The sequence below is a fragment of the Ammodytes marinus genome (assembly GCF_949987685.1).
Source record: "Ammodytes marinus genome assembly, chromosome: 12".
NCBI lineage: Eukaryota > Metazoa > Chordata > Actinopteri > Uranoscopiformes > Ammodytidae > Ammodytes > Ammodytes marinus.
Genome location: NC_137216.1, coordinates 7108441 through 7252619, shown reverse-complemented (window position 1 = coordinate 7252619; position 144179 = coordinate 7108441). Strand labels below are relative to the sequence as shown.

The 144179-nt window shown below is 41.4% G+C and overlaps 1 protein-coding gene across 1 annotated transcript; it reads right to left on the bottom strand.

The window, feature by feature from the left end:
• Positions 1–53574: 53574 nt before the first annotated feature.
• Positions 53575–137974, bottom strand: col18a1a (collagen type XVIII alpha 1 chain a). The gene is made up of 42 exons (XM_080037584.1): positions 137843–137974; positions 137668–137741; positions 88921–89462; positions 86206–86289; positions 84592–84663; positions 78972–79050; positions 75890–76020; positions 75213–75239; positions 74580–74777; positions 73926–73952; positions 73718–73780; positions 73457–73534; positions 73270–73320; positions 72827–72949; positions 72611–72673; positions 71958–72002; positions 70438–70560; positions 69788–69859; positions 69506–69532; positions 68505–68603; positions 67329–67364; positions 67064–67153; positions 66852–66884; positions 66020–66055; positions 64498–64557; positions 64332–64409; positions 64148–64183; positions 63975–64028; positions 63795–63866; positions 63249–63317; positions 62933–62963; positions 62492–62545; positions 62326–62360; positions 62102–62233; positions 61208–61358; positions 60906–60970; positions 60545–60673; positions 60123–60155; positions 59687–60019; positions 59061–59258; positions 55205–55320; positions 53575–55052 (listed from the first exon to the last, which is right to left on the bottom strand). Exons 1-42 carry the CDS (start codon positions 137851–137853, stop codon positions 54839–54841), a joined length of 4044 nt encoding a protein of 1347 aa, XP_079893710.1. The 5' UTR covers positions 137854–137974; the 3' UTR covers positions 53575–54838.
• Positions 137975–144179: the final 6205 nt, after the last annotated feature.

The window sequence follows — 144179 nt, the reverse complement described above, 5'->3', positions numbered from 1 at the left end:
GCCAGATAATCGCCGTTGTAGTGTCGGTAGGGGGTCGGGACACGAATTTGTTTGGTGTGTGCCGTGACGTCGGCCGACGTAGTTGATGTCGTCGGGCTTGTTTTGAGCCGCCGACTGTCTTTCATTTGGAGCAATTTGATTGGTGGAGGGCTAGCGAATCAGTGAAGCCCGGAAGTGAGGCGGGTAGCACAAACAGCTAACAACAGCTAGCCATCGTTTTAATGTGTTTGTTCGTTTCGTTTTGAGAGTACTCACATGCATCAACCCTTGTTGACTGCTCGACACCATGCTCGACACTCTCTGCTAAAAATTGTGCTCTTATGGTCCATAAATATAAATACGTATTTGTTTATGTTGTCTATGTTTATGCTCTAGAGAGCTGTCCCATCATTTCCGGCTTTCGTATTTTTTCGGGCCACAATACAGATTAGCGCCGCCTGCTGTTGTGGAGACATTACGTCCCGCGCAAGCGCAGAGCGTACGGAAAATAAGCAGTCGTCTCGGTGTGTTTTTTGGCCGCGACGGGAAGACTGGAGCTTCCTGAAACGGCGACTCCATTTTTTGGGTAGTCGGAACGAGTCGGACTGGTGTGTCCTGGCCTACACGTAGTCACTGTGTTAAACCACTCAAACGTGCTAGAGTGGAGTTACATACTGAAAATGTATGTCTATGTTGTGTATGTTATGCGTTGAATGTTGTTGCAGGCATTACCATAGAATAAGAATATTAGAATATAGAATATCATATACCTTGTACACCAAGGTGGAAATTTGATATTAGACACAGATGACTGTGAAAGGTGCTGATCTGAAATATTTTTAATTTCATTTTTGTTGCTTTCGGAAATTATGCAAACACACCACACAACACTGCAAGTTAGAAGGACATTTAAAAAACAGAGATGCGCTCTCTCTCTCTCGCACACGCACGCACGTGTTGCGACCTAGAATTGTAATATATCTAAATTGCACTGAGCTAAAAATGTACATGGGAATAAGATTTAACAAGTTAAATCTGTTATTTTATAGCTTTATTTTCTTGTTAAAAAGCGGAAGTAGTAGTATGACCTTGTACGTCATCAGGATGCGTTCCTGATTGTGGTGTGTTGAAAAGTTGACCGTGAATAAGACATGCTGTGAAAAAGTCCGGCTGCTTCGTGAAAACCTTTCTAAAAAATATATATGCAGTCCGGGGAGAATAAAGTTGCCAAAACGAAAGAAGACGGAGTCGTTCTTTAAGGGTGCAACATAATTTTGGTGTTTCCGCCCGGTCTTATAGTTTGTGGAAACGAAGCAAATGGATTGTAAAGGAAACAGACGGACCAACGCAATACCGCGACACACGGACAGCAACAATAGCTGCTAAGCTAGCATGCTAACAACCTGAAACAACGTGAACCAAACGAACCAAAGCAGTAGTGAAGGTAAAAGTTTTCTATCATGGCTGAGGCAGAACCAATGTCGCTCGCTTGGGAGAGTGTATTGGCGGAGATAGAAGAAAAGTTATTGACGTTATCTGCACCGAGGCTAAATGACGTCTGTGAAGTACTAAGTGTGATCGTGAAGGAGAGTGACAAAGACTTACCACGTAAGTTGAGGAGACTTATCCTTGAATATTTGGAAAGTGAAGATGTAACGTCCCAAGAAGATGAGGGAATGGCCATATTACTGACGATAAATGACACTATCGATGAGATAAAGGGGAAACGTGACGGCTGTGATGAGCCCCAGGCTAAACAGATAAAGCAACGGCGCGACCTGGTGGACATAGATGGTACTGCACCCAATAGTCCAGATGACGGTAGAGAATGCAATCCTGCTCCAAATGTCACAAAATCAGCCACTGTCTCTGTCAAAAAACCCAGAATTGTCCACCCATTCTTCAGACGAGATTTAAAAATCGTTGGGCAAATAGGAGAACCCAATCAAAAGGACAAATTGGGATATGCCAGCCTGGAAAGACAAATCCGAAGTGCATTACAAAAAGGATATGATGAGGGGGAAGTTGTGGAGGCCGTCATTCTAGCCATTGTCCCGGGAACTAAGCTGAAGAGTTACCTGGAAAGCAGGGTTGATTTGACATTACAGGCTCTCAGACAAATATTACGGACGCATTATATCGAAAAGGATGCAACAGAGCTGTATCACACCCTCACTCTTGCGGCCCAGGAGCCAAAGGAAACGCCAATTCAGTTTTTGATGAGGGCAATGGACCTGCGACAACAAATCCTCTTTGCCTCAGAAAGAGTTGAGTCTGGACTGAAGTATAGCTCTGAATTGATTCAAAACCAGTTCCTACAAACGGTAATCACTGGTATCCATGATGACACTATTCGAGCTGACTTAAAGCCATATTTACAAGACTCAAAAGTAAAAGATGAAACTCTTTTGGAAAAAATGACAGCTGCATACACGTTGGAAATGGAAAGAAAGAACAAGTTGTCAGCTGCAGCAAAAGCAAGAACGATAAGAGTTGCAATGGTGAGCAAAGCGAATGATAACACTGAAGAAGAAAGCGACACACAAGAACCAGACAAGTTAAAAAAAAGTGAAAGACAGAAACGTGACACATTGATGGAAAAGGTTGACCAAGGTAACAAAGCGATATGTGAAGCTATCCAAAGCCTTACCACTCACATTGCAAGCCTAAATCAGAGGCCCCCGCCCCAAACAATGAGAGCAAGTGAACAACCGAATCGGAAATATCAGTTGCAGCCCAGAACCACAAACACAAGACAATGTCAGCAGTGTCAGGTGTCCAATCCAGAGGGAAGGTGTAATCACTGTTACAAATGTGGCAGCGCAGAACACTGGTCAGCGGGTTGTCGTGCTAAAAAGATCTCAGCCACCACCAATAAGATTGAAATCTCTCCACATCCTGGAGGAGATAAGGATAAAGTGGACCAGTTCACCCTGACAGCACCTCTCTCTGGTAAGCAACAACAAGCCGCTAAGCTGGTAGGGAAGAGATGTCTTGTCCGAGCGTTCCTTGGTGGTGTCGATACAACAGTACTGTGGGACACTGGCTCTCAGGTGTCAATAGTGGGAGACAGCTGGAAAAGAAAATATCTTCCAGATGTTGAAGTGAGACCAGTTGAAGAACTGATGGATGAAAAAGAACTTGATCTTTCAGCAGCAAATGGAACAGCTATCCCCTATGAGGGATGGATGGGAATCGAGTTTACTCTGTCCAAAAACGCTGTGTCTGGAATGAGTGACAAACCAGTACTAGTCCCAATTCTGGTTGCTAGCGGTGACCTTGAACGCCCCATCATTGGATTCAATGTAATCGAAGAGCTGGCAATGGCAAATGACACTTCTGGAGATTGTATTCACCGTGATCACATGGTACAGAGACTATGTTCAGCACTAGCGGTGAGACGCAAAACTGCAAGAGCTGTATTATCTGTTTTAAAAAAACAAAAGGCAGAAAGCAGTCCTCACATAGCCAGACTGGGCAGACTACCAGTTATCATACCGAAAAACAAAACCATGGAAATAAAATGTGGTCATTTGAATAAAAGTGTTCTGAGCGGGTCACATGTGCTGTTGGAGCCAGATCAAGAGGCAACATGGCCCGCAGGACTAACCATCAGAGAACAGTTAATTCAACTGCCCCAAGAGGATGAAGGGAAAATTGTAGTGACTGTTAGAAACGCAACGGACAACGACATTACACTGGCTGGACGCACCACACTGGGCTGGCTACACAGTGTTGATGCAATTTATCCGCTGGAAACTGAGTCTATGGAGTGTCAGGAGCCCCAGTTATCGGACAGCGATGTTGCACCTCCATTGAAGCAGCCATGCCAGACGCCGCAGGGTGAGCCCTGGGATCCAGATGTGGACGTGAGTCACCTATCAGAGGAACAAAGACAGCAGGTAAAGCAAATGCTGAGGGAGGAGTGTGACATATTTGCAAAGGATGATTGGGACACAGGGTGCATAAAAGATTTACAGATGGACATTCTGCTAACAGATAATCGCCCAGTACAAAAAACCTACAATGCAATCCCTCGTCACCTCTACCAAGAAGTCAAAGCACACATACAGGACTTACTACACCGAGGCTGGATCCAGAAGTCCTGCTCTTCATATTCCTCACCTGTGGTTTGCGTCCGGAAAAAGGATGGGAGTCTTCGCTTGTGCATAGACTACAGGCTTTTGAATGGAAAGACAATACCTGACCGGCATCCAATCCCGAGAATACAGGAGATCCTGGAAAACCTGGGAGGCAACTCCTGGTTCACAGTGCTGGACCAGGGGAAGGCCTATCACCAGGGCTTCATGAGTGAGAAAAGCAGACCCTGTACGGCATTCATAACACCATGGGGACTTTACGAATGGTCCAGGATCCCATTTGGCCTCACCAATGCGCCAGCGGCTTTTCAGCGCTACATGGAGGGATGCCTAGGGGACCTAAGAGATGAGATTTGTGTCCCATACCTGGACGATGTGCTTGTTTTCAGCCGCAGCTTCGAGCAACACCTCCAACACGTGAGGCAGGTATTGCAGCGACAAAGGCAGAGTGGAATAAAGTTGAGGGCAAAGAAATGTGACTTTTTCAAACGAGAGGTGTGTTATGTGGGTCGAGTGATCTCTGAAGAGGGCTACAAAATGAATCCTAGAGAGGTGGAAGCAGTACAAGCTCTGAGACATGAGACGCCAACTACTGTACGAGAGGTGAGAAAGCTGATGGGTTTCCTCAGTTACTACCGGTCGTACATACCAGACTTCTCTAGGACAGCCAAGCCTCTCTATGAGCTTCTAGCCAAGCCAAAGACTGGACAAAAGAACACTCAAAAGAAAAAGGGGTCTAGTCGCCAAGCTGCTCAATTACCACCATCTCACCCAATTCTGTGGACAGAAACCCATCAAGAGATACTGAGTAAGTTGATACATCAGCTGACAAACCCACCTGTTATGGCCTACCCAGACTTGGAAAAACCCTTTATCTTGCATACAGATGCTTCAGAAGAGGGCCTGGGTGCTGTTGTATACCAGCGACAAGATGGAGCACTCAGAGTGATCGCATATGGATCCAGGACACTGACAGCCGCCGAAAAGAACTACAAGTTACACTCTGGCAAATTGGAATTCCTGGCGCTGAAATGGGCAGTAACAGAGCGCTTTCGTGACTATTTGTTTCATGCACCTCATTTTACTGTGTACAGTGACAATAATCCACTGACGTATGTCACCAAGTCAGCAAAACTCAATGCCACAGGACACCGCTGGGTGGCAGAGCTAGCGGATTACCGGTTCACCCTCAAGTACAGGCCTGGATCATCAAATGGAGATGCAGATTTCCTCTCCCGGCGACCAAAGCCCATGGAAGAAATTATGCAGGAATGCACAGAGGAGTTTCAAGAGGAAGCTATGGAGGCCATCGGAAAAGCTCTGAAGGGGGAGAGAACAGGAGAAATGAATTGGATCTCTTCTGTCACCTGTAATATAGATGCATTACCAGAAGAGACCATTGTTCCAGAGTCCATTCAGCCTGTTGCAGTAGAAGACATCAGAGCTGCCCAAAACACAGACCCAACCATCAGCAGAATCCTTGCACTGAAAAAAACACATGCATTCCTAAAACATAAACACAAGCTAGCAGAGAATGAAAATGTCAGACAACTCATCAGAGAGTGGCCCCGTTTGAAGATCGACGACGAGGGGATCCTCAGGAGGGAGACGGCATCCAGAACACAGCTGGTGGTTCCTGAGTCCTTAAAGCCCCTCATCTACAAACACCTCCACGAGGAAATGGGACACTTAGGTGGAGATCGGATGGTTGCTCTCGCTAGGGAACGCTTTTTCTGGCCTAAGATGAGACAGGAAGCAGGGCACTATATTTCTCATGTGTGCCAATGTGTAAAAAGGAAAAAACCAAACAGGATAACTAGGACGCCACTCCAAAACATTGAGACCTCTGCACCTTTTGAAATGATTTCAATCGACTATGTACACTTGGAGAAGAGCAGTGGAGGTGAAGAATATATACTCGTTGTTGTGGACCATTTCACGAAATATGCACAGGCATATGCAACCAAGGACAAGTCTGGGAAGACAGCAGCCAGAAAACTCTATGATGATTATATCATGCGCTTCGGCTTCCCATCTCGGGTCCACCACGACCAAGGGAAAGAGTTTGAGAATAACCTCTTTCACAAACTCCAAGGTTACTGTGGCATTCGTCATTCCCGCACAAGCCCATACCATCCACAGGGCAACCCTGCAGAACGCTTTAACAGGACTCTGCTGGGAATGTTGCGCACATTAGAGGAGACCCAGAAATCCAAGTGGAAAGAGCATTTGAATAAAGTAGTCCACGCCTACAACTCGACAGTGCATGAAGCGACAGGGTTCTCTCCGTTTTTCCTCCTATTTGGGCGTGAGCCATGTCTGCCAATCGATATATTGTTCCCAAGGAGGACAGAAGAGGGAAACAGGTCACACGCTGACTACGCAGATAAATGGAGAGAAGCTATGCATGAAGCATATGTTATTGCAATGCAAAACATGAAAAAGTGTGCAAAAAGAGGACAGAGAAACTACAATCAGCGTGCATGGAGCTCCACTCTCAAGACAGGTGATCATGTTCTGGTGAGAAACTTAACGCCGAGAGGGGGGCCAGGAAAGCTGCGTAGCTACTGGGAGGATACGGTCCATGTGGTCAGTGGGAGGAAAGGCCCTGACAGCCCTGTATATTCAGTTGAGCCACTACAAGGAACAGGGAGAAAACGAGTGTTGCATCGTAACCTGCTCCTGCCGTGTCCCTACCTGGTTGAAGAGCGAAAGGTCAGTGACCCCAACCCAAGAGAGAAGGAGAACAAAGAAAAACACAGGGTAAAGAAAAATCAGAAAGTCAAATATGATCGTAACCTGACAGATACAGACAGCTCTGATGAAGAGGAATATCATGTTTGGACTGAAGCAAGACAAGAAGAATTTCCCTTTAATGCAGAGGCACAGGAATTCTGCCCTCAAAGAGAGACACAGCAAGAGAGAGCCGAGGAGCTGCTCATACCTGAGGTGAACCTTGAAGAGGAGCAAGTACAGGATGAAAACCCGATGGAAGAACAGGCAGAAGCATCTTCTACTGGATCTGAGGACGAACAGGTGGATGTGGAAACAGGGACTGAAAGACCGATGAGAGCCAGACAGCCCAGGCGTATCTACACGTACGACCAGCTAGGTCAACCGACCTTTCAACTGCTGAAAACCTGCACTGTTGGCGCCACAACATCTCCCAGAACCATCCATGCCATCTCTTCTAGATCATCCATGTATCCTTGTCATGAGTAGATAAAAATGAGGCAGAGACACTAAGTTTATTTGGCAAGTTATAATTGTGGCCTACTATAACCAATGTTACAGTTCATGGTGAAGTAATGTGACTACCTGTATTACAAGTAATAGAGAAACAGGCAATCTGTACATTTTCTTTGAGTTAGAATAAGTACAGTGAAGGGTAACTATCTGAGTAAATGGGTTTATATCGAGTTAAAGCAACATGTGGCTCACACGATAATGAGAAAAGGAATTGTGTGTACACTTGTTTGGATAGACTAGCTGAATGCGTGGCATTGAAATATGTTAAAACATAATATTGTGTGTGTATATGGTAATTTCCTTGTCCCTAAGTGAAGATTGGGCACCCACCAATACTTCTATGGACTATTCACACTTCAATACTGTTGGACTTTGGACACTGAGTCGAGTATTTTTGCCATGGCTGTTGAAGAGATGAGAACTGAGACACTAAAGAGAGATAGTACTACCTAACCCTGTTATATGTAATAATGTGTGTTACAATTTACCCGTCACCAAGAGTTTGATTGTTGATACATGTTTAGTATCATTGTTTGAAAAGGAAATGTAAGGCAACATTTTTTTCAGTGGGGGAGGGTGTTGCGACCTAGAATTGTAATATATCTAAATTGCACTGAGCTAAAAATGTACATGGGAATAAGATTTAACAAGTTAAATCTGTTATTTTATAGCTTTATTTTCTTGTTAAAAAGCGGAAGTAGTAGTATGACCTTGTACGTCATCAGGATGCGTTCCTGATTGTGGTGTGTTGAAAAGTTGACCGTGAATAAGACATGCTGTGAAAAAGTCCGGCTGCTTCGTGAAAACCTTTCTAAAAAATATATATGCAGTCCGGGGAGAATAAAGTTGCCAAAACGAAAGAAGACGGAGTCGTTCTTTAAGGGTGCAACACACGCACACACACACACACACACACACGCACCCCGAGCAAAACAAGCCCAAATGCACCGGTGAGCATGGTGCGCACAGGGCAATACGTTCTCAAGGACACAAACAACGCAGTGCGAGCAAAGAGGGGAAAAAGTCAGAGGAAATGCTTATGCCTGACAAACACACTCTAGAGGGGCTGTGCAGCACTTAAGTGGTCACTTCCACACACAAAGGCCAATCACAAGAGCTTAGCTGGCCCCCATCGAGCTTTTTTAGCAAATGCATGCCGCGCAGAAATAGCTCGTCTAGTTAACCCTCGCTCCTAACAGAAATGTAGCTCAAATCACTCAACTCTCTGTGGTGGCAAAAACGCTTTTTTGCTTTGAAGATCTCTTAGAGGGAGACCGCTCATTGTGTGCGAGATGCCTAGGCCTTGTCATTTGTGAGGAGGGATTAGTCATGTCATGTCTATTGGAGAGTGTGCATCAGCTTTCTGTACTGCTGCATCTCAGGGATTTCTGCCAAAGAAGGTGTTTTTTTTTCCGTCAGGGGTTGCCGAACACTTGGCACTGTTAGAGAACTGTATATACACATTACATCTCCGGCATTAGGGATACTGTTCAAAGTATTACAGAATTGCAAAAAACGTTGCATCATGCTTTTGTGGAGAGTTAAAAGTTTAAAAGGATAGACATTGTTTTAGAACGCTGTTTTATTAAAAGGCATCGGCAGCCTTGCACAGTGCATGTGGGTGTGATGACATCTTACTGAAGTGGGAGTGAATGCGGATACATCACATACATTTTGCTAACCGAGTCGAGCATACTGTCCAGTCCCTGCATTACAGTTCAAAAGTGAAAACTATGTTATCTCTATGTGTAGGGGAGAACGGGGTAAGTAGGCACACTTTTTACTCTAGTGAGAATTGCTCATCACCAAAACATTTTTCAATACTGTAGTCATTCCTACATTAAATTTAAGCTTAAGGTGTTGGCTTGAAATGTGTACCCCTCACTTTTTCTATTGTAGTAGTTTTGAATAGCCTCTATCACCAGAGTTGCTGAGTAGATAGTCTTAAGGCCAGGACACACCAGTCCGACTACCCGAAAATGGTGACTGCCGATTCAGGGAGCTCCAGTCTTCCCGTCGCGGCCGAAAAAGTGCAAAGAACACACCAAACCGACTGTTGCCTTTCCGTACGCTCTGCGCTTGCGCGGGACGTAATGTCTCCATAACAGCAGGCGGCGCTAATCTGTATTGTGGCCCGAAAAAATACGGAAGCCGGAAATGATGGGACGGCTCTCTAGACCATAAATATAGATAGAAATACGTATTTATATTTATGGACCATAAAGAGCACCATTTTTAGCAAATAGTGTCGAGCAGTCAACAAGGGTTGATGCATGTGAGTACTCGCTGAACAAAAAAAACAAACACATTAAAACGATGGCTAACTGTTGTTAGCTGTTTGTGCTACCCGCCTCACTTCCGGGCTTCACTGATTCGCTAGCCCTCCACAAATCAAATTGCTCAAACTGAAAGACTGTCCGGCTCAGATTCGTGTCTCCGTCCCCTCGGAACTCTACGACGGCGATTATCGGGCCGGTGTGTCCTGGCCTTTAAAGGTTAGGGGTCACTGGTGAGAGACGAAAACGCCTATATAAGGACTTGTGTTCGATTTGTGATGAAAGAAGTTGTCTATTTTGGGATATTAATAACATGTGATGCACCCCACACACAGATATAAACGCTGTCCTGTAACTTTAAGGGAGTGCCATTCGGCATCTCAGCCTGCTGCTTCGATGCTACTACGAAATCCTCTGTAAATGTTCTGTCTGGAATCTCCTGAAATAAACCTTTCTGAAACACACTGATGAAAGTCCAGTCAGCCACCTCTGTCTATTGTCAGCCATGGGGAACAATTCGGCTACCACAATATCTTATTGTAATAAAGAAGAAATTAATCATCAAAGACACCCTTACACGTTGTGACAACCAACCCCATCAAGGGGTCGGTTGTCACACACTATGGGGTTGTTTGTCACAATATTATCTTAATGGAAAAAATCTTAAAAAGAGGGCGAGAAAGCAGAACTAAATTTGAAAGTTTAATTGCATTGTCAAGTTGACAAATAGGCCTGCATAACTGACTGTAGCCTTGGCAGCTGGTCTAGTTTGCGATGCACTGGGTTGTTTTGATTTTGTTTCCCTTTTTTCTTTTGCATGCTAGCTGCCTTTTCCTGCTCTATTCTTTCCTTCTCTGGGGTGTCAGTGAGGATACAGCTTAACATTTATTTCGTTATTGGGTTCCTTTTCTGGCTGCAGCCTTTGAATAACATGTGACAACCAACCCCCCAAAAAATGTGACGACCAACCCCAACTTGAATTTCTTGCTAGCATCAAGGCCAACAACCCCCTGACAACTAAATCAGTTTTATTTGTATAGCCCAAAATCACAAATAACATTCGTCTCAGTGGGCTTTACATTTCATACAATATGATACAATATGACACCCTGCCCTTACACGCTTAGCTCGGCAAACTAAATAGCTTGCTAACCACAATCTAAACTATAGTTTACCCTTCACACTTTTTATGGGTAACACGTGTTTTATTATAAACTCATTGTGTAAAAGCCTAGAAGAAAAATACGGAGGAGCTAAATATTTTCAATTTGACATGAAAAACACAAACAGTCCTCTCACCTCAAATTCAGCGGTCTAACTCCAAGGAAGACTATGTAGGTGACCTCTGATCCCAATTCTGGATATTTACATACCAACATTTCACCGACAGCACCTTCTGGTTCCAAGATATAACGATTGTTATCACCAACCCGTGTGCCATATAACCCCGTTCTCCCCTACAGTACACATGCATTGGAGAATGCCGTAGGGTTTTTTAAGCCAAAAACATGCCGTGGTTTAATTTGTCGACAGCATGAAGTATCTGTATATGACATGCGTTCATTTCCGTGACTGCCGAACAGGTGTGTTCCTGGTGGGACGTCCTACATGCTGTTAATCTGTTACTATTTGACCTTTTTCACAAGAGGGATATGGATATAAAGGGATTAAAGTAGCTAGCAGTCAGGTGCTCCAGTCTTGCACATAGACTGAACAACTTAAGTTAGAAATCATTTAATGGCGCTTTTCCACTACATGGTATGGGTTCTACTATATACTCTCCTTATGTCGATTTACATTATCAAAAAGTCCCTGGTACCTGGTACACACTTTGTTTTACTCCATCAAGGTTAACAATGAGAAAGTCTGCTATGACACTGTACTTATGTTTCTCTGAAATCTGCAAAAATAGCCCTGATGGTTGGTGGCTAACAAATTAGCTATGACGACCATCTATACAGAGGCAGTGCTATCATGGGTACTCTCTTGTAATATAAAACCACCTCCGGAGAAGAAACAGGTCCCACAAGTGAGTAGAGTAGAGCTCCTACCATGCAGTGGGAAAATGCCATACGATTATACTAAAATGTGCTTCTTTCAGAGGCAGATAAGTAAAAACTGAAGACTGCCCACTTTAATCCTTACACTGAGACAACCCATCCAGTGCCGTGAACATGACTATATGCATCCAGTCATACAGTAATATAAGGATGTACTGGAGGCTTGCTTTCCATTACACACTGGACATTTGTCAGGTGTATTGGAATCTTGCTCTGGATATATCAAAGTCCTTTCCAAGCATAGAAATACAACCAAGTCAATAGGACAGATGCATGCATGTATTTCTCCTGCTGGCTCCCATCCCAATGAAGAAACACATTCAGTAGCTGCTGGAGCACGTTATTAATCCTTGATAGAGGAGACACACAGTTAGACCTGTATGTTAAAATGTATTGGTTTAAACATTTAGTACTTCACATAGACACACACTGTTTTCTGACATGTCCTCATGTGCCATATAATTACATTTACTAGATGCTGTATTGACGCGCTTGCCTATGAGTGAAACTTTGCTGTCAGACAGTATTAGCAAATGTATATGTTTTTGGTTGTTTTGGCTCCAGCACATTGGATTAAAAATGAAATGGTGACTATGAGCTTTGAGTGATAACGCTCACCTTGAAGTTTGATTGACACGTGGCCCTTGTAATACATAATTACATTTTACCCACTTATCCTCTGCAGGGTTGGGGCTCTCATTGAAAGAGGCCGGGTGAACAACCTGAACAAATCAAATATTATTAAGTAATATATAGACTTTAACCTTAAAATCATTGTCATACATCTGCACTCTCTTGTTGCGGCTTCACACATTGGAGCTAAGATACAACAACATCGTTAGTGTGGTAATTTGGGCAAACAGCAATTACTTAATAAAAATGTACTCTATTGGAAACGAATACATTGGTATCTTTACTAGTATTATTCATGCATTTTGTGGAGTGGTTATCCATCAATTTCATACTTCAAGTGTAGAAACTTAATCATTACACTTTGAATTGAAAGAAGAATCCAATATGAAGGTGCCTTGACGCAATCATGGAATATTGCATGAATCATACAGCCACCCTGACATCCATTACGCTTCCTTTCTGTTCATGACTAGTCCGTCTTGAAAGATGGTTAATAATCTCACTTGGATAACATAAAGCTTGGTTACATACTGTCAATGTTTACTGGAGAAAACACTACATATGTATCACACAGAAAAAACATTTAATTGAAACATTTTGAAATGGATATCAATATAGCGTGATCACAAAGTAACTTGATACCAAGACTGCTTGCTTGTAGGTTGCTGCTCCACTGCACAATGCATCTACAGTATAATAGATGGATGGATGTGTTTGCATGATCCTATTTTAAAATATGAGCTAATTTTCCTTTCGTCAAATATCCTGGCCTTCTGTAATCCCCCTCTTTGTGTGTGCATGTATCATGTGGCCTAGCTTGTGTGTGCACCTGTACAAGGCCATGTCTTTGTCCAGACCATTGCACGCTTGCCTGGGTTGCAAGGGAAGGGGGCGAAAAAAGCAATCGGCGAGGCTTCAACCGGAGATGGAATTGCCGGTTGTATATCTTGACGCTGGACATATTTATGCCCAGAGAGGCTCTCCCATTTCTGCCTGCTCATCACAGCTATACTCTCGGCTGGTGGTTGTGTGTGTGTGTGTGTATGTGTATGTGCAGGGTCTGTTTGTGCTGTGTGCGTGTGTTGATAAGACCAAACCTAGTGCATGTGCATCATTTATATTGTGTACACATATTTCTATATGCGTGTTTATTCATGTGTATTTTCGCATTTGACTAGTCCATGCATTGCTGTCACAAGCCACTAAAAATAGTGCACACCAGTGTATCAGTAATACTAAATTCAATGTTGCTTTATTAGCTTAATCATAAGTATAGTATTGCCAATGCATGTTGCAAAAATATTTGCATTTGCAGTACACTATGCTGCATACACTACAATAGAAGGAGGACTCTCTGTGGCATGAATACAATAGACCCTGCCCAGCAACCAAAACCTGGCAAGAAAGAGGAGAATACTTGAGAAAAGTCCTCTAAGCAAGCTGACCACAATCTGGCCATTGAGACTGGGGGACGGAGACATTTTTTTTGGCAACCCAGAGAGTGTCAAGTGCTGCCAAAAGAATGAGGTAGAGGGTAGAGAGTGAGCCACTTCTTGCTACACTGCAGACTGTATAAAGGCAGAAAGGCAAAGTTATTTTACCAAAATGAATGTGAGTTGAATTAGTTTCACACGCTCTCGGACCACAATTAATTGAAATTCAAATCAACTGTGCGAACGCAAATACTATTGAGGGTGCAATCCATTGTAAACCACAAGACAAGTCCAACTTATGCACATTATATTACGTCACAACCTTGGTGTAAGGACTTATACATGTAATACTTTACACTCGGTCTCATCCTATACCTTTTGGGATTGTAAATGACATGCACAGTCACTTTATTACACTACCAACTGGTCCCAAATATATTTACACCGTATAGCAAAAGAAAGTCCAGAACATGTAGCAAATCCTAGCAAAGGAGTGAAACATCTAAATACCCTTACACGAAGAAGAGTAAATGCAGAGATGAATGGGTGAACTGAAGCCTGTCAAACATGTTATTCCAACAAATTCCTCCTTTGAGACAGACAGTGTGTGTGACTGAGTAGTGAGAAACAGAGCTATGAATAGAAATCACACCTTTCTCACAAGCGAGGTCAATATTTTTTTAGTTTGTATCAAGACATGCTGACACCTCTCTGGTCTTTATTGAATCAGTTGATAGACAATTACCCACATGGTTCTGTGGTACATACTGTATAGGTGTGCATAGGCCTACTGTATTCTGTGAAAAAAATGGCTGATTGTTTAGTCTTAGAATACGATATTCTACTTTTGTAAATGAACCTTCTGGCTTGGACTATCATACACACCCACACCCACACCCACACACACACACACACACACACACACACACACACACACACACACACACACACACACACACACACACACACACACACACACACACACACACACACACACACACACACACACACACACACACACACACACCTTAACATTGGCTGGATCTACTAAACAATGGTTAAGTGAGTGCTGTATCCCCTGCCAACTCTTGTGGGTGACCCACAGCTCAGTGGTGTTTGCAGGGTGTGCACTCATCAGCTGTGACAAGAGACTTGTTCCATAAATGAAAGCTTCACCACCAATTTATTTCCCGAGATGGCTAGTCAATCACGGCTCTGATAAATCAATGTTGTGGGTGATTCCGAGATTTACAGTCTCCGGTCTGTTTCTAACTGTCATGCATGTGTGTGTCCTTCTAGCACCATGCTCCCTGTGTGTGTTTTAAATGATTCCGGAATTGAAACGTCATAGAAGGCTAAGACCCAAAATATTGTCCGTTATTAAAGCTCACGTATGTGCTCATGTTTAGGTTCAACATTGTAATTTGGGTATCTACTAGAAACTGTTTTCATGGTATATATATATATATATATATGATTTTATTCAGGACACATGAAGATCCATAGTACAATGTATAAAAAATAGAGTCAATACATAAATAACAACAAAAAGCACACCAATGCATGCAGATTAAAAAGAAATAAAATAAAAATAAAATAAGAGATCAGCATACAACACTTGCAGTATACAAAGATGCCCTCCAATGTCTCCAGAGTGAGGATGAGAACCTGACAGAGCTGAGCCCAGGCTTCGCCAATGCCTGAATAATACTGTTTTGTGATGCTGTCACTCTACATATAAAACGATACATCAAATTCCTAATTAAAGCATGACAGGTAGGCACACCAACATTTACAAACATTTGACTGGCACTAGACCATCTCGGTATTCTGAGAAGTATCCGCATTCCGTCATTATACGCCACAGTTAGTTTTTTCATGTTGCTTTTTCTGTAAGCACGCCACAAATGGGCAGTATATAGCGGGGTACAGAATGCTCTAAATAGCGCAACCTTTACAGCAGTAGAACACATGTTAAATTTACGTGCAAGCATATTAGCTTGACCATACATCTTACGACACTGTCTTTTAATGTCTTTATCATCTGACAAATCATTAACAAAATGGTGGCCTAAATACTTCACATCATCACATACTTTAAGAGCAGTACCAGATAAAAAGAAATCAGGAAATACCAATTTCCTGTCTTCTTTGCCTCTGACAATCATAATATTGCTTTTATTTGCATTATATCGAATATCAAAATCCACACCGTATTGGGAACAAACCTTCAAAAGTTGTTGTAAGCCAGCACTATATGGGCAAAATATAACCAAATCATCTGCATACATAAGGTGATTAATGAGGCTATTGCCAATCACACATCCTGTATTGCATGCATTCAACTGCTGTGACAATTCGTCCATATACACATTAAAAAGAAAAGGAGATAGGATTCCACCTTGGCGTACACCGTTACCAACATAGAAAGGTTCTGACACAGAATCCCCCCATTTCACCTGCATAGACTGATGATTGTACCAGTAGACTAAGATTCTAATAATGACTTTAGGCACTCCTCTATGATGCAACTTAAGGAACAGTTTCTGATGATTCACACGATCAAATGCCTTGGAAGCATCTATAAAACACGTAAAGACAGTGGAATTCAAGCTATTATATCGGTCTAAAATTTCCTTTAAGGCAAATATACACATATCAGTACCATGTTTACGTTTAAAACCGAATTGGTTATCTGTGGTAAGAATGTACTTTTCCAACCTGCTAAGGAGGATTTTCTCCAAGATTTTGGAAACAATGCTGGCTAAAGCTATGGGCCTATAATTGTCTATGCTGTTTATTTTGCCAGCTTTGTCCTTAAGAACAGGGACTAATAGTACTGGTAAAATGGCTTCAGGCAGAGACCCATGGCCTAAGAATCCTGTCATACATATAGCAAGCAGAGTAATAAGTTTCCTGCTAGCATATTTTAGATGTTCAGCAGTTATTTTATCAGCACCACAAGCTTTGTTGTCATCTAAACCCAATACTGCAGATTGTATCTCTTCTGAATTAATAACCACATTTTCATTATTATAAACATATCCAACCTCAAAATGATTCCTCCCATTACAGTTAAATAACTCATTATAATGTTGTCGCCACATCTGACAGATAGCATCTGATCCACTGACTCCCTCAATATCTGTAGGTAAGGGCAATTTACTATTGTTCATGGCTCTAATCTCTTTCCAGAAATCATTATAGTTTTTATATTGTAACTTACATGCCAGAGACTCAGACCTCAGCGAGTTCTCATTCCTTTTGATGTATCGAAGTGCGTATTTAAAATGTGCATTTGCACGTTTCTTCTGTTCAAATAAAGGTCCCTGTCTGTCTCTACCAGACACTATCCAGGCTTTAAAAGCCCTCCTAGCTTCGGCATGAAGCCCTGCCACATGCTCATTCCATCCAGGCTTGATATTCTGAAGCCCACACTGGAATTTATAAAAAGGCCTACAGGCAGCATGAAGTGATTTCACAATTAAATCATATAAAACACATAAGTCATTAATATGTTGCGAATTTTTACAGTTAATATCACAACATTGTATGGCATCTTTAGGCAATGAAATGTTTCCCAGCAACCTATCAGTATTAATTAAATAATTCTGGACATCTTCTTCAGTTAGCTTAGACCAATCCAGTCTCCCTGTGTTGATGCTACTAGCCACAGTAGACAAAGCGGGTAGCTTCTCAACATTCACAGACAAAGAAAATGGTATATGATCAGCATTTGCAAACTCATAATGAATCTCCATGGCATCCACTGAGTCATGAGCATCAGTTGTACCAACACAGTGATCTAACCATGAGGTAGAATGCCATGCTTCACTGATGTGAGTGTAACTATCAGCAGGCAGGAAAACCTTGCTTGAGAGTACTAAACCAGCATCAGAGCAAAAATTAATTAGATGTCTAGCAAAGAGAGAATTCATATCAGAGATGTCAGCATTCATGTCTCCTACAATGAAAATACAGGTTGAGGCATTATCTTGAATAAAAGAGCCAAGAAATGCTAATCGATTAAGATATTCTGCTTCATTGACATAACACTCATAAGGAGTGTATATGTTTATGAGGATAAACTTTGTATCATGACAATTAAACTCTATACCAATAGCCCAATCCACTCCCAATCTTACCACTGAAATAAGTGGATCATATTTCTTATTCCAGAGGATAGCTACACCGCCGGGTATCCTACCTCGGACAATTTTAGTAGTTAGATCAGTAGTAGATTCTCCTACCCCATAAAATTCATTATGTAATGCATTTAGACCTTCCAAATCCTGTTTGGCTAAGAAAGTCTCTTGAACACACAAAACATCACAGAACCCAAGAAGTTCATCTACAATAAAACGACGTGACCTATCCCCTGGACTGTGTCCAAGACGGAGGCCACGCGCATTATACGACCCAACTCGAAACTTCATGATAGGGATTTATTTTCTACACAGACTGCTCATGATTCACTTGCCCATTGTCGTTGGATGTAGTGGGCTCCAGGCTTCGGCCACCAGGAGACAGAACAGCTGCATTGGCTTTGCGCTGGGCTCCAGTGGCACGCTCAGCTGCGTGATCTCCACCAGCTGATGCGACACGGGGCTGACGGGCTTCATAGTAACGGCGAACGTAAATTCCTGCTGGCCACAGCTGCGGATCGTACATCTCATCTACTTCATTGCATTCAGCCATGATATGAAAAGAGCTGAATCTGTCCCGTGCTGATTCAATTCTCCGACATGACACCGATCTGCCCAGTTTATGTGTCAGATAGTCACGTAAGGTGTCAGCTTCCATATCAGGAGCAAATCGTGTGGCGAACACACTCACCAACTTGGTTGTGACAACTCGAATATTACTCCCGTCGCCAGTTCCAACTATTCCCATCTGCTTCCTCTCACGTCTCTTGGGTTCACGCAGGTTAGGTTCACGCAAATGACGGGGTTTTGGCTGAGAATGCCCCGAGGCATTGGCGTTATTCGGCCCCGGCTTAGCACGCCGACTGTCTCTCACAACCTCGCTCCATTTAGGCGACTGGGTCAGAGTTAGTGGAGGGATATTCATTGCCGTAGCTCCCGGTGCAAACTCCGATGTCAGAGCGCGCACACCCAGCTGCTCTTCCTCCTGAACATCACCGGTGATATCGGGAGCAGGTGATCCATTAGGCCTCTCTAGCACAGCCACCCGCCGGTCCATAGCCGCTGTTAGCACCCGCAGGTCATCGCTAATACTTGCTTGAGTTACAAGAATCATTTTCATGCTGGATACTTCCTTGTTAAGCTGTTCAATCCTGCCAAGTAGGGCAGAAACATCAATGCTGCTAAACGTGACAGGAGGAAGCTCATCTAGATAATAAGAAACAAATCTGGGAATATCTTCCCCACATTCGTTCAGAATCTTTAGGCAGGCCTTAACGTTATTAACATCCTTCTGGGGACCTTTGTGCATAACACATCGTTGTGTCGTGTTCGGACAGACTTCAAAGAGCACCTTTTTAGACTCCTCAATCCACTCCGACGAGAAGTTAGTAGAAGTCAGCATAACGATTTCGTCTTGGCTAAGTGTCCTCATTTTAGTGACGAGGAAGTTTAAAAATTCATCCTCCACAATCAGTTTGCCATCGATAGTTTTAAAAATCTCGGGCTTAGAACGTGAACAAACTTTACTGCTGGCAGCTCCACACGACGCTGCGTGTGCTGGCGGCGCCATCTCTCCAATGATGAGAGATGGAGTAATGTCCAAAACGCCTTTTTTTAACACTGCCATGGCTGAATCTCCTCATTTCAGCCTCTGTCTGAAATGCTCCGTTTAAGAGTCTGTCTCTTTAAGCCCCGCCTTCCAAAAAGCCAAGTCTGCTCTGATTGGCCCTGAAACTAACTGCTGTTTTTAATATCTGGGGATGTGGAGGAAGTTCTAAGTTAGGTTGGCAATGAAGGGGCTGGGCCTCTAACTGGGGTTTTGAACAGAAGTTTTCAGGAAGGTTGGGGTGAAGAGAGGGTTGTTTTTTTATCATATTGTGGAGTCACACCGGAGACCCATATTAATGTTGAAAAACCATGAAATAGTGCATTTTGCATAATATGTGACCTTTATAACACATTTTTTTTGTACACCAATATAATTCCAATTATTGTTAAGCGTATTTCTCATTGTTAGATGAGTAGCGTCAATGTAATGCTTGCAATGGAGGATATTAGCCTTATTAATCTCCAGAAGAAAAGCTGCAAACTCCCTCATTGCTCCACTAATATCCAGCCCCAAGTATTCATAACTCAGTTTCATATATTTCTGATTAAAGAGAAGCGGAATTCTATAATACGTCTTAATAATCTGTCTAACATGTCCCAATTCTATAGAAATACACAGTCAGCCAAATGAGTTCCATGCATCATGAGATATGCCTCATGTGCATATAGATTTTGCACAGCTGTTTTTCCCCTTACTGGTAATTTTTTTTTATTTCTGCCACAGCCTACTGCTTTTAATAAATCTGATAAATTACCACTCGCAAAATGTTGACCAGTCATTTTTTCTGACGGGGGGGTGTATTACCCAATTTTCCCCTCTTTTTATAAAGACATACTGCAAATGGAGCTGGATTGTTCCCTACGGTGGTGAGATACAGATGTAATGATGTTGAACTAACTCAGCTTTTTTCTCTTTCTCAAGTGGTTTGGCTCACTCTCTTACTTTCACACATGTAAAAGGATGCACACAAAAGATGCCATTATTATTTTTAGAGCAGTTATAGTTACAGGTTCATAGGCCTACTCATATGTCTAACAATTATGACTGCTATGGGTCGCGGTCACTCAAAACTCAAGTTGATTACAGTATCATCAGATCCAGTAAAAACCTTGTCACTCCAAAGCTTTTAGAAGATACAGGAAACCTGCCTCTGTCTTCTGGCTTGTGCAGTTAATTTGATCCATCAACTGTCTCCTGGTTTGGCCCAGATCCCAGGCCGCAGGGACAAGATAGGTGGAGTGGAATGTTAAGGACCAAAACAAGAGAATGGAAGGTTTCAAATGTGATTACAATATCGCTCTAACCTTTTTCAATAAGCACACATCATAAAGAAAGACTTTGATGAAGGGCCTTTAAATAATGTTGTTTATTTAAAATATCACCAATCTATTTAGATTGTATTTACATTTGTCTTGAAGACGGCTTGTCACTGCTCTGCGTAATAGAAACATTATTTATGAACTACAGCAAATATACTGTATTGGGCAGGTGCATGCAGCATTTCCCTGTTACTTAAAGCTGCACTGTAGAGTTTTGTTTTGTTAACAAACCAAAGTTATATTGACATGAGATGTCTCTCACCAAAACGTAATGTGTACATCTCAAATGCATTTCCATCCTCATAATGATTTGATAGTTTATTCCTGAAATATTCAAAACCCTGCATTGTTACCTATAGCAGGGACCCACTGGTACAAAATAAAATAGCTTCATACTGCTACTAGGGGTGAAAAATATGATTCCTATATCCAGGGTTTTCTTTGGGTTTTCAGAGGGCTTAGGTTCTGGCTAGTGTGCACGGTGGGGCATTTTAAAATGTCAACTAATAAGCTGGTTTAAAGGTGGAGTCCTCCAATCTAAGAAATGCGTGTTGTCAAAATCCCTTCTTGTCAAAATCAGTGAATGTCTCCTCGTGATCCACTACCTGTACATACTGAGCACAGGGGGAAAATTCTAGTGTTAATAGACAGCCTAGGCTCTGTAAATGGTAATGTTGTTTACATACCAGTTTAAAGAGCCCAGGCTTGGTTTAACACACACAGTGCACACACAGTACAGACAGGTGGTGGGCCATAAGGAGATGTTTACTGATTTAGAAAAAAAGTTATTTTGACAACAAGCATTCTCCAGAATAGCTGACTCCACCTTTAGGCCACCTCTATGTTTCCTTTTAGTTGTTGGGCCAGTGCAAATAACTGTCTCACATTTCTGATTTGACATCAAATCCCTTTTTACGTTCATTTGGATAATGGTATTCTTCAAAAACACTAAACAAGGCTCTGCGCCTTAGCCTTTATATGTTTTGGGAAACCCTATATACCTTTAATGCACAGACATATGGATACATCTGCATGAGCTAACAGTGGTGGAATATGTCTAGCCAAAGAGCAATCTTATAACATGTTGCAATTAATATAAATCTCAACATTGTCTTGCAGCCCCCCTGTGGCGTTCTTCTGACATTTCAGAACGCAATTGCTCAGTGGCTGATCAAATAGATCATAATACCGTTTGATCTAGCCACATTAATGAGGTCAGGGCTAAGAAGACCTTTTGACAGCACTGGTGCTCTGATGGAAATGAATGGAGCTACGCATTATAGGTGAGTAATCCCCACAACCTTTTTGCTGTTTGTTGCATTGCTCAGAGGAAGCATACCGCTTAGCTTACAATCATATGTAATAGTATAGGTTTGATGAGCGTGTGTGTGTGTGTGTGTGTGTGTCTAGGGGGAAGCCTGATATCCTACGTTGTTGCAGCATTTGACATCCTCACACCTTCAGCATATGAGCCTCATCGTAACATGGAGACACAGAAACTCTTTGATGTTCCAGAGTCTTTAAACTTAATCCCAAAGAAAGGGGGGGAGGGGGGGATAAAGAACCTCCTACGGTTGAATGTGTTTTTTGTAGTATTCAACTCTTCAACTGATATTTCAAATGGTTCCCTGACAATTGTTTTCACCACGGTGAATTGAAGCACAAGTTGAATAATACCAAGCTAACCCAAAATTGCATTGCACGTCCAGTGTTCCAGCAGACTATCAATTCAGTGATTCTTGAGAAGTGGGACAAAACAGGGTGCAATGTTGAAAAAATACAAACCCTATGTTTAGGCAAATTAAATTACATGTATGTATCCAACATATACTAAGCTACTGAGCTAAGCTTTGACACAACCTCCCAGCTTTTGTCCTTTTTATCAAAATGGGCTTTTTACCTTGCCATTCCTTATCAAAATGGGCTTTTTACCTTGCCATTCCTTATTTTGTGTCAACACCGTCAGACACCAAAAACACAAATTAATTTTCCCTCAATATATGCTAGACCCATGAGATGAGATGTATAGTGATCACCAAGACTGACAGAGGCCACAAACTATATTTTCAAAATGTATATGAATATACATTTTTTGGGAATTTGACAGTGTTGATATATTTAATGTTTCTTAAACAGAACAAATTGAGTTTTTCTAGTAGCCATTTGGTTTTTCTGTTGATGATAGGTGCTACTACTTAAGGAAAATGAAATGATCGAAACATTTCAAATAACTTCTTCAGAAATTGTAAGTCGGTGTTGACGTATCATGGTTGTGACGCAGGACTTTCAAGATTTGGAATGTAAAATATTCTAAAACTACAACACTTATCAGAGCCTGTCTGACTCTAAAGCACTCTGCAGAGGTAGAATGTGACAAGAGGTCCTTCATAGTGACAGTTGCCCCTTATTTTGGCTGATTGTATTACATTTTAATGGATTGTCTGACGGTGGTGACAAAAAGTGTCCCACCACTTTAAAACTATATTTAAAAAAAATATATATATTGTTTTTATTGATATGACAGATTATTTAGTGTTGATTTCGATGAAAAACACACTTTTTAATAATTAAAGTTTTTTAATAGGTTTTATTGCATATGAGGACACACTGTTTTGGACGCCGTGAGAAGATAATAAGTGTCATATATTTGACATAATATTGATCAAATTAAATTTAAGGGGATAATTGTGCTCCAGACATTCTATTCTTAATCCCTAATAACATCTACAATTTAATTTTTTCTTATTTTTAAAGATAACAGTTACATAGACGGCCTTTTGTCCCGGTTCTCAAGAATCACTGAATTGTATTCACCATAATGTAACGAAACGTGGGATAGATATGACGATGAATTATGTTGAATATTAAGCCCTTTTTGTTTTGTATTTAAGTTATAAGTTTAGCTCTCCACAAATTGACTGTTAAAAACATGGACATTTTACTTTGAAAAGGGGTGCTGCCTGTCTCTGTTTCCGGTTTTGAGACTTCCTTGTTGGGTTATTGTGATGTCATATGTGGCCCTCCCCCTGACAAAAAGCCAATCAGCCGATAGATCAAGGTTCCATCAAATCTTGGTGCGTGGAGATCACACCATGCTGGTTAAATAATCTGCTTTTGATTCGCCTGCGGGGAAACAGATTGTGGCTCGGCTCGAGACGGACTCTGCAAAATGTCAAGAAATCTAGAGGATGCTCTTACATTAATTGTGCTCACCACAATGTCAATAACACAGAGGACATACAGTCATATGAAAAAGTTTGGGAACCCCTCTCAGCCGGCATTATAATTGACTCTGCTTTCACACAAAAAAGATAAAAGTGGTATGTCTTTCATTTACCAGGAACAGCTAAGTACTGGGATGTTTTGCAAACAAAGATTTTTTGAAAAGCAGTATTTAGTTTTATGAAATTAAATAAAATGTGAAAAACTGGCTGTGCAAAAATATGGGAACCCTTGTGGTTTTGCTGATTTTAATGCATGTAACAGCATGTAAAACTGAGGACTTTAAACACAAAATTGGTTGGATTATGTTGTTAAGCCTTGAACCTCATATAAAGGTCTGTTTAATCATGAGAAAATGTATTTTAGGTGCCTAAATGCAAGTTGCACTTTTCTTTGACTCTCTGCGGAAGTGAGACAGAATGGGATCATCAAAACAGCTCCCAAAAGATCTTAAAAACAAAGATTATTCATTGTCATGGTTTAGGGGAAGGCTACAAGAAGCTTTCCCAAAGGTTTCAATTGTCGATTTCTACTGTAAGGAATGTTGTCAGGGAATGGAAGGACACAGGCACAGTTGCAGTTAAACCCAGGTCTAGCAGACCAAGAAAAGTACAAGAGCGGCATATGCGGCGGATTGTGAGAATGGTTGCACACAACCCACAGATCACCTCCAAAGACCTGCAAGAACATCTGGCTGCAGATGGTGTATCTGTACATGGTTCTACAATTCAGCGCAATTTGCACCAAAACATCTGTATGGCCGGGTGCTGAGAAGGAAGCCCTTTCTGCGCCCACGCCACAGATACAGTTGCTTGGAGTATGCTAAAGCTCATTTAGACAAGCCAGATTCATATTGGAAGAAAATGCTTTGGACTGATGAGACAAAAAATAAGTTATTTGGTCATTATAAAAAGTGCTTTATGTGGCGAAAGGAGAAAACTGCATTCCAAGTAAAACACCTGCTACCTACTTTCAAATTTGGCGGAGGTTCAATCATGCTGTGGCCACTTCAGGGACTGGGGCCCTGGTTAAAGTGGATAGTCGGATGAATTCAACCCAGTTTCAACAGATTATTCAGGATAATGTTCAAGCATCAGTCACAAAGTTGAAGTTGCACAGGGGTTGGATATTCCAACAAGACAATGACCCTTAACACAGTTCAAATTCCTGCAGAGGGAAAAGTACAATGTTCTGATATGGCCGTCGCAGTCCAATGACTTGAATATCATCAACAATCTATGGGATGATTTGAAGCAGGCTTTCCGTGCTCGGCAGCCATCACATTTAACTGAACTGAACAGAATGTGCATTGTTAGGAAAGTTCCATGTCTACAGATTAAAAAAAGTAGTATGTAGGCTACACATCAAGTCAACCTTCCAACAGGACAGTGCTTGCGTCGCAGCTATTGACGCCATTGTTCATGCTGACCTGAAACAAGCCGTGTGTCTCAAACAGGTCTGTGAAATGCCACGTCTCGTACGTCATCAGGTGACAATACATGACAGGGAGGAGGTAAGAGGATAAGGTAAATGAAGGCGCAAACAACAAAGGCTGGAGAGAGAGATAAATAGAGAGAGAGATAGAGAGAGAGAGAGAGAGAGAGAGAGAGACACTGTGGCACAGTCTGGTAGCATAGTCAGAGCCCATGCACTGACACAGTTTCAGTATTCCATTAAATGAATAATAGAGGAAGAAGGGGCGCGTTAAGAGCATTTCCTCTTTCCTAATGTGGAAAGAGACTAAAGATAGGGAGAGAGCGGAACGAACAACAAGGCCCGACTGTGAGGTGACGTCCTGTTAGCTGTCGCACATTCTCAGCGTTATCGTGGTCCATCCAAATCGTCCAAATGTTACACTCCTAACAGTTCACGATCAAATGGGTCCCCCCTGGGTGTCTCAGTGATTTTTTTTTTTTTAGTGATTAATGAATGAGCTTGTGCATATTGAGAGGTGAAAAAAGGCCATTTTAAGCTCTCCTTCCTTCCAGACCTGCCCCACTTTTATAACACCTTGCTCTCTACGTCCAACCCCCTCTAACCTAAGACACTGCTAAGCACACGCCAGTGGCAGCAAAACCTGGGAAGTGTTTTCGTTTTTTTTTTCAAGAGCTCCTGAAGCGCTCGCCTCCTTTTCTACATCTGCTTAAGCACGCTCGGCTGACTTCTCGCTGACTTAGCAGCACGTTCCGTGGAGGCTGCTTTAGGAGCCGCACAAAAAATAGTAATAAAATAAATAAATTTGAAATAAAGATGGTTTTCAAAGAAAGTGTGTCAAGCACAGCTATGTGATATATATTCTACACTCACAAAAGGTAAGGGTGAAATCGAAAAAGAAGAGACAGATAGGGAGACTGAACATAAGGGAGAAATATAGGAGTTGCTGTTGTAGTGAATCACCTAGTGTAATAACTTAAGAACAGGCAATAAGAAATCTATCTCGTGATTTAGGAACCTGTCGTGATTGTCCTCCTGCATGTGCTTATAAAAATGTTCTGCCATGTAAAGATTTAGTCTGTTATTGCATTTCCTTAAAGGTCACCTATTAGGCAAAATGCGCTTTTTTTTCAACATTATATGGGTCACCGATATACTCCCAAAGCATGAGAAAAAACAACCCTCTCTCTTTATCTGCACCTCCATCTCCCCTTATGATGTCATAAGGACAGAAGCCATAACGCACCAAATCCCGGTTAAAATGGTTTTATCTGTTATCAAACCACTAAATCAATCCCAAGACCAACGAACAGCAATTGAAGTGTTTGTGTTTCATGCACTCTGTCATTGTACATGTCCTCAATATGAACTGAAACACTAGGTAAGCGTCTGCTGCGTCTGTTCCATGCCTCAGCCTCCAGCTGGGGCCAATCTGTCGGTCAGGTGTGGCTCAGTGGTAGTGGGCGAGCAAGCTGAGAGTGCACACAAGCCCTGATGCAGAGAAAAAAGCCATCCGTAATACACAACAACAGATAAATAATATACTCTGTGAAATATCCTCGTGGCATTTTATTGTTATCTGGAATGACATTTAAATGGAAACATTCTGAAGGTATACAGCAATCAGCATAACCTTTCTGTCCGCAGTAAAAGAGCAGTGGTGCAGAAACCAACAATGCGCGTGCAATGCAACGGAACAGGCACGGTGAAAGGCATACTTTAGATACAAGATCCCTATATATCATTGAGTGTTCACAAGCCATGCCAAGAATCATGTTCATTTGCTGATGACAAAAGAGCACTGTTGTGTATCCAGGCACGTGCACAGATAGGACTCAAGGGGTTGTTGAGCACCTGTCCTTGACCCAAAAGTGCCCTTAATAAAAAATAAATAAATAAACTAAATGTACTATATACTGTATCTATTAGTTATTTTATCAAATATGATAGTAGTATGTACGCAAAATGTGCCTTATCGATTTAGAAAGTATTCAACATGCCCGCCCTAACTTTGCACGTACCCCTCCAGCCTCACCCCAGTTTTGTTATAGTAAATAATATCACTCAGGCAGTCTCTGTTTAAATGATGAAACCAGCCCAAAACAACACTGACTAAATGTATGAATAATTAAATGAAGATGAAGTAGGTCAGTAGGACCTTGTTGTAATGTCCTCATCATAAACCTCTGTAGTTTGTATGCTACTTACTAGCAGTCAAGCAAGTCTAATTACAATTTTTTTTTTTGCTTGAGCCCCTGCCCCCCAAAATGCCTGTGTGCACGTGCGGAGCTTTCACTTCAGACAACCACTAACGCATTAAACTTCACTGGATAGACTTCCCCTGTGGTCCACACTGTACCCAGCCTAGCTACTTGCTAACCAGCTCCATGCAAGAAGTTGTGAGCGAGGACCCCCTACACTGTCTGGATTATGTCTAAATAAAGCCTCGGCACAGTGTTTGAATCACTGTGTCACTGATCCCCTCTGCTTCCCAGACAACAGGTTTTTCCTTCTGCAAGCTGTCACTGGCGTTTCCACTCCTTTAAATGAAGAATAAAAAGGGGAAAGAGGGAAAGAAATGAAGCGCGTGTGAGAGAGGGAGGGAGGGGAGTTGACGTTCATCACTCGAGTGCCGTGGCTTAGCCTAAGAGGCTTGAATAATCAGTGTGTTAAGCTGTCAGGGTGTGCGCTCGCACCTACCGCGCGCTTACCAACTCCTGGGTGCTTTTTTAATCAAGTAAAAACGCTGAGAGGCGAGTGGCGAGTGCCAAGAGCACCCGGGCTAAGAGCTGAGCTTTAGAATATCGGTTACACTTTCTCCTGACATCACCAGACGTGCATTTCCACTGTAAGCTCTAGACACGGCTGTTTTCTCTTTTAAAAGGAGGACACAGTGAATTGCTTCTGCACGCCGTTTACTTCATGTGAATCATCACATTCAGTGTAACCGCCTCAAAGGACCACGCTCCTCTGCACATTCAAATAGATTCAGCATAGGCAGTGAATGAAGGTGTAATCTACATTGTTCTGGTAAAAATCAGTCCTACTGTGTATTTGCCACGACCCACTGCCCTACATGTGAGTCCCTATACTGTTGCTGAACTGTCACAGTGTCTGATTTGGATTAAGGACATTGATAACCAAAAATCCAAGATGTCAGCTGTTATTTTCCGCTTTGGCCCGGTGGAAATAAAGGCAGCAGTGTTTCTCCATTCACAGAATGAACCATATAATAATATGTCCCAAGCCAATACATTCCATTCCATAAACCTGCTGCAAAAAGTGCTGTTGAAAAGCGATTCTGGAAAATGCTGGTTGTCAATAACTTTTTTTTTGTCAATATCAGTGAATGTGTCTCAACATAATCACTACCTGTCTGTACTGTGTGCGCTCTGAGAAAACATCTGGTGTTACTACACAGCTTAGGCTCTGTAAACAGGCATGTTGCTAGGGTGGGCGTCCTTTGTTAACATGCCAGTTTACAGGGCCTAGGCTGTGTATTTACACCAGATTGTCTTTCAGCTTACACATATAATGGACAGGTAGAGGATTCTGAGGAGATATTCATTGATTCTGACGAAAAGGCCCTGGGTAATCAGCCCCACTCTTCCCTGCACTATGATGCTCCTGTTAACACATTTTCAAAAGAAAAAAAACAGCATGATAACCTAGACTAACCTACTGTTTGGGCCTAAAGGACAGTATAATTTAAGACTTCATTAAGAGCCCCATTGTTGACTCAAGGTCAAAATACTCCCATTCATCATTTAGGTCACATTATGAAAGCCAAGCCAGGCAAACAACAGTAAATTAAGAGGATGAATAGAGAATAAGTCAATGGCATTTACTACACACATTGTTATACATGCATAGTTAACACCAGCAAGGTGAATATAAAGGGTCAACTATGTAGACATATAAAGTATCAGTCGGGGTACCATTATCTTAATTTGCTTGCAAGATGGTAGCGTCAGATTAGCAAAAACACTGTAACAGACATGATTGTGTCCCTGCAGGGGTGGGCAGAGATATTCTAAGTGCGCAGGTGGGAGCGAGATTGAAAAAAAAACAGTCCCACAGAGACCTTTAAATAATGAATTACATTACATGTTGCAGACACAGCTAGGGGTGTGTATCATACTTCGTCATCACAAACTGGAGTACAGTAAACCGGCACTAGATGGATTACAGTTTCAGCCACTTTGTCACGTAAAAAGGTTTAAAGATGGAATCAGCCATTTTGGATAATGCTTGTTGACAGAGCATGTTTACTAAAAGCAGCAAATATCTCCTCACGATTCCATACCTGTCCATACTGTGTATGTGCTGAAAAACATTCCAATGTTAAAGGTCACATATCGTCACCCTCTTAAAATAATGGCCTAAGTCACTTTTTTGCCAAAATGATTTTCTTGCCTAAATCAGCTCCTTGTGATGCTGGCCACCTCTGGTAAAACTCTCAGCATCCTCAGTTGAACAGATCATGTGATCCTACCCCTTTAGTGTAATGGCCTATGTCAAGAGTGTGAATTAGGCCATTTTATTTAGCCTAAGTCACTAGACGGAGTGACTTAGGCAATTTTATAAGCGTTTCAAAATGGCGGTGGTTTGTAAAAAAATATATTTTATATGAAATGATAACCAAATATGGTAAACATTTACAATAAGGTTAAGGGTTAGGGGGTTAATCAGCATTAACAGTAAGTTTATGTTTAATTACCATGATCATTCACGTAATGCTTAGTTCATGCTTAATATCTTAGTTAATCAGTTAATTTAAAGGTGTGGTAAATGATTATTCAGAATGTTTGTTGACAAATCGCTTTTTGTCAACACCAGTGAATATCTCCCCCCCCCCAATCTGCTACCGGTCCATACTGTGTGAGCACTGACAAAAATCTTGTTAATACACAGCCAAGGCTAGGGAATTTTAACAAAGACGACCCGCTTAACCCACCTTTAATGCTAAGTTCATGCTTATAAAACATTAACTTAGCATTGATTAATGCTTACTAAGCATTAAATAACCATTAATTAATGCTTATTAAGCATTAAATAACCATTAATGAATGCACCCTTATTGTGTGCATTGATAAGAAAAGATAAGATAAGATAAGATACAACTTCATTAATCCCCGTAGGATAAATTTGTTTGTTGCAAAAACAGCCCAGCAGCAGTGGAAGGACACAGACAGATAAAATGTCCTTGGTAGCCTGCCACACACGTCTATCGACCTGAGCCTCCTGAGGAAGAAGAGTCTGCTCTGACTCTTCCGGTAGAGGGCCTCTGTGTTGTCTGACCAGTCCAGTTTATTGTTGATGTGTACTCCAAGGAATTTATACGAATCCACCGTCTCTATTTCAACCCCCTGGATGGTAATAGGGGTTGGGGGCTTCCTCTTCCGGCGGAAGTCCACCACCGATGTTGAGTTGAAGGTGGTTCTCCTCTGCCCATCTGACAAAGTCCTCCACCACACCTCTGTACTCATCCTCCCTGTCCTCACTGATGCAGCCCTCGATGGAGGAGTCGTCTGAGAATTTCTGGAGATGGCAAGTTCCAGAGTTGAAGCTGAAGTCAGAGGTGTAGATGGTAAAGAGGAAGGGTGAAAGTACTGTTCCTTGGAGTGCGCCAGTGTTGCTCATCACAACATCTGACAGGCCGCTCTGCAGCCGCACGTACTGTGGCCTGCTGGAAAGGTAGTCACCAATCCAAGCAACCATGTCGGGGTGTACCTGCATTGCTGAGAGCTTCTTCTCAAGCAGGGGAGGCTGGATGGTATTGAACGCACTGGAGAAGTCGAAGAACATGACTCTCACTGAGCTCCCCGGCTTCTCCAGGTGTGAGTAAGCCCTGTGCAGCAGGTAAATGATGGCGCCGGCCACGCTGAGTTGGGCCTGGTACGCAAACTGCAGTGGGTCCATGGAGTCACCCACCTGGGGCTTAAGGTGAGTCTCTCGAAGGTCTTCATTATGTGTGAGATCAGCACCACTTGCCTGTAATCGTTGGGAGAGCTGGGGCGAGCAATCTTAGGCACCGGAACAATGCAGGAGGTCTTCCACAACTGGGGCACCTTCTTCAGCCTCAGGGAGAGGTTGAAGAGGTGTTGGAACACTCCAGCAAGCTGTCTGGCACAAGCTTTAAGCACCTTGGGATTGATGTCCGGACCCATTGCCTTATTCCTCTGGAGCTTTGATAGCTCCCGCCTCACCTGGCTTGATGTGATGACAATACTGGTAACAAGGGGGGGAGGAGGGGAAAAGGGAGGGGGAGACGGAGGGGAAGTAGTGGAGGGAGGGGAGGTGGAGGAGGGGGGCACTGACTGACCTGCTGAGCTCACTGGGGCAGGGTTTGAGTCAAACCTGTTGAAAAATAGGTTCAGCTCATTAGCACGTTCATGTCAGACCGCCACAGCTGGACCTGGCAGTTTGTGTCCCGTGATCTTCTTCATCCCATCCCAACCTCCTTGGCACTGTTCCTTTCAAGCTTGCCCTCCAGCCTCTCCTTATAGCATGTTTTGGCCGCCTTTAGTTCCCTTCTCAGTTCCTTCTGAACTGGTTTTACCCCCTCTCTGTCTCCTGCCATGAAAGCCTGTTGTTAGGAAAACAGCTGACCTTCTTGATGGGTACAACGCTGTCCTCACAGAACCCGATGTAGTCTGTAATGCAATGGGAGAGTCCCTCAATGTCCTCTGCGTGGTCCTCCAGGAACAGATCCCAGTCTGTTCTCTGGCAGCAGTCCTGCAGGGCCTCCTCAGCCTCTCTAGACCACACCTTCACAGTCCTGGTGGTAGCCGGCTGCTTGCTTACTACAGGCTTGTACACAGGTGTAAGGTGTATCAGGTTGTGGTCAGACTGGCCAAGGGGTGGGAGGGGAGAGGAGCTGTATGCCTCCCTCCCATTGGCATAAAGCAAGTCCAGGATTTTATTTCCTCTGGTTTTACATTTCACATACTGTGTGAAGCTGGTCAGAGTTTTGGAGAGGGATACATGATTGAAGTCTCTGTTGATTATCATGAGAGCTGTGGGGTGCCGAGTCTGTAGTCTTGCGTCGGTAGAGTGGATTAATGGTGCCATTCACAGCCAAACTTCCCTCTGTCTCATGAGTCTATGTGTGCTCCACTAGCATATTCAAATGTTTGTGGCATACCCTTCCTCATGGTATGTTACAGTAGTTGGGGAAAAAAAGAAATGCACTGTTTTGCCTTACTTATCCCAGAATTAATTTGGCCCAAGTCAGGTTCAAAATTGCTTAAATCGCAAAGGCATGTTCATAAATTGGCCTAAGTCATTTTATCCTCTCATGTTACACAATTGACTGACATCATTATTTGTATATCAATAGTCATCTATTGTCATAACCTTTTTGATTGAAATGATTCATAAATATCATATACTCTATATATGATTCAGTTTTTTTCTGTTTTCTGAACAACTTGAAAACATGACTTAGGCCATTATTTTAAGAGGGTGACGATATTATGCTAAATGCACTTTTTAAATGTGTTCTAACATATCCATGGGTCCACGGTGTGCCTAGAGACTGCCAAAATATCCAAAAAAATAACAATCTCTCCTTTTCTCACTTTCCCCTTTTTTAACACCACAAAGGGTGGGAAGTTATTCCTGTAGAAATCAAACTTTGAAGCTACTGTTTTCACTGGTTTTAATCATGTCAGGTCATGTCAAACTGTTATGTCAAAGTATGGCTTCGCTCCGGGTAAACACTGTGTTCGTAGTCACGCAGTGTCTCTCTAGTATCACGAGAGCACAGCAGAGACGGTGGGAGGGCCCGGCAGAGAGGTGGGAGGGGCCAGCCAGATCGCAGGCTGCAGACACCAATATAGGTCATCCGGAGACCAGAGGAACATCAGGGTATAGAGGCTTGCTACAATAAATGATCTGAACGGGTTTTTCAGCAAACATTTAAAAAAATAAGAATTATGGACTACTTAGACCATATAAAATTGACAGCAAAGTGCATAATATGTGAGCTTTAATACACAACCTAGGCTCTGTAAACTGGTATGTTGCTAGTTACCAGGGGTCCCTTTTGTTTATTAGTATTACATACCCTTTGTCTACAAACCAGTTTACAGAGCATAGACTGTGTATTTTTTTAACACTGATTTTGTTTTGATAGAACATAAACAGTACGGACAGGCAGTGGGTCATGACGAGATATTAACTGGTTCTGACAAAAGGTGATCTTGACAACAAACATTCTCTAGCATCGCTGACTGCACCTTTAAAGGTCAGATGAAATCAGTTACTTAGAAAACAACATCATCGTTGGTCTGGGTTTGGGAGATTTGAGACATGAAATTTGAAAAATAATGTTGAAAGATAAAACCGAACTGTCAGTAGAAAAACTCCCGGCATCAGTTGAAAATTCAAAGCGTATTATAGGCGGTCAGGGCTAATGTTCTGGAGCCCTACCTGGACTAATATGTCAGCCTTCCCTTTCCGCTGTGCTTCTCAAATGTCAAACTATACTGCCTGATTCTGGTGACAAGGTCTTCCATTGAATCCTTCCTCTTGTGAGAACAATCTATAAATTACACTTGGTTTCATTGAGCAGACCACTTAAAGCTATATAGTGCGTATAACTTTTCCATATAGATTAATTGCGGTTACTTTCAAGCCGTCGCCAAACGAGTAGACACAAAGTTGATTAAGCCCATCAGCTCCACAAAACTCTCTTTGTATTTATCAGTATGGCAGCGTTAACAAACTGGTGTCGTCCCCCCCCCCCCGACACCGGCACAGGAGCTCAGAAAACGTTTCAGTTTCAGATTATACTGCTTAGAAAAGACCTGGACGTAGAGCAGAATGTTCAAAATCCATGAAGTCACCGAAGACTTATGTCATGTAGATGCATCTACAGTGTTGTTGTAATTATTCAGAATTCCTCAAGGGGACGACAGAGGTTACGCACTATAGCTCATCACACTTTTTCTGGTTATTTTAGCAGAGAGATTAATACTCTGCAGGGTAGAATAATAACTTAGGCAGTGATGTGAATCCCTCGTTGAACTTTTGACCTCTGATTCAACTCTGTCATCTTGTACCAGAAAAACTCTCACAATTTGGCAACGGACCAAATTACGCTAAATGCTTTTTCGACACATGTCAGATTGGATGCCAGCCAGAGTCATAAATGAGGCCCATTCAAGCCCTAATCTAATAGAACAAATGATAACACAAGGCTAATTCTGCCACCCCCATACTCCACCATGGGTATAAGTGCGTTAGGACTTTGATCACTACAGCTCCCCCTTTAACATCGAGCCAACGATAATATTTTCCTGTCACTTCACCACGCAGCTGCTTCTCCGAAAACCCCCTGTATTAGCCAATATAAGAATAGCACTGATGTCACAGTGGGGGGAGGAGGGGGGGGCAGAGGCGCTGTCTATTTATGACCGTTCCTCTACCACCCAGAGGGATGCTGGGAAATCAGCAGGGAAGGCTCAAGCTCTCCTGCTCCACCTTTCCTCTTCTTAAAAGCCCATACAGCCACTTCCATTTCTCCTCCACCCTCCTCCCTCCATCTCCTCATCCTCTCTCATTGATCTCACAACCCTTTCGCTATAGCTTAAATTACATCAGCCAGAGACAAAAAAAAAAGAGAAAAAAAGGCCCTCAGGTTTCACAGATCATAATTCCTCTACAATGGCGGCGGCAACTTATAGGAGGTTGCCGTTTTCAATTTCAGCTTCTGGCGATATGCCCCCAAGCAAGCACCTAGTATCCACGCTGAATTATGATAGAAGAGAGGTAGTTTTTTAAGTTGACAGCCCCCCCCCACCCCCGCTCAGTGTGACAGAGAGATGCTTACCAATGAAGTGAGTGTGAGGGAAGGGGAGCGAGAGATAAAGAAACACATAGGGCATTGTGGACTGTTTGTATAGTTTGCCATGTGAGTGTCTGGTTAACTGTGGGTTGACCTTTTGTTTGATTTACGTGCCTAACTGCACATTCATACTAGCCTGGTGCTACCAGACCATCGTACTTCATTTCATTTGTACAGAAGGTCTGGCAGTGCTGTAATTGGCAAACGTTCACTCATGGAGGCGGGTGTCTGTTAAAGTTTAAAACTATTGGATCTGCCCAGTGCCACTCTGGATTAGCCAACCAATCGCATAACGTTTGGTCGTCACGTGTGTCATGAGCCGGCTTCTGGCAACTGAAACTGGAGCGCGACTTCGACGTCATCGTTCTCAGCCACTCGCTCTGTTCGCTGATTGGACCGGCTGTCGAATCTCCGGCAAAACTGGGAAATGGGCTGTACACCCAGACTGACTACTGAAGGGAAAATAAAATTTGGCCGGAAGTAGGCGGGCGGGCGGAGCCAGGCTACATTCATACACTGCACAGAGCAAAAGTCAAAATCTCCAAAAGCCACTTAATTTAATCAGAAACTTTCAAAACAACAGTCTTTTTTTCAACACCTATAAACAAGAAGTTGCCTAATTAAAAACACATGAAATCAAAGGATCTAAAATATCTTATAGGTATCTCATAATTTTTTTTTGGGGGGGGAAAGTACGTTTTTTTTTAACCGTTTCTGGTGGATAATTGTATTTTACTTTCTTCATTTATTTAAAGAGCAGTACTGTGTGATTTTAAAAAAATACTAAGAACTGTTAAGAGACACAATTGTGATAATATGGGATGACGGTGACACGAATAATTTCTATGGTGCACCAGTCTGCATTACCAAGGCTGATGGAACAAGCAAGGCAGCAGGAATCAAGATGCTGCATTAATGAGCATGATCAGCGCCCACCATGGAGCTACTTTATTCAAATCTAGCTCGTTTTTTATAACCGCTGCCTCAACAGTCTACCACAGTATTGCATTTGATTCTACATGTTTATATCCTGTTCATTTCTTATTGAATTTTTTTGTATTATATTTTGTTTATACATTATATTTAATTCACATGCTTTAACTTTGCACTTGCATGATTTTCTTTAGATTTTGTTAAGCATTGTTGTAGCAAGAATGTAATTGCCAACCACTGCATTAGTTCTTCATTTGCATATGACATCAAATTATTTTGAACTTTGAGCTACAGCAGAAAAGAAGAAGCAGCAGTGCAACACAGTCAGTGTGGATTTTAAAGATTTTAAACTTTAGTTTGCCTGAACAGAAAAAAAATGCCAATAATCCTGTGACTGACTGTTTTTGCATTGGTGATCAAGATACATTATGTCCAATGTTTTTAATATTAATGTATTTGCTTCAACACTGGACAGTCATAATATTAAGCTGCTGAGTGTGCTGCTGATGACAAGATTGTTGAGGGTGGGTGGGAGGCGTTTGCCTTTGACCCTTAACAGCCCGGGTTCCATTGAGGTCTCAATCCAGCCCTGACCCGCCGTCAGTGGGGAACCGGCTTGAATTTATTTTCGGTAACACAAGCTTAAGAACCCTCCCATGCTGTGCTTTGATGTATGTATACATCATACTGCCACGGATAAGGACCATAGCATGTCTGAATCAAACTTACATTCCATTAGCCTCATAACATAATTGCCTAAATCATATTTACTCTACTTTTACTCTACATCTACTCTATTCTACATCTACTTTTCCCTCTACAGTATAACCCGTAAAATATGTCTTAGGCAATTATGCTATAGGCTAACGAGAAGTAGATGTAGAGTAGAGTAGATGTAGAATAGAGTAGATGTAGATTAAACGTAGAGTAGTAATAGAGTAAATATGATTTAGGCAATTTATGCTAAACAATGTGTTGAAGGGCTAGAAAAGAGAGAAAATATGGACTTATTGTGAATGGCAAGATTCTCTGGATCCATCTATCCATAAGCTGAGGGCATGCGGTACTGCATTCCTGGATTTCTTTACTTGATGCTGCAGAAATGTTCAGAAGCGAAACATCCTTTGATGTGTTAAACGATGTGAATTTAAGCACCTGCTCAAATACAAGCTGAGAGAACTGAGGAGAGGGGGAGAATAAATCCGGACGTAAAGCACCTCAAAGCGGATGGAAGCTGGTAATATTTTGGTAGTTATTTGACAAATAACTCTTAAGTCTTACTTCACAAAATATAAAAAAAACATTGAAAGAAATATGGTAAATATTCCAGGACCTCTTCAAAAGTTACAAAAACAGGAAATACAATGTTTAAATAATTCTCTTAGTCACTTGTGTGCTGTTATGATTCACGTGGAAAAGGTTATAGAGATATTTCTTCTTGGTTTACCAAACTACAAATTAGTGGTTACGTTTCTTTTTTCTGAAGCATGTTCATATTTTCGAAGGGATTTGGGCTAAATGTGTTTAAAGATTGTTTTTGCCACATGGTGGTGGAATGTAAAAGTAAACTGGCATGAATCGATAAGTTGGGTTTGAAATCAGATGTTAACCGTGTTATGCATGTTCTCTCACAAGACACGTCAGCCTCTGTCTTTTACATCTCACATGTCTAAATCAACATGTCCTCCATTATCAGTGCGTAGCTTTTTACAAATTGGTCTAATGACAATCTATTCCATGTGTTCTTGGCTTGTACAGAACATCCCGCAAATAGAAGCGATGATTCATTTGTACAAATTGTGCAGCAGCATGTAAAATATATTTTGTCCAGTAAGTTGCCTGGTAGCGATTTATTTTGGAAACAAGACACAGGTGTAAAGCCAGTGTTCCATTATATAAACTCATTATATAAAGTCAGCGTCCAACAGACCCAAACATAGCAATTCCTCTACACCTTACAAGACGGCAGCCATTCTGTGTCAGTGGCCTTTTTCACACTGAGACAGTATCCGCCCCGGCACACTCTGTGCCCTGAGCCAGGCCAGCAGGAGATCCGGAAACTGCTCCAAGAGGGCCAAGCCACAAAGGGACAGCTGCTTGTAGAGCGTTGGAAACTGTGCTGACTGAATACACTGTGTTGTGGATGCATGCCCTCCATCTTTTTTTTTTATAGTGTGGCTCTTCTTTCCCAATTGGAAAATATGTGGCGAAAACAGGAACTCATTAGAAATAAAGTGTGAGGCAGCAATATATGTAGCGATTTTGCAGAGACACTTGTTTTCAAAATCAGTGAATATCTCCTCACAATCAGCTACCCATCCATATGCTGTGTGTGCGCTTAAAGACATTCCAGTGTTAATGCACGGTCTGCAAACGGGCGTGTAAAGAAAGTGGGCCAATTGTAGCTATCAACATGCCCCTTTACAGTTCCTTGGCTATGTATCAAAACACTGGATTTCATTTTTCAATATGCACACACAGTACGGACAGGGAGCAGATCATGTTAAGATATATACTGATTTTGACCAAAAGTGATTTTGAAAACAAGCAGACTACACCTTTAATATAGAAGAACTCCGAATTCACTTGAATAATTATGAGCCACGATCAACCAAGTGAGTCGCCCGCCATCCTCAGTCTTAATGTCTTGTCTCAGTGACATTCTTTCAAAATGAATAAATAATTAAATTGCCTTCTCAAATTTCACACGCTGCCACTTCTAGACTTCATTTGTGTGTTTTGGTCAAATCAATTCCAAAACCCTCACCAACACCTAGCGCCCTCAACGGACATCTGTGGCACTATGTGACGTGATGTGAAGGTGTAAAACTGCTCTGACACGGTGAGCCACCCACACACACCCACACACACACACACACACACACACACACACACACACACACACACACACACACACACACACACACACACACACACACACACACACACACACACACACACACTCCCTGTCTGCATTAACTACACACACAGCTCAGCCTATAAGCGCAAAGCATTAGCTCATGATGGCATGCAAGGCAAGGCAGTGCACAAGCAGGAGTGAGCAAACACTTAAGAGAGAGGCTCATGAATATCTCATAGTACAAGGGTCTTTACCAGTGCATTCGTATGAGAACTTACAAGGAAAAAGTCGATGTGCAGTAAGTGGCTGCATGCGTGAGAGCTGCTATGTTGGCAAAGCAAGGCCCGCAATCTCCTTTTAGGTATATAGCCAATCATTGGCTAAACCTGGACCATGTCAATTAGGGTGGTTTATATAAATAAGTCCATTTGAGAAGATGGCTATGGTTTGTGACAAAAAGTTGTCTCAACACTGTTAATACACAGCCTAGGCTCCGTAAATGATTATGCTGTTAGCTACGGTGGGCCCATTACATACCAGTTTACAGAGCCCAGGGTGTGTATTAACATCCAGATTTTTTTCAGCACAAAGTATTGACAGGTAGGAGATTGTGAAAAGATATTCACTGATTTTGACAGAAACGGATTTTGACAACAAGTTAAGTTTATTTACTTGTTCATTCAAACAAGGTACATCGAAATTCGTCCTTTCGTATATCCCCTCTCAAGTTATCACACATCGGAGGGGGTCAGAGCGCAGGGTCAGCCATTACGGCGCCCCTGGAGTAGTTTGGGGTTAAGTGTCTTGCTCAAGGACACAATGGTAGAGATGGTGGGTAGCGTAGATGTAATACCACCCACCTCTAGTGTTACAAATAACACCTTCCTGTCCAGTGCCGGGGATCCAACCTCATGGTTATTGGTCAGCCACCTTTCCTCTAAGCCATCCAACACCCCTCAACAACAACAGCAACAGACATTGTCTAAAATCACTGATTCCACCTTTAATAAATATATTTATAAGTGTTGGCCAGAAAATAACCCTTTCCCTAATTTCCCTATGCAACAGAATGTCATCAGGTTATTCATGAAAACCTAATTTAATTCACCAAATGCATCTGAGTCAGTCTGCCAAGTTTGCTTTTATTGGAGACACTTGCAGCTTTCACCTTCAATTGTGTCTTTGTCTAATGAGCAGTATAACTTTGCACCAAGCCTGAACCATACTAAGGTTTACAGGTCTCTGATGAATGTGGATTTTGTGATGATCCATAACAATGATAGAGTCTGTGCATACATTGGGAGGGAGGATGAGCAGTTGTGACTTTGCTTTAGCTGGTCTAGAGCCAGCTGAGTACGGGACAGACAGGTTTCTTCAGGAAGTGAAGGCACTAAATGTACAAGTCTTAATTGGCAAAGAACCTGAATGAAGGAATATGAGAATGCTGACAAGCAACGTCAAACATTTTCTCTTTTGAGACAAATTTATGGTAACTTTTTTTTTAGACTTTCGAAATTAGCTTAATGTTCAGAATAACATTTAAAATACAGCATTTATTTTGTTCAATCAGACCATCACAATACAAGACTTTCAGTGAAAGCTGGTCTCCCTCAAGGCAAGCCCACCGGGGAAAGACCTGCACTCCCAAGAGGCTTTGTAACAGATGCTCTTTTTGTCTTAATTAGAAACATGACTATCACCCAAAAAAAACAGTATGAGGGAGAACGTTAAAAGATGAAGTCACCGGCAAATATGATTGGATAATAAAAATAGTATACATTAAAATGAAGATAGATAAGATAGTATGATATTAATAAAAATTAGGTTGTTAAGAAACCCTGTGATATCCATCCATTTTTGCTACTCATACTATTTATAAACATCAAAATCCTCACAAAAAACAAACTCCCAATCTCAGGGAAGAGTTTCCTGAGTTGTTGACATGATTGTAAGGTCCACTTTTCAGATATGATAGAGTGGCATTAAAAACTCTGGGGCTGCCGGTATTGATGTCCAAAGCACTTTAGCAGTATCTCTGTCTCCCTCACAAATAACAGCACACACACACACACACACACACACACACACACACACACACACACACACACACACACACACACACACACACACACACACACACACACACACACACACACACACACACACACACACACACACACACACACACACACACACACACACACACACACACACACACACACTCCACTTCCCCTTCCTGGTAAAGTACAGGATGTGCGGATGAAGAACTAAGCAATTTTTCCCCCCCATCTCTCCTCTACTGGTGCCAGGAATGCTTTATAGGCCATGTTAATACTGGAAAGATTGCTTGATCCAATCAAGCAACAAGCCACTGCCTCGTAAAGTCGTTATACACTTTGTGCAATGTCATGCGTTCTTGAGCCAATGGACAGTCCCGGCACTAAGGGAAGTAGCCCCGGCGAAAAAAAAACAAGCACATGTGCCCTGGTAGACGTCAGTCAGCGCCTATAAATAGCCATCGCCAACCAACACAATCACTTTTCACAAATCAATTAGGGATGCATTTTTAACCGTAACCAAAAACAAAAAGTTCAGCACGTTGTCCTTGTCGACTTTGTGCTGCGGGCACATCTAAAAATAAAAGACTTTGATTCACTTTCCCAATGAATTTGCACAGTGCTGCTTTGGAAGCCCCGGAGGGTGGAAGATTACAAAAGAGACACGAGGAGCGAAAGATGAAGAGATTGGAAGGGTTAGAGATGGAGAAGAAGAAGAAGAAGGAGAAGAAGAAATATACAGTGACCTCACTGATAGCATCTGTGGCACCTTTATTCAGAGAGAGACGGAAAGTGCTGCAGGGAAGAGAAACAACAAACTTAAAGGTGCACTATGGAGCCTGCAGTTACTTTACCAAACACATTTACTCTGTGCAGTTCTTAATATTGAATCGTTATAAATCGAAAAAAATGGTCTTATGTCGGCACCTGAAGATGAAATGCAATACTATGATATGCTTGTAAACAAAGCTGTGGGCGCCGCTGCTGTTCACAACAACAGCGAAACAGTAACTTTTTCAGGTATAGCTTTCTAACTTCAATCAGTGTTCCAGGGATCCAATTTTCCTGTGAGTAATGTTTGTTTATTCAGTAACGAGAATATACCTTGGAAAATGTTCACTTCTCTGACACGCCCCAAACTTACACAGTGCACCTTTAAAATATGCTCACCATGCCAGAGAGAGAACAGAGTGTGTAAAGAAAAACACAAGGAAGAGCAGAAGAGAATAGGAAAGAAGAAGATACTTTTTTTTTAGCTGAAATAAACAGAGCCTTACCTGTTTAGAGGCTGCGTGGACGGTGGGACGGAGAAGTGAGGAGAGTCAAAGGGTCCCGGGGTTGGCTAGTTGTGGTAGGGGGGTGGGGGTTCCTCGGTGTGCCTGGAAGCAGGGACGGAGGTCCAGGGAAGAGGGGAGGAAGGATGGAGTGACAGGGAGCAGGGAGACGGGGGAGAAGAAACGCTGCCTGCCTGCCTCTCCCTCCCTTATTCTCTCTCTCTCTCTCTTTATCTCTTTTCCTCCCTCCAACATACACACATACACGCACGCTCGGAGGCAGACACCAAAACCCAGAGTCACTCAGATAATAGGCAGAGAAAAAAAGGGAGTCTTTACATTTACACGCTCTGCCACAGGGGGGGGAGGGAGGGAGGGGCAAGTTCTCCTCCCACTCTCCTCCAGGCGGCCAATGGGAGGCTGTCCAGGGTTTTAGCCAATCAGAGCCGAGGCAGCCTGGTTGCCTTGCCCCAGCCAATAAGTAAGTGCCATAGCTCATATCCAGTTGGAATAATTAGAATATGGATGGAGTCATGAAAAGCTTCCCCCCTTTTTTTTTCCTGAAGGACAGGACCGAGCGAGCGTTTGCACCAGTGCAGCCAGTTGAGTGTGATTTAAGGGGCCGCAGCAGACATTAGGGGCCACTCACACTAGGGCCGCGGCCCCGTGCCAAAGCTCATTAGCATACTAAAGTCTAGAACGTTTGGCTAGTGTGACCACGCCATCCGTATTCCAGCACGGAACAGCCCCTTGGCCACGGCACACCTGGGAGAGGTGTGCCGTGGCCAAAGTACAGATGCTAATGAGATGACACGCGCACAAGCAAGCGCACAGGCGGCGTTCCTGACGTGAATTTATTAAGGATGCATTGTCCGTTAACGTCCGCTGCCTTACTAGTCGGCACCAGAATTGCCCAACACTTGGACTTGTAGCTATAATGTGTGAGAATTAACGTGTGTGTAAGCCTAGGTGTGGGCTAATAAAAGAGGGAGAGAGCTAATTAGGTCGGCTCAGAAAGCACAGCAAAAAGGTTTTCGTGTTTACTCACGTTCGTCAGATGATTTTTTTTCCTTTTCCTCCCGTCAGCTGTCATAACTGCATTTACGCATGGCGGTGGAGACGCACCCAAAACAACACACCGCAGCCCGGTGATAAGGAAACAGTAGCCTACACTAAGGTTTAACAAGAAACTTTATAAAGACACTTAAAAAAACGATCTCTGCCCATACAAAAAGTTCTGACTTGGATTTGATGGAGCGATCGATGTGTACAAAACCATCCGGATACATATGGTCTGATGACGGGCCGTTATATTAATAATAAACAGCGTGCTGCACAAATATGAGACTGTTCACCGCGACCTATTACGTCAAGACTACATTTAAAAAAAAACAATAGCTTAAGGATTCTCGTTGCTCTAATGTGGAAGTGGAATATTTGATGCAAATTTGGCCGGATGAAAATATTCACAAACAGTCGTATAGCCTACAAGTAGACTAAGCTCCAAATCCTAAACGTGCACGGTGACGTAGGCAAGGTGCAAGTGTGCCCAGGCCACGAGCAGTGTGAGCACGGGCCTGCGGGGGGAGTGGGGAGGGGGGGGAATCGTGCTGAATCGTGCTGAGCACGGAACAGGCAAACGGCACTAGTGTGAGTGCGCCCTTAGAGTGATTAGATTCTGGGCCACTTAACCCGGCGCAATATCACCACATGAAAAGAGGATTCAGTCAGCCGGAGTTTTGGAATTAATCATGTGGGGTCAAACATGCACACAACCATGGGCTCAGGGTTGGTTACAGCATTGGAGGGGACACTTTAAGCTTCTTGGGGTCAACAACTTATTCACCAACTTGTGCATTTTCTGCATCAATTTATGGTGGAAGGGAAAACGTTATCTATCGATAGATAATGTTAACTAGTTACCGAAACTGTAACCTAAAGCTATAGTGAGTAACTTTTTCATCTAAATGAATGTCGGTTACATTCAAGAAGGTATATACTCCAAGTGCGATCACCAAAGGCTAACCTCATGAAGATGTGCTGACAGTGTTGTTGTAATAACACGGAATTCCTCATGGGGGCGCACTATAGCTTTAAAGCACACCGTATAAACTAGATAACGTGAGTATTCATCCGTAGACACTTGAGACAGTGGCCCTCATTTATCAACCGTGCGTAGACCAGAAAAGTGGGTGTACGCACATTTCCACGCAAACCTCGGCATCACGGTCAAATCCCACGCCAGCTCTCAGCTCGTGTACGCAAGTTTGTAAACAGCATGGACTCGCAGTGCAGGCTGTGCCGGGTAGCCGATGACTTTGTTGGACAATTATTAGAAGATAATACTTGTTGCAGTGTTTGCGCAGACCGAAATAAAGATATTAATCACTTTAAAATGTGCAGCTTATGGTGTGCAACTGAGTAGGAGAGCTGATACAATAGTGCGCAAACCGGCCACTTAGGAGCGCTGCATGGGACTGCGTAAGGGCAGTTATTTTCGCATGCTGTCATACAGTAAAACGCAAAATGTGTTATTTTTTGTTTTTAAAACCCTTTTGAGTAGTGCTATCTAAAAGGGCCAATACATTCTAATCATTCAAATCTCTGCAGACGTGTATTTCTTTATGGGGACCATTATCGGCAGTGGCGAAGTGGGTAGGGAGATCGCCTCTGGAGTGCAGGGTGCAGGGTCGGAGTAAAACGCAAAATGTGTTATTTTTTGTTTTTAAAACCCTTTTGAGTAGTGCTATCTAAAAGGGCCAATACATTCTAATCATTCAAATCTCTGCAGACGTGTATTTCTTTATGGGGACCATTATCGGCAGTGGCGAAGTGGGTAGGGAGATCGCCTCTGGAGTGCAGGGTCGGAGGTTCGATCCCCCGTCTCCCCGCCACATGTCGAAGTGTCCCTGAGCAAGACACTGAACCCCAAATTGCTCCCGATGGTTCAGAGAGCGCCTTGCATGGCAGCTACTGCTATCGGTGTATGAGTGTGTGTGTGAATGGGTGAATGTGGTAAGATATGTAAAGCGCTTTGGGGCTGAGAAAATCGGCTAGAAGGCGCTATATAAGTCAAGTCCATTTACCATTTACCATTTACCATTATCGGACAGTTGGTGCGTCTTTTTCTCCTCTACCACTTAGCCTATATTATGCCCACACCTCCAGTTGGTGTTACATTTCAGAGCAGCAACACACTTTTTTTAGTGGCGATTTTTGAGTCAGACCACTTTTTCTTCATCTATGTAAAGAAATGGCGACATATAGGCCTAATAGTATATGCTGTTTTATAGCATTTGAACGATAGCCTACTGATGTAAACCTCAAATGCAAAATCCTCAGCTGGAGATTGTTTGTTGTCAACACCAACGCTGTTGACCGCAGCAGTTATTTCCTTCCTGACTGCTGCCTTCTGACGTTCTTTGATGGCGCTTGTAATGCTCCGAAATTAAACTATTTATTGTTCTACTTCACTGTTATTCTATCAATTTCTACTTCAGAGAAGTTCCTCTTCTGTGCTGTAATGCGCATGTCCATGTCGTAAAACCTCTGGGCGAGGCCTCCAAACTGAGAAAATATAGGGGCGTGATACGATTGTTTTCAGCCGCCGCATTTATCAATAATGGCCTGGCATACGCTGAGATTGGCGAGATACGACTGTTTGATAAATCCCACACGATACCTGGCGTAGGGAGGTATTTGCGCCAGAATCTGCACCAGTTTCCACGCAAGTTTGATAAATGAGGAACTCTGTAGGTAAGAAAGTGAAGTGTATATTAAGCTAAACAACCTAGCTACTTAAACTACTAAACTGTCTGCATTGCCTTGCGCGAGGCTAGTGAAAAGCCACTGCAACTCCAGCCGGCAAGTGTAAGGTGTTGTGGCCCACTTCAGTGCACATGCACATAAAGGCTGGTACGTATGATGACACATGCCAGTTTTCACGCACACCCACATAATGTATTCCCTCCCCCCACGTACAGTACATTCTCCTCCTGCCTGCTACCGAGCACACTTCACTTCCACAAGTCTTATTTTATTTCCCCCCTCCCCGGCTCAATCGATGGCTCTGGCATCGCGCTCCCAGCTTGATAAATGATCAATAGTGAACTGTCAGGTTGAGGAATGAAAGGCACATCACTGTTCCCCACTCCTCGCTCAGGCACAGGGAAGTGAATAAAATGCCCGCTGTGATGTTATATCAAAAACAGCAAAGGAGCCTTGCACATCTCCGTTTGTCTTTTATGTTTGCAGACGCAGTTCGCCGACTTGCTGAAAGCTAAGATTTCTCTTGAGGGATGGGAGGGATTTCTCGAGGGCCGCCAGCTGTTGGGGGGGGGGGGGGGGCAGAGTTTTTATAAATTGCTGCTGTAAAACTAAGGCTTTTCTTCATGATGTCCACAAAGTTTAACAATCACTTTGCTTTACTGTAAAGAAAGAGAGAGTCCCAGAGGAAAGATTATCCGTCGAGTTCACAGAGGGCTGGAGCCTTTATCCCAGCATGCATTGGAGAAGAGGCAGGAGTGCACTGCGGACAGGTGGGCAGTCTATCACAGTGTAAGACACAGACACAAAGACAAACACAATCACAGTCACAGTCAGGTCCTTTCCTTTGGGCACTGGAGTGGGATGTGTTTGAGGAATCCCATGCAGACACGAGGCATGAACACAAACTAACTGCAACAGTCAGCCGGTGAAACTATAACCTTTAACCAGGACAGACAGTAACCAAATTCCTATTCAAATGTTCGGACATTGTTACCTTCAGACTACGGGAACATGAACGCAGCATAAAAGTGGCTCCCCCTTCTTCGATCCCCAAAATTGACCAGTGAGAAGATGTTGCAGTCTAAACAAAAGGGTAGAATCGCTTCGGGGTGAGAGCTAAAACAACAAACAAAACGTTCTTTTTGCAAACTTACTTAGCTAAAAATAAGTACCAAAGAAAATACAGGATTGTCTTACCTGACTCCCTAACTAAACACCGGAGAAAAAATGGTTTCAAAACGAAATGGCTTCTCACCCCTACTGTTAAAGGTTCAGTAAGCGGAATGGTCAGTTTAGCTAACTTCCTGTCACTGACTGCAGTTAGCAGTCCCCTCGCTCGTCCCCACGTCACCACATTAATGCAACGGTCTTCAAATAGTGAGTTATCTAGCATCGTCTCAGATAAGTAAGTGTGATAAAACATGATAAAATCCATCAAAACAGACATTGGGAAGGATTTTTACCTGATCCGCCATTGTAGGCGCATAAACATTCACCCTCTGCGCGTGCACCGGCAGTGAGACGGGTGCCGGTTTGTAGAGTTCTCTCTTGTGATTGGATATCAGTTTCGGGATCCCCGAAAACTTTATTTGCCGATTACATGCAGAGCGGGTGACTGAGAGATCGGCTTTATGAAACGTGCACATTATGTAAGTGATCACTGTATGAATAAAGAGCGATTTAACACTTATATTAACATAAATAAATTACTTACTTCACCTTTAACTGGACTGCTCTTATATAAATATTGTAAATAACGACATTTACAACAGGTACAAGTATAATACTACCAACACTAATTCACAACACTGGTGATAATAATTCAGAAACTCCAATCAGTAACACAGAAGCACAGCATGGACTGGAAGGAGGAAGAGCCTCGAGACCAACAGCAGGCCTCCTTTTTATAGCTGGCCTGATTAGCTCCTGCTCCAATCACTATCAACCAAATGAAACTGATCACAAGAAGTAACAGCACCTCCCTCTGGTAGGGAGGACAAACAGCCTAAACAGCACATTCAAAAAATTACACGACTTTTTTTCTACTTCTTAAAATAATTTTTTTCTTGTTGTCACATGTGTTTACACTAAGAAAATGTGTATTTTTTTCATTCTAAATAACTCACACCTATTTCCTGCAGTACTTGTCTTGCACAGCTCTATTCCGACGTCCAATGTTTTGAATTTCATCATTTAAACTAAGAGAACAATCTGTTTTTTCTCCATCAAGGTAAAGCTGTTGCATGTGTCGGACCTGCAGACTATCACATTAATCCCTCTTTGAATGATCTTTTGCAGCGGGGCTCTGAAAATCAATGAGGCTGTCAATGCCCGAGTGCATTATAACGTGGTCGGATACGCAGGGCATAGGTGTGTCATCAAGCTGTCAGTTTAGCGGAGAGTAAAATCCTGAATGTTTGACTTTCCCTGAAATCCATATCGCCAGATGGGATGTGTGAGGAAAAGATACTCCTTGTATTCAGTTTTAAAAATGGACCCCAAAATTAGAAAAAAAAAATATTTTGTGGATTTTTCTATTGTCTGACATAATTCTTCTAATAGTTCTTGGATCCACAAATTTGTGTACCGACCACACACTAATTGTACATTATGTCATTAGAGCACCTTTCTGGACAAATCCAATCAGTATGTGCGCTATAGTAGAGGAATGTACAGTAGCAACAAGACAGAAAGGTCACAGATTCCAAAGGCAACACTGTAACGTACAGTATCATAGATTTACTGAACGGGGCCTATACTATATGAGCCCTGTTTGCGTGTGAGTGGGAGAGGAAGGGACATAAAAAATTCATTAGGAGATGGAAGGAGATGTCACATCGAATATGTAGCCGCCTGCACTGACGACCACGGGCAGTCAGCTGTGTAAGGTCGCTGAGGTAGCTGTGAATGGAGCTGTAGACCAGACCACAAGGGAATTCTACATGAAACCTTCACAAAGGGCTTATAAAGACGGAGATGCGAGCTATTGCGAATATCAGCTGATGTTTTTTGATTGTCATTTTGAAATTTTGAATAAAATATCTGTCAAATACCAGATCGAGGATTACTTCATTGATGTAAAATGGCAAACTAAATGTCCAAGGAGCTGTTTTGGCCCATATTTCTTTCAAAAGCTGAAGAATAAAACATTTCTATAGTGTGTAAGTTATGCCGCCCCCATGAGGATTTCTGAGCATTATTACATAATAACACCGTCGGTGCATGTACATGAGGTAAGCCTTCGATGATCGCGCATGCTGTATGTCCAGGTTCTCAACAACTGAAACATTTTGTTGGCGCTTCTTAAGCTCCGGCCCCAGTGTCGGGGGGCGACACCAGTTTGTAAACGCTGCTATACTGAGAAATACAGAGATAGTTTTGAGGAACTGATAAGCTTAATCAACTTTGTGTCAAATGATATGCCGATGGCTTGAATGAAACCGACATTCATTATTATGAAAAAGTTATGCACTATAGCTTTAAATTGTATTAATGACAGGAAAGGCATTAGCAATAAAAACAATCTGTATTGGCCTAGGATCTTTTCACCTCTGTAGAAAACATCAAGTCCCTGAAAGACTGGCTGTACATTGACTTTGAATTATAGCTCCTCACTTCTCCAATATAAAGGTGAGCGCAGGTATGATGAAGTGGTCAAAGTCTATATCTTCCCAATGCCAGGAATATCTACTCTACATACTGTAACATCCTCCTCATCAAATATTTAAAGACGGGAGGTGGGGAAAAAATGTCTTAAATGCCAGAAGATTCTCATGGGGGATTAGAAGAGTGGGACAGTGTTACTCATTATCTACCTAAATGTCAGGCAAATGTGAACGCCTTGCAGTATGCCTTGGTGTACATCAGACACTACACAAACGTTGCTTTAGGCCTCCGTGTTACCCTTTAATTTGACGGGGAAACATGTCAGAATAGTTAAAGGCAGGATGCATAAAATGGTGACACTTAGATGCATTTACTAATGGTAAAAGGCACAAAGTCAGTTTTTTTATACACATACTCATCTGTCTAAACATATGCCTAGTTATATTTTAGTTTAATTTACGTTAACTACTCTTCTCTCAGTTAACAGTGGGGTCAGAGAATTATTATCAAAATAACTATTCGTCAAAATCAGCAAATATCTCCAATATCCGCTACCTGTTCTGTATACTGTGTGTGTGCTGACAAATAAAATCCAGTGTTAATATACACTATCCTAGGCTCTGTTAACTGGTAAACAAAGGGGGCCCAACATAGTTAGCAACATGCCCATTTACAGAACCTAGGCTGTGTTTTAACACTGGGTTTTTTTTCACACACTGCACTGACAGGTAGTGGATGGTTTTACACTGATTTCGACAAAAAAAAAAATATTTTGACAAGAAGCATTCTCCAGAATGGTTGACTCCATCTTTAAAACACATCAGAAGGTCACCAAACAAAGCCGGTCTGTAACCGAACCGTGCAGTTAGAGCAGTGTGCAAAGATATTGTTAGATTTGGGTTAATGCGACAGATAAACACAGAGCAAAGATCTGAGGACTGTGGCTTTTCTCTTCTCCGCCGTCCGCCCCGAATGTAATTACGTCCCCTGGATATCTGCTTGTCACCTTGTTGTATCATTAGCGTAGCTGGAGCCCTCCGTTGTACTTAGTTATTACTTAGCGCCCACTAAATATAGCTTTCCCCAGGCAGCCACTGGCATAGCACTTAGCAAGCAAAGCCAGCTGCGGGTTATTCCTTTTCCAACCACCCCCCACCCACTCTAGCCTCACTCTGTCAAGACGACTTAAAATGGATAATACGCCACTCAGGAAGTTGTGTTTATTTATGTTTTCCTGGAGAGTTACTAAACTAAGGATATTGGGGAATGGGACAGGAGTTATGATGCTAGTAGTTTATTTTTTTCTTTTCAACCACGGACACTTAGCCCCCCCCCCCCCCCCCCCCTAGTCAATTAACATAAGCCTGATAGCTCTGCGAGTAAGAGGCAGATTTGATGAAATTGAGTGGGAAGTGACTGTATTTACTGATTATTTTTAGGAATAGGATTGATAGCTTTTCATTACAGGGTGGGCGCATGGATAAACTCTGGGGCCTCTCTCCCGTCCGCCACGCCTGATTCTAAGATGACATGCCACTGGAGATGATGCCTTCAGGCTCCAAGTGTTTAAGACCAAACTTTGACGTGAGTTTATTGAAATGTTTAAAAAGTTTAAACAACTGACCCCACTAGAGTTTTTTTTCTTCTTATGCTTACTGTCCTTATTATGGAAGTACATGCCTGTTTAATTATCTGGAACATAATACAGTAAAAGAAAATGACCGTAAACGCAAGCTAACATATTAGCTACATTTGTTAAGGGGCTTTATGCATCTTGTATGGGTAAATAAAGTGTACAACAGTATGTGTGATTGTACTGGATACTTAATAACACATATAAATATAAGGAATAGTGGAAGATTATAAAAGAAAATGCTAATAAAATTGTAACACTAGCTCTACTAACAGGGTGACTTTTGTGATCTCCTGACTTTTCGTCCAGCAATACCAGCATGTTAAGGTTTTGACTTATCCAGTGAGATATGTCAATATCTGGATATGCAAAAAGAAATTGATAATCCAACTACATCTGGTCAGCATTTTTATATTAACTGTTTGGAGAAAGAGAGAGCACATGTGCTGATTTCCAAATACATCAAAGTATTCCTTTAAAGAAGCACCTAGTATGAAAAAGTCTCAGTGCCTGGACCTTTGGGCATGGAAGACTAGTTTGGTTAAAAATGCGAAGACTGAATCTCAGCCTGTCAACAACAAGAAAAGGTCACCCCGCAATTTAGCGAGGCGCCTCTGTTTCTCAGCTATACAAATAGTGTAATTAGCCTACATTACATTACATACAAGTTTGCTGTTCTGAAGAGGTGAGTGAGCACGCCTATAGGGTGTTTGAAAAGGACATTATTATAAAATGTGAGTGTACTTTTGTAGAATTGTCTCTGAAGATGTTATCTATACCCATAATATATATAGAGATTTGTCTGCCTCATAATGGCTGACCTTGATCCTGACCTTGAAATGACCAGTGTTTAATTATACTGCATTATGTTAGATTGCTCTAGTGAAAGCTGTGATTTATCGTATTATTCAATCATCTTTGTGTCACGTCACTAGCCGTTTCACATGGGAACAGATTGCCTGCATTGTCTGCAGTTTCATGAAGTTTCCGGGCTACGTATAGAGAAAAAGGAATAAGATGCCTATGTGACAATCTGAAAATATCTTAAAGGTGGGCATATCATTATAAAGTGACTATCGAATTAAGCCAACTTGGACTAATTCAAATTAATCTTCTTAATCAAATATTATCTTGAAACACCTCGCTAAGTTTAAAGAAGAGATTTAAGAGGATTTCATAAGCCATCGCCAATGACTGCTGACCTAATTCAGTTCTCTTTTTTAAGTCCACTTTACTTATAGACAGCTACAGCTAATATATTCCTAAAAATGTAAATCTTGACATGTTCATGCCGCTGAAGACTGATTTACCATCACCATAATAATTGAACATTGGCGATGCTGGAACCCGTCTTCCAGCAATCATTTTTTACTTGCATCCTAATCAAGACACATTGATAGATTGTACATGTGCTGCAATTACTTTCTTCTGAACATACCAATGAAATTGCCAGATACCACTATAATGATGGTACTATTAAGGTCATCCAATTGACCTTAACAAGGTGCCATATGAACAGCCCGTATAGATATTAATCAATGCTCTAGTTAAGGTTAAATTGAACTGAAATAATTTACAGGTGTAGATTAACTGGGACGGTTCATAGGTGATGGATGACCAAGGTGTTTTGGGCACATTGGAGGCAATGATTTGTGTTGAAGTCAATGTAACCAGCAACATTTCACAGATAGAGGGCAATACAACTGGTCAAAGCTACTGAGTGAAACATACAAAGTCACCAAATAGGTTAAAGGTGGAGTCAACAATTCTGCAGAATCACTTTTTTGTCAAAACCAGTGAATATATCCCCACAATCCTCTACCTATACCTACTGTGTGTGTGCGCTGAAAAAAAAAGAGTGTTAATACACAACATATAGGCACTGTAAACGGGCATATTGCCAGCTACGGTGCCCCCTTTGTTTACATACCAGATCACAGAGCCTAGGCTGTGTATTAACATTGGATCGTTTTCCAGCAACACAAAGTAAGAGATATTCACTGATTTCTACAAAAAGCAATCTTAACAAGCGTTGTCCAAAATCGCTGACTCCACCTAAGAAAAAAATCATTCACGCTACATCACATTTTGTTGTTGTAGTTGAAAAAAGACTTTAATTCAGTGCCTGGGAGGAGAACAAGTACAGCACAATTTGTTATATAAAAATGGACATCCACAGGTTCAGTCAAGACACCACTAGCACCAGGTTAGTCTCAATGCAAATGTCAATGCAAGGCTACTACGAACACTGTCTCCTTTTAACATTAACACTTTCTTTTTTATTTCTGTCCCTAACACCCCTGTGACAGCAATCACTCCAAGAAAGATTAGCACCAAAACTAATCCTTTTCCAGCTTACTTACTGATAGGTTTTCATCAAGTGGTAAAAGTGTGTGTGTGTGGGGGGGGGGGGGGGGGAGGTCTTTTTAAATTCAAAAGGCTCAATTTCAGCTGGAAAGAATGTTGCCCTCTGGATATGGGACTATTCACTACAGGAGCATGTGTTTCCAACAAGGTCATTTAAATGGAGTGTTAAATCAAATAATCTGAATGTGCTTTGAGTAATGGCTGCTGTAACATGTGTATGTACTGTATGTGGAATAATGCATACAAAAGATGTGGTTCACTATATGAGCTTATTTTGTAAAAGCAAACCTGGTTGTGTACTAAGGCACAGTTTTTGGACCAGAAGCAATTTTAAAAGGAATGAACTGTTCTTTGCTGTGCGGAAAATGAGGGTATTCAGAGTTTTTTTTTTTTTACCAAATCATTTTTTTTTGTCCTTACATAACTTCATTTAAAAATAAATATCTATTATCTTCTTTAAAAATTTAAAATAGTCTTTAAAAGTTTGCCGTACCCCGTCATAACCCACAATTCTAAAATTGAAAATTGGAATACATGTGGAAATGATCATACCTAAATTAAAAACCAAAAAATTACAATAACAGGATGTATATAGCATTTTTTTTATAAACAGTTCAAAAAGGTAAAACATTGATAATGTCAACAAAAAAAAAGAAAAAAAAAGATCACAAACGACAAACATGTAATACACAGAATTCTTTAAAAAACAAAGATGGATACATTTTGAGACTGCTTTTTTTAAAGCGTCTCCGCTCTGGTTCCGCTCCTTGAGGAAAAAAAAAATATGTGCCAATGCCCCCGAGAAAAAAGGACCAACAACACCAACCCTCCTCTGTTCGACCCATCTCTTTGGCGTTTGTGTGGAGGGGAGGAGCAGACAATGCAAAAAGCGTCTCTCTGCCCAGGCAAAGAGCCACAGGGGCCAGTTCATTGGATGCCACATGTCATCTGGAAATTAAAACTGTGTGTAACTAGGGGCCTGGAACCAATAGAAAAAAAAATGGAGGATGGACATGGATGGACGGGATTTATTTTTTGGAGTGTGAGGAGAAAGCGTTTTCGATGCAGAGGATGATGTAGGATCCGGAGCAGCTGCTGGAGGTTTGCTGCAGGAGGTAGCCGCTCTGTAGCGATGAGGCCAGGCCCGACACGGCCCGGTCTCCTGCCCGCCATGTTTCACAGTAGTGGTCTGTCTGCCGGTGGCCTTTGTCGCTTGATCCGTGCCAGACCATCTTCTCTGGCCTGGAGGGAAAGCAATATAAAGGTCAGAATAAATATATATATATACAGCATGTTCCCATAGACAGAATAGAAAATGTACTATAAATAGGCTAAGGTAACAATTAATAGTGATTATTGTGGTAACAACATTTGGACAGTGAACAAAGACTCACCATGCGCTGTCCCTGCCGACGTCTCTCCCGTCAAAGGAGTAGATTGGAATGTTCTCCACTATTTTGTTGGCCTTTTCACCGAACATGGACTCCCAACTGCTGAACAACTGTTGGTCCTGCAAAAACGAGAATATGACGCCTTTAATTTAATTCATCCAATGCAACAGTAACAAAAAAAATCTGAGGTAAACCGCAACCATGAAGACAGAATCCAAATAAGTTAAGGTCAGTTGCTTTATTTTTTCAATAAACAAGGTTACATTGAAATGTGTCTTTAAATATAAAAAAAATAAAAATAAATATAAATATATAGGGGAGAACGGGGTAATGTGAGACACTTTTTACATTTGCTTCCGTCTAAGGAAGCTAAAATTATTTATCAGTCAAATGTCCACATTTCCCATTAATTCAGGATGTTTCCTAGAAAAGGGCATTAGCAGAATGTATTCATGACAAAGGGCAGTGAAAATATGATGAAAAAGTTGTCTTGTGTCTCTGAGACAGACCAGAGAAATCAAGGGGGTAAACTGATCCACTTACTTTTCCACTCTGAAACTACCATAACAACAAATGTTGTAACAGTTACAATCCTGACAGCTAGCTTGAAAACCAAATATTTCAAAACTAATGTCGGACGAGTAACAGAATCATGGGGTTTGGTCAATTAAGAAAAAAAAATCGAAACACTTGAAAGTAACTCTAATCAAATACACCATATAATTCATATTCAATAATTAACATTCAAATGACAGATAGAACCAGTTAGATTAAAACACAGTCTGGGGGTCAGAACACAGGACCCTTAGAGCCAGCTAGTGTCTGGGGGTCAGAGCAAAGAACAATCAGAACCAGCTAGAACAGCCTGGGACTCTGAACACAGGACTAGACCGAGCTGTCATTTTCCATCTTTTGAGTCTTTGATTAATATTTTTCTGCATTTGTTTTATTGGGATCATTCATTGAATAAAGACATATTACTTAGAGTCTATTGGTGTTAAAGGTCACTCTTCTGTCCCCCACATACATACGTGCCAAACCATGCACTTGCTGACACCCCTTCAACCATCAACCCCCACCTCCAGCCCATATTGTCTTTTGTCTTATTCAAACTAGTCTCCTTGCTACCTCAAATACAATGGATTCATTAAAAGAGAGAACAGACACTGTCTCACTTTACCCCGCTGCCACAATTTGAGAAAAAACTACCTCTCAGCAAATCAGGCTAATCTTCAGTTATCATCATCACATGGTTTCATATGTTGGTAGTTCATCAGCATGTATGATATAAGTTTTTCTACCTGAATCAATTTGCTTTGGCACAAAAATCGATTAAGTTGACAGCAAGAAAATGTACTTTTACATGCAAAAAAAACATGCTTACAACATCACCATGAGGTCCTCTCTTTCATTGCCAAGGGGAAATGAGAGGGGCTTGAAAACATATATCTCACATGACCAAAAATGTGTTCCATTGCCTAGATACAGGGAGTGTCTCACGTTAACCGATGGCTCACATTCCCCCGTTCTCCCCAGTATATACAGTATATATAGAGCTCCGGAAAAAATCTCAAATTTTACTATGTATAAGTATATGTTTGTTGAAGAAAACCAAAATGTTCATATTACTCAAACTACTGACAACATTTCTACCAAATCCCCCCCACCCCCCAACAAATTGTCATTTAGAGCATTTCCATTAAGTAACGAAGAGATAAAAATTGAAGAAAAATCCAGACTGGTCTCTTACATTTTTTCCAGAGCTGTATACAGTGCTGCTTGAAAGTTTGTGAATCCCTTGAGAATTTTGGAATTTTATTGTGTTTAATCATTATTAATACATTTTTTGTCAATACCAGTATTTTTATATGAAATAACAGATGTTTTTTTTTATCAATTCCACATTTTTCTTTTCCAGACATCAATTATTTGCCAACTGTTGTACGTGCAAAAGTGTTTGAACCCTGGGCTGCATTGCTTAAATCGAGCAGGTAAAAACAATCAGGTGGGCCAAACTGATTGATGAAATAGACCAATGTAATGAGAGATCTTTGGGGAAGAAATTGGGTGGCACAAGGTAAAACAGAGATAAAACCAAGTCAGTTTAGGCTCACCAAAGTGAACCCATACAGGTCAGACGTGTTAAAAGGGGAAAACAATCTCAGAGGATTTCAGGAATAGAGTTTTGATGTTGCACATTTGTCTGGAGACAGCTATAAATTCATATAAAAAATTTGAGCTATCGGTCCACCGTGAGGCAAATCATCTACTAATGGAGAGCTTTAAGAGGGACTTAACATCTGCCGAGAAGTGGACTTCCTTCAAAAATATCCTCAAGCGCCACAAGAAAAGTGATTTTTAAGGTAAAGGCCAACCCAAACATTACATCTGGAGATTTGCAGACCATTTGCCACCACCATTCTTCACTTGGGAGAAGGTTCTCTTGGTGGTAGGCAGAGTTGCGTTTTTGCCCAAACATGGTGGTTTTGGTTATGACCAAACAGTTCAATTTTGGACTAATCTTTCCACAGTAGAAGACTTCAGGTATCTCCAGGTGCTCTATGGCAAAGTTGTGACGAGCAGTTTTGTTCTTTTTTGAGAGCAGAGGCTTCTTAATCAACCCTCCCATGTAAGCCATGTTGACTGAGTTTTCTCCTTATTGTGGAACCATGCAAATATGTCCCAGATGCTGCAAGAGAGGTCTGCTAATCACTGGATGTAATGTTCTTTAACCAGAAAAATCACTTTTCTTGTGGCGCTAGAGGATATTTTTGAAGGAAGTCCACTTCTAGGCAGATGTTAAGTCACTCTTAAAGCTCTCCATTTGTAGATGATCAGCCTCACGGTGGATCGATGGAGCTCAAACTTTTTTATATGAATTTATAGCTGTCCCCAGACAATTGTGCAGCATCACAACTCTATTCCTAAGAACCTCTGAGATTGTTTTCCCTTTTAGCATGTCTGATCTGTATGGGTTCACTTTGGTGTGCCTAAACTGACCTGGTTTGATCTCTGTTTTATCTAGTGCCGCCCAAGCCCCAACCTCAGCGATTTTTACCAGCATCCAATAAGGAAGTGATCACAACTGTAGTAACCCGGAAGTGCCACTGGGGGTGGTACCAAGACTGAGCAATTTTTCTTTGACTCACTTGTTAGGCAGGCCGTCACAGTCTTATTAGACCTATTTACAGGTAGACAAAACCATTTTAGTCTGTATGTTTATGTCATATCTCCATGACAACACTGAGGGGGGTGAATTTTTTTGGACCACGCTAGTTTTTATTCTTTTGGAGGTTAAAATGTAATGGCGCGATCTCATGAGTGACAGCTCTCCGCCCGTTGTCCCTCAGTTTGCCTCGGAGGTATACGTCAGCTATCTCCCTCCCCCCGACGTGAGGCGGAGTAAAAATCTCACAAAATGGCGATGCGCACAAACCAGGATTATTGGATGCCGTGTGAATAACTGAGGTCAGCCCGGATGCTACATCCATATTATTTACTATCTATGGTGCCGCCCAATTTCTTCCCTAAAGATCTCTCACAACATTGGTCCATTTCATCACACTTTGGCCCACCTGATTGTTTTTACCTGCTCAATTTAAGCAATGCAGCTCAGGGTTCACAAAATTTTGCACATACAAAAGTTGTCAAATAATTTGTTTTCTCTGTTTTAACAATTGATTTCCGGAAGAGAAAAATGTTGAATAGATTAACAAACATCTGTTATTTCATATAAAAAAAAACTGGTATTGATAAAAATGAATTAATAATGGTTAAAATAAATAAAATTCCAAAAGGCTCAAGGGGTTCACACACTTTCAAGCAGCACTGTATATATACTGTACATTCTATGTCTCACCTTGAGGTTCAGTATGGGGAAGCTGTCCCTGTCCGACCGGCGCACGATGGTGTAGAGGTCTTGTAGTTTGGAGGAGAGGAATGCTCTGAATGTTCCCTTCAGGCCAACAGCGCGCGCCTGCTGGAAGCACAGGAAGTCGGCCCCGCGGATCCCCCGCATGTTACCGGACTGAGGGGCGTTCAGCGCGATGAGGTGGAGCTGGTGAGGAAGACACAGGATTATGTTAAAGGCCCTGCTCTTCTTACACATTGGTGTAAATGGTCAATCATAATAACAGAGTGAGTTTAAACACACTCGCAAGGATCAGTTTTCAAATAATTCCTGCTATCAGGTTAGATAATATTGCACCCTTATTTTTAAAGGTTTGCCCCCGTGTTCTTGTCATTCAGTATAATCCACATTATACCCCCCTCACACACACACACACACACACACACACACACACACACACACACACACACACACACACACACACACACACACCAAGTGCATTAGAACACTAAGAAAACCCCCTTAATCATTCCTGAATAACACCAAGTTATTCTGAACAAACACAACACTCATCATAGTTAACTCATTAACATGTATCATCTCTTCCTGAGCTCTCTTGGTTGATCTCTACTCACTCCCGGTGCGGATGTGTCCACTCGGCCTGCGGGCTGCGGCACAGGCAGGCTGGGTCTGCGTGGGGTGACGGGGTGGTATCTGTTCTCATTCTGTTGGGTGGCTAGTCTCCCGTCCGTCTGCCCCGTCTGCCTGGGGTCTGGGAACCTGGGCTCATACTGGGGGGGGTATCTGGGGTCTACGGGCGGGGCCGGTGGGGGCTCAATGGGTCGTACAGCAGAGCCGCCCTGGGAGTAATGGCCCGCTCCGTTGTTGTTGTGGTGGTGGTGGGACTGGTCAGGGGACTGTGGGTACACGTTCACCGGAGGAGGCTGGACCTCGGCCACCTCATTCTCCTTGGAAATGGTCATGTAAAGAGATGGATGTGTTATGAAAGAGTTGGTGAATGTCAGAAAGGTCAAATTAGATTGGTCTATTTTTCATTCCGGTGGAATTTACCAGATCTCTGAAGAAGGGACTGTAGTCTCCAAGCTGAGGGGACGGAAAGCAGTTTTAGTGAATACTGAGCTATCAACTCTTTTAGTTATTTTCCAGTAAAACAATAAATTGTCAAACAGTAACAGTACATTTAGTGCATTAGGTATCATAATAATTTAAGTTATTTTAAATAACTACAATTATAAACACGTAAAACAAATATATATTACATTTTAATTGAAAACAAATTAACATAATAAAAAAAGAAAAACGTATTGCAACGGTTTACTGTTATTTAATGTATGTTTGCATATTTACCACAGACAAACTGAAAAAGTTCATTGAGGCTCAATGGTATGGTCTAATGTCTGGATGTTCATTTTGAGCACTGTGATGACATTGGGAGAATTGCAATGTCTTGGGTGAATAGAAGATGACTATACCATGACTTGCCGCAGTCCATCTCGTACTCTCAGGTAGAGGTCTGCCTTGTCTATGATGTAGATGAGGCTGCCCTCCTCCTGCCGCCTGGCAGTGGCTAGCATTGTGTCATATGACCTCAAAACTGTGACCTGTGGAAAACAAATACACAATGTGATAAAGCTTTTGTTAAGGATTAATTAAGTCTTTAATAAATTGGCTGACAAAAATGCACCAAATAAATTAAAGTTCTATCTATCTATCTATATAGGAGTATGCATTTTAGACTTAACAGAACATGATCGATTTGCAATTACTGTTCATGGCAGAGACTGAGACAATAAAAAACAATTGAAGGATAATGTAAATGCAGAAGGCACTGACCCCAGAGGAGAGAGCAGGACTTCCAGGCTGACCAGGAGGACCAGGAGGTCCAGGAATACTGACGGCTGTGGAGGAAAACAGAAGTGTGTTAATGATTTGGCTGATGAAGGGCTCCAGTGGAGTTCTCTTCAGTATTCAACAGGTAAAGCAGCTTGAGGTCACCTCCACGGTAGTTGTATGAGGGAAAATATGAATATTCACTTGATAACAAGCTGAATTTCATTTATTATGGCTCTACAATGTCCTCAGGAGTGAAGAGTTTAGATTTAGTAAGAATATTCCAACATAAGAAAGCATCTCACGGTTATTGGGCCGATATGCTCCTGGGTTAGAGGGAGGTCCTGGAGCTCCAGGGGGCCCTGGAGGACCTTGACGGCCATCGTATCCGATCCCTGGTGTCCCCGGTGGGCCTTGGGGTCCAGGGGGGCCCATAACAGTATCTCCCTTTGGACCCTAATGTTACAGAGAAAAATTCTAATTATGGAAGATCGTCTTTTAAAGATCACTTTTCATGCTAAATGCACTTTTCCACGTTTTCTCAACATTAATATGGGTCCCCCGGTGTGAGACTAGACTTAGAGACTCCCAAAGAGACTAGAGAAGTATTAGAAATTACAACCATCCCTCTTTTTCTAGACCTCCACCTTCCTGAAACTTGTGTTCAAAAACTCTAGTCAGATTTATCTTACCTTATGATGTCATAAGAAGAGAAACCACACCCCCTTCCCCCCATTACAAACCTAATTTAGCAATCCCTCCAACACTAACTCCCCCCCTGAATCTAACTGGCAGTTATATTCAAACCAGCAGTTAGATTGAGGGCCAGTCAGAGCAGACTGTCTTAAATTACAGGCTTTAAACTGGAGTGTTTCAGGCAAAGGCTGATAGGGGAGATTTAGCAATGGCACTGCAAGAATTATAAAGCTTTTATTGGACACTACAACATGAAAACAGTTTCTAGTAGGAATCCAAATGACAATTTTTAACCTGAAAATAAGCATGACATGTGACCTTTAAAAATGGCTTTCATAGATCATGTCCAAATCACTTTCGTTTATGTGTCATAACAAGCCATGTTTATGCTGTACCAGTGAAACAAATAAATCTTCTGAAATCCATTGATACCTTTAAATAATATAACAAAATATCTATTTAACAATGTACTGTATATACGACATTTCACTCTCAGAACTCACCGGGAGACCTGGCTTTCCGTGAGGCCCAGGTTGACCCTGTGCTCCTCCGAATCGTGAGTCATAATATCCACCGGCAGACTCTCCCTTTTCTCCCTTCACACCCGAGTCCCCACGCTCTCCCTTCAGTTCATTCTGTTGGAAACACAGTTCGATGTTATGAAGACTCTCCTCGCTGAAGAACATAGAGCATACTAATGAAACTGACTCGGGATAAGCTAGTTTACCTTGAATGCGTAATAATCAAAATTAGCGGATGTTCCTGCAAGAAACATGGGCGTTTTAGTTATTAGGTACGAATAGTTCACTTCAAAACAGTCCTGTAGTGCATTAAATACAGTATGTATGTAATAATGGTACACTGTGTTATATTTTATGCAAACTAGGATTAACCTGGGAGTCCTGGAAGTCCTTGATTGCCAGTCTCTCCTTTTTCTCCTTTAGTTGCTGCAAGAAAAATGGAATTTTGAACATAGGTGAGTTGAACACAGTATGCCGCAGGTGTATCTGACGAAGGCACTGACAACTGTTAGCGCCCTGTGTCGCTGATAGAGATGTGTTCCGTGTTTTATCAGTTCACTTTTTCAAATATAGTAAAACTTGACAGCTTAATCTTGTGACAATAGAGTGTATATTATCCCCTTCAGGCTGAGGCAGCTGGATCAAAACTTCAAATTCAGATTGAACAGTTTATCTCTGCAGACGCTTTTAAAGCCCCTTCTAAATCTCTCTTCCTTGACGTTTACTTAACTTCCCCGTTCTGATCCCTCTCTGTAGCTCAGAGTATTATGCATTATCTGCCAAAACAACACCTGTGTGAGACAGAGGTCATACCTGGGTAATTCCTTGAAGTTTCATCGTAGCGCTATGCACAGAAAGAGAAAAAAAAGATCAATGATAGCAATTCCCAGCGGCTGCGAAAAAAGGTTTATGCTTAAACCTGCAATCAGATACTGACTTACTAGTTTTAGTAGCCAACCAGGCTTAAACACCAGAACAAATTCAACGGATAATGACTGCTTTATTTCCTTATCGACTCAAATATGATGTGCTTTGATATAAAGGTAGTGTTACAATCTACAGATAACACTATAAAGTTCATATCCAAAATGCAATTCAAGATACACGATGTGAACTCTTCCAAACTCACATTTAAGCGATCCAAGGCCGGTCCAGGAGGCCCAGGGGGTCCTGGTGGTCCTGGTGGGCCAGAGACTCCCTGATAAAAACAAAGGTATTATTATTATTATGGTCAAAATTGTTCCCGATACTGACATATATGTATACAGACAGGACTATGATATTTTTAACAACAACTGTAACACAATGAATGCTAGCATTGATGGTAGATGCTGTTCACATTGGGGAATTCTACTTTCAAACACCAACAAGTTATTCCTAACCTGGGTACATAAAGTTCATTTTCAATGAGAGCCATTAAGTGAAATGAGCTAACAAGCTAACTAAAAAGCTAGCTAGCCAGTCAGTTTTTGTTTCTCATTGCAAGACTGTCTTTCTTCTCAATGATGATGTGCTATGGGGGTTCCTGACACTTGTTGCATGCTTCCCCCTCACCCAAGAACAGGTCACATCTGATAAGTGTCTCTTTGTGACAATGTAAACTGTTCAGTGCACCGAGGCATTGCTTGGGGCATGGAAAGTAAACAAGATGAACACTCTTGTATACTATACTTACTGGGTAGCCATAGCCAGTGCCAACTGCTACCTCTCCTTTTTCCCCCTTATATCCATTCACACCAGGGCGACCCTGAGGGGAGAAAGTCACAAATAGGGTACTTAGTGTAAACATAGAAAAGTATTATATGTATATGTAATACAATATAACATCATAAAATACCAAGGACAGGGTACTTACAGGTCTTCCAGGCATTCCAAGTTCACCCTTTATTCCAGAAGGCCCATACGGACCCTAAACAATACATCAGGAAATAAACAACGATGTGAGCTGACTGGAGAATGAAGGGGAATGTATATTTTAGTTTGGTACATTGCTGTTGATATCTGAGATAGAAATGCCTAAACACTTACAGAGGGTCCGACGGGTCCCACAGGTCCACTGTCTCCCTATAAGCATGGCAAAGGAAGCCAATTAGTCTCAACAAGAAAAGTTCAACCATAACACAAGCAATACAACAGAGCACATATCAGATACACATATGCAACAAAGTCAATTAAACATGAAAAGTATTAACATATACTATGTGACACTCACCTTCAGACCTCTTAGTCCGTCCAGACTCAGAAGGCTTCCATCAGGTCCGAGTACTAAACCAGGCTCACCTTTCTCACCCTGAAGGAACAAGACAACAAAAGAGTCAATCACATCGAATTATAACGCTAAATGAATAGTCGAACAAACGAATAACCAATTTGTTTACCTTCAATCCGTATCCTGGAAGGCCTGAGTCTCCTGTTTCACCCTTTGGTCCAATAGGCCCCTGCGGGATGAAGACAATACATTACATGTTAATTAACTAACATAAAGGTCAGGAGTGACAGTCATATGAAAGCCAGAGAGAGTCTTTGTTCCCCCTCCTAGATCAAGCCCTCACGATTAGCTATCCCATCAGTCTCTGTCTGAGCAGTGCTGCAGCTTCTGAATTGCTGAGCGGATCACTTGTTTAGTGCAGGATGAGATGATGTGGGCTTCTTTGAGTGAATGCATTGCCAATAAGATAGAGCTGTACAGTACTTCTGAGTGAAAGAGTTTAATTATTGCTTGGTTTTGCGGATGCCAGGCTTTACTGTTAAATGATCTGGAGGCTTCATTGGAATTTGAGAGAAATGGAGAAGGAATTGACCTGAGTATTCAAAGGATTTTCTTTTTTGCCTGTACAGCAGTTTGCTTTCAGGTCATTGCTCAGAGATGTGATACGCATGTGAAGCAAAGACAATGAAGAGCCTGATAGATGTATATGATTGAAGATTAAGATTGGATGAATAAATAAATGAGAACAAAAACAGAAATGATATGGATCCTGCTAACAAGAATAACCTGTAATATCTTAAAAAAATGTATGCAATAGAGCTCCATTGTTGTCCAAAATCCATTTACCTCTGAGAGAAAAAAAACACTGTTTAAGTAAATTACAATGTGTTTTCTCAAGACATTTATTATTCATCACTCAACGTACATCACAGGAATAGAGAAAAAATGTTCTTAGGAGTAATTTATCAAGAGTTTCACCCAAACAAAAATTGTTAAATCTGCTTCATCAGGACTGTGTGGATGTGGTTCAATCATTTGACTAATTCGACTGGCAACATAAGCAAAACCCAGATAACTGTCATCATGCTTTCATTCAAATATTAATCCTGATTGGTGCACTGAAATATGCAACATCACACAAGGCAGTATCTGAGCAGTGAGCAGCACCGGCCACTTTAAAACTCTTTCAACAGATTTAGACAGACAAAATACTACAATAAGTGTGCTATGTGAAGAGAAATGCTCAAACTTAACTTACTTTGGTTTATTTTTTTGAGAATGAAACTTTACTGGTAATGGTATGGTAGTGGTAAATGGACTTTTATAGCGCTATATCTCCGTTTATCACAGACCCAAAGCGCTTTACATTGTTTTTGTACACATTCACCCAGTCACACACACATTCATACACCGATAGCAGCAGCTACCATGCAGGGTAGGCTTAGCACTAGGGTGCTAAGCTAATCATCGGGAGCAATTCGGGGTTCAGTGTCTTGCCCAGGGACACCTCGACACGGAGACGGGGGATCGAACCTCCGACCCTGCACACCAGAGGCGAACTCCCTACCCAACAACTACTTTATTACTACTTGTTTAACATTTGCATATTCAGTAGGAGTGAATGTTCTAGAGGCCTAGTGCTCCAACAAGCGTAGTTAAGTTGTAAAATACAATACATTGAGAAGACTTACAGGGAATCCAGCTTGACCAGGTATACCAGGACCTCCCTGTACAGGAAAACATGATACATTTTAACAAAAAACTTCATTAGATTGGAGTTTGGTGTTCCACTAACTAGCTACTGTATCACTATCATGCAAACACTTGTTTTCACTGAGTTTACGAATGAGAAAAATGTGCAGACAAATACACACACATAAATTATGCTGGCCCTGATTGGTGTAAGCTCATGCCTAAATGTAGGTTGTGTTAGAAGTGCAGCTTTCACTCATAAACGGTACACAGCTGCCTCTAATAATACATTACAATGGGAACAGATGTGTGCTGGTTATATATGATAAACGTCTGACAGTAATGTCAATAATCCTATGTTATATTAGATATATATGATTGAAGAAACAACACTGTCAGCAATGAGGCCTTTTTTAAACAGTAGTTTCCGTAATCGCCCTCACACAGGTAAGGACAAGTAAATTGTACGTTTCAACGTGTCGTAAAACATCTGGCCGTGTCTCAGTTGAAAGCCCGCTGTTACAAATTACACAATCAACGTTATATGTATATGTGTATAACGTTAAAAGCTCAATGAAATGTACAGGGCCTTGAAAAGTTTATAGTTATCCAAATGCATTTAGATCTCTTTGAAGGCAAACCCCTCAGGTGGATTTTTTTTTTAATATGGCAAGAGGAAGGGGTGTTATTCCCTGTATAGTCCCACACACACATGTATACAAAAACACACACACTATCACCTACAACCTTAAAGACTACATGGTATTCATAACAGGGTTGTTTGGTATGTTCTGCTATCATCAGCTTTAATGTACAAACATGAATACTAACCTGAGGGCCAACACTGCCATCGCTACCGTCCGGCTGTAGTGACACAAAGAGGGTAGAGGGGAGATGTAAGACATTGTAGATTAACACTGCTCTGAGAGTTTGATTTTAGTCTAGAAGACATTGCCTGATATGATTTCAAACAGAAGTGCTGGTATATTGTTTATTTGCATGTACAGTATGTTACTGTGTATGTGTTCTCTTTAGTTACTTACATGGCCAGATATCTGGTAGATGATTCTTCCTGGTTCGCCCGGTGGGCCAGGCAGACCTTGCTGTCCATTTCCATCTCGACCTGCTTCACCCTAAAACGTAACAAACACACAAGGGTCAAAAGATAAGTAGCGGTCCCACCTAGTTAGACATTAAAAAAGGGAAATGTGTATAATATTCAATATACCTGCCTGAACTAAACAAACAAAAATCATTGGTATTATAGGCCTAATATAAATATAAAATATAGATTTTAAGAATATTCACCCTCTCTCCTTTGTCACCGCTGTCACCTTTTGGTCCCTGTAAGATGAAAGAAGAATGAGAAAGAATGACATGAATATATAGACACATTAACAGTACATATTCAACATGTTTCAACCTTGTATTATACTATCTATGGTTTCAACATAAGATGATACATTTAAATGACCAAAAACTAAACTGTAGTTCATTTGTAGTGCTCAGTTGACAACAAGTGTTTTTAAATAACAAAAATGGCTCCCCTGAGTTGTAACAAAAAGGTGTGGGAAAAGCATATTGAATATGATGTATCAAATGTATCAATTCAAAACTGGTAACACTTTTCAACAGACATCCACACATATATTGCTCAAAAACATATCGGGTATATTGACAAAATAAACATAAGACACAATCCATTCAGTAGCCACATGAGGGCATCTTACAATAAAACATGTTTTCATGCTTTCATTGGTTATAACTTGTTATAGATCCCAACATGAAAATATACTTTGAAGGAGTATTTGCCCAAATCCGAACTGACTGATGTATATTCACCCTGACTATCAAACACCTCATGACACATTGTTTCTAAACTGTTTGAACTTCCTCTGCCCATCTGGAAACAGCAGCAGGGCGTGGAGAAGTTGATGAATCAGATGTTTCCACTCTGTCCTAAAACTGTCCATTTCCTTCCCTCTATTAATATAACTTTTTTTTTGTTTCACTAAATTGGTTGACTCAGGGGGTTTGTGAGGCGTTGGCATTTTCCCCTCTGCGGTTAGTGGCCCGTGCCAACATGTGTATGACTCCAGGGCTGCAAATGAACAAAATAATAACTTCCCCAGAACGACAAACCCCAATACAAAAGACCTGATGAATTATGGTATCCATTGGGGCTCAATGGTCCGTGCACAAAAAAACATTTGAGAATGCAAAATACTTTTTATTGTTATGCTGTTGTTGTGTTTTGCTACATATGCCATTAAAAAAAGAAAGGGAGTTTTAGAAATGATAAAAAATTAACTGAAACCTATCCTTCAAAGTCATTATTCATACAGCTAACTGCTAACAGCTAATCTGTATTGTAACATGGTAAACCAAACGCTTTGTTATAAGTGTGAAACATCCAACACTTCACTTTATTGGCTTTTCAACAATTATGTGACCTCTGTTGTCCAGCTGGAGCCATAACTTTACCTGCGGTCCAGGGAATCCATCCAGGCCAGGCTGACCGTCTCTGCCTACAGGGCCCTCACCGCCCTTCTGACCTGGGATCCCAGCGAAGCCAGGTTTACCCTAAAGAGGCACATTCAGGTTACACCCAGTCAAACACAAAACAGAGGATAACACACATAAAAAACACAAAGTCACTATACCACTTTAATGGCCGTAGTGTGAACATTTGGACTCTACTTGTGATCCTACTGAAACTCAACATCAAACTCTGCCGCTCTACACAACTTCTAGCTGAATTTAAGGTTTAAATTCTTTATAGGCTACTTTTTATGGGGTGGTTAAAAGTATATCACTTATATGCTTTATTGGCACTAAGCATTTTATAGATGAATTCCACAAGATCCTTGGCGTATCTGTGTGATTTGCTTGTGTCACGTGTGTTCTGTGTATACGACAACCTGCACATAACCAATTTCCCCAAGTGGGATTAATACAGTTGTTTTAATTTAATTGAATCTAATTGATAGCTACTATCAGCTCATTGCTTTGCTCTTGTCAGTCCATGTATGTGACCACACTTACAGCTGAAACAGCAGTGAAAAATGGACATTACCTCCCCTTTAGGAATCACGAGTGTAGCAAGGATAACTCCACAGCCAATTTGTAAACCTTGACATTTAATAAACTCTTTAAGAGACTTGAGGAAGCACTGGCCTGTCCCCCCAGAGTCCATGTAACTGTAGCTCGGGCTGTGTGTGTGTGTGTGTGTGTGTGTGTGTGTGTGTGTGTGTGTGTGTGTGTGTGTGTGTGTGTGTGTGTGTGTGTGTGTGTGTGTGTGTGTGTGTGTGTGTGTGTGTGTGTGTGTGCGTGTGTGTGTGTGTGTGTGTGTGTGTGTGTTTCCACCAATACATAGTATATATTATATAGTATATTCACAACCATTTTTGATCCAGTCACTTGATGAGGATCAGCTCATTATATATATGACTGGAAAAATACATTCATATTCCTCATGTACTTACTGAAAGTCCAGGAAAGCCAGGAGGACCCTGAAAGCAAACAGATTTCCCTTGGTTATTTTGTATATATAGATTTATTATGACATTAAAAATATGAACACACTTGTAAATATGCCTGACAAGCTGTTTTGTTTATATAACAATGATAATTAGTAACATTACAATACTTTGCATAGTGTAAGGCAGCTGTTCAAGATAGCATATTTTAAACTTTAAATTGTTAAAAAATGTATCAGTTTCCACAGGACCTAAAATAGTTCTGCAACACACACAGTAAGTACTGACCTGTCTTCCCTCTTGTCCTCTGACACCAGGCAGTCCATTGGAGAAACCTGCGCCAGACGCCTCCATGTCATCCTTCAAACACAGACAAAATTATTTGTAACAAACAGCAAAAAAAAAAATTATCTATGTTTGTAATATTTTTCTGTCCTGTTCCATTTATTTTGTGACAAAATGCTTCGAGGTCACCTGAGGGAATTTACAAATGTGTCTAGATTGATACAGTAACTCAGCTTCACTGCTCTGTATCTGTGTAGATGAAGCTACATGTATCCACTTCATACTGAGGTGATAGTGGGACGAAGATGGTACTCGCCAAACAATAACGGAATCTTACTACACGTCCAATACAACATTTTTATGATTTTTAGTTTGCTAATTTATTTTTAATCCTGACTTTCTGGCAGCTGTTTTACTAAATCGGGTTAATAGTTTAGAGTCCGATAGAAACACCAACGTGTCTGTACCACGGTATTTTGTCATATCAATGATCCTTTCATAACTCCATAAACTTAATCGTGAGATGTCCTCTGGTGTACTTTACCAGACGACCACATTTAGAGATAGAATTTAGCATTTTCGTTATCCTTGATGTGAGATTGTATCAACTGCACACAAAGGGGAATCTTTACAGAAACCTTTAGGGAACTTACAAATCCAACACGGTAACTCGGCCCAGGGGGACCGGGGGGCCCCACTGGTCCCCTGGGTCCGGGCAGACCGGCCAGGCCAGACTCTCCTGAGGGTCCTGTTAGACCGGGGTCTCCACGATCGCCCTGCAGAATGACAGGAGGAAAGTCAGCGTTCAGATAACATACTGTAAATACAAACTAATACTTAAAAGCCTACTTCACCGGTGGGAATTTGAAGGTGTATTGAATTCTGAGATCCTATGTAGTATAAATGTGCAAAAAAAATTAAATTGGTTCATCCTAGCCTGAGAAAAGGCAGAAAGAGTGTTTTATGGTCTCACTGTCTAACCCTACATTTCTCTTACTGTGATGTCATTTTTGCACATTTATACTACATAGGATCTCAGAATTCAATACACCTTCATATTCCCACCGGTGAAGTAGGCCTTTAACTGCAACTTAAAAAGGCAAGTAATAAAGGGGTATCCTAGTTTGGATTATTTTAAAATGTCTTCATCAGGCATGTCATGCATCCTCCACAAAACTACAAACACCATTTCCATGCAGCACTAAAGTTACAATTGCTAGGAAATGTGGTTTAAAAGTTCAATGGATAAAGTAACTGCACAAATACTCATGCTCTGTTAAAGCAAACCATAGCCAGCACTCTGATTAAACTGTAAGTTAAGTCTGTAGCTAGCACTATTTGACACAAATTTGCATATTGTTAATGGAAGACAAATCTCGTTTTGATGGCTGATGTGCTCCAGCCCAGTTACCTGCGATTGGCAAGGCTTAGGACAGTGGGAGGAGGAGAAATAGTGAGGCAGCAGATTGGTGAGAAAAGACAAGTAGGAGCTAGGCTGGAGAAAAGAAAGGGAATGATAAAAGCTTTAAAGAATAGTTGGAAGAGAGTTGATATGTCATTTCTAGTTACACCTCTGTGGTACAGCCTACCAAAAGCACGCCACAATTTCCACGTAAATTCATGAAAATTCCTTCTGAGGATCATGTCTAATACATTCTTCCCAAAAACTGGTTACAACTAGGGCTGCAACTAACGATTATTTTGATAATCGATTAATCTGACGATTATTTTCTCGATTAATCGATTATTAATCGATTAGTGTTTTGGTCCGTAAAATGTCAGAAAATGGTGAAAAATGTTTATCAATTTTCCAAAGCCCATCTTGACGTCCTCAAATGTATTGTTATGTCCAAAACACAAAGATATTTCAGTTTACTGTCATAATAGGATTAAAGAAACCAGAAAATATTCACATTTGAGAAGCTGAAATCAGAGAATTTGGACATTTTTTGTTAAAAAATTACTCGAAACGATTAATCGATTATCAAAATAGTTGGCGATTATTTTAATAATCGATTAATAATCGATTTGTCGATTAATCGTTGCAGCTCTAGTTACAACAGCAGCCTGGGCCATTTACACTTGGCTTTTATTTTGTGGTGTAGATCTCACTGTAAAGCTGCAGCTACTGTCAGGTAAAATAAAAGAAACAATAAAAGTCATAACTCCGTACCTTCTGTCCAACTGTTCCTGGAAGACCCAGCTCGCCTAAATCGCCCTAGTGTGGGAAAAATAACAGAAAAAAATATGTAAGCACTTGTTTTGTTGAAGCTAAGGTTCTGAAATACTCATTGGAACAAGTATTAGCCCTTTGTAGCCTTCTACAGTATATGTTGATGAGCTGTTTTCCCCCTTTTCAACAAGCTGCCATGTTGGTTATGTACAATAGCCAAATGTCAGTGTCCCTTAACAACATTCAGTAGGCCTATACTGTAGACTGATAGTGTTGAGTTTGTTTTCCCCAATTGGATGTTAGTTTTAGCTCACAATTCATTCACGTTCATGTTCAACACCCACTGAGTCGTTGGCAGCTCCAACTCATTTAGTGTTGTTATGTACTGTCTTTATACTATCATTATTAGTGCCCGCCCACACAGTTATTGCACCAGTCAAATTGCAAGGACCAATACTGTAAATAAACATACGGATATATGCTGAGAGTACATTCAGCATTTATCGCTTCGATTTTGAACGGATACATCTCAATTTTACACAACGACCAATATTAAGAAGCTTCGTAACCTAAGTTACAGAGTATTTTTTTGTTTTTATTTTGTTAGTCTTTATAGAAGAAACAATGATTTTTGCAAGGTCATTCATCATTACCTTTTCTCCCTGAGGACCAGCAACTCCTGGAGCGCCATCAGTACCTGGCAGACCAGGCAAGCCCTACAGTCCCAAAGGTTAGGATCAGGTTAACAGGAGTGGATCAGAGGTGGCAATCATTTCAGTTATTATTCAGACTGTTTAGGGTTAAGATAAATATCTCAGAATGATTTGGCTAGTTTGTGTTAAGAGGAAAAAAAACACATTGACACCTACAGGTTGACCTGCTGCGCCGTCTTTTCCCGGTGGTCCGAATGCCCCTGAACCTGACGCTGAGACTGCTGTAGAGAGACCAGGAGGACCGGGGGGGCCGGGGGGGCCTGGGAGCCCACGCTGGCCCTACAACAACAGCAAACAATTGCTTAGATTTTATTTTAAAGATCATTTTTGGGCATTTTTTACTTTATTAGACATATTTTGGAGAGACAGAGTGAGTTGAAATGGGGCAAAGAGGGGAATGACATGCAGTGAACGACCCAGGCTGTATTCGAATCCCGTTCTACTGAGCCTCTAGGGGGAGCTACACCATGAGCGCCCACCCCAAACTTATTTTGATGACTATTTACAGATGCTTGATACAGTATCACAAAAACCAAGCTGATGTCATGTTCTACATAGGTACTGTTGAGATTGGCATTCAAGATTTTTAATCTTCTCACCCGAATTGATTCCAAATCAGGGAACCCTGAGCCTTCCATGTCCACGAAAGTCTGAAATCCATGAAGGTAAATCAGTTGCATTCAATTCAACACATGCTTGACCGAGTGGTGTTTGTTTGTATACACAACACGTTATGCCTAAACACTACAGAGCCGGCCTGTGAGCCTGAGGCCCAGACTGACTCACATTCCTGAGTCCTGGTCCCGGAGGTCCTGGAAGCCCTGGAGCTCCTCTGGGGCCGGGCTGACCGTCTCCACGCTCTCCCTGTTGGAATGAGACTCGTTAGGACAAGGTGGGTTTGATACTACACATAGATCAAGACTTTAGAGTGTTTCTACAACACATACAGTATATCAAGCTAGACTTCTCTTTTACACATTGTATTGTACTTGTATTGTACTGTATTGTAAATGGTAACAGTGTTAACAATGTAACTGAGTGTCTAACCTTGTTTCCTTTAGTTCCAGAATCACCCGGGGTTCCTGGGAAGCCTGGTGGTCCTTCAGGGCCCTGAGATGAAGACACATGATAAGATCATTAGAGGCCGTCTGTGGTGATAATACAAGGACAAGTTAGGAGTAAAGGGCTAGGTCTCTACTCCAACCATCCATCATCACCATGAGAAGAGTTAAAGCCATTCAAGTGTTCAACTTACAGTCTTTCCATCCTCGCCAGGATCACCCTGTGAGAAAATAAAAAATAAATGAATAAAAGTCCACACCCAGTGTGATAATGGGATATTGTGATTGATTCAGTTGTGTGCTGAAAGAAATTCCAGAATTAAAGGAGAAGTAAGTGATATGGTCCTTTTAGCTAACTTCCTGGCAGTGACGTCCCTATGTCACCACCACATGAACACACAGCCGTCTTCGTCAGATAGTGCCGCGACGGAGAGCAGCGAGTCATTGTACACGGGTACAGAGACCTGCCTCTTTATAGTTCTCTGTCTCCTAATTGGATAAAAACGAGCGGGATACTCAAAATTGTATCTGGCAATTACTGCAATGCTGAATGACTTGGAGACCTGTGTTATGAACTGTGCATTCTGTTTAAGTGATTGCTGTCTGAATATAGAGAGATTTAACACATATACATGTGTTGACCAGATTTCTTTTACAGTACACACACTCTCTGATTTTGACAACAAGCGTTCTCCAGAACCACTGACTCCAAAGGATAACATGTCAACAGCAAACGCAACAGACAAGATGTTCTTAATGGAGCAACAACATCAAGCATAAGCTGTGTCCATACAACAGTTCAACAACTATGCACAAGGTGAATTTACATTGAACTGTGGTCTACTCACCGGCTCTCCATTAGTCCCTGGTGTCCCCTGTGGCCCCGGGCCCCCCTTTGGGCCGGCCGGTCCCCTGGCTCCGGGGACTGAAGCCACCAGACCGTCTCCTGACACTGAGGTGGTGGGTCCTGGAGGGCCAGGGGGGCCAGCGGGGCCAGCAGGCCCAGGGTCACCCTTCCCTCCCTGGTAGCCGAAGCCCGCACTGCCCTGGAGATCAACAAGAATCACTGTGAGGTGAGGCAGGGTTTGGTGTTTGGTGCCCCCCAACGGAGCCTTCAAGGCAGCACTGGTTAAGGTTAGGGGATAGGGCCTTCCAGGCAGTGCTGCCTTGAAGGCTCCATTGCGGCCATAACACACCATCAAGCAGTTGAGGTAGTGGTCACACAAGATAGGGGGGTCAATGTTTAAGCTCCTCCATGTATGTTAATCCCAGGTGGAAGGTATGTTCATTTCCCATTGTAAAAGCTGTCAGACACTAGTATCACTGAGATGGACAAGACACCGGTAACATCAATGTATAAGACGGGGGGAAGTTGATGAGGAAGAACAATGGTGCGTCTTTATTGTTGAGTCACTTGTGTGTTAGTCTGTAAAGTGAAAAAAGCCCAAAGTAACCCAATTATAGGATAATGTCAAACTCACCTTTGATCCCTTCTCCCCTGGTTCTCCCTGGAAATTCAGAAAACAGACAGTGACATCAGTCTCTTGATTTGGTTTAAACACAAGGCACAAAAGGTGTACTGACACATCCACTTTGTGGTGCTGTGCATTATGCCTTTTTGTGTTAAATGCAACTTTCTGCTGGATTGTTGTGTGTTTGTTCTTTTTAAACAGAAGAGTATCAATATTAGGCAACACTAATCTTTATTTTAGAGGATTTTCATGCTTTTACGATCATGGAGATGACATTTTGGCCTTCATGAGAGAACAATTTTTTATATACACACACACACACACACACACACACACACACACACACACACACACACACACACACACACACACACACACACACACACAAGTGCCATAATGGCTTGACTTTACATTGCAAATGCTTGCACAGCATTATAACTTGCAGCTCCCTCTAGTGTTCTGTAGGGATATTACACCACGGCTCATTCTACTGCTGATCACTTCTGCTCTTTTAGCAACAAGCTCACTGGCCCATTGCAACCTTCAGAGGGACAAACTTATTCTTTTTTAAATAATAGATTCTTGCATTAGTGCATCCCGACTGCCAAACTGCATGACACACACTACTTGTCTAATACATGTATAATTCCATTCACTGTACGATATATAGAAATAAAGGTCCATACCTTCTCTGCGCGCGATCCCCCCCTAGAGCTGGTTCCAGAAGCGGTCTCTCCCTTGGGCCCGTATGGACCTCTCTCTCCCTTCTCTCCTCTGTCCCCTCGCTCACCCTTGTCTCCTCTACCTCCGACCGACCCTGAAAACACACCACACAGTCAGAGAGTCATTAATACCCCCAGTGAAAAGACCTTTCACAAATGATTAATGACAGTGTCCCACACCCCCAAACAATAAACAGAACATTTAACTGCACCCAAAAAAAAAAAAAGGAAAGAGGAAATGGCATTTTTGTTCGATGGAGCGAGATTCCCGGTGTGCATAGGCTGTAACGTAAAAGGTCAGGTGAAGGTTTGAGGTGGTCACTGACTGACTAAACCGTCCCACAGCTGAATGCACTACTGCCCCCCCCCTCCCCCCCCGCACACAGTGATATACCGGTGGTGCTGAGTTAAAGGTGGAGTCAGTCATTCTGGGAGAGCTTATTGTCAAAACCACTTCTTGTCAAAATCAGTGAATATCTCCTCACGATACGATACCTGTCCATATTGTGTGTCCGAGGGGGAAACAAATCCAGTGTTTAAAAAGACAGGCTATGCTCTGTAAACAGGCATGTGTGCTAGTGTGTACAAAGTGGGCCCCTTTGTTTACGGACCCTTTGTTTACCGACCAGTTTACAGACTCTTACGCTGTGTATTAACGTCAGATTGTATTTCAGCGCACACACAGTACGGACAGGAAGAGCAATCGTGAGGAGATATTCACTGATTTTGACAAAAAAATAGTTTTTGACAACAAGCGTTCTCCAGAATCACTGACTCCTCCTTTAATCTTAGACTCCTCCCACTGAATGTCTGACTTTGAGTGGAGCTTATGTGACATGCAATCATCGTCTTCACGTATGCAGAAGTCGGCTGACTTAACTGCTGACACAGACAGCCTTGATGTCCTCTTCAAGATGGCTAATTTAAAAAAAAAATCAGTTTATGTAATAACAGATCCTATGCCCCTGAACGGATACATGAGGATGGAATATTCACTGTAATGAACTAATGTCACATATCACAGCATTAGTGCATTAAGCTCATATGCAAAACTAGTCCTGTTTGTCCAATTTAGTTATTTTTAAGAATCTAAGAAAAATATTTCCTATAAATTTTTCCATTTTCTCTCAATCCCTCCATATTCCTCTCTTAAAAGATCCGTTTTATTTTATTTCCTCTGTGTAGGCAATATGTTGTCAGGGGATTAGAGGCTGAATAGTCCAATGTGACAACCTACCCTAACATTTTAATTAAATAATAATCATTGCAGGTTATCATTGCTGGTGCCTTTTACTAACATAAGTATCCCAGGATGACTACAAAGGTCCATCCAATACATCTATCTGCAGCTCCGGAAAAAATTAAGAGACCAGTCTGGATTTTTCTTAAAGGTGAAGTAAGCGATTTATTTATGTTAATATAAGTGTTAAATCACTCTTTATTCATACAGTGATCACTTACATAATGTGTGTGTTTCATAAAGCCGATCTCTCAGTCAGCTGCTCTGCATGTAATCGGCAAATAAACTTTTGGGGGATCCCGAAATTAATATCCAATCACAAGAGAGAGCGCTACAAACCGACACCCGTGTCACTCATGGTCTCACTGCCAGTGCACGCCAGAGGACAGATGGGTGAATGTTTATGCGGCTATAATGGCGCAGCCGGTAAAAATCCTTCCCAATGTCTGTTTTGATGATTTTTATCATGTTTTATCACAATTACTTATCTGAGATGATGCTAGATAACGCGCTGTTTGAAGACCGCAGTGCATTAATGTGGTGACGTAGGGACGAGCGAGGGGACTGCTAACTGCAGTAACTGACAGGAAGTTAGCTAAAAGAACCATTCCGCTTACAGCACCTTTAAATCTGCATCACTACATAACTTATTGAAAATGCTCTTAATAACAAAAAATGTATTGGAATTTGGTAGAAATGTTGTCAGTAGTTCATATTATAAAACCAAATTGTTCATTCTACTCAAACATATGCCTATGAATAGTAAAACGAGAGACACTGAACATTTGGAGTGGTCTCTTAATTTTTCCCAGAGCTGCGTACAATTCAATTGTCAGGTGCACACTGTGTCATTCATTCTACAGCCACCAGATGGCGCCAGAGTTCCTTTAAGGGTATTTAGAGAACCCAGATTATCAAATTCACCACTTGAATACTTTGTGAAATTTTAGAACATGGCAGTGTATAGCAGCGGATACAAACTTGTTTCACACTTGCTGTGGGTTAATCACAAATGGTTAAAGAATCATGAACAAAGTAACATTGTCAGTGAGCTACAAATTATTACATTCAATGTAATCCACACAAGTAGCTACACTGACACTTCAGATCACATCAACACTTTGAGATTACAGTGGTGCATTTTCAAAGAATATGAACTCTGCAACACTGTGTGTCGTCATAATAATTCTCTCTACATACCTGACAGGTGAGCTAAGTCACGTGTCAGTATGTGGAAGTAGCCTACTACATCTTCTTTTCCATCTCTGGCATTCAAATGATATGTTTATAGGACTGATATTTGCAAAACAGGAAGGCAGGAACATATCCAGATGCCTCTGTAAAAATATCCCGGAGTTCACTCGCAAAAGAATAAAGAAAAAACTGACAAAAGTAAGTGTGTCTGTATTATATCTGTACTGGAAAGAAAAACAAAATATATTCTATCTCAAGACGGCCTTGATGTCTCTTTGCAAGCAGCAAGGCCAAACATTAAGGAATAGTTCAACATTTTCACGTCTTAGCCTACATTAACGGATCATTGTATTGACTACCAGTATTTGAGCTAAGCTTACATGTATGAGGGTGTTGTAGTAGAGATGACCTATGCCAATGTCTTAATCAAACATGCACACACAGCTATAGTAACGGTTTATGGTGCCTTTTCATGAGCCGGAGAGTGAGGCAAATTGCTAATAATTTAAAACATTTGAACTATTCCTTTCAGTCAGTGACTGTGAGTGATTTTAAAATGAAGAAACTTTACGTATGTATCGGGAACTGTGGACAGTGTTCAGATAAGCTCACCTGTTTCTCTAACAACTGACACCTCGTCTGTACTGGTGAGTGGTGGCTGCACAATGGGCCGTGAAGATGGAGGAGTAGCCTGAGAGAGAGAGAGAGAGAGAGAGAGAAAGAGAGAGAAAGAAATAGAGAGATACACAGTATTTGTTTAAAAAGCCTTGAAAACAGCATGTCCCAGTGTGGGAAAAAGAAGGGATTGTTACCATGAATCCCAAACAATCGCAGTGTTTGGGCAACGTGTAACCATCGGTGGCCACTAATGTTTAGCCGAAGCTCTCTCTTTGTAGATAACTGAATAGTTTCTCAGCTCTGCAACATGCCTTTTAAAAACACTAAAGAGTCAATGTGCGCATGGCAACCGAGGAATACGCCAAAACTACTGTATTTCTTTCATTTTTTTTGGCAAGGTTGTTTTGTGTTCAGTAATTGCGGTGTATGTGTTAATCTCTGTCAGACATCTAACGCCTGGGCTCATGTTATGAAACTCTTCTTTATACGACCTTCATCAGAGCTTGTCAGGGAACAGAGCGGCCGCTTGATTACACCTATCTAGCCCGCAGTTACAAAATGTCATCGCAGTAATAGCAACAGTGTACAATAATTGACTCTGTTTGCAATACAAATGGCATTGACTTTCATGGGCATCATTCTTTGGGTGTGTGTGTGCGTGTGTGTGCATGTGCGTGTGTGTGTGTGTGTGTGTGTGTGTGTGTGTGTGTGTGTGTGTGTGTGTGTGTGTGTGTGTGTGTGTGTGTGTGTGTGTGTGTGTGTGTGTGTGTGTGTGCGCGTGTGTGTGTGTGTGGTTGTCTCATTGCTGCCACTCCACAACACCTTTTAATACAGGCGAGACTGAATTGGTAAAACCCCACCATCACAGAGAAAGGTAGAACTAAGGGAAGGATGTGTTATGTGTCCCAATTATAGTTTTTCTCTTTAAGCTTTGTACTGTCATTTTATGACTGCAGCAGTACATCAAATGAATAGTTTTGAGACAAAAGCTTAATGTATTTAGGAATAGTAGGGCCAGGACCCACACAGAATGGATTGTGCGTGACAATAGCTCCATGCATGGCAGATAAATAGCAACGTCGACGAGGCTTATTTGAAGGAAGAGGGCTACTTTTCGCTGATTTATGAATATTCCCTAATATATGGCAGTGCAGTTCGAGTGCAGCTTGCTTACATTTGACCCTTTGCGCGTGTTTTGTGAATTGGACACCATATTGTTCTATGATTTGCACAGGTTTAGCGGCCCAAGAAGCAGTGCAATTCTTTAGTGGATTTGGCCCATAGTTATTGTTTTATGTGAACCCTAAAGGCTGCTTGTGGTCAGCCTCCAGTCTACCAATACGTTTCTGTCCCTACCAACACAGCTGGACTGAAGAAAGCAACAGGAGGATTTGAAGGTGGGGGGAGGTGTGCTCACTTCTGTTCCCAAAATGCCTCTGGGTAAAAAAAAACAAGCGAGAGTGTGGGGGGGTGGGGGGTGGGCAGACAATAATGCAAATACCCCTCTCCCTCCCTCCCTCTGTCTGTAGCTCATTCTTCACCGCTGACACACCTCAAATTGTCACCTATGGAATTCCAGACAGGAGAGGGATAAAGAATGTCAGAGGGGGGGGGGGGGTTGATGATTAACCAGTTGCCTTAACCCCACTGTGTACCACTGCGCTGACTATGCTAAGAATTTTAGCCGTAGCGCTATGGACTGCACTAACTTAATACTATGTTTTTAATGAGATAGAGAATACCCCGCTTGTTCACTCCTATCACCTATCCGTCATAGCCATAGGATGACGGGTGGGAGGCTCCGGCCTTTTAGAACATAGTGTTGATGGATTTGAACCACACGACCCCACTGAATGTAAGAGCAGGTATGCGGCTGCCTCGGCAACGGACATATTCCATCTCTGCAGCGGCTGTAGGAGGGTTGTTTTTTCAGTGTATGTCTTATGAAGTATCGCAGAGGGAATTTGCACATTTTTGTGGTTTGCCCGGAATATGAAAGAAAAACAGTCTGGCTGTTTATAAAAATGCAACAACCACCAGTGTATTGACTCCCACGTGCCCTTGCAAAAAGTGGAAAAAATATGTATTATTTAAACAGAACCAATCCAATGTGTTTCCATTGTGCACAAACATTGCTGTGTTGCTAAATGCATCCAAATGGAGAACTAGCCTGTTAGCCAATCAGTTAGCCACTCGCCATTTGGAAATGAAGTTCAAAGTAAAAGGCAAAGCTCCTTTAGCACGCCGCTTGACTTTTGGAAATCTGATGGGCCATCACGTATCACAGCAATTTAATCTTGTGCAGTGAAGATTTATGCGAAAGATATGATCGCAGTATGACGGCCAAAGAACTGTTACGCACCAACGACAGATGTGTTAGCCCAATGTCAAACCCATTTATCATTAACATGTAGGACTATTTAGATAGAACATTTGAGTCCATATTGTTAAGACAAACCCCTCATTTAGGCGGTCACCCCCTAAGACGTCTTGTTCAAAACATTGTTGGTGGCATAAAACCAGGTTATTTATAAGTCTCAAGTGTATAGCTCTGACTATAGTAGCTATACTGTAACTCTTAACACTAGTTCATTTAGACATTTTTTCATATTAACAATTTTCAAAAGCTTTCATTTGATTGAGACACTATATTGTGTGTTTCCGTCAATTAATCTTTTTTTTTCATTAAAGGTGGAGTCAGTGATTCTGGAGAATGCTTATTGTCAAAAATCACTTTTTGTCAAAATCATCTCCTCATGATCTGCTACCTGTCCGTACTGTGTGCGCGCTGAAAGACAATCCAGCGTTAATACACAGCTTAAGCTCTGTAAATAACAATGTGTCTAGCTACGGTGGGCCCCCTTTGACTACATGCCCTTCATTTACATCATGGTTCCAAGAGCCTAGACTGTGTATTAACACTGGATTCTTTTCCCAGCGCACACACAGTACTGACAGGTAAAGGACCGTGAGGAGATATTCACTGATTTTGACAAAAAAAACTATTTTGACAACAAAAGTTCTCCAGAAAAGCTGACTCCTCCTTTAATTGAGAAAATACAATTGTAGGAGATATTGATTGGTCTTTCTCAACCCAATCGACATTACAATTGATAATCACATTTCAAGTGTCTGTTATCTACCTAAATGTGCACCACCAAGTAAGAATCCTACTCCTGAAACACTTCCTCTTTGGGTCTTCACGCTGAAGATTGGAGCTGTGACACTGATAAGGGAAGGATGCCTGACTCGCTCTGCCCCATCTATCACTATAGAATTCCAGGATGACAAAATGGAAAGCTCTCACTCGCATACAACTCTCCCTCGCTCACTCGTCCCTGCCCGGACTTGCCCTTTAATTTGCACTGGTTGGACCTTTGTACCGTAACGTACCGTACATTCTACTTTCCATGAATCAGATGTATGGAGAGATGTCGGAAGGTAGCCATTACGTGCCAGCTGTTGTCTGCTTTTACATTGCATATTACATGACGCTAATAAATGCCCTAGCGAACAGATGGAAAAGCCCCTTGTAAAAAGTTGCAAAGTATCAAGGTAGCGCGGTAGAGTAATGATGAGGAGACTTCCGATTTGGGGTGCCCTCCCTGTCTGCTTTTTCCAACTTTCTTTCCACTTGTCAGTCATCTCTTGTGTACAGTTGATTGAGTAACCAGCCGGCCTTGAGGCGGGGGCGGCGGTGTGTGTGTGTGTGTGTGTGTGTGTGTGTGGGGAGGGGGCCCTGACTTGGATCAGATTGAGTCCAAATTGACATCTGTTATTTTCTAGTTCTCCTCCTACTATAATTGTAAGTTGGAGAGCATGCACGCACCAAGGAGGTGGGTGGCAGAAGTAGTAAGTAGCGCTACATTTCAGTCTGCGCGCCTATCTCTGAGGCTTGGAAGATGTGAGTGGGTGTCTGTGGAATCTGATTGTGCGTGAGTGTGTGAGAGACGGAAAGCAGAGAGACTGAGGGAAGAGAGAGAGTGACAAAAGGAGAGATGAAGAGGAAGACACTGGAAGGAACAAGTACATGTGCAACTGTTAAGAGAACTTCTAGCATGGGTGGCCGCAGAAAGCCATTTATGAAAAATAGCATGGGTGACTACGGTATACTCGGTATGATGCGCGTTGAGAATAAAGACAAATTGCCGCGAGTCGAAAGACGAAATACAATGATGAAAATAAACTTGACAGTTCAATACTACTGTGGTAAAAGTTGGAAATATGATCAATAACTCATAGGCCAAATGTTATTAAAACACAGAGGATGCACTTTTGCTATCGTCATAAGGCAGACAATGGGCTACAATCTAACTTTCACCTAAACGAGACGTCCTCTAAGCTTAAACTTATAATGTATTGCTCTCAGTGTGCACCGGGCTGTGAGGTGAGAGTGCAGTGACAGTCATCAAAGGGAAACACTGAAGCGAAAAATAATTGATTGCACCCACTGTTATATACAGTGCAGTGCAGTTATTAGGCGAGCTTAGAGGACGACTGGTTTCGGAAAAAATTACGTTGTAGCAACGATGCATGGTTTGTGTTTCAATAACGCTTTTCTGATGAGTTGCTCATCCCAGAAGTTCAAATCTGTCAACATCTGTCCAGCTTTACCACAGTCTTTACCTGTCCAGTTTATTCTCAACATTGTTCTTCGTCTTTACTCTCGACATTCCGTCCGTTATTTGGCAAGTGCATAATGAAAGAAAAACCTTCTACTTCTCCATTTCTTTTCTTTCCGGTATAGCCCTGGTGCTCTTTGCGTTGGTACTAGATTATACTATCTGTCTTTGCATTCAGCCAAGCGATGACAGCAGGTAAACCCCTTCGCAGTTCAAGCATGTGTCGTTCCAAGCTGAACAACTATGCTTAAACCAACATGCAAAAAGCTCAAGATTTTTTTTTGCTTTCTCGCTGGCCATATACTTTGTATGTTGGACAGCCTTGAAGCAAATAAAATAGCAGCGATACATTTTCGGAAGGATTTTTATGACCGACTCCTACATATTTTAGAAAAGCCCCTTGCTCCAGCTTCCCCAAGGTCATAGGTGGAATAGCGGGGAAAACTCTGCATGTACAAACGTCTTTGTCTCCAAATGCATAAGACAGAAGCGGGCTCCATTTCCAGACATCAACTCAGCACTTTTTAATCTCTCTTCGGGGATGAGTGTTCGCTCGCTTATACTCGAGTAACGTGAGCCATCGCTGCTATAACAAACACTGGGATGACTCAGTGAGCAGGAGAGCTGTCCAACTGTTAAGAAACTATACTAATCTCTGGCAGCAAAGGGTTTATGTATCCGTCTTGATCACCTGTTTGAGACCACTTCAGGAAAACAACAGTATTCTTCATTCATACTTCCTTTTATGCCCTAGTATGCACTCTTCGTTTACAATTTGACATCAGACGTATTGAGTTCCAAAGCCATTTCCAGCGAGAAAAAAGGTATAGGCCAATTCATAATGTTTCAATATAAAGTGTTGAGAACAAGGGCAGCACACAATAACTCTAATGAAGTGTGTTAAACCAATGATGAGGAGATACACACAACAGCAAGTGAATACTGTGAAGGCGTCCTAATAAAGTAAGAGATAGATGAGAGTGGTTCTATACCGTGGGCCTGTTTCTGTCCACGGCTGGTCTTGAAGGTCTGCTTTCCTCATCGCCACTTCCATCCCCTGAAGCCTGAGGAGACCAATAACACAGCTTAGATTGGATTTATTGTCAACAAGATGTTCTTTTTTGGTTTTATCGAGGTGTGTGTGTGTGTGTGTGTGTGTGTGTGTGTGTGTGTGCATGCGTGTGTGTGTGTGTGTGTGTGTGTGCTGTCGTTGCACCATGTGTGTCAGTTCATGAACTTTGCTTGATTTCTTGGCAAACAAAAATCTATCACATCATTAAAATGTATCACTTATATAACATAGGCATATGAATACTCAACGAACCAAATGCTGGTCAAACTGTTGTATCACAGCCTCTCTGTATAGTTTCCTCGATACGGGTAAACAGCAGCTGTGTGTGAGGTTCATGGTTTGACATAAAACACAGCCTGTAATCAGAAACCTGTCATTTTCCACTTGGAATGCCATCTTCCCGTCTAATCCAAGCTACATCTAAAGGAATCGACGACAACACGTGTTAGAATCTTGAACCATGCTCTGTCAGTGAGGGCCAGGTTGAGGTGGTCTTCGACAGAGGAACAGCTGCAGAGGCAATGTTTTAATAAATAACAGTTAGGTCAGTTAGGTGGCCTCATGAGGCACCTGTGTTTATGTGTGGGTGGTCACAGGCAGTGGGGAAATGGCCGCTGTCACATTCTTATCTGTTGTATCTGTTCTGTCTTATTTAATATTGATTACAAGTGGTGTAACATGTTGGAATAAATGTTCATTACGAGTCTTGCTTTGGTTTAATTCAAATTGCAACCATTTACAATTTACTAGGACTAGCTAGCTTAAAATTAAAGCTAGGCTAGATAGATAGATATTTCTGCATGCTGAAATGAACTGTCGTTGGCCAATTTGATCAACTGTAGCTAGTTAGCTGATAAACTGAATGTAAGCTCCATGAGGTGGTTGTAAATGTGGTTTCCAACTGCCTTGTTTATGTTCTCCGCTGACTCCTTTTAAAATAATAATCTTATGCACATGAGGGCTGAAATACCGAGGCTAAAACTGCATGTGCCAGGCAACAAAATGCACTACTACCGACCAGTACACCCAAAAGAACATTTTCATTAGTTATGTTATTTAGTTTAAACCTAGTTGTTGTTGGTGCAATGGGAATGATAATGGAAAAAGTAAGTTCAGACTGTCATTTCATTGTAACAGAACCCTGTTTCACTGCTTAGCTTGCCGTCGTGTTTGTATTGCTTGTGCATTACGCACAGAGTACAGTGTGTAATAATTGGTGTAATAAAAAGGTCTTTAGTGTATGGACAAATTGATGTGTTTGGCAAACTAGCTTGGCCTTGTTTGTTGGAGTGTAAACAGCACTTTAGAAAGTATTACTTGTGTGATGAATATCGTGGTTGCTGCTTGATAGTGTAATGTTTGTTGATTGTGTCTTGTGTTTACTAAGCTACTGACATGTGCCCCCTTTAAATTGCTCCGTCCTCGGGGACAAATGAAGTGATTTGAATTGAATTGAAATGAATTGTACCTTCTACAGTAAGTCATGGCCTACTACAGTATTTCAAAAAGTGAAGTTGAAGAAGTCCTCACTCACCATATCCGAGTCATCTCCGTCCTCCTCACAGTGTCTCTCAGCAGCCCGGGGATCCCCCACCACCCTCAGGTCACCGATCACTCCCTGATACAAGACAAAAAGGGTGAGCACACATATAATAAGCACTTGTTCTTCTCACACACATACAGGACAATATGCCTTACTTTCAACATACACATATGAACTTGTCTCTGAACCCGCGGCTAGTGTTTTGGTGATGTATTCTTCAGGGTATTTCCCCCTGTCTGTCCACACAATCAGTGGGGTCTATTGATGTCTGTAAAGTGCCACTATCTGTGTCCCCACGCACAGGATCTGATACATGTTCCCACACAGGATACTCACACCCGATAGCAACAATGCTATCTCGACGAATATCAAAAGGCCATTAGCACTGTAGAATGAGTTATTTGAAGTCTACTCTTCGGGACACATTTATGTCCTAAGGAAGAAAAAAGTCAAATGGGTTTTTTAAGAGAGCTTTGAAGATAAATAACCAAGGCTATTTGACATTTCACCCCTGTCTCTAAAAAGGCTTTTAACAGCTTTTCTTTGTTACTTGTACAATATAAGGTTTGATGTATTATGGTCTTTTTTTTCCCCCAAACAAATGGCTTCAGATCTGTACAATAAATCACAGTGCCTATGCAAGGACTGCACTGTCACTGCGAGAGTTTTCGCCAGTGAGTTATCCAAAAGTTTAAAGGGACATCCATTTAACAGATCCCATTGAGAATGGACTGCCCACTTTATTAAAAACATAATGAAAATATTTTGATGACTGGGAGCTCGCCAGGTCTCGGTTTGATTAGAGAAATTAAATTCACAAGACCTCTCTTAGCATAGCAGGGCCATTCTAGGGTCAGCTTATTACATGGCCAATAAGTCTCCTGATAGAAGGAACATGGCTAAGTAAAAAATGCTAAAATTAAACTGTGTAGCAAAAGTCACAAAATGGTTTAAAGAAGTAGGCTACCATTAACACCAGATGGGGAGGGGGGCACTCATTTGTAATTTATCGTACATGCATCGTTTTATTCTCTTATTATGTAAATAAATGAATCAATATACCTTTAATCATTTCAATATCAAACTAAACTTTTTGGCAGCAGATGAAGGGAATAGACATATTTCCTGGGATTGCCTGTAAATTGAGTCCTTCAGCCTTTTTGGCTTCATGCCCTTAGTTTAGTCTTATTACCAGAACAGGGATGTAGTTTATGTCCAAATGAGTACTAGTAGCATGACTCTGTACTAGGCAACTCTGACCGGTGCAAACAACAGCAAATAAAGAAGTACCACAGACATATTGAAGTGTAACTCAAAAGTAAAAGGACAAGCAAGGCATATTGGCATATTGCATTTTCTACTGAAATCATCATAAAAAAGGTGACTGAAAAGCTTGCATCTAAGACGTTAAAAACCTCTCAGGTGTCAAATTCTTTAGCTAAATAAAGACAAGTTGCATCAAGTAAAGATATCTCCTTGTATTCTCAGGTGTCACTTCAAATGATATCAACTATGAATATATCTTTTATAACTGGGATTGTAACTGTCAAACAAATAGATTTCTAAGTTCATTTGAACGACATTCAGTCAGTAACTCCAAACTGATTGTTTGAATGCTCACATACTGTACTGTACACATTCTGCATATGCTTTCCCTTTTAAAAATACTTGCTTGCATGCACAGAAGCAGGTTGTACAAATATTTGTCATAGTACGGCTGTTTTGTCCAAGCAGGTAGCCATGGGGTGAACCCTTTAACAGCTGAGGTCAACAGTTGGCATTTACAGCAGTCAAATGACCGCCGTTAATTACATCCAAACTGTGAGGTCTTCCAATTAGTAAGAGAATACGCTCAAACAGATGGCGAGGTAACAACATTAATGTTCTGGTGTAGAGTTAGCCAATTTAAGCAATCAAATCATATGAGTCATTCAGCCAGGATGGTTCATGTGACTGACTATGGAAAATCAAAACACTTTCCTGTACTTTCCTGAAATTTCACACAGCATTTAGTCCTGTCTAAAAAAAATAGTTTGGGAGTGTGAGCTATGCATTCGTCACACACTAAAACAAGAAAGTATTATTCAGGTGGTTATGTTACTAAACCTTGTCTGTTTGCATCTGTTTTTCTCCTATAAAACCAGTGTTTACTGAATCTCAATATTATAATTTTTTTCAGTACCAAAAATGTCAACTTCTAAAGCACTTTCTTCATCTAAACTACCCATAATCATTCTTAGCAGCACTATTCTGAAGGTTATTAAAGAAGGATTTGCTAAGATATTGCTAATTGTCTGATTTATGACACAGTACATGTTGGTCTTAAAAACAGCCCGAAAATGTATATTTTAAGACCTTTACATGGTATTTTTGATTTATTAAATGGAAAAAAGCTGTATTCAAAATATGTGCAGTAAAACATATGGAACCTAATAAGTTGTCAAAATGAAATAAATATTTTGCATACCTATTCAAACATTTCTGAAAAATAATCGTTTTAATGTAAGTAATCAACTGGCAAAGTTTCACTATTATATCTGTACGTTTATGTTTTTACCCTATTGACCCGCAGTGTCTCACCTTGAAACAACATTCAACATTCCTCATAACATCATCATAACAAGCCTTCGTTGGGTTTCATTTCCTGAATCCAAGGCTGTGTTAATATTGTTTGGTTCATAACAGACGAAAAGCTTGTGTACACACCAGGAACTTCTCTGGATCGGCCCCTCCGGCCTGGCCCACAAAGACCCCGGCCCCGGCCTCCAGCTCCATGTCGTCGGGCGACCTCTCGATGCGCGTCACCTGGGGGTCCGTGTCACAGTTCAGGTAGAACTTCACCTTCTCGTCCATCACGGCGATGGCGAAACGAGTCCAGGTATTCTTCATGGAGGGAACCTGGAACCTGGCCGCCTCGTAGGACTGCTCCGAGTCGGGCTCCGTGTAGTACAGGATGACGCTCTGTTTGCCGAACTGCACCGCCGACAGCTTGACGCCCACGTACATGATCTTCTGAGAGGCATCGGTGATGGAGAAGACGATGCCGCCGCGCTCTGAGGTGGGTTTGAGGTTGAAGATGAGGGAGAAGTCCCTGTAGAAGGGGTTGGGCAGGTGGGCGCGGGCCAGCTGGCCGGTGTTGGAGTCGGGGCCGAACACGTAGCCGGAGGCGTTGTCGAAACCGTTTTCCCAGACGATGTCATCGGGAGGAGGGTCCCCGATCAGCTGCAGTAGGGAGACGCCACTGTCTTCTAGAAAGGGGGGCGGGAGAAAAAAAGCATGTGAGGATATGGTATGGGTGAAATATTAGGGATGCACCGATTGCCGATACCGATGTGTAGGATTTAGATTTTGCCGATGTGGATTGCCAGGTACATGGGTGAATTTTCTCGTAAAAAATATTGAACCCTTTTGATAACACTAACTTGCGTCTTGGTATGCAGGAGTCCCCGCCAACTTCACCCGTATGACCAATTAACACAACCGTAAGGTAGTGCAAAATTAATGAAAAAAAAAACAGATTCACCATCAGCTTCTGCCATTGGCGGATGTCAGGTGGTAGGGCTATGTCCCGCCGATACATCGGTGCATCCCTAATACAATATACTGTAAGGCATGTGAGAAGGGAGGGCTGCATGGCAAGTTAAAATTGTTAGACCAAGCTCTATAAGGGCTTGTTGGGGGGTTGACTTAGAGTGAATGTGCCTGATGGATGCAGGTTGTTACTTGCATAGGTCTCTGACAGAAAAAGCACAGCGTGATAGTCAGTGACTTTCTTCTTTTTCTTTCAGAAGTGAGAGCAAATGTAAGAGCGTTAACACATGTCCTGAAAAGTAAACGCAAAGTTATAAAAAATGCAATACGAAACATGGAAAGCGATCGCGGCTCAAAAAAAGACAAAGTACAGACCGTATGAGACTGAGGAGAAAAAAAGATGATGACTTTAGCAGACACTGTAAGGTCTACAGCATATTCAAAAAACCAGACCAGCTAAAATGACACATCTTGAAATGAACGGAGATCCAAAGGTCTAGTTCAGAAGATACAGTACATGAGGATGTGACTTGAAAGTTGATTGATTTAGCTATTAAAGTGTTTCAGTACAAAAAAAAACTTGCTCTAAAATGAGTCCATATGTGTCCGCTACACACGCACAGCTATAGTCAGTAAGTGTGCTGTCTGCAAAACTCTACAGCAGGATTGCCAGAGAAGATTCCATAAATATTCATATTGTATATTGTGCATTTGTAATAACTCAACGTCATTGTAAAAGAGGGTCACCCCTCAATTGATCTTTCGAGGTTAAATAAAGAAAAATTCAAATAGTAATATACCAAAACATTATGCATTTAAAAACAGCACTTTCTCTCATTTGACCCACAGATCAACCTGCTGTGAGGTCACTGGGGTAAAGATGGTTTTCTATGTGTCACATACCAGAAGAGACCCACAAGAAAAAAGCATAAAACTCTTTCCAACCCGTGTGACATCTGCTAAATGTCACTGCTCCGGGGCATGCAGGGACCAACAGCTGGGCCTCCTGCATAACTTCGCTCACTCTTGCATCACCCTGGGTGACTCTGGAGAGGTCAGTGCATAATAATTGGAGGCTTTTAGGAAATACACAAGGGTCATTCACATACTTGATGGAGAGTTTGCTTTTTATGTCCATTTTGCTTTACTAGCATCAAACATGAGACGAAAAACCTTTGCTGCTTTGATCCAAAATAACGTTTCCTCCCGTCAAAGTAAAAATCACTGTTTTGGGAGAACACTTGACGTATAGTTTTCTTTGAAGACATTCTTTGGTTTACCACCTGGTGACTAATGTGCGAGCTGCATTGCCTGGTTCAAAGCCCCCCCACCGGACAGAGTGCCGGAGAGCAGCGGGGTCTTGCAGTTGGCTTTGTGGAGAGGCTTAAACACATGAGGTGTTTGGCTGAACCCGGGGACCACCGCTCTCCGGCCGTACAACCATAAACACCAGTGTGACTGTGTCTGCATGCTGTCTGGGAACTAAGGACGCTTTCATCTGAATCTCAGCTAACAGAGAAGTCAGTCAAGCCGGAGAAAGACAGCAATAAAAATAAAATACTTTCCAGTGTTGATTATGCATTTCCGCCCAGTGCCATGCATGTACAAAATGTACCAGGAATACCAACCAAATCTGAAATCGCACAAATGTAAAAAAAAAAAAATGGTTTTGTTAGATGCCCTATTAGTCGACTGTGAAAATGACATCCTATAGCCAATGTGGCATGTATTAGCATACAAATGTGTTTAATAGGTGGATATCTCTATATAGAATATTTACATATAAAATACACAGCAAATGTTGCTACAATATTATTTAGCTTGATAAAACCTTGTTAATGCTTTCTAAATGTTACAGTCCTGAGACCAACAAGAGCTTGGCATATTAAAGAGACATTTGATAACTCAATCACACAATGTCAACCTTGAAACGACCGACGCAGACAGACACAGAGTCCCATGTTCACAACACCTTAAGTAAACTGCATGTCCTCGACTACTGCACGATTGGCAGATAACAAAGAAATGTCATTTGCACCCGGGCCAGGCCAGATGTTTACTCAGAATGAGAAAGCTCAAGGGTGTCTACAGCGGGCTTGTGCTCACACGTCTGAAGCTGCCTCTCCCATTGATGAGCACAATCTCTGCCAAAGTGTGGGGCTGGAAATAGCAAAGCTTTGTAGTAATCTAGCGGTGTGATCCATCATGTGGGAAAGCAGCACGTCATTTTAATTTGCAATCGTGCTGCTACAGGTGCTTAATCTAACAAGGGAGCTATCTTTAAATCAAAAAACACTCCATGACTGAGCAATTATCATGAGCCGTAGTAAATGATGAGTGATTTTGCTCCAAATGACATCATGTGCAAAATGTCTGTACTGAAAGGAAGAACTAAATGTCTCTGCCATTTACCTTCTTCAGTCTTTTGCAAGATACATGCAATGTGTTGTTGAGTGTACTAAGTGACTGGTCATAATGAATACATTGATTGGTCTGCAGATACAACTTCAAAGTATGTTAACATTTGAAATATGAGGCAAATATCTCGCAAAGAGATATATCTCGCCTCGACTTTAAACATTTCATTTCCTTGTGCTTTAACCAAATGGATAGTAGACTTCACTTTGTATTATGAGCTTTCCAAAACCCTCATTAGTGAAACAACTCACCTATATAAGTCATCACTGAAAACAACCAGATGTCCACTCTTTAGGACTGACAGATTATAAACAGCTATCGGGACCAGATGATCAAACATTTGGTGATCAAACACCAAAATGCAAAAAATTAACACTATTTACTATGAATCTAATGAAGTATCCCAAGCCAATGGTGTCTTATGCCAGCTGAGTAAAAGGGAAAGCTTGGAACTGTAAATATAGACAACTTCATTACCAGATCTTAAGTAGATGAAAAAGGTTGACCCTTCTTTCAGCTCGCAAAGGAATGCTTTTGCTGAAGTCCGGTCAATGTGCCAGCATTGTCAGCAAAGGGCCGGCCAGTCTTTCCTCCTCGAGAGATCAAAAATTGTTGGGTGTACAAAAGGTTCACCATTAGCATTTTAAGTGCAATTTCAATTCAGGTTTTTCCAAAAAGCTTTTTGTTAACCAATGACAGCTTCAAGGCCAATCGGGGCATAGAGAAGGACTGTTGATGAATGGAGTGGTGCTGGGATTTATGGTGCCAGTTTGTTTTGTCAAGAAGGCCGCTTAAACTGAGCAGGAACGCTGGTTCTTTTTCATTCCCTAACATTCCTGGATGGGGTACCAGACCCTGTTGATAAAGCTGTACAGTGTAAGACTATATATAAAGCTCAGGATCCCTTATAATTCCATGGGAAACTATTCGACCATCTGGGGAGTCCCAAGAACCTTGTGGTTTTACTGACTACATCACCGTTTAAAACATCCCCTGAGGCCTGCTGAAAAGGGCAATGATTTCCATACATTCACTCAGTAAGAAAGCTGGTCAGTGGTGGGAGCTGAGCCTATGTTTGGATTGTCAGGGTTCACCTATGCTATGGTACATGAAAAGTACTATGCCATGATTGATGGTTGATCTTAAGGTTCTTGGTGTGATCAATTGTATATAACAATATTAAATACTGTGTGAGATTTGTTTTGATATAACAAATGCATTTTAGCTTTAAATGTCCACTTTGCTGCTGATACACACACACACAGGTGCCATTAACACACAAGAAAGCTGTATGAGTCTTATCTTAACCCAGGAGATATGGTAATGTGATGACTTAATGGAACTTACATACTATCAAAACTAAGACAACAGAACAGTATTAGTCACATATACCACATGTTACATTGCATGGTGTATGATCTAGTGTGTCTATAACTTAAACTAAAAATGAACACAGGATGTTTTCAATATCAAAGTGTAAGGTATGTCAACACCATGCGTTGTGCCAAAAAAATGTTCTTTGAAGCGCTGGGAAATTTTCTGCTGTATCTTTTACCTGATGGATGATGTAGAACGCTTGGAAAGAGATATTTAACCAAAAACCACATCATAAGCCAGGAAGCACATTTCATGTTGGCTCGCCCCCCGGAAGACTGAGCTGTACTTCTCAAACCACAAAAAGGGAAGATGGGCCCAACCTGTGCCCTTTACTCTTTGGGGAAGAAGTAATACGATACGGTTTAAGTGCTCTACTGTTAACGACTTTGAGGCAACATGTAGGGTGTAAACAAACCCCTTGCCTTTGGAACCATGGAAGAAAAATAGCGGATATGACATTCACAGAGGCACAGTGGAAAACTAAGATGCTGAAAAAAAACTGCAGCTATCCTCAAGAAAATGTTGAACTTTTTTTAAGGTGTCAAAATTGGGCTGATATCCAGCGAGAGACTTCCATGTGTCTCAGCGCTGTGCTATGCAACACTGCCTCATCAGTTCTCGTTTTGTACAAATGCATCAGAAACCAGTGGGGGGGGGCAATGAGTTGCTGGCAGCAAAGTCAGACTCCACTGTGCCCATAATTGGAACCCCCCCCCCCTTGAGAGCCAACTCAAAATGATTCCCTGGCAAGAAGCACACTGGAGAAATGGAGCCAGACTTTGGGCCCTACTGTCAAGAGATACAATATCCATCTTGGCTCAATGGAAGCATGGTGCTACAAATCAGTGTCACGGCCACCAAAAGGGTGGACACCACACAAAACCCAGACTACATGTACACAGACATTCAGATGCCGCCCAAAGAGCAGTGTGTTTCCTAGAAAGGAACACATCCTTTTCATGTTTTCAGACCACCACAGGGGTGTCAAGGGGCATGCTTTTATTTCATTCCATTTGAACAGCCTAAACTGACAGTAATGGAGTAATAGAGTTTCTCATGGATATAATTTTACCGTCAAGAACTAACCCAAATAAATTGCAGTTGACCCCTAGACCCTGATATGAATGACTGCTCATCTTTCAGGCAGGAGACTGGTAACCATGGAAAAACATCATTAAAAGGGCTATTGTGCCCTAACAATCCTGTTTTACCACAGGGGTAGGCCCCCCTGTAGTAAAAGGCTGACGTCTGACAGATTTCTTAAACAGATTTCATGCATACAATGATATCTCTTCAATCTTCCCACAGTATCAATCTTCTCCAACATACACTATCCATAGGCTAGATACAACTGTTATAAATAAACAGTCCCATAGTGGTTTTTGCACCATGCCGTTGGCCCTGAACTTCAATTTCATCTCAGAAAAAAAATGTAAGTATATCAGGAGACATTCCTTCCTTGACAGGTCATAGTAAAATGATAGGAAAGCGGTAGTATTAAGGTCCAAAACAAAAGGAGAACATGAGTGCCCTCCTCCCACACACCAAGCAAACACACAGCTGCAGATAGTGCAAGGCGTGTGAAACTTCCCAGACACAACACATTAGGCCTTCTCATCAGGGCATTTCAGAGGTTAAAGGACTCGTAAGAGGGTAGATGCAGCTTTAAGCCAAAACCGACCAACCTGCACATAGCAGTATGACTTCTGGCAGCTGCAGTAAAACAAGGATTTTATCTTTATTATATAAATCATGGGGTTAGAATGCTCATAAGACATGTCAAGTCAAACTGACTTTAAAGTATATCATTGATCTTCATTATTTGGGGGCAAAGAGACCTCACATGGACAGAAGTAAGTCAATAGCAAAGTAATGTATTACATCAAATCTCTTCAGTCTCAGTCTTCCATCTCAATCATTACCACAACAAGAGGTGTCCAATGGTACATTTTAAAGTCTGCTGTGTTTGAATGAGTGGTACCAGATGGTCTCAACTGCAGTGGCTTTCTGTCTTTCCAAGAATGATTTAGAGTGTCTCAAAGGTGCTCAGGTGATACCCTGAGGCTGGTCTTACAGACGATACCCAACACGCACGTCTTTGTACTGAAGCAGTTTCTTGAGCACATACAAAAGCTGTCTTCGGCTTTTAAGATGGCAAACTGTGAAGTCAAAAGCCACTTCATACAGTATATCGTGTATTCTTTATTTTAGCTTTCCCAAACACAAATATTGAGTTAATGTATTTTTTCTTGGTAACACTTCAGACAACAGTGAAGCTATGCAGTAAGGGCCAGAAAAGCTTACATTACAATTTACATTTACAACAAAACAACATGGAACTCTGACCCCCTCTTTAAACCTGACCCGCCTGATATAGAAAGACAGACAGTTGTGAATACTAACACATAGAAGGTTAAAAAAATACAATTTGAAATCAAATCTATTTGAGCCCAGATGCTTCACTTAGTCCTGGAAACAGAGACATCTTGTCCACTCATGTCTGTCACTGAGGCAGGCTGTCAGGAAGATAGCAAAGCTGTAAAAAGACTGTCCAAAAAAACCCAGTGATACGAACTAAGAGAGGGTGGCAGGACAGTAGCAGAGTAAAGGTGTTAGGCTTTGAACCGTTAATAACTTGAGGCGCAGCTTTCTCACAGAATCAGTTCTCATCAAAGATTGTTTGATACAAAACTAAGAATAAAGAATGTCCTCCCATGAATCTGCACTCTCTAGTAGCAATAAACATCTGAATCATTTTCTCTATCGTTTTTCTTTGGTCAACAGAGGCACACAGTGTACTTTACGTAGTCCTGGAGAAGATAATGAAATGCAAACTCATCCTATTCATTTGTGTGATTCTAAAATCAATCAATCAAACCAAAAACTACTGTTTATTGACTAATTAAGTGGAATTTGTATAACCTTGCTGATGTAACCTTTCGGCTTAAAAATGACTGGTTGAAAAAGCAATTTTCGGGTTTTTGACTTGCTATATTTAATCCAAATTCATTTTGACACAGTAATTACAAACCCGTGATACTCAAACCTCCTGTATATCATGCACACAACTCTATATCAGATTTCAGCAGTTACCTGAGAACACTGACTTTCCAGTCAGCAAACACTTTGTCTAGCATAGATGTACAAATTAGCATCCCACTCAAAACCACTGATGCAATGATGACTGTTTCCCATGCATGATAAACTAATCTAATAATTTCTGGACAGAACAATGCAAATCAAGCTGACTGCAAGCCACTTGCTGTCAAAGGAGACATGCAATTCTAGATGTCATAAATAAATTCAATATTTCATGCATATATTGTTTATAGGAGATAGTATTATGAAGATCTATTTAGGCTAATAGACAAAGTAAACTCAGCTACAATTGTCTAATTACTACAAGGAAAAATTCAAACATGCCTAAGCAGAAAAAATGGTAAATTGATTAGTGATATAGTACTGAAAGACACATGTACTGTCATGTCCCCCTATGTTGTGGCATGTCATGCTTGAAGTTTGCTAGACACATTAAACACTATGGACCTTCATCTGTTGATGCTTTGCAGGATACAATACACAGTATATACAGTAGTGTTTCAGAGGAAATACTGACTGGACTATGTAGATATGTAGAGTGGATGTGTGGAGTGTGTGTTGTGGAAATGACCTTCAAGTAGTAAGTCACATGCATTTCAAAAGACAAGGGAAACATAGACATGCAACACTGTCAGGAATTCTGTCTCCATGCTTGTTAGGCTGTATCCAGGACTTCCTTTAAACAACAGGACTAACAAACATGCTTATTTTTTCCTTAAATTATTTTGCTGTGGGAAATAAGACAGTTAAACTTTTTGGAAATGTTTAAAGGGATGTGAGTCAACTTTGTGGGTGGGTATTGGGTAGCGGGTGGAACAACCAGACAAATTTGGGAGTAGGGATATTGAAAGCTGGTTCAAAATCGATCCAAATTAGGATTATTTTGAACCAGCGATTACCTTTCTGGTTACTAACTGATAAGCACTGATACCCATCATCCTCATCCTCGTCTGGTAGAGTATGGCACTCCACAGGGAGGCGTCCCTCATCCAGGAGTGTCCAGCAACTGTCCCGCAAGACTTCGCAGAAACTCCGGCAAGGCAACACCGGTAGCGGGACCAGAGAGCCGCACTTTGGTACCAAGAGAAGGCAGAAAAACCACTCCAAACTATGGTGGCAATGTGACCTCAACAGCCATGCCCATTCATTTAGGAGTACGTGGATTTCATCAACACTGCTCTGGTTGAGATAATTGGGCAAAACAAACCTTTCCCCAACCATGGAGGAGCAGAAAGGAAGAGCAGTATCTAACAAGAAGCATTGTGGGGATTCTACGACCGGTGCTGATTTATCTCCTTCTGTGTGGCTGTCAGTTGGTGAACACCTACCTACAGCTGTCTGGCTACTAAAAGTTGCTTGGCTAGGCTCATGATCACTAAGTGGTGTTGCTGTTGTTATTAAGGTAGCATCTGGTTTGTTGCTGGCTGTTTGTGTTTCAGCAATTACAATATTGGGGGCATTAGTTTGTGTTTGGGTTGTAGAAGATTCCTGGCTATCAAATGAACATAGTGTAGTCTGTGACACTGGGTTGAGTAAGGCTTCATGGTTAGCTGTTGTTTCACTAGCTGGTAACTGAGTAACTTCTACTATTTGGTTGTCCTTAGTTACCTGGGGGATGTCTACAGAGTCGTAGCCTACACTTGTGGTTAGTAAATCTTCTGGGGTAGAGTTTTCTAGAGAATGCTTTGTCAATTTAAAGGCATTCTCATTCCAGCTAGAGCTACTGTTCATTGTTTTATTTCCATTAGTATATTTGGGGTTTCCGACAGAAAAATCAATATTTGGCTCAGATTTTGTGCTTGCAAGATTACCCTCATCTGTTATGTTACGAGAGACCCAGGTACTGTTTGGAAACTTCAATTTTAGATCATTTGTTTTGGACAATCTACTGTCTCCACTATCTAACCTTCCATTAACTGCACCTTGTTGGTTTTCTTCTGTAAACCCCTGTGTTTCAAAGCCAGGTCCCCAGCTAGTTTCGGATTCTGTTGCAGATTTAGACCCAAATTCAGAGCCAGGCCAAAGACCTGACCCAGTGTCTGATGCCAATTCAGACTCAAGCCTAGATCCAAGTCCTGATACATTTTCTGTAAACTTTAAATGATCAGATCCTCTAGAACCCATACTACTTAGTGAAGATGTACCATTACCAGATTGACGTATTCTTGTAGAAATCCCTGCAGTTCCTTTTTCTGAGGCACGTTCATTGTTCCTTTGTGTTGTATGTATCAATGTGGTAAGTCGAGGAGTGTCAGTGGTGTCATCCTTAGTCTCCACAGCCTTTTGGATCCCATGTCCTTCATCAATAATATCCGCTCCAAACCTTGCAGTACCCTCTGACGGGGGTTCTCCACTCCCTGCTGGACTGCCATACCCTTCATGGTCCAATGTTGGGGCCAAAGTTGTGGTCAAAGAACTAGACCAGGGGTTCCATAACCATGCATCAGACTGGACCACCCAAAGGGCCAATAAAAAGAAAAGTCCTAAATGTGCCCTCATCTTAGGCAGAGTGTCAAGTCTTAACCACATCCACCCGCTTAAAGATCAGCCTCCCCAGAGTGCACTATGTCATGTCCACACAGCCACTATCTCCTCACACACACTTCTCAGCTCTGTCTCCACACACACACACTCCACTGGGTAGAGAGGAAAAGTGAAGAGGAGTGCCCCATTCAAAAAGAGTAAAGAGGGAGAGCAGGAGGAGGTGTGTCCCGTATTGGCTGCCTTGGCAATATTTATTTCCCCTAACTCCTCCTTCCCCTCCATCTCCCTTTGTCAATGCAATGAAAAGTGATCCCTCCTGCTGACTGATACCTTAGAATTACGGCAGCCTTGCCTTTCAGTCTACAATGCTGATGCTTTCAGTGTTTTACGGAGAATAGCAATTAGTTCCACTTGGCTCGTTTCTTTTTGTTAAAACATGATAATAAGACAACTACAGATCTGTCTTTACAAACGGCAAACTGTGAAACTACAGTGGAAGCAAACGTTGTCATGTGTGTGATTTTCTGATTTTCAGTTCTCAACAAAACAAACTTAATGCTATTTTGCAGTGACGGTTTGATAGATTAGGAGTTATATTGGATTAAATTAGTATCATTCCATAGCAATATTCTAAAATATATTGTATTATCACAGTAATTATATAATTTAATGGGATAAATGTTAAAAATCTTAACAACAAAATTCAAAAGCACTACACAAGAATTCAGTCCGCACACACTCCTGCCATTGACAATTTGGTCAAACTTTAGTGTCAAGTTTAAGGTATTACTTAAGGGAATATGTTCTTCATTTAGCTTGGCTGAACCAGAACATTATGTCCCTGCACACTGTTAGTTAACTGTGACCTGTTAGTATAAAGTTATACAATGAAGCACACTTATTTATCACAAGGCCATGCTATTTTTGCACTTTTTGCCCTGATCAAAATTTCAATGAAAGAAAAACTTGTGTGTAGTCATATGAAAAGCATCTTCCTTTTGGGCAAACATGAATAAGGGACTGTGATTATCTTAGGCTTGTGTCTGTCTGACCTTTACTGACAAGAACATTTCTTCTTTGAAGGAACCAAAACTTTTGCCAATACAATGATTTATTTAAAAGAAATGCTTCTACAAGAAAGGAAAACGCTTTCTATACAAAGTTCACGAGAACAATTCGAAGAGGCTTGTTGTAGCATGATTAGAGTGATTGTAGATTAGTTGACCCTCGGGGCAAGAGGACGTTTACACTCTCATCCAGGTAATTGTTCACTCTAAAACTGTCAATAAGAGACAATTTAATTATAGCAGTCACTTAAGAAAAAAATATGAAGAATGGCAACTTCTGGTGGGAAAGTAAATAATGTGTATCGAGACATTCAAGCAATGCTGTGCAAGAATGTGGCCATCAGGACAAGTTCCAGGAAACATGAAAAGTGGACTGCTGATATATATTGCCCAGACACAAGGAAACCTTTCCCACAAGGTAGTCGGTTAACCAAAAATAAATACAATGTGTATAGTAGGGTCTTGGTTAATGGACCCAAAGAGTAATAAACTCTTGTCATGTGATAGGTAATGATTAGCCTTTAACATCAGCTCTGCCCTCTAATGGAATGTTATGGTTCATTGCATTACAGTTTGGGAACAAAAACTTAATAGCAGATCGGTTCTGAAGGGAAAGGGTCACTCTCAGTTTACACACTGTGGCTTAACAGTGGCAGAGTTTATGACGATAGCTGCAGAATTGTTGCAAAAATCACACAATTTCTAAGCTTTTATTGTTCTATACTTTCCATCTCCTGTGCAGAGTCTAATTGGCTCTTTTTTCTATAATTTTATTATTATTTTAAGAAAATAATGAAGACTTACATAATCCATGCAGAGGTAAGAAATTATCCGACAAAGTGTTGTCATTCCAAAGGCAGCAATAGATTGGCCTCAAGATGCTGTTGTATGACAGTGAAAGATACCAGATTTGGATGGGTTTGGAAATGTTCCTACACACTTCAAAAATGGGACACTTGCCAAAAGACTTGGGTGGCTTAGCTTACACCCTGTCACCTTACAACTAGGAAATGGTCTGACTTATTTATGGAAAAATGTGACAAAGAAAACAATACATTGCACTTCATGAAGGTGGTACATTTGCACTTTTGGAGTGACAGTTTTGTTTCAACACAGGTAATCTGCATGTATCACACCATCAACATAGCTTGAACTTTGTCAATAGTCTGTGCCCGTCTTTTTCAACATGCCTGTAAGCTTTGCCCGTATAGAGTACAGGCTGCTAGAGTAATGACAACACAGACAGAATAGTTCAGGCAGTTGTAATTGGAACAGGTAATTACAGTAAGAATAGCTAATGTTTACACTGCACTGTGCATTGAAGACCAAAGGGAGAAAGGACAAAATAATGTATCACCTCTGCTTTGCAAGGTCGGATAACCCCCCCCCCCCCAAATAAATGCTTCTTGGTGGGACTAACAATAAAATATCGTTGGCCAATTGTTGTCTATGAAACAATGATAAAATATTTGTAAAAACGGGATTGATATCTGTAACCAATTTGAATGATATGCACACATGAGACACATTTGAAAGAGGAGAATTAATATATGTAGTAATAGTTGAACATCACCTATAGTTGAACAGAATTGCATTTGTGTGCATACTTTACGGGAGTTTGAGAACTTCTCTTGAACCCATATCACATGATGCTCACCTACTGTCAAACTGCTTCCACCTGACAGATGAGCGTACACTCAGCAGGGATCTAAAGGGTCATTCAGGTCAGGTTGCCCAAATGACAAAAAAATGAAAAATAAAATGGTGTGGCTTTTGACACAACTGACACAATTCACTTCACCTGCATCGGGTGGTAAAAAGCTTAGCAGCGTTTAACACTAATTTAAAAAAAACAATCTCCATGGCTCAATACTAAGTGACCCGAAAAGTCCACAACTAGAGGCAGAAGTATCACATCCTATTAAATATAATCTAAAAGTACTCAGTCTTTACAAAAAGATGTCAACTTAACATTCTTACAATAAATTGTTAAAATTCAATCACATATACTATATTCTATAAATAACCTTCCTTCCCAATACATTTCTGTGATGTCTGTCACCTTCTGAAATCTACGAGACGTTTGAGCAAGGGGGATGAACTGAAAATTCCAGGCCTCCCCAGTGTCTGTCCGCACAGCAGCGCAGACAAAAGCGTGAAACCTAAGCCCAGGAATGAGTCTGAGGGGCTGAGACCATCAATGGGAGGATGAATGATCGACTAATTACAACACCAACAAAAAACCTGCTGAACTGAATCCACCAAGGGGCCAAAGGCGTCCAATTATCCATCACTGCACGGCGGTGTTTTATGACATACTGAGTGTCCGTCAGATATTGAATTTCATATGCGGTATGCCAATTTCATCCGTGCTAAATATAGCTTTTTGTGAATGATTGAATAATACTAGGGCATAATACGTAACACGGTCTCTTACTAAACTGGCAATGGAAAGAGGGTTTCAGTGGCGATTCACAAGTTAACCATTGCCTACTTGCATATATTTAAATGTAACACTTTAACAGTCACTTCTCGAACATCTTTCAAATGCATTCCGAGTTTTGCATCTTTGTCATTCAAAGGCTTGATAGGCTGCAACTTGTAACCGCAAGTCATTTTGCCCTGAAGTGTAACTGCTGTATACAAACAGAGTCATGAAAGGGGACGCGTGTTACAGCACAGGTTGACAATACTAAAACGTGAGGGTCTATTCTCTGTAGCCCCTCGGGCAGTACTGGGGCCTTTTGGCAGCCCTCCCCGCATCTTCACTCATGTTATTTCAGCAAGTGGGGGTCGTGACCTCTCGCTGTGAGTCATAGTGTAGTGACCTTCTCAGCCGTTGTACAAGCATTAACATGCCAGAGAGCTAGGCGTTTTGAATGACACACACACACACACACACACACACACAGATTAGGATATCCTCACACACTCTGCACACAGCAAGCAAGCCCACATACGGTTGAAGTACATGTGCACAAACGCACAAACAAACGTGGGCTGCATTCGCACAGCCAGTCACAGCTGAACAGCAGTGTAAACAGAAAAACCCTAAAAGACTAGTGAACATATGGCTGAACACCCCCCCCCCACACACACACACACACACACATATACACGCGGACACACACACACACACACACACACACACACACACACACACACACACACACACACACACTCCCCTGTCTGAGCTGCAGCATTACAGCATGTCACAGTTGAGCAGCAGTGTAAACTAACTCGGCTCAAATCGAACCAACCGTGGAAACAAAACACATGAGGAAATGCCTGTAAGACAATCCGCTAATAAACTTCACCACTGCGCGTCCGCTCCCTCGCTGTGTTTTCCCCGTTCGCAAAAATAAAAACTTTTCTCATGTGACCCCGTATCCCTGAGCAACAGGTTGCAACGGAGTGGTGAATCGCTGTAAAGGGACTATTCAATGGCTTTCAAGCTAAATTTGCATTCACTTACTGTATATATATCTCTTATACAGCGTTTGTGTCGGACCTCCGAAAACAACATTTGAGTCCTGCACAATTAGCAGTGTGCATGGATTTTATAAGGATATAACTTAATTCAACTTGGTGGCAGGCGGTAGGTTTATACTCAAACATATATACAGTATGGTTCTTCTATACTGCCACGCTACACAGGACAAACTGCATGTCGGTATGAAAGAGCCTAATTCAAATGACATCTTCCCCCTTAACATCTCTAAGATCTCCAAGCAGTGAATGCATGTCACAGACTTTGTGGGACAGCCAGGGAATGAGAGGTGGGGGGTTGGCTAAGTGAATGCGGGTCATAGGGTCACAGCTATCAGATTAGGAGGGAGAAGGGGTCCAGTTTCCCACAAATAGAGCCTTACCACGGTGCTTTAGTGGCCTGCAGGAGCGCACTGTGTGTGAGAAACACTTGCCTGCAGCGTAAGTGCCTCTCGTTCAGACACGATGGCTTTTTGTAAACCTAGACTGTATGAGTTCATTGAATGCGGTTTTTCTATGGAAGAGCTGCAGACAAGATAACAAGTGCGTGAGTGGATTCAGACTTATTACAACACTGAACAACACGTTGGTGCATTGGTGTGGGCATACACAGCCTAGGCTCTGTAAACGTGTATGTTAACAAAGGGTATGTAAACAAATGGGAGACACTATAGCTAGCAACAATGTCGATTTACAGAGCCTACGCTGTGCATTAACTCCAGATTTAGTTTTTATCTCACACACAGAACGGACAGGTGACACTGATTTTGATAAAAAGTGATTTTGATAACAAGCATTCTACAGAATCACTGACTCCACCTTTAATTGTACCACGCCGTGTACTCAACGCCTGCATAAAAGTGTATCTAAGTGGTCATCTCCAGTAAAATGAAATTCATCTATGTAGTTGGCCGTTATTTATGAGTGACTATCAAAGTATTTGAAAAAGAACTTGCCTCACAACAGTATATTGCAGTAACTCTGACCTAATCTGTAAAATAAATTTGGCTTGCAAACCAGAAACCTCATCCTGTGCCAAAGAGGACACTGAGTTGTCAGTACAGTCACACAGAAATCCCAGCAGGTAGTGAATACAAGGGAAACTTTTTTTTTTTGTTAAAAAGCAGTAACAACTATACTGATTGTCCCTTTAGAGGCTGCTAGGCTGCATCATTCAACTATTTCCCCTGAACAATCGGGGAATCCTGTAGAAAGAGACAGACAGTCAGAGCCCTGCAGGGTTCCTCACAGTCCTGCTCAGGCAAGCAGAAACAGCTTGGCTGTCACTCTGAATGAGACACATTCCATAACAACAGGCCAATATGTAGCCTGTGGGGCTTAAACAACAGTTACAGTATAGAAGAGTCGACTGTCTATGGGATTAAAGGGGGAAACGCTTGTTTTTACCACTGGTAATGCACTATAGAAATGTAATTTTCACTTTTTTACCAGGGCCGATCAAAGCTATACACTGATGTTCGCTACACAAATTATACCCTGAGAATATGAAATGTACAGTATACATTCCCCTTTTTAGTTTAACACCATGACATTTACTGGGTTAGTAATGATGAGTGACTGGCTCCTTTGTTGATTCTTTGGCTCGAGAATGAATCAAACTCCATGATTGATGCATTGTTTTGGGATGTTCTTACTCCTCCACCATCAAAACAAGAGAACTTCAAATTATACCACTTACATTATTTAGCTCCCGTCTGGTAGGCACATTGGTATAACTTGTCAGACAGAACGAATACCTGAATATCCCACTAAATAAAGATTTTCAATTATATTAAAATAAATGTGTTGTAAGGTGTTCAACACTAGAACTATGACACTTCCTTGAAAGGAGATACGATGCAGAAAATGACCGTGTAATTGATAACTGCCTGGCTGTCAAAAAAACCCAGCCCCCTAAAGGACTATTTTGGACAGTTCTTCTACCTGTAATGTGTCCACACTAATTAGTGCACTGTCAGGTCAGAGCATCCGGATATATCTGAACTATGATTGGCTCTCAATGCCTGGGAGGTTTTTTCCTTCTCTTAACTACTGACATACTCGATTAGTATTGACTTTTCTGCCTGAAACCACACTCGAGATAAGATGGAACTGCAGAGAACATTATTCGTATAACTCTTTAGCAGGTATACTTATGTTGGCTCAGAAAAAGTACTTTCTACGAGTGTTAAATACAATCATGGTATCATTGCCGTCTATTAAAAGGGTTTTGAACCGGTTTTCTGGTAATGCTGGATATTGAGTATTTCCATTTCCCTCGGAACACACAAATCCTTACCGCAGACTTACACATACACACAGCTGCATCACAAATAACAAGTAACATTAGCTCAGGAATAAATCTGGCCTGTCCTAGCAGAGCATTTCTGCCTGGAGTATCACTTCACATCCCACTGTGAGGTGTTAGCTTTGGGGAAATAGCTCCCTCTACTGTTCAACAAGCCAAAACTAGATACACCAAAATCCAGGCCTACATACACACGCCTTAACCAGCCGCGGCGCTACTAATGGGCCCGGGTGGGCCCAGGCCCACCCATTTTAGGCTGGGCCCACCCATCCTAGCTGTTCATCCAATAAGCATCCCGAGGAAAGCTTTGAATGAAAGCTTCTCAGCCAATCAGCGGCTTCTACTCCACGTGTGGCGCCTGCCGCCAGGCTGAGTCCCGGACTCCCGCCTCAGAGCCGCCTCTGACCAATCATGAGTTAGCAACGGTAACTAAGCGGGAGACGCCGGACAAGCAGAGCGATTTGGCAAGCTTTACGATGCTTTATGACAAAATCTGACAATGGCCAAGCAAAGCAGTTTATTTTCTTTTAAATTTACTAAGAAACACTCCGAGGAGCAAGAGGAGGAAACTCCTGCCTCTTCAAATGAGTTACCATCCAGTTCGGCAGCTCTCCCCCCATCACCTCCCGTAGTCACCCCCTCACACCGGCAGCAAGGCAAGTAGCCTAACAGTCTAACTTAACGTTAATGCAATCTGATCTCACAGACATCAGTGGGATTTCTGATATCAGGTTGCATTAACGTTAGTGTCTGGCTGTCTGTATGTACATTTTCTGGAGGGAAAAATAATATTGGCAGTAAGTTAACTTATGATAGCGCTTTATGTGTTATAGGAGACAGGGTTCAGCAGCATAGAACAAACGCCGTTCCCCAGCAACCTCCGCTAGACCTGTCATCAATAGATGAGCCCGCAAGCCAGCCCAAACTCCGTACCTTCCCAGCCACACACATATCAGGGAAAGCTAGGAGTTTTTCTGACAGGTGGTACTCCAAATTCCCGTGGCTGGAGTACAGCATCTCAAGAGATGCTGTGTTTTGTAAGACTTGTCGTCATTTCCCTGAAGCAGCTTATGAAGACAGATTCATAAATGCGGGTTTCAAAGACTGGAAACATATATCTGAGGGTTGTGGCAAACATGAAGCCAGCAGGGCACATGCTGCAGCCCTGGGAAAGATGGATGGTTTTAAGCAAAGTCACCAGCCAGGACGGGGAAATATTATTAACCAGATGAGCAACGATGCCAGCGACAAATCCTTCATTGAAAGACACAGACAGCACATCATGATGGTAATAGATCTCGTCCTGTTCTGTGCAAAACAAGAAATCCCATTGCGTGGGCATCGGGAAAACGCAGACGCGTTAAACAAGGGTAACTTTTTGGAATTACTTGAGCTGGTTTCCAAATATGACCCAGAAATAAAAAGGCGACTGGATGAATTACCCAGGAATGGTAAACTACTGCACCACTCAATACAAAATGAAATACTGGAAATCGCAGCATCACTCCTTCTAAAAAAAATAAAGGCAGATTTGCATGATGAGCCGGGCACATATTATGCGATTTTAGCAGATGAGTGCAAAGACTTGTCAAAAAGAGAGCTAGTGGCAGTATGTGTCAGATACCTGCACAACGGCACATTGAAGGAACGGGCTGTGGGATTTGTGGAAACGGACAAGATGACTGCAGAGGCAATATCAGCTAAGATTTTGGAAGTGCTGGAGCCGTTGCAGCTGGACCCGGGCCTGTGCGTCGGATTTGGGTTTGATGGCGCATCAGTCATGTCGGGGAACAGAGGAGGGGTACATGTGATACTGAGGAAGACGTTTCCCCACGCTTTATATGTACATTGTAACTCACATCGACTTAACCTTGTCCTGTGCACAGCAGCTAAAGTGTCTCCTGGCATTTCAACATTTTTCGATATTATAAACAGCTTGCACAACTTCATGACTGGGGCGCACAGACACGCCAAATTTCTGGACATTCAAAAAGAGATGCGACCAGGGCAAAAACCACTGGAGCTGGAGAGATGCTGTGATGTGCGGTGGAGCTCACGGTCAAATGCGGTCAGTAAGGTGTTGACGCTCCTGGGACCTATCTTGGAGACCCTCGCCACATTCTCCGAAAGTTCTGGCCAAACAAAACTTGAAGCTGAATCCCTACTCCACCAAATGCAAACGAAAAAGTTTTTGTTTCTGCTTGTCACATTCAACCAGTTATTTGAAGTCAGCGACTACGCCACTAAGGGCTTGCAATCTCCCACATTATCAGTCACAGATTGTATTGATCTGGTAGAAGGGCTCAAAGACAGCTACACACAATTTAGAAATGAAAATGATACATTTAATAAAGTGCTGGGACTGACAGATGAGCTCATGAATAAACATGATATTGTGCGCTGGGATGTCAGTGGAACTCGCAAGAGAAAGTTGCCGGCCAGGTTAGACAATACGCACGTGGATTCTACTCTGGGCAAATCATCACAGGTACAACAAAAGTCGGACCTACAGAAATTATGGAATGACATTCTGGACAAGCAGATAATGGAGCTGAACACACGTTTCACGCCAGACACATACGGCTTCATGACAGCCGCTGCTGCCTGCTTGCCACAGTCAGACACCTTTGGAGACAAAGCTCTCATCCGGCCCGCCTGTGCGCACTTTTCCATTCCGGTGGAGGACGCAGAGCACACTGTGTTTGTGCAGCAGCTTAAAAGAAAGGCCAACAAGACAAACGAGAAAAAAGTAACACTCATAGAGGTGCTGGACGCATGCCCCCGTGATATCTTCCCCAACATGAATAGTCTCCTGCGGGCCGTCCTCACATTGCCCATGACGAGCTGCACTGTGGAAAGACTCTTTTCTGCTGTCAATAGAATAAAAACAGGCACCAGATCGACGATGTTGACAGACAGATTAAATGCGTTATCCCTGCTTTCATTTGAGAGGGAATTAACTGATTCACTGCAACACGAAGAAATTCTTGCTGTGTTCAGCACGAAACCCCGCCGTCTCCTATTGTAACAAGCCCACAAGCAAACTTGAATTGAGTTCATGTGTGATCAGCTATCGGACTGTTATCTTGTTGTTTCTATGGTTAGATGTTATTAATTTGATTACTCTGGAGAAATAAGCTACAGCAAAATTCATTTGGGACCGTTTCCCTGCTGTTTTTGAGTTTTTTCCATGTTATTTCATATGTGTTTCTGATCTGAATAAGAATAGAATGAATTAAGAATAAATGGAGAGAGAAACAGACCCTCACCCTCCAAAGATATAATTCCGTTACAGTCTTTTTGTGCATTGAACGTTCAAGAGAGATATGAAGTTAGGCTTAGTCGCTGTCCTCAGCGCCGCAGAAAAGTGCTGAAACGGAGATGACGATGATGACGCTACATGTGTTTTTTTTTTTTTTTGTCTTATTTTAACTGGCCCATCCAGTTTTCTGAAGGCCCACCCATAATCAAAATCCTGGCGCCGCTACTGGCCTTAACCACACTGAACTGGTAAATCTGGAAGCAGGAATAAGATGTTAGGAGATAAAACAAGTTTATAAGTTCACCTGCTGTTTCCACATCCTTCCTGTCGCAATACAAACCGGTGGAAAAATAGAAATAGAAAACAGGTGCCTGCCCCACGTCAGCACGCACACACACACACACACACACACACTCACACACACACACACACACACACACACACACACACACACACACACACACACACACACACACACACACACACACACACACACACACACACACACACACACACACACACACACACACACACACACACACACACACACACACACACACACACACACACAGACACAACAAAAACGCACCTGCGGAAAATCAAACACCATGTCCGCAAGGCCTGTCAACAGCAAACAGCACTTCATGGTAGATACGGCACGTGGTCAAATTGCAGAGCATAAAAAAACACATTTGTTATTTCACAATGAGCCCTACAAAGGTTTACAGCTTGTGTCTAATTGTGTACAGTCGGAAGGTGAGAAGGAATGACTGTATCCCGCACAATCCTGGTTTAATATGAGCCTCAATGAGATAATAATCTCTCATTATAAAGTGTTTATTTACATCAGCTACACCCATGTGCTGGCTAACACTCCTAGCACATGAGATGACGTGCGGGAAGCTCATGGGTAGATTATAGAATCATCACCACTGCCAAAGTAAACCCGCCATTTTCTTTTCTTTTACTCAAGCAAGTAACTCAAAACAGATTTTCCCCTTTGGGCCAAAACTACACAGAATATGTACATAATCTACATGTGCTTATCAAAGACATGGGGAGAGGCATGTGAGAACAGGACTTGTAATGGTTGTGCTGTTCACTCCTTCCATCAGCAGAGGGAGACTAAAGCACTTTGAGGTTTAGGATGGGGTTTCAATGGGACACTGACCCCATTACAGTCCGAAGCACTTGGGCCACAGGGCTGCAATTAGTTTGCATACACAGTACACACACACACACACACGCACGCACGCACGCTCACACACACACACACACACACTCAGGCAACACACACAAACATCAAATGAGAGACATGTGGGGCAGACAAACAGGATGACAAGTCCATCCAAGTTCTCCCAGGAAACACAGCCTAAATATTTAGTTATTTCAGTCTGCAGCAAAGTGCCATGTTGCTGACACAAGTTTTAGATAAACATTTCCCCCCCCCCCCCACAACCTTCTGTCAACAGCACCTAGTCACTCTATGGTGCTTTACATTTCACTTGAAGTGTTTTAATAGTTTTACATAATGATGCCCATTTTGACCTCATTAATAATTCCCGCTCCCCTTCATATGTTTTAGAGTAATACATTATTGATAATGAGTAATTAACTTGGTTAAATATATGTAGCTCACTCATCTACTAAAAGCCAAGTTATACATAATGCATTTACAATGCTGAAGTGAGAGTTGATCGTGTGAGTGAATTAAAATAGGAATACAATGTACATGTGAATAAATTACGGCAACAAACGAGAACTGAATGAACGGATAACTTTATCAACTGAGATTCATGAAGAAAATAGATTAAAAAGGCCAACAAGTTTAAAATGTGTTAATAGTCACACCCACTCTGATATATAACCAAACGGCTTGGCTTTTTAATTTATATGGTTATTAGTTTCAAAAAGCTAAATAATAGTTGAAAAGTATGAAGTGAATAAAGTCTTTTTTCCAAAGCGTTATCAACACCATTTGATTTTATTTCAGACACGGTACTAAGGGACTAAAACATATACCGGTATCTGAGAAAAACTTTTACAAGTGTATTAAATCTATCAAAAGCCCAGCACAGCATGACATAAATGACCAGCTGTCAAGAGTCAGTCTCTACCAAGACACAAAAAATATTGAAATTTTATTTTTTTTATTTAATGTTTTTTTCACATGTGCATACAATAGTTAAATATTTTTTATTTTTTTCAAAGGAGAGTCTTTGAGTGAACTTGAAGGGAAGGGTCAATGTGACTCTGACAAATCATTAACCTGCTTTGAACTTGAAAAGAATGGAAGAGGGACTCTCCCACACCTGGAATCCAGACACTTTGCTTGTCTACTATGGGCAGGGTTAGAGGGTCACCGAGTTGAACATTCAGCTTAGCTACATATTGACCACGGAGTATCAGATTGGCTCTGATTAACTCTTAAACTTAAAAGGAAAGAAAATTACAGTATTCTAGCTATGACTATTTGGTTCAGGAGAAAAAAACATCAGATATTGTGATATGTGTGTTTAAAAGTTAAATCTGATTTCAACACAAGCAATAGGGGTTATTATCAGGCACCAGGTGGCTACAGCTCAGAGAATTCAGCTTTTTCAGCTGGAAGGTTATGAGTTTGACTTCCACAAACAGCTGGAAAAGTCTGGATCGGAGAAATAAATGAGTGAGAGTGTCTCCTTTTTTGACAAACTGGCATGAAGATGTCCTTAAGCAAGGCACTTAACCACTAATTGGAACTGCTTGCTGATGACCTGGGAAATTATATATGAGGGTCATTACCAGGTCGTGAACAGATCAACTTCTTGCCTCTAGTTTGATTTATGTGTTTTACACTTTCAAGTGTTCACGCATTGAAGTGTGAAGGAAAGACAAATTGAGTGATGCTAGGTAAAGGTCACCTAAAGTATAGGTGCAGACTGAGATCAGATGTTACATGTAAAAGTTTGCAAGCACCACGAAATTGAGAGTCTTTTGATTAAATGAAAGACAAAACTAGTTCATATCTCATGTTCTCCATGGCTTACAAACAGTTGAGGTATGTCTGAAGGTGGAAGGGTAAGTAGGATGGTAGGAATTGCACATACCAGCTGTTTCCCTGCGACTTGCCTCACAGGACAGTGCACGGCAAGTCTGAACTTTTCCCTCTTCAGACATCCCACACACATGAAAGAGGCCAAGTGGACCAATTGCTGAGCCATATTTTGACACCTCGTATAAAAAATGTCAAATTCCGACCAAAGCCATGTTTAAAAAGAGAAAGAAAACTGACCAAAAATGCTGCAAAACTGAACAGCGGATTTATTGACAATGCTGAATACTTTTAAACACACTGGCAGATCAGGAGATGAATAATTTCATGTTTTGCAAAAATCAGCTCATCACCAATCATAGAGAAATCCAGGTGATGGCTCCCTGATCAGCTACAGTGTTTGGGGAAAGGGTTGGCCAGCTGCTGGGTGATGACAACCCTGTCATTCTCACTTCCCCACAAAAGATGAAACAATGTGGGGATCGGAAGTCCGGCATTAGGACTGTTGACTTTGGGGATTAGGATCCATAACCGGATGGGCAGAAAAAAAGAACAAATCATCCAGATACTTATTTGAGTGGCGTCTGTAAGTGACTGTGTTGGGGAATGGAAAACACAACTGACATCCTTCAAATAGTCCCTTGACCTTTTTGTTTTCTTTAAAATAGACTGTTTCTCTGTCTGTGACATGTCTGTGCTCATATACTGTACACACAGTAAACTTCATTTGTCCCCCCCGGGAATTCATTCTTCATTCCTCGAAACATGTTTATTTTGTGCTTGGGTGGTTGTTGTTTTTATCAGTATACTTTCCCAGATGAGAACAAGCACACAACGCATGTGGGTGGTGAGAATTTCTGTGTAAAGTATAATCTCAGGGAAATGGTGCTCGGAGTCATGACGCAGAGAAACACTCAAGACGGACCAAAAACCAACCAAAAAAGATTTACTAACATTTTACATTTGTCCGCAGCGGTGATGCACTGAAAAAGGCTTGGAGACGACTTAACATGTTTATCTAACTGGCACATTTTGGATAATTACCTTGGGTAAAGAGTGTTACAGTGTGTCTAAGTTCCACCCTTTGATGCCTTTCATCAGCACTGTAGCAGGAGATCCAATCTTTACAGCATGGAGAAAAAAGGGCTGTTGACAGTGCCAGATTCTTTGGAGCTAAACTAAGCAAGACGACTTAAAAGAACAATCCGTGCTAAGAAAAAATATATTAAATATAAGCTTGTGTGAATAGGAGAAAGAGTGGGTGTTTGTTTGGGGTTTGCTTTATGCATTGCAGCATGAAAGGCAAGATTAACACGATAATAAAAATGATCTAGTGACCAGGTTCTCTTTCATGTGGTATTGGACTTCATGTTTTCAGTTTTTATAATTGCTCTTCTCGAGAAGACCAACTTATGTGAACTATTTGGGAATCTTCTGCCACACACATTGAACGTGTTTGCCGGGTTTTTAATGGTGAACCCATTCATGGTTTCTCTCACCATGTAATAAAATATGTAGGCGGGCAGGGGCAGACAGGCTGGTAGACTTGGCTGAACTACAAACATGGATTGAGACAGTGATGGGCTGCGACATGAATTTACAAGAGCGTTTTCTCTGATGCATCATTGGTGGCTATTATAATTCATCTCAATATCTGAGCACACCAGAGGATACAAGGCGCTTTTGTATAGTTTATAACAGTGCCATATTTTTAGCAAGTGCTGAACCACAGGTCAGAGTAAGACTTAAGGAAGTTTATCTGTAAAGCTCTCGATAAAAGAGGAAAGTCAATCCATGTCACAACAATCAACAGTGTACTTCGAAAATGTATCAAACTCCCAGGCAGTGTTTATTTCCACTCACTGACTCATGCCAAAACTTTGCTTTGCTGTTAAAGAGCATGAGTCAGGATCAACAGAGGAAAATCCAAATTTCTCCTACTCGCTAACAGATGGAGGGGAAATCCAGACGTCTTTATTACCAGATAGTCGTTAACACCAGGCACTGGCCTTTCGTGCAAGAAACATTTGCAAACATTTATACCCTGATAAACATGTATGCCATGTTCACTAAGTTGCCTGCTCAAGACAACACATTATCAAAGATTTAGAGGCATGAAACACAAGATTGTATCCTGGAAGAGGCTTCCAATCTCTACATCTAATGACTTTCCATCTGTAGATGGCTGCACACTAGATGTGCTGAGTGGGAAACAGCAAATGGTAAATCTAGCTGACATAGAATAAAAGCCAAGAGGGGTATGGTTTGTTTTTTTACTTTTACAGTATGTGTGTGTGCAAGCTAAGGTGGGCCCATGTGCACTTGCATCTACACAAGTCAGGCAGTCCAGTGGGTGCTTAAGTAACAGGAATTAAGACTCAGACTTTACAAATCAATGGGTCATTTCAACCAGGCCATTTCCTCAGTCTCTTAATCCCAAAATGAGTGAAGCATGTGTTTGAACATCAAACGGTCTGGGGACTGTTGCTGTCACAGGAGTAATTCTTCTGTGACCATGCCAATGAAAGGGAGTCATTTCCAGAAGCTTTACTAAACAAGCCGACCAAGCAAGTGCCCTCAATAGGTCCATTACAAACAAAGGAATATAAACCTCAACCGTAAAAATGTCAAACGGTAGATCACACAATTCTACAACTTTGTATGAAATGATCACAATCTAGAGGACTGCAATGGATCTGGTAATCTAATTAACTTCTTCATATCTGAAATGATCCAATAGTGGTAATAAAGTTGAACCACAGTGCAGATTCACTATCCGATGTGTGCAAACCCCCCCACACACACCTCCTAATGACCTTTGCAGTGTCATGTGATTGAGACAGCAGTGGCACATTTAAGCCAAACATTTCACCAGATAAGTTATTGGAACGTGTCAAGATAACCTGGCACCTTACACTGCAAGGGAGATTTATGCACAATCCCAATTCACCCGTTACGCCGTAAACCTTAGTCCACACTCCAAACCAAGGGCTATGTATAAAAGATGGCAGACTGGAAGGACAGTAACAAATAGTTCATAAAGATGTAAAAGTGACGATGACCATCATATCATCTACATTTTGTAGTTTATGTTTTTTCATTATGTTGTTTTAATGTATCAAGCATATAAAAAAAATCGCTAGTATCTAGCTAACGTTAGCTAGCTAGAACGTTGAGTACTCGCACCACTTTTCATCTGCCAATGACGTAGCGGTCTTGTAGTGCTGTCCCATTACATAGGGGAAGATTCCAACCCGCTATCCCTTGACACTAGGCCAAAGACTAGGGCCAAAAAAGAGAATTGGGATTTGGTCTTGACGTTTCTAAGGATGCTTTGATAGTTTTGTACTTAGTGTTCGTCACTATTGGAAACCACTGTTACTGAAACCAAGTTGGTCGTTATTTCACAGCTTTCTTTGAAGTCCACAGCTGGACTTTTAAACACTCAAAAGATAGACTTTTGGGGTAATATTGCTGGTAATAAGTTATTCCACCCTACCTTAGAATAAATACTTATAATTTATCACGACTGTGTGGCTATCATGTGTTCACCATACATGTTAGTCACAGGTAACCATCCTTTTTGCTTAGATATAAATATTTATACCTTTATACCTGTATATATATTTGTTAAAGAGATCCTATTATACTACTTTTCTGGTCTTAATTTCATGTTAAAAACTGCTATAGAGCAACCTGACACGAATCACATCACAAAAAACTATGTAGATTTTCGGGACACTCTTCCTCTTACCCTAGGGAGCACAGCAGTCTCTCTCTACACACTGCTTTGAGCTTCTCCGCCCCTCCCCCCCTGCTGCAAACCCCACTCCGTTGTGATTGGTTACCTTCCTTCCAGCGGCGGGAAATTTTCCAGGAAGGTGGGGGCATGCAGCCGGAGCTTGCCTGAGCGGCAGCATTACCATACATGGAAACATGACAGAAACGACCCGAGCGTGACAGAGAAAACCCGGAAATTTTAACAAGTTCGGCTCGACCGGCTGCCATAGTTTTTAGTGCTCTGCATAGCCACCCCAGACGGTCAACAGGGAATACGTCGAAATGCATGTACGTAATTATTTGATACTATAGTATGGTTAAACATGACTATAAATCATTATAACAACGTTTATAGGTCATAAAAGTCGAAAAGTATCATAGGTCCTCTTTAAACAAAGAAGCTAATTTGACAACATCCTGCTGTTTTTAGGGTATTGCCAGAATTCTTTAAATGTAACGCTACATGAGAGTCCCAGACTGGGGATAAAATCGTTGTATGACTCACTTTCTTTAGGGAAATATTTCAAACACATACTGTATGTAATGGAAAATAAGTGTAGCTCAGAGCCCTTAGGCACTCAAAGCATTCAACATACAGTACATATGCACAAGCATAGACAACGCACAAACACTCCAAAAAAAAGGATATCAAAGGGAATTATTCTCTTAGTTCAGCAGATCTGTATTGCTGGGAGCTGGGATAACAAGAGGAAATTCATTGGCTTTGAATGCTCAGTGGAACTTCATCTATATAATCCACTGTAAGCAAATACACGGTTTGCAGATGAAAGCCCTTATGCAAGACAAGGCAACTCAAGCATGCAAAGGCAGTGACAGCAAAACCCCAGAAAAATGCTGACTCATTATCAGAATTACGAAAACTACCAAAGTACACAAAAGTTAGGGTATTGGATGAGAACTGTTAAATGTATTGATAACACCTATCCTGAGCATTTAGCTGAATAACTTTCAACCCATTCTAAAAGTTAGGTTCATAACACTGTGATGTTGGGCAACGTAAATATGCCATAAAAAACACCAAAGCAATATTGGAAAAAGAAAAAAATCCTATTTGTATAATCTTAATTAAATACTTTTTTCGTTGCTATGATAACAGCTGGAGTATGGTACAACCAAGGGTATTTTCTGATAACATTTTTCTTTCCTTTGGGTTAATTTACGCCCACTTAATTCAAAAAGCCCAGAAACAACTGTGTAAACATGTAATTCAGTGGTAATGGTTTTATACACTGAATGAGAACCCTGTTCTGGAGCCTTGGAGACTGTGTGTAACCAGTAACATCAGAAAACTGTTTGTACTTGACATTTTTATTCGAAATTCAAATCACATATTGTGTCAAACATTTAGGAACACACATGATGATGACTAAGATCGATTATGTTGCGGAATTCTGTTTCTCTGATTGTTGTTTCATTCTTTAAACGAAGGCCATAGATTTAATTCCCGTTTCATAAAAAAGCTCACCTTAAGTGTTTGTATTACTACCAGTTAGAATTTCAATTGTTCCACCCTCTCTCATTAATAGTTACTTGTTCAATTGTCGTCCAGCAATTTATATTAGAACCTCCATAAATCTGTGTTGCAGGGGCCGATATATCGTGATTTTCAGACCCTAAAGTGGGTCAAGATTCAAAATGCCATACATTTTCCTATTTTTAAACTGCCTGTCCACAGTTTGTGACACAGGCTTATTGTTAATCATCTGTAGTCCCACCTTTAAAGCTCCCATATTATACACTTTTCAGTTATATTATACACCATATTATATGGTCTTAGTGGTCCCTAATAAGTTTTTCTTTAATTGTTTGCTGAAAAAAACTTTCAAATAATTTATTGTACTATGCTGATGTTCAGCTAATCTCACAATGGCCTATTTTTTAAAAAGAGCTGCAGCTCCCCTCGTAAATATACAATCTTTGAGCTCCCCCCGCCCCCTGTCCGGAAGCGAAGCCAGATACGCCTCGCCCTCTGTCTGTCAGGGCCGTGGACCAATAAGAAATAGGGGTGTGGGCTGCACAGTGGAAGCTTCTGGCTTTCCAGTTTTTGAGGTCAGAAACGAGGAGAATTCTGACTGGAGTATATTGGGGGGGAGGTGTGGGGGTTTCAGAAAGGGGGAGAGTGAGAAAAGGAGATTGTTATTTTTTTTTATATTTTGGCAGTCTCTAGGCACACCGTGGACCCATGGATATGTTAGAACACATTTAAAAAGTGCATTTAGCATAATATGTGACCTTTAAAATCACCAGGGTTCCATGTTCTCTCAATGATGTTTTCTGCATTAACTTTATGTGCAACATTGGTGGAGTGCTCCTTTAAAAAGTGTTAACAAAGGTCTCACTGAAAAGGTCTGATACCAAGAAGGGAAAGTGATGTTTAGATGTTGTGTCAAAGCTATGTAAGCATTCAAGAAACAAAAGGCTTTACTCTGTGATTTTAATTAAAGGAACTGACTGACTGGATTGAATCAAACAATAAACCGAGAGAGAAAGACCATCTCTGTCCGACAAAGGTCCATCTTTTCAATCTTCCACTCCCAGCCCTAAACAACCCCCCACCCACAGCTTCCAAACCCCCAAAGTGAAAACATTCCTTCTTAAATTATCCCATTAGAACAAAAGAGCCTCTCTACAAAAAAAAGGGGGACAAAGGAGAAAAAAAAAGCATTCCAATCATGTTGGTTCAGGCTTTGCTGTACCAAAATGCTGATTGTGAAAGAGAAACGGCAGGCAGGCCACACCAAAGGTATCGCCCCTGGGCTGTGGATCTGTGTGGTCATTGAGAGCGAGGGTGGTGCTTTCCACCACCTACAGCCTCCTGGAAACAAAACAGTCTGACTCAGTTCAATTGACGGTCAGAACAAAAAAAAACATCTGTTTGCACTTACAACAAACAAGTGCACTTTATTTGTTTGATATTCATAGTTCAAACTGGGGAAACAATGGCACATTAACCCATCCCATCTCAAACTTCTTATATTTATCTAGTCCTTTCTGACAAAAAATGTATTGAACTTCAGCCCTGAGTCATAAGATGAGAATATCAGAGGGCAACATTAGTCATTGCAAACGCCTTCCTATTTCCTTCAAGAAGGAACAAATGGCTGTACCAAAGGGATATTCTGCAGTGCCAATTTACAAGCCGGGGTTACGCAGAATCAAGTGTCAGTGATGGCTAAAGCATGTCCACATGGTTTTCTAGGGCTTTTGGGAGAAGAAAAAAGATGTAGGTGTTTTCAAACCCTTTAATGAAGTATTGGGGAAAAATTCAGCTGATGGTGTAGGAGGAGAGAGAGACAGCATAAGAGGGCTTGAGGCATAATTAGTCATCCTCCAGACATATTATACAGCAACAGGATGACTGGACCTAAATCTTTCAAACAGATGAACAGGGATTACCTTCATCGTAGGTTTGCATTGGTCGTGTTGCTGAATAGCTTCAGCTGGCTGCAGTAATGAGAAGGATATGCCTGTACTCTCAATTCAAATGCAATTCTTGTACTTTCTAAAATGACTCATATCTCAAATGTGACGAAAGACAATGATGATGTATTTTTCATATACTATAGTGGTCAGTGTTGTTCAGGGTGCTGTAATAAAGTTGTTCAACTCATTAGTATCTTCTTCATGGACATAGGCTTTTTGATGGCTGTTTCAGTGTGTTCACGTACATACCGGGTGGGCAGAATAGAAATAATGGCATTTCTGTCCCAACGTTTTAGGGCCATGCAGCCAATGATCATATACAAACAGAAAAGTCAGAAGTTCTCATTGGGCCTAAACTGGCCACGGTCAATCACCTGGCATCAATCCAACCAAGCCTGCGTTTTATTTACTACAGACCAGATGCAAAACAAAAAGGAGTGGAGTTGACTGTTGTCCAAGCCAGTTAGAGCATCAAGCAAACAATAGTGTACTGCATACTGCCCAAACTCAGTTAAATGAGTAAAGTACATGTAAACTAGAATGAGAATCTGACCAAGATATTTATGGTGTATAGCTCTACTGGTGAAAGGGAGATGTTCAACCATAGAGACATGCTACAAGGACTAAACTAAACATACAGTAAAACCAAACCAAACAAATTCAAACATCACCAAAAACCTTACAAGGCAGCACTGACAAAACAGGAAGACCCCTAAAGGATTGTGTCATCTAGACACAATGCTTCCTTTTTAAAGTCTGGGTGGGGCGCACAAGTCTGGCTAGCTGAATACCTGCTGTCTTTACTTACTACGTCCCCCTTTCTGTCCCTATAGCAGGTCAACGTTTATGACCTGTTCCTAGGACAAATGCAATGGGTGTGGAGAAACACTTAAATTGAAGCAGGCTGTCCTTGTAGACGAGACACAAGATGGGAACGTTACATCCTTTCATCCCTAGACATCAAAGATTTCGACAGAACTGAGTGGGCAAACCCAGACCCACAAGTACAGAGCTGGACCACTCAGTCCACTGATCTCACACACATTCAGCAGCAGTTGGCCAACACTGCGACAGGAAAAGAGAAGGTTTTCTTCGAGGAGGGCCTGCCCCTTTACATAGCCCACAATGGCTTGTTGTTTTTGTACTGTGGTTGTCATCGTTCACTGTAACTGTCAATGTCTGTAACTATCTCATTCTGTTGACTGTTTCAAGTTTCTTTTATTTTTGTGTTTGTAGTTGCCAGAGATTGACGTCCCCTCTGGATGAATTGTAATCAAGATGGTGATCCCTGAACAATTATTCTGAGATTCAACTTCCTCCAATTAGTACATTTATGATAAAATATCTGCAAAACTAATATAAAAAACGGTTTTACTTATTTACTATGTATATTGATAATAAGCTAATGGTAGCATGGTAATATAATAAATTACGATGGCGGACAAGGTGCAACATAGACAATCAAAAAAAGCCTACTCTGGCCTGAATCAGTTAATTAGTTGGTGAAGTGAACCAAAACGCAGCGGCATATGGCATGTGAGAGTTCATATCCCGCATTGGTTAGAAATGTCTGGGTCTTGAGCAATAACGTAATTCCTGAACTGCTGTACAATTGGTCAGAATTTCAATGTGGCAGAACAACAGAAAGTACCTACAGGAAGATTGTCTTTGTCATCCCATAATGCATAGCATAGCTGGCTACAGGAGCTCCTTTATAATACATAATACTATGCTTCTTGCTGTTGGGTTAGATGACAATGACGGTCTCACCACAAATGGACAGTACCAGAGTGTGTTAAGAAACGTACCGAGACCATCTCTTCAACAAGGTCTCGGATACTTGTTTGGTCCGCATTTGGAGCACACCCAAGATTGATTGCTTTTGTTTCTTCAAATGAATGTTTAAATGTGGTTTGGTTTGGTATTTGTCCAGCTGAACCTGGATGACAAGACTAACGCAGGTGCATTATGATTACCATTACAATCAAGTGGCTCATTTATCTGTTGATACATTTAGGTTTCATGTCTACTTCACATTGGGGCTACAGATCATCAAAATTCAGATTGAATCTTCAAAAGGTGTTACTGAGAGCAGCTGGATAAAAATCACACTGAATAGGCGTATACTTAGTCAGATCTGTCCCACAAGAGTGAGGCAGATAGAAGACCAGGATACTCTGAGATCCAGTCTGTTCTCCCCTTTCGGCTCAAAAGTTGGATGGTGGGAGAAGTAAGTAAGAATACATGGCTATTGTCTGCTCTAAAACATTCCCCACAAGCTGTGACTATTCACCAAGGCGACTTCACTGTGTGTGTGTGTGTGTGTGTGTGTGTGTGTGTGTGTGTGTGTGTGTGTGTGTGTGTCAGTGTGTGTGTGTGTGTGTGTGTGTGTGTGTGTGTGTGTGTGTGTGTGTGTGTGGCAGAGAAAGCACACTGACCCCTCACTTCGACTTTAGCCACTGAGCTTCTGCCCATTTGGACTCACTGAGGGGGAGCAGAGATAATATGAAGTCAGGGCTTAAGGATCGGGGGGGCGAGGGAGGGGGACGGGACCGTTTCATTGTGAGTGTCAGAAATCCTTAACCTAACGAACGTGCACACACACCAGAATTTGGAGCTACACACACCGTGGCATTTCTGGCAGCAGAGGTAGGTGAACTCCAGTTGGGAGGAGGAGGTGTGTGTGTGTGTGTGTGTGTGTGTGTGTGTGTGTGTGTGTGTGTGTGTGTGTGTGTGTGTGTGTGTGTGTGGCCTCGTTTTCTTCTTTCTGACAAACAATGCACCATTCAGCTGGTGAATAAATGAAACAAAAGCTACAAAAGATACGCCGCAGCAGCTACAAATTGTTACGGGAAGGACATTCACAGGCTGAATTTCATAGAGCTAGATCGAGATAAATGTAATGATTTAATAGATTCTCTCCAAAACTTTATGGAGCAGAAGGATGAGTTGTACTCCACTAATTCATGTTTCCATTTTTTTTTCAAGCTTAGAAATTACAATACAAAGTTTAGGATAAAAAAAAAATTATTGGCCAAGTCTAGCTTGTTCAGTAGCCCACACAGGAGTGGAAAACACATTTCCAACCTACACCTTCCGCAACAAGTGAAGAGGTATGAGCCCACCTTCATAATACAATTTTAACTATCAGTCATGGCTTCTACGCCTGTGATTAACATTTAAAATCTTTTAAAACACTCTGGGAGGCTCATAAGGAATTCATACAGTCCTCTGGTTTTGGCTCTGCCATTTTAACTTGCTAATGGTAAGAGGTGGTGCAGACTCTTCAGCCTCCTCCTCGACTTAATAAGTAAGCCAATCTTGCAACTATGCTGCTTTGAGCCTGGATCAGACCTATTAGGTAATGCTGCAGTAACCCAAGAGCTCTGCTCCGCTGTATGGGCTAAGCGGTGGTATGCATGGACGGAATGTGACCAAATACCTGAGCGGTGGCTCAAGGTATATGGAGTCTAAGAAGCAGGAAGTGAAGGAAAAGGAAGACCTCATGTGAGCCTACATGGCCTGAAGGCACAGTCAAAATACCAGGGACAACTCAGTGTCCGACACCCACAGATACACCGTATGTCCTATAGCCTTTCAGAAATCGCCTGCCATCAGCTCAGCTCTCCATTTGAGTTTATCAAGGAGTCATTTTGTTGCCAGAGTACTTTTCACCCCATTGTGAATTTCCAGTGATGTATTAAACTCTTGGATGGTGGCCAGCCTCTTAAAGTGAGGCCCTGTGGACCCCTGCCCTACACCCACTCTTACGGACACACCTCACCGACCCACTTTTTTTTTGTCCTGGCCTAAGACGCAGTCAGGAGCCTGAGGCAAGACTACAGTTTGTAAAGGGTTGCAAGACAGAGGTTAAGCCCTGAGGGTAAGCATACTGCAGAGATGTTGGGAGTTTAAAAAAAAACATCCATCAACAACCCTTATCACATTCTTCAACTTTACAGTAGATGAGAAAACATGTCGGAATGCTTAATTGATGCTCTCTGTGTGTATTTTTTGCAACTTAGATTATTCTTTACGCTCAAACACTGTTTCAATTGTTAGCTGGGTCCTTGTCAGTAAATCAGCATTTAGAAAGATGAATTGTTCTAACTAGTATGACTGCTAAAAACACGTACATTACATCAAATCATCTTGTGGCTGTAGGGAGACTTTAAAAACATTCAGTTGCAGACCACAAACTGCAGAAGTCTTTTTGTGGCTTTTTTAAACCTGTGAACGAGTTGAAGCCTGTAAAATGACAGAGGTGGGACGTGTGCCTCTAAACGGATGCCGCATCCGTCCCTGTTGCTTCCTGTACTTGGCCCGTTTCACTGGAATTTGATCTAGGTCAATCCAAAATCAGGTGTCAGAATAAGATTGCGTGAGCAGCTTTTCATCACAGTCCTGCATTGTGAAGTTAACGTGCGATAATGACACAAAATCCCAAGAGGACTGAGGGATACCATATGCTTAACCTACTTCCATGACAAGGTTGGAACAACACTGGTGGGAGATCTAACGACCTGCCAACATGCTTGTTACATGGTTTTCAATTAGACAGTTTGACTTCTGTTCTCAATTAGATTGGATTTCGTTCTTAGTACTTTTTTTGATGGATCAAAAACAAAAGGTTGAAAAAGTACAAATATTAAACCATATACCAAAACCATGTTCTTAATTATCCAGAAGTTATCAGTAGCATAACACCCACATTGTTTTCTGTCTGCATACATGAAGTTCTTAGTGCGATCCTGTAAGGGCATGCCACATTGTATTAACTAGAATGATCCTTAGAGGAGCTCAATACAGCTTTTCTGAGACCAGCCTGAACTAAAATAAATGGTGGTATGAGAATAAAATGATTTGTAGAAATAAAAAGGTAAAACCTGTAACCAGACTCTACTGCTATAATACCACTGAACAACATCAGACCATACACCATCAGACCCAGCACACATTGTAATCTTCCCACTTGACCCATTTTAACAGCATTTGCATTGCCCATTTCTCTCACACAAGAGACATGCCACGAACCAACCAACAAGGGATAGGTGGAAGTTTGATTTGTTCAGGCAGACTGAAGTTTTGGTAAGATCACTACACTATCTGTTATCACAGACAACGTTTCGAATAAAGGAACGTGATGATATTTAGAATTGGGACAAGACACAGCCAAAGTGTGTCATTGGTTAGACATTTAGTCTGTCTGTTTAATAAGTGTTTAAGGTGTTTTTCCCAATTGATAATAGTGTCTGCCACTGAGCTTCTGCTGCCAAGGTAATTGGTTAACAGATAGAGAAGTGACTGAGAAGAATAAAAGGAAAAGATGATTCAGAGAAACTTAACTAACCCTTAAATTAAAATCAAAGAAACCCAAGCCAACTTGCCCAAGGTGGCTGTAAAGCATTGCTCTGACTCATTGTTATGTCGGAATATATGCCCCAAAGCATAATGTACAACTTGGCAGTAGGCAGACTGGAAAAGGAGCCACATTGGCACATTACAAGATGCTTCAGTTTCCAAGAAGATGACATTACAGTAGCAGTTATATTTGCTTAAAGGGTTGGCTAATGCTCAATTTTACTATGAATTATGCTTTTAATTACATGATCCATTACTGCCATCGGTGTTTGAGTGTTTGTATGAATGGGTGAATGTGGTAAGATATGTAAAGCGCTTTGGGGCTGAGAAAATCGGCTAGAAAAGCGCTATATAAGTCAAGTCCATTTACCATTTACCATGATCCGACTATGATTCCTAAATTCTTGTGAAATTATGCATTTGCAATTTTCTTGTTAAATTTGTAATTTTTTACATTTTGTTAAAACAACTTCCACACAAAAGATGTTTTAAGTAAAAAAGTAATGGCAGTGATATCTGGTTGAGTTACGACTGTCTGGTAAACTGTGACGTATTTACAGTCTGGGCGAACACGCAACATTTAACAGGACTGGAATGGTGGGCAGTAGATTGAGATTTAGGACACTTACTAATAATCATCATTACTTTGTGTCAGGAATACAAGATGTAGGACCAACCAATGGTGATCCTGTCACATAACATGCAGACCATTGCACTGTGGTATTGTTTGCAGAATAATGGGGGAGATGGCAGCTAATCTACATATACATTGTATATATAGCTATTGAAACAGAAATAGACTGAAAAAAGACAACAAGCATTCTCCAGAATACCTTACTCCACCTTTAAGTGCTTTTACTTGTGAAACACCTGCAAAAGGGGTTGAGACTGTATGTTTTCAATGCTATCCATGAATGCACCTTCCTTGTTTGACAACGATTATCATATCTGCTATGGAGAGTAATATGTGTAGCTAAGAGAAACCCCTTTTTGGTGAGGAGGCGTACCAATAGCGACATGGACATAATATAATGGCGGTTGGAGATGCTTATCGTCTGCTGTATCTTACTTTGTTAATCACACAGAATGGAAAGAATTTGTCTGTCCTTCAAGCAATTATTAAACTGATTAAAACATGATAAAGAAGCCTTTATTTGACAAACACTGTCTCACACTATGGAACTTGAAATACTTGAGAACCATAAAAGGCTTGTTGGACCTAGGAGTCAAAAGGTACATTATGGTCACATTCCAAGACATGCTCATATCTAATAAAATAGAGGCCCTCCTCTTTGCCGTGCAGACTGTCCACTGACAAACTTCACAGGCTTTCAGCATTCTTAAGATTCTCCTGCCAATCACACATGACAATTTATTGACTGACCATCTAACAACCTTGATGCAATGTTTCAACACTGAAAGGTCAAGGTACATGGTGAAATGGCAACAATCACATCGAAAAAGGTGCGTGGCATAGAGACAATCGACTCGTTGAGCTGCTCCATAACATTGACACCAAAGGGGTTTGGCTGGAATAGGTTGGTTTTTATCACTTTGAAATACTCAAAAGGTAAGGGCACGTTTTAGAGAGAAGTCTGCATCATTAGCTACCAGTCTTACAAGCCCTTATCTTGTTGTGTGCCTAGCCATTGCTCAAGCAATTTCCAAATGTTGCCTTCTAAAATGAGTTGTCTTTTTATTTTTATTAGTAGAGTGTTTGTTCAGTGGATGGTTTGACCTTACAGAACCAGAAATTAAAACATAAGAAATATGTTTAAACACAGAAAACGCCTTCTGTTGTTTGAGATCTTGTTATCAGATTGAGTGTTAACATTTATACACTCTTTCAGTGACTACAGAAGGTTGGACGCTGACAGATGCTAACATGGTATGTATTGTCTATGCAGCACAGCTCACCATCTCCATATTGGGTGGTAGTTCAAGCATATCAAATTTAGATACTGTATGTTTTGGCAGTGTTATGATGTCTCAACGAAGAAAAGACTAAAGGGGAAACGAGTTATCATGTTATGGTGTCTATAATTTAAACCTTCTCAAATGTTCCCCCTTTTTCATCATTCTGAGTATTCTCAGATTATAACCCTTTTCCTTTCTTCAAACTCTGGTATCATTTACTTAAAGAATGTTAAACACAGTTGTTGGACACAAACTGGGTTTGATTGTACCGCACATAGTTAAAAAGCTTTGTAACTTTGAACTTTTAGGAAACCTTTACTACAAGCTTCTTAGATTCCATCCTCTCCGGGGGATGGAAACTAAATGAAGCTTCACTTTGTGAGGCATTTATAAGTATAATATGACATTTCAAGTCCTCGGCTCTTTTCTTTTGATGGCCCATCAGATCCTCACATCAACATAAATGCAAACGTTCTACCTGTCGACACTGGTCTAAGATTTACCAAGCAGTCACAGATGCTGGCAAAGGTGCAAATACATTATGCGTATCCTGTCAGAATTCAGCATGAGACAAAAATGAATTGGCTCTCATTCCTGTTGTTGCTGGTAAGTGCATATGTAAATACCATCCTCCACTGAAGGAAGGAATGTGCATGCAGATCTCATGTGTGTGTTCGCCTGGTTGTGTAAGGAAGATATTGTTAGATCAGTCCGTTGGCTAGTCCCGGTTCTTTGTCCTTTTTGCTGGTTCTTTGAAGCCACTAGGCCTCACTCAAGTGTTGAGTTTCAGCTTTACACAGCACTTCAAGAAACATGTCAATGCAGATCAACACTTTGACAGTAAATCCAACCATGAAGGCTGAGCGGGGGGAAAACACTTCTTTTCTGCTCAAAGCTCTTGACATCTGCAGCAGACTGATACAAATCCCCTAGTGAGGACACCACTACAACAAGAAACAGAAAGGCAAGGGATGTGGCCCCCCTCCCACTTATCTTCTCTGCACTAGACAATTACATATGTAAATGTATTTTAAGTGGAAAAAAATCACATAGTTGGTTGAATAGATGCCCAAAGTTGTCAACATATTTGAAAGAAGCTCACAGCTTAGATCCAATAACCATTGATTCAGTCCTAATCCTTGTTACTGGGCTACTGAGTAGCAATCACAGCTAATTCACATGGATTAATGAGAAGCATAGAGTTTGACCTTTCCACCCAGGCTCCCAAAAGACATCAACAAGTCTCATCCTCTATGGTGTTGACAAGGGCACAAACTTTTAGCTTACGAGGCACAACACCTTCAAACACCCCTCAGTGAATAATGCTGGCTAGCTCATACTTCACCTTCAACTGACACTTTAATCCCCTGTAATGAGTGGAGACAATAGCTGGAAGGGAATGACGTTATGCCCATGGCCATATCAGAGGCCCGGGGGATACAGTAGATAAAGAGACGTAACTTGGGACAAAGAGGGCTTTCATCGACAAGACAATATCAGAGCCCTCAATTAGTCCAGGCCAGACTAAGGTTCAGGGTGCCAGCGTTCATTGTTCCCCTGCTGGGCACTTTAGTACAAAAAAAAATTCACAGGTCATTCTCTTTCCTCTGTTTCAGCTTAATCCAAGCAAAGGCATGTTATAATCCACGTGATGGAGCTTTGGTGAGCTGCTGTGCCAACCTGATCTAAAACAAGTGAACTGTGTGAACCGGCTGAACAATATTTTGACCCCCACAGCCAGAAACTATAGGACCGATTTAAACTTATTTCAAGGCATTTAAAAATATATATAAGAGCTAGGGCAGAGTAGTCTTTATCATACCTGTATTAAGATGATGTCATATTTCAAAGTAAACTCAGACAGTGGTCTGCCAACAGGAATCATTAACTTTCCAGGCAGTACACAAACTGACATAGATAAAGATCAAACTACAAACTTAGTGGTTAGACAATGTATTCACATACCACTTCTCCATCTGATCTGATCGACTGTACTGTATGTGTAATATGCCAAACTAGATATCTACAGTTGATCTAACCAGAAGGCATTCATGGAGCCATGACCTATAGAGAAGAAGGAAAGAAACAAGAGACTGAGAGAAACAAGCACTAAACCTGCCTAGGCCCAAATATAGCATGTTCCTGTTTAAGGGTCCTGCCACATCAAGCCAACAGTGTGTTGCAACTGCTGGGTCAAATATTGCTAAACCAATCCAGACTTTTTATGAGGTTATTTACCTCTCACTAAGGCGCATAGTGTATTGTTCTTTTTCTAAAGCCAGCAGGCTTTATTCGGTAGCCTTTACATCGCATTCAAGTCCCATATTTTACTTAATAAATCAGTTAACAAGAGGTGAACTTTGGCCTTTGGTTCATGACTGATAGCCAGGTCAGTAACACACAAAGGAGTAAAGATGACTGTAACAACTTCAGGTGCATAACGTTTTTCTCCGGATATGTGAATGAACGTCTGGTAACAGTTGGTTGGTGCAGACAGCTTACCAAGAAGCTGAGCTTATTCCCATGCTGTTTAGTGATCTGAACAAGATTCATGAATAAAACTGCAGGCAGAGTCGCACACATTGAAAGCAAAACCTTAGCAGAGCAGCGGTGGCAGCTTTAGCACTATATGTGTCTCTCACAGAGTCCGTTCAGGTAAAAAGTTGAGTTTAGGACATCCACGTTTGTGCAAGTCTCGGATCGCAATACACAATCACTATAGTTGAACGGAAGAAAGTAGACTTGCATCGGAAAAACAGACTTCAGGTCCTATTCATGCATGTATAGCATGAGTGGAACATGAGTCCCTTCATGACCTATGTAGACATATGCATAGTCAGGCGACTACAAAAAAAAACTGAAACAGAAGTAGAACACAAGGCATCAAAACCTGCCCATATGAGAGGAAATCAGTGCAGCCAGTACCTTTACTATTCCAAGTATGCTTCATGATCATTCTGTATTCTTACTTTCTATTCTGCTTTTAACTTGGACTGACATATTCAAGACAGGAAACTCAAGGTTACAGGAACTTTACACAGCCAGGCCTATTACCAAGCCCCAATAATAAGGTAATAAAGTGAACTTGTGAAACCACAGGGTTCTGTTGAACATGGCACTAACTGACTTTCATGGGATGTTTCAGTGAGTCAAGTGGCCACAGAGTGAGGAATTTGACTGCAGACCTTTAAGCCCCATCTTCCTGTCTGATAATGCCACTGTATCGGCAGACAAATGGCCCTGCAAATCTGTCACTGGACCTCTAAATATTTAACGTCCCCATGGTTGGCCTATGTTCCTCCTCTCTAAACCTCTCAATGGATGGCACTGTGCCACCTGGCCCATGACAACCACCCAGTGAATAGAGGGCACCCTTTATAGTCTGCAAGCTCATGATTCACACAACAATTAGCAGCTTCCAAGTTACAAAGGCATTCGCTTTGTCAAAATCCAGGCTCGGCATATGATCTCACAAGGGTCTTCAGCCATGGTGGAAAGGAGCTAAGTACATGTACTCAAGTACTGTACTTAAAATACAATTCTGAAGTAATGCTCTTAAATCTTTCCATTTAGTATACTTAATACTTCTACTCGTCTACATTTCATTGGGGAATATTGCACTACATGTTTGTAAAATGTGGGGTACCCTGGACTTATCTAATAATATTAATGATGTAAGTTTGTATTATATCCATAACAGGGGGATATAATCTGCAAAATGAGTACTTTCACTTTGCTAATAGTTGGTAATACGAGCTGCAGGACTTTTACTTTTAATGAAGTTCTCCCCATGTGGTATTGGTTGTTATGCTTAATCAAAGTGATCTTTGTGAAATGTGATGTTAAGAGGCACTTCACTTCAGACCAAATGGACTTGTTTCTAAGGTTGAAAGGATTTAAAAGTGTTGCAGACTCAACAAACGACAACAGAAACTGTGTGTATGTTTTCCCTATATGTTCTAAGTTCTTTCTCTGCATCTTGTTATCTTTCAGTTTAAGTCCACTACCTCAGAATACATCCGATTCTGAGTGCGCCTTGTGAGTCCACCTCTCGGGTCCTGAAGGGTTCCATATCATCAAATCTCATACCTCACCTGAAGTCCTACTTCCGGCAAGACCATATGGAAATGGAGGATAGAGGTACAGGACTCAAGAAAATCTCTCTTTTGTCACAGGAGCTCTAGCCTTGATGGTAATCTCCCTGTCCCATGGGATTCCCCTCAGTTCACACCCCCATGGTGTGAGATTTGTGAGGGGGTAAAAAAGAGAAGTGCCTACAGACCTGGCGGCCCTTGAAGGACGGGTGAATGAGTGGAATTCAAGGATGCCATGAAAAGCGGCCCGGCACATCATGAGAGTCAATCAGAAGATAAGAAGACGTGGAGCGCAAAGAGAGGGGCATAACGACAAAGTGAGGTTGAAAAACGCACAATGGCATTCCTGAGAGGGGCTTCGTGAAAATTCTAAATGGTCTATTCATTCATTTAAAAAAAGGCATTGGGTGGTTCAAAGTACCTTTGAAATAATGTCAGTGGATCGCATCATAACTGTGCATGTGAAGCGCTCTTCATACTGTTTGACACCCTTGATTAGTACAATTTTTTCGTGGATGCTGAAAAGCTTACGGTATAGATTTCTTAGGACAAGAGAATGTAAATGGGAGGAGGGGGGGGGGTCTCTAGTTTCATGCCTCCCTGTGTTCAGGAGGCTGTCAGTGAGGACAAGTGAACACTCCCTAAAGCTGGAGACCGGGACAAAGTGCCAGGTAGACAGATCCGGTTTCCTTTTGCTACGGCCAAATACGGCTTTGTGGTGGAAAAATCTGCACCTGGTGGCCATGGAAACCAGTGTTCACCCAGGGTACAGCCTATAGTGCTGACAAACTGACCACAAAGAGCAGAAGTAAGTCAGGCTCCAAGCGTAATGTCTCCTAAAGAGGCTAATAAGCTTTTGCCAGGTTAGTCTGGGTGGTTGACAGCTTTATAACAACATTACTGTTTTCTGCAGTTGTTGTTTCTGCATATGTTCATCCATGACAGGTTTCACTTTAGGGGGGTATGCTGCTTGAAGAAGCTTGGCAGCTTGTTCCAACATGCTTGGGTCTAATTGCAGCCCTGCAAGTTCATTGATTCTTAATCTACAGTATATATGAGAGCTCTCTTGATACAGCACTAATAAGCCTTTGGGGTTATGATATGATGCTACCAACATTCATTTTGGCAGTATACAAAAGTCTTGCTCAATCAAATACATGTCAAGCTATATTCCATAACACAAAACTATGGTTACAGAGTTTACAAGACTCAGTTCAACTTTTGAAAGCTCAATCTTACTCTATGTTTAGATCTTTAAAACAAAATCCACATATGCTGTAGTGTCCTGTTATTTGCAGAGCTAGGCTTCACAGCTTTCAATAGGTGGTACTTGGATTACGGCTGGGAAAGGCAAGCAAATAAGTGAGGGTTTCACCTCAAACAGGAAAGAGGTGCTGAGAGGTAAGAGGGCACTCAGTGTGCCATTAGTGCTGGAGATGGTTGGGTGTACTGAGCAAGTGGCCCTACAAATCCTCTCCTCTTGGAACACAAGCGGTAATTATGGTGTCTCTCTGTATTTTGCCGCTGTCAACCCGGCATTTTGACATCAGGGACCGCAAAAGAGAAGAGCCGAGCGCACCTGAAACACTGAGTGGTAGGAGCACATAAACATACAAATAACAGCTGTCAGAGACATTCAAAAGGGAGCTCTGCCCTGAAAAACAAGATCATAGGTCGGAACTAGGTTTGGAGAAATGATAGATCCAAAATCCAGAATAGATACTGGATAGTTAACCAATCAAGTTCTTTACACAGGGTAAGGCAAACAAAACGGTGTCGTCTCCATAATCACTATAAGTTATATTAAATGTCACTCTTTTAACCGTGGTCAGCTTGTTTTTCTGAAAATATGTTCCCTTAGGCCAAAGCATTATATACCCATAAAAGACGTATAAACCTCAACTTCAGAATTACAACAAAACAAACACTATTCATGAAAAGTTAATGATCAGATTATGTTGTTATTGTAATCCTTTGTTAATTATTCATACAGTGTATTGGTTAAACCACTGCCTTTCAAATAAATACAGCCAAAAGAAGCTTGCTTCAACATAGAAAACAAACATCAAAACATAGCAAACCAGTTATGAACTTGAGTAAATGTTTAGGATCAAAAGGGTGTAGAAGTTCAATACAAATGCAAAGGCTCCAGGCTTTTGTCACAAGTCATCCTCCATTGTTACATGCCAATCGAATTTGACACATCAAGGTAGGTATAACTGGGTAGTGCATATGCCTACCACAGTATTTTAGGAGGTGCTGGTGTGTTTTGGTGGGTGAGTGGGTGGATGGATGGATGGGGTGTAATAAAATGATCTCAAATGGTGTCAAATTGGTCTTTGGTCAAATCTAAACAGTAAAAAATATTTTAGGAATTTAGGAATATTGGGAAATACACAATATTTCTTTGGTAGATGAAAAATAATGTGAAAAACAAAGCGGCATCTACTTTATGATTCCGAAGTTGACTCATGCCTTAATTCAAACAGTGTGCCTAGTGACACAGGGGTATGTCCAGCACAGATCTCTAACTCTTCAGATCCACTACAGGATGCAGATGGGTTGAATTAAGTAACCAAAGCAGAATGCTGCCACTGTAGTTTTCTTACAAAAACACATCCACATTAGAGTACACTATAACATGTGTAGATGTTCTCTTCAGTCTCCTCATTAAGCGTTCTGGCGTGGAGTGTGGTCCTGTTTCGCTGTAATAGCTTTTAAGAGACAGGCAAAAATGAAATTATAAAAACTTGTTGTGACAGTCCCTATGAAACGAAACACGGCTACGCACCGAATCCCCAAGTGTGTTTTTTTTAACAGGAAAACGTTAAATGTGATCTAAAAGGCTCCATTACCGAAGCATCTGGAACTTCCGACTCAAATTATCAGAGCGTTGGTGACTGACAGACAAAAGACAGTTGACACAGTGGATGGAGTAAGTGCATAAATGCATAATGGACGTGTCAATCTCTTGCGTCATTTTTTTTTTTAAATACAGAAAAACAGTGCCAGAGAGGGAGGTACAGACATCCACTTGACATTTAGAGTGACCCCCACCACCCACAGCCTCACGCACACAAGCTCATCTCCCCACTCTAGAAAGATACAAAGCATTTTCCTAACAGAGGTTTAATCTTTTAAAAAATGCTGGCGACTGACACACAATAAAATAACAATGCTATAGCTGGAACTGCCAAGCCTTGATATGAGGCACCTCCGGGGTTGTCGATCATGAATAAGTAGGTTAACTGACTAGAAAATCCAGGGATTAGACATCACAGGGTTCACTGAGTCAACAGAATCTGTGCACAGTCGGCCCATTTATTTCATTTGAGAGTGACAATGATCCTAACAGAGGCACCAATCTAATAGTCATTCACTTCAGAAAAAAAAACGACTTTGGTTCTTCAATAGCTCAAATTCAATTAATCAAAGTACATGACACAGAATTTCTGTTTAGGAGAATTTTGAAAATAACGCAAAGTATATAACGCAGAATAAGATTCATTTTATGAACTGCTGAGTCTGTGATGATTCATCATACATTGTATGGGGTTTTTTTTCTTCCTTGATTCTTGATAAGTGTCCTTAAATGTCCTTTCATCTGAATAAAAAATGCTCTGTAGATAAATGCCAATTCATATAGAATGTAGTCGTCAACGGAAAAGACAGTTAGCATCAATTGACTTAACAAAATATTTGTTGACTGGCAGATTTAAATTTATTTTGTGTTTGCAAAGTTTGTTGTAAGCTTTGTCCAACAAAATCTGCCGGTATGCTTAGCAGCTCTGTTTTTTGTCCAGAAGAAACCATTTGTATACTTTTATTTTGAGAACTTACTCGCTCTTTTTCTTCCATAGTTCTCCTTTTGTCTTGCCAGAGCTCACACAATGTCTGATTCAGCTCTTAGAGGGTATTTCATGTGTCATTAGAAAGGCTGCTATTCCTGGGGGGCGCCTTTAGCTCAGTCGGTAAGGCGTCCCCCTCCCGGGCCGGGCCCAGCAGCAGACCCGGGTTCGATTCCCGCCCGCGGTCGTTCTCTGCATGTCACTCCCCTCTCTGCCCCATTTCACCTCTGTCTCTCTGCACTATCAAAAAGCATAAAAATGCCCAAAAAATATCTTAAAAAAAAAAAAAAAAAAAAAGCAAGGCTGCTATTCCTGGGCGATCACTAAAAATAATAGGGTGCAAATGGGGCATCCTGTTGGCACACATGATGTGCATGTCACCACAACTTGTCAGGTTTGAACTCAGTCAAGGACCTTCCCTTTCCTCTCTGTCTGTCTGTCCCTTTCCTGTCATTCTTTACTTAAAAATAATTTAGATTAAAAAAATGTATGTACTGTTTTTCACACTACACTGAGAATATATCAAGAGCCTTGCCTTTACTTACTTCTCTTGAAAACCACAGGTCAACTTAAAACAATCCATCCATACAAAAAAAGGAGAATCAACCATGTATCATCATGAAAACCATAAATATATTGCAAAAGTTTCAATAGCCCCAGTAAATTGAACTTTGTCAAGTGCCAAACTGATATTTGTTTGCAGCCACAGAACCACAGGTAAATGCCTATCGTCATCGGCCGGACACATGTGAGGTTTAGAAGCAGATGTTTCAACTATACATGACGTGTCAACACAAGTTTGTCAAACGGTGCTCTGCTTAAGACCGACCACTCCATCATATGTTATTACAGCACCAGCCCCACCAACCAGGGCTCAGAACCACCAGCCCCACCAACCAGGGCTCAGGACCATCTAACACATGGTTTACCATCACTTTAAACAGGAGCACTGTAGCTCCAGAAGCTTGCAACTAATCTCAGTAAAAAAAAAAGAAAAAAAAAAGGATTCCTAACTCAAATAAAGTAGATTTGTTATGATTTGGGGCAAATAAATACATGGTAAAAGTGTTTCGTTATTCTGTCGGAGTGCACTGAGAGCCTGCCCTCGTGTCCCTGCCGTGAAAAGGATAAAAACCCCAAGCCAGCTGTGATTTTTAATGTGGCATCTAATTCAGCCATTAAAAGGCACAGCGGGGTGTCCCCCATACAGCCCTGTCCCCTTCCCCCGGCTTTGGCCTGCTCCCCTCGGGCAAAATCCACGCTGGGTGCATGTCAAAGATCACATGACAATAGGGATTCCTGTCCCAGCCAGGGACTGGGAATGAATCCGACCTAATTCAAGCATGTCGCAGGCAGCCAAAGAAATTGCTCTTGAGACAGAGGGACGGGCCTTTTTCAACCTGGACACACACACACACACACACACAAGGACACACGGACAAGACAACATTCCTGAGAAAAATGTCACGTACCAAGCTGCAATATGTTTTACCCATTCCAAGTTTAAAATTTTTTTTTTTATTGTTGTTACCTGACCTCCACTGTACGGTAAAGATGGAGAATCAATCATAAAGATCTGGCATGTTAATGTAAGAGAGAACATAAAAAAGGGAGGACCGACAGCAGGAGGCAAAATGCTTGACCCAACCTGTTCCCTAATGGTCAAGCATTTGGGGGTGTTGGTTACAAAATACACTACAGTAGACGAGGTTCCGTTCAATTTGACATACAAAGAGTGTCTTCTCCCAAAGCCCCAAAAATATACAACATCCAGCCCACAGTCAATCAAATATTAATCTATGTCCTTCTCAGTTTTCCTCTCCCTCTCATCTGACAGCTACACACTTCCCCATCAGAACATTTACTAAATTAAAACGAAGGACATCAGTGAGGTTTAAGGGTAAATTATTTAGCAGCGGAAGAGAGGGCTTTTATTCAGTGGCTCGTGCAGGCCCAAAAACTCCATTTGCATACAAGAAATGCCTCCTTAGCCATCACCTCTTTGTTCATTATATATTTTGATATACAACAGTTGGAAATATACAGGTTTTTTGGTAGGCCTACGAGCTGCGACCACTGCATACTACAGTCCGTGGTTAGACACAGAGCAAGTCGTGGGGGACAAACAAAGGTGGAATGTTTGGTTTCTTAGCCACTGCAGACTTTGGACTTGAGAAACTCCTGTGAACACTACAGCCCCCCAAATCCACGTTGACCTTTTCATAACGGCTGTAATCATACCATGACATGTTATCACAGCTTTGTAGCCCGCCGCCATGCTTATCACTCAGTAAGTGTCACATATAAAGGTTGAAAAGCAGTTGAAAATGGTTAATAGGCTATATAGGCTATATTAAGCAGCACAAGTCCAATCCAAGCCAAAGATAGTGAGCACACACACACACACACACACACACACACACACACACACACACACACTCCATGCTCAGTAACAGAGAAGCATCATAACTGACTGCACTTTTGCTGCACCTTTCTCAAGTTTCGTTTTGGCAAGAGATCCCTTGTAGTTTCAATAAAAGTCAAAACTGAGGTACACACACAGCAACTTGTTACAATCTAAATCCTCACTTATTCAGGAAGGTTGCAAGTCAAATATAACAGTTCATTGTTCCAGTGCAACTCAACTGTTGCTAAATTGGGCTGATGTAATCCAAAAACCTCCCGAAAAGAAAGGTTATACGTGTCCATTCAAGCCAGCCTTTTACCATGTTAAACTTTAATTGTAAAGAAAACTTGAGTGTGTCATTGGACTTATCAACTAAACGCTATTGACAATGTACATGATGAGTTAACTCTTACACAAAACTGGAGCGCCGAAAGGCATTGAAATGTATGCAAAGTTGACTTAAGGAGTAGTGCAAGGTGAAAAGCATGCTTTTATAGCCATTCCATCCACTGTCAGTTAAGTTCAGTTCTTACCTGGCCATTGCGATGCTGCGGGGCTGACGAGAAGGAGGACGCAGCAGAGAAGGCGCACCAGCCGCGAGGGACACCTGCAGAGGTACAGCAAGCAATCACAATTCAAAACCCGCATTGCTGCTTTAAAAGACTGGCAAAAAAAGGCTTAAATGAATAGGCGACCAAGAAAAAGTACCTCAAATTCATCTCTTCTTTCGCTGAGACGTAGTAGGGAAAACTATAGCTACATGGACTATTGGGGGGGTAACGGGGAGTGTAAAGTGTTCCCAGCGTCCTCGGTCCAGCACCGCCGCTGCTGCTGCTGTTGCACGCGGCTCAAACAGCTGATGCTGGAGGCAGAAGAAGAGAGAGAAGGAGTGTGGAGGAGCGAGAGAGAGAAGTGACCTGCAGGAGTTCACATCAGGGACTTCCGCCAGGTCCTAGAAGGGAACACATTCCACCCATTTCCAACGTACAGTCAGACACAGGGCCAGGGGAGAACGGGGTAATAAGAGACACCTTTTTTTATTTAAAAAATTATTATAATTTGACGATTTTACTTAACCATTTTAAGAGGAGGTACAATGTCCATTGGGACGCGGTACATTCATTGAGCCCCTAGTGGTAAATAGTGTCACTGTTATATGTTGATCTAGCAATGACACTATGTTGTGTGTAAATATTCAGCACTTGTGTATTACATCATCATTTTTTTTTAACACTTTTAACAAAATCCCAGGCACATGTCACCCTACAACTTCCATTTGGTCTTGTGGTTCAGATCCAGCTAGGTTTATGACCTGGATTTCAGGCCTACACTGAACTAAATGAACATGAAATCATGTCCAATCATTTATTTAATAAAGATACAAGACTGATAACTTCAGTCACATGATGAACTTTGCGTGACAAAAATATTTTTTAGGGGTCTGGTTTTCTTACCAGTCTCTCCATGTTTTTTAAATGTACCTAGATACAGGAGGTGGCTCATCTTACCCACTGGCTTGACCTACCCCAACAATAACCACAACACAAGTATAATAATAATAATAATAATAATAATAATAATAATAATAATAATAATAATAATAATAATAATAATAATAATAATAATAATAATAATAATAATAATAAAATCTAAAAACTAAATAATATGTATGAATGCGTAATTTTTGTTTAATGTGTTTGTTATACCAATATAGATATTTGTGTTACATATTTGTATGGTCTTTTTTTCCTTTTCCGCCTTGTTTTCACATTTTACCAACATAATAGAGCTTGTGTGCGCTGTGACAACAACTACCACTACTACTGACAGAAGACGCTGAGTGGATGACAAACTACAGCATGAGCTGTGTAAACTTTAGCTTTTCCACCGGAAAATCCTCTTGTTATGTATGCAGTTTACACAGTCACGACCCCCCTGGAGCCGCAGTGGGCTCACAAGAAGGGACTTGACTTGATGTGCAGTTTGTGTGAAGGCTTGTTGACTTTGGTTTATGCTGCTCAGGGGTAACAGAGAGGTGAGACCTCCATGACAATGACATTTATTTATTAATGTATCTATTTTTTGTGCAATGTAAAAAAATATAATATTGAATACTATTCCTTGAAATATTTATTTCTAAGATCTCGTTCCATATAAGAGTTTAAAGAAGTAACTGCTGCATAACTACAATGTATTACTATACAGGCTAATCTTTAGTTTGTATAACTCACCGAGCTGAGAATGTCCAGGGTAAAGAATGTATAGTTCAAAATTCTTCTTCAGCCTCCTGTCCTTATCAATGAAATAAATAAATACCTGAATATGGTTTGGCGCATGTTGCACTTACACAAGATGGCCACCAGAGGGTGTAGTTGGTTTCCTTTTCAATTTGATATGGTCCTGTAACTGCTGTCCTGAAAGCCTACAGTTTATAGGTTTTTGATTTAAATGGATTTTTTTTGTGTTTATGGGATAATTGCAAACTCTGTCTTGTCCACATACAGTACGTCCAGGTTTTTTGGGGGGCTGAATAAATAACAGCAACAGTGACATAAAGGTCTTTAAAATATGTATATTTACACAAAATAGAAGATGCAGCCAAATATAAGCTGTGATGTGTGTCACTACAGCAGCTGGTGACATAATTCCAGACATGACTTGTTTTTCTAATATGGTTTGGACAATTTTAACATAATCATTTGAATTCCTTAGTTTAATATTACTTCCTTTGTACAAGGTCCTACCACCTTCTTTATGCAGGTTGGTTTGTTGTCACATGAAATGGCATTGGGTTCAGTTCTGTGGTACTGCGTTTGAGACTCTGCTGTATGAGTGTCTCTATCTGTAGGCCTCCAGGCTTCTGTCTGAACACGTCCACAGCTCTGTGGAGGTCTGCTTAGCTCACATTCCAATGTCAGGGGAAAAGAAAGGCAAAATTGTCCTAAATGCCATGTTGCAGTGTAAACTTACAGAGACCTTGGCGGGACTCCATCCACAAAGACTAATGTAAAGTGTCTACAATGGCTCTATAATCAAAACATAACTTTTGAGTATATACTGTATATTATTATTATTATTTGATATTGGCAATGTGTCACAGTTGTAGTTATGCCAATTATTTTATTAAAAGCATCAATGTAACTCCATACAGTTTAAACATACATTACATGTTTGTTTTTTTGCCCTGCGAGCAATATTGGAACCCTCCCTACAGTACACGATCACAGAGTATCAACAGTAAATGTCAAAGGTATTCAGAGTCCAACAGGTTGAGTGATAACTCCGTACTGAGGTGCAGTGCTCATAATCCTGACAGCTGTTCCATGAAATAAAGCCTCAAACTTAAAGCTCCCATATTATACACTTTTCGGTTCTATTATACACCATATTATATGGTCTTAGTGGTCCCTAATACGTTTTTCTTTAATTGTTTGCTGAAAAAAACTTTCAGATAATTTATTGTACTATGCTGATGTTCAGCTAATCTCACAATGGCCTATTTTTTTAAAAAGAGTTGCAGGTCCCCTCGTAAATATACAATCTTTGAGCTCCCCCCGCCCCCTGTCCGGAAGAGAAGCCAGATACGCCTCGCCCTCTGTCTGTCAGGGCCGTGGACCAATAAGAAATAGGGGTGTGGGCTGCACAGTGGAAGCTTCTGGCTTTACGGTTTGTGAGGTCAGAAAAGGGGATAATTCTGACTGGAGTGTTTTTGGGGGGAGGGGTGGGGGTTTCAGAAAAGGGGAGAGTGAGAAAAGGAGAGATTGTTATTTTTTTTGATATTTTGGCAGTCTCTAGGCACACCGTGGACGCATGGATATGTTGGAACACATTTAAAAAGTGCATTTAGCATAATATGGGACCTTTAAACTACTTCAAAGCTCCACTGGATAAGAAGATATGTTGGTTTGTCACCCCGTTATTCGTCAGACCTTTGCACAATTTAATATTTGAATGTCATTGGACCACCATTGTGTACATTTTCTACTTTGTTGGACACATTTATAAGATGTATTTAACGGTCGCCGTTGCTTTATGAATGCAAAAAAGTTTGAAGCATAGACATGTGTTTTAGTCAATACTATTTGACCAGGATTTCATGGTCAAATCTATCACATCAAGCATTCAAATAAATGGCTTTTAACCTTACCTCACCTGAAATGTGGCAGTTTGTCCAATACATTATTCAAAAAGTTGTATTACAGCGAACATTATTAAACTCTTCAGATCACATTGCACATGGGTATTTTAAGTAAGGGGGATTTAATCATGGCAATATTTTAGTCCTGCTGACAACCCCTTACACTGCACAAAGAGTGAGTGACACACAACACCATATTACCTGATACAGGTGTGGTCATCAATATGTGAGACACACTTTAGTTTCTCTTGTAGTCACCAACTGTGCTGATGAAATGCTCAGAGTAACCACAATCTAATTCCTGATTGCCAAAATGAACTTGCTGTATATTCTCACTGTTGTTTGTAACCAGGTAGTTGTGTTGTTCTGCTGACCCTGTCAACACGGCTCATATTTAAACCCGTTTATTGTCAGATGATTTACTGGTCTTGTGAAACTGGGGGCAGCTTGACTGACATGTGTTTCCAATCATAATTTTACCGCATCTTTTTCATGAAACCAAATGTAAAGAGCGGGAGAATGCCAAAAATGAATCCATATGAGTTTTGTAGAGAAAATATACTCATTAAAAAAGGTACCCTATGTTACTTTGGGTGTGTACGAGAAGTGAAACATTTCTAAGGTACATTCTCATTACTGAATAAATACACTTTCCTTGGATCCCTGGAACACTGTTGGAAGTTAGAAAGCTACCGTAAAAGTTGCTGTTTCGCTATTATAGTTTACAGAAGCAGGTCCCACAGTTTTGTTTATAAAGACATTGTAGTCTTGCGTTTGGTTCCATGTTCCTCTCATAATTCTGTTTTGTTTTATGATAAAATTATGAGGGATAAAGGAAAAATTGGTGCATAAAAAACAATAGTTAAGTTACTGCTAATTCAAACCCAATATTTCCTACAGCTACTGCTTCATATTAAAAGCGTTTAACTGGCCAAACGTGAGTTGACTTTTATTTTGAAACAGACACAGGAACTTCCCAGCCGTCATTCACTAGCAGCATGTCTTCAGTGTTCGACTACACCATGAAAGAGTACAACAGAATGCTTGCTATTTGCAATTTTCATAACCCTGCGCTGAAACCAAAAGCTTCATGAATGTTATCCCGTTAGTGGCAGCCGCCAGTCAGTCATTTGAAATGTAGCCTACGCTCGCTACGAAGGGCGACTGGAGCCTCGGCTGCAGGAGTGCCATGGCAGCCGACTTGCAACATGAGCACACACAGGCGTATAGTATGAGGAACTATCCCAAAACATTGACAACAACCAATTTAATTTAGCTTAAATTGTACAAATACTTAAACGTAGACTCCCCTCCTGCTGTTAAAAAAGTAACTAAGTAACTTTTCCTCTGAGTACATTTGTATGAGCTACTTTTTACTTTTATTTTTGTGGATTTTTAGACTAATAATTTCATTTTTACTGAAATAAAAGTTTGTCAAAGTAATTGTATTTTGAGTTAAGTAGAATATTGTAGTTCTCTTTCCACCTGTTTTAGACACTTTAAGGAAATAGATTGCAAATAACCTTAGATAAATGAAGAGTATGAATACCAGCAAATTCTGAAAACAGTCCTTGTACATTGTTTTTGACTTTGTAAACCCAAACCCTTTTGGGCTCTAAGTAGCCATAGGCTAGCCAAAGGTGTTTGTTGTTTTGTTGAAGGCAGCTGCCTGGAAGGCCCTGTTGGGAGGACAATAGTACGGGTTATGGTTAGGGTTAGAGTTAGTGCCTTCCAGGCAGCTCCAGGCAGCGCTTTCACCAAGGCTTCGTTGGGAGGACAAAACACCATTGAGCCTAGCCAAACTTCATTGAAAACCATGTTTATCTGGTTCTGTAAACACATAGCCTATGTGAATGTTGTTTTCAGATCAGAAAAGTGTGAGTTGTGATAACATAACAGTCCTTGAAGTTGTTACCCAGTTCGCAGGCACAAAGCGTTTCATAAGAAGCTCCAGGGCTCTGAGTTATATCAGATTACTGCCAACAGCTGAAATCAGGGAGGAGGGAGGGAGGGAGTGTGGGGCTGTGGAGCCTCTAAACAGCTGAGGGGACACTGCAGCCCATGCTGAGACCCAGGTCACACAACAGCCTCACACACTGAAAAACCCAAAGCCCACGTGCTGTCCATTCCACTCGTTACCACAAGGCACAGGCTCACATACTGCCCATTGGCGCCTTCAAAAGAAAATAATTCTCATACTGGATTAAGAAATATTAAAGCAGTTTAGAAATTGTAGTTGCGCATATGTATACTGTAAGTAAAATCATTGGTTACATTAAAACACAGTGGTTTGACAACTTGATTAAATCCAGTGTAGCTACAGTACAAACCCTCCAAAATCAACCATGACGGAAATGCAATAAGATTTCTATCTTCACCACTGAACCAATGATTGTATTCCTACATGACCTGTGCCACAGAAATGTTCAATGAAAGTTCTGTCTGATGATACCACATTTGCAATGTTTGTGATGTGCTTAGGTCTCACAGCATCGATAGTGACATGCAAGTCAGTGTGTTGACCACTGCACTTTAGGTAATTAATAATTCCGTTTTCTGTAACTTTGTGCTTTCACTCCACTGCATTTCACTCCGTCAACAGCTACATTTACCATACTGGATACATTACATTCAAAACACTTGATGCTCTCATTTCATATGCAATTGTTGAAGATTAAACTATCCAGTATTTAGCATTGTTAATTAGCACCACATTGACCATGTAATATACTAGCACGTAACAGATAGTAAAAGGTTGAAGTGGAGAAGAAAAGGAATTTAGTGCTTTCGTACAGTAATATCATAAGCATAACTGACACAACTTATAGAGACATATTTACACACTTGCATGAATGTTTTTTTGTGCATTAGTATAATATGTGTTTGAAAATAAAATAATGCAATTGC

Coding starts and splice junctions, on each gene's coding strand:
- col18a1a (XM_080037584.1), bottom strand. Junction 79,051..84,591: donor TGGACAGAAACAGGCCCACG/GTATAGAACCAC, acceptor TCTCTCTCTCAG/GCTACTCCTCCATCTTCACG. Junction 64,410..64,497: donor TTCCAGGATACGGATTGAAG/GTAAACAAATTG, acceptor TTGTTCCTTCAG/GGTGAGAAAGGTGAGCCTGG.